The sequence below is a fragment of the Temnothorax americanus genome, unplaced genomic scaffold (assembly GCF_048541705.1).
Source record: "Temnothorax americanus isolate GAGA-0224 unplaced genomic scaffold, ASM4854170v1 Scaffold118, whole genome shotgun sequence".
NCBI classification, from domain to species: domain Eukaryota; kingdom Metazoa; phylum Arthropoda; class Insecta; order Hymenoptera; family Formicidae; genus Temnothorax; species Temnothorax americanus.
The window spans coordinates 106,522-246,521 of record NW_027509251.1 but is presented as its reverse complement, the minus strand read 5'-3'; the positions used below and the strand labels follow the sequence as shown (position 1 = coordinate 246,521).

General features: G+C 38.5%; 3 protein-coding genes, 1 long non-coding RNA gene and 1 pseudogene across 9 annotated transcripts in view; 3 read left to right on the top strand and 2 right to left on the bottom strand.

Moving 5' to 3' along the window:
* Window positions 1-32,040, top strand: part of LOC143908851 (uncharacterized) — a 75,861-nt gene extending 43,821 nt beyond the window's left edge. For 3 of the 5 annotated variants that reach the window (XR_013260276.1, XR_013260277.1, XR_013260275.1), the window contains exon 2: window positions 29,471-32,034. This is a non-coding gene — a long non-coding RNA (uncharacterized LOC143908851). Of the gene's footprint in view, window positions 1-106; window positions 438-29,470 lie in introns of those variants that run through there. The other 2 variants (XR_013260278.1, XR_013260279.1) reach the window with 2 other exon arrangements.
* LOC143908863 (cytochrome P450 9e2 pseudogene) lies at window positions 15,386-19,737 on the top strand (annotated as a pseudogene).
* Window positions 32,041-88,587: 56,547 nt separating the features above from the next.
* LOC143908854 (photoreceptor-specific nuclear receptor) lies at window positions 88,588-124,646 on the bottom strand. 2 transcript variants are annotated; one of them, XM_077426687.1, is made up of 9 exons: window positions 124,043-124,646; window positions 123,390-123,553; window positions 114,449-114,857; window positions 105,595-105,698; window positions 98,795-98,909; window positions 92,921-93,039; window positions 91,172-91,383; window positions 90,505-90,793; window positions 88,588-90,196 (listed from the first exon to the last, which is right to left on the bottom strand). In XM_077426687.1, the coding sequence occupies exons 2-9, from the start codon at window positions 123,508-123,510 to the stop codon at window positions 89,958-89,960; spliced, it is 1,608 nt and encodes a 535-aa protein (XP_077282813.1). In that variant the 5' UTR covers window positions 123,511-123,553; window positions 124,043-124,646; the 3' UTR covers window positions 88,588-89,957. The 2 variants fall into 2 exon arrangements, with proteins under 2 accessions (XP_077282813.1, XP_077282812.1); XM_077426686.1 differs by having other exon boundaries at window positions 123,390-123,559; window positions 124,043-124,641.
* LOC143908855 (uncharacterized) lies at window positions 93,490-96,957 on the top strand. Its single transcript, XM_077426688.1, has 2 exons — window positions 93,490-94,365; window positions 94,679-96,957. The coding sequence occupies exons 1-2, from the start codon at window positions 93,968-93,970 to the stop codon at window positions 96,540-96,542; spliced, it is 2,262 nt and encodes a 753-aa protein (XP_077282814.1). The 5' UTR covers window positions 93,490-93,967; the 3' UTR covers window positions 96,543-96,957.
* Window positions 124,647-129,785: 5,139 nt separating the features above from the next.
* Window positions 129,786-131,934, bottom strand: LOC143908864 (adenylate kinase isoenzyme 1). The gene is made up of 2 exons (XM_077426693.1): window positions 130,844-131,934; window positions 129,786-130,482 (listed from the first exon to the last, which is right to left on the bottom strand). The coding sequence occupies exons 1-2, from the start codon at window positions 130,977-130,979 to the stop codon at window positions 129,932-129,934; spliced, it is 687 nt and encodes a 228-aa protein (XP_077282819.1). The 5' UTR covers window positions 130,980-131,934; the 3' UTR covers window positions 129,786-129,931.
* Window positions 131,935-140,000: the final 8,066 nt, after the last annotated feature.

The window sequence follows — 140,000 nt, the reverse complement described above, 5'->3', positions numbered from 1 at the left end:
TTTCTTATCAACTATTTTAAATTTAATATCATCCCTAACATATATATATATATATATATATATATATATATATATATATAACAGTACTCCTCCTGTGTTTCTATATTCAGCATCACATCTAACTATACTATACCCCAGTACATTGACCTCACTGTCCTCAATTTCTACAGTCAATCTAGTCTCGGATAACGCTAGAATCGCAGGATTCACCCTCTTCATAACCTGATGTTGAATTTCATCCTTATGCGCCAAGAAGCTTTGCGCATTGGTATTGGTATACCAGAGTAATTCCGCTTCTCCCTGTAGTTGCTATTTTGCATCTTCCCCAGCCGGCTCTTTTTTTCTCTTCCTCTAATACTTTCTTAAATGTCGGACATTCCGAATCCAGCGCCTCGTGTTCAACATTTATCTTCAAGTTGTACGTCTGATTCTTATAGGTACAGTTTACACACCTCTTCTTCGCCGTCGTACATTCATTCGCCTTATGATTTCCTGCACATTTATAGCATGTTTCCTGTCTCGTGCAATTCTTGGCAATATGGTAATAGCCCCAGCATTTAAAACATTTTCTAACACTAATATAATTAAATATAGGACACTTTCGCCATCCTAAATTAATTTTTCCTCTGTTTATTAGTGAATTATGAGTGCTTTCATCCACTTCAATTATTACGGATCCTTGCTCAGTATCCTTATTTTTTCCTCATTTTCATTTCTTCTCCACCAACATTAATTATTTTAATCTTTGGTTTCCTCTTCTGTGGCTCAGAGATTTTGACCTCCTCGCCCATTACCGCTTGTACCGTCATCTTTAGCTTATATCCTTCTTTTCTTCCGTCTCACATCCTAAGATCACTATCCCTTTACTTTCCTTTCTTAATTTGGTAATTTTTATTTCCATCTTGATTATATCAATTTTATCTTTAATTGTTTTTTTCGTAATTTCACTCTCTTGTTGTACTTTTGGTTTTATAATCAAGATATTTTCTTCCTTCCTTTCTTTAATCACATCGCTATATTTTCTTGTCGCTCGGTCCATATGCCCCTTGCGTCAACATTTTTCTCAATTCTTCTATTTCCTGTTTAATGCCTCCCATCTCCTCACGGACTATTTCTTTTATCATTGACTTGATCTCCTTTTTACATGCTGCCTCATCTTTTAATTCTTTCACTGTTTTTACAAGCCAATCTATTTTTCTATCAATATCCTCTGTTCCACTCGCGGCTGCTACTTTATTCCCGCTGCTTGGCGCCGGACTCATTTTTGCAGGTGCCGCTGCTCTTCCTGTTGCTGCCACTGCTTTATTTATATTAGCTACTTTATCACCATCACTAATAATTAACTTCTCGAATGGGCCAGGACACGACACCAAATCGCGGTTTTTGTCATAAATTTTGTGCTTAGATACACAACCTGGATGGTAGAAAAGCTTAGCACAGGACTTGCATGCTATCACCTCCGTTTTTATCGCCTTCTTATATGCCGAGCATCGATACTCGGCGTATTCCTCGTTCATTCTGCTAATATTGGCAGAGACAGTTAATTGACTCGTCACTTTAACACGTCACTTTCACACGTCAGCGTTTTGTGTTCGTCGCCGATGTCTACCTGTCGTACGAGGCTTCGATGACCTCTGTACGAAATGCAGTTCTCGTGTCTATGTATCAACATATTTTGGCTAGATAACACTCATGGCTACCCCCGGTCTATGCAGATATTCGTTACACAACTTTTTAACACTCTCCCTCACTTCTAAACCACTCAAAAATTAACACTTTTACGGAGCGATGTTTCACACGTCTGCTTCTGCTGAGAGAGAGAGAGAGAGAGAGAGAGAGAGAGAGAGAGAGAGAGAGAGAGAGAGAGAGAGAGAGAGAGAGAGAGAGAGAGAGAGAGAGAGAGAGAGAGAGAGAGAGAGAGAGAGAGAGAGAGAGAGAGAGAGAGAGATTGATTGGTTGATTGGTTTATTTTATGCCATAGTCAATTACTTTAGGCAGGTAATGCATTACAAAGGTAAAACAATCGGAAAAAAAGTTGTAAATAAGAGCAGAAGTAATACATCTACATGAGAGGAACAGTATAAAATAGTATAATATAAAAGCGACAGATGTGCATTAAGCAGCAACCAGCAGTGAAACTGCAACCTAAGCGGAGGAATCGGTAGAGTGAAGAAAAGGGTTGAAGCACACCGCCAATAGTACGCAAAAGATGCACAGAGCAATGGAAAAAGTCTCAGATTCAACTCGCAAGAAACGCAAGAACAATTAATAAACACTAAAAATTACTTAAACTAATCGATGCATAAGTGATAGGTTGACACTTTCAATCAGATCATGCATAAGGCAGAGACTAATAAGGCTCTAGATAAAGTTACGCTCAAGCAAGAAAAGATAGTCGTATAGCTTACCCTTAAAGACGGCAACAGACGTTACTTAAACAACATCATAAGGAAGCGAGTTCCAAAAGTAGATGCCCGCGAGATGAAAGGACCTGCGATAGGTTTCAGTTCTGTGATTTGGAACATGAAAAGAGTGCGGTAGCGCCAGTCGTGACGATCGCCTGACTGAGGAGTCATGATCAACGAAGATTTCAGATAGGTAACTAGGAGATAAGTCATGGGACACCTTAAACATTTCGATACCAAGAATGTAAGTAGGTAGGCTACGCCGGTTCTGGATCAAGGCATGGTGCTCGCGCGGGGTGCGGGGCGAGGGGATCTCGGCGGCGCGGGGATCTCGGCGTGGAGAGGGGATGACGTCATCGGTGTTGCCGCCGAGATCCCCGCGCCGCCGAGATCCCCTCGCCCCGCACCCCGCGCGAGCACCACGCCTTGATCCAGAACCGGCGTAGCCTACCTACTAATGTAAAGATGGCGGTATTTGACCGATAACCACCCCAATCGATGCCGGTAAGGTATGATGCGTTCGTCACGCCTTAAATTGAAAATGCAACAAAAAGCACAATTTAAGAGTCTTTGAAGCCTGGTATTTAGCTCCTCGGTCACGTCGTTGTATACAAAAGAGCAGTAGTCCAACAAAGGCAAAATCAAGGTGGTTACAAGTTTAACACGTAAATTAATTGATAGTGAATTCTTGTGAAATTTCAGTTTGTGCAGTGTAAAGTGTACCCTTCTTGAAATGTGTGAAACGTGACCCTCTCAAGAAATGTCGGAGCGCATGATGACCCCGAGGTTTCGAGTCTTCGTAACAAATGGGATGGAGGTACCGCTAACTGAAACGAGAGGTAGGTCATTTAAATTTAAGTGTCTAACGTAACTCCTGCTGCCAAAAATCAAGACTTTTGATTTCTTAAGATTGAGAGTCAATCCGTTGGTTGCAGCAAATTGTGAGATGACACCTACGTCATGCGCGACGAGGTGTAAAGCAACGCTCAGTTGACTAAGGGGACTTCTGCGATAGATCTGCGTATCATCGGCAAATATAATGCGCTCAGTATATCTCAGGAAGGCACCAATATCGTTAATAAATATAAGGAGAAAAGGAGAGGACCTAGGACGGATCCTTGTGGAACACCTGAAGTAACAGACAGCTAGTCAGAGAACACGCCTTCCAAGTCAACGACAGCCTGACATCGACCAGTTAGATACGAAAAAATTAACTTGAGGGCCGAATCAGAAAACCCTAGTTGTCTGAGTTTGGTCAACAGTAGAAAATGACTGACCGTGTCAAAGGCTTTGCTGAAGTCGAAGAGGACGAAAATCAACACCTCACCCACGTCGACGCCATACTTAATGTCATGGAGCAACCGCAGCAAAGCGGACTGGGTGGAATAGCCTTTCCGGTAACCGGATTGCCGATCATCGAGAATATTATGAGTAGCTATAAAGTCCGAAATCTGGCGGTGTAGAATTTTTTCGAACAACTTAGAGAGTTCGCACAGATTAGCAATTGGCCTTGTGTCCGAAGGAGAAGCGGGAGATTTAACTTTGGAGAGCGGTCGAAGTATGGCTCGCTTCCACAAAGACGGGAAGTGACTGAAATTCAGACAACAATTAAAAAATGTCGTAAGGAGATTGCCAATCCGGGGCAGGGCTAAGGCTATGGCGTATAAAGGTAATTGATCATAACCCGAGGCAAGGGAAACAGAAGAAGCGGAGACAAAGGAGCTAAGGTCCTCAAAGATGATCTGAGAAGAACTGAAAAGTGGTGCGTCAGGTACTATGGAAGAGATGATGTCAGAAAATTGAGAAAGTGTACAAGAAGGAAAGCAGTTGGAGATGGAGGCATAATGGGCATTTAAAATATCACGAAAAAAAAATTGAGCGGAGAAGATAGAGGAGACTCAATGAGCCCAAGACTGGCAAGCTCACGCCATAACTTGGATGGATCAGAAATAGCAGTCAATTTCTCCATGTGATAGCGCTCTCTGGCCCTTCTCAAGTCGTCTGTGAGATCATTTTTATATTGCCTATAGATATGAAAATCAAGAATGTCTCGCGATCTTCGGGCAGTATTATAGAGACGGTTGCAAAGTTAAATTCTGCGAGCAAGTTGGTCAGTAAGCCAAGGCGCAGCTGGGCGAGTAACACGAAAAGTGCGGATGGGCGCATACTGATTAAGACAGGACGTGAAGTCGTTAGTCAAGGTATTTAAGGAGGTTGAAGCAATCCAGTTGAGTCAATTGACGGTTTAGAAAAAAGTTTTTTATTAGGTCATTAAAAAATCTGTATTAGGTATCATTTTATTCTCCATACGCTGCTATTGCATAAAACGTATAGTAAAAGTATCATATTATGCATCTTTATATTTTAATTAGCTAAAAACGAAACACTTTTTTGCCAATGCCAACTTGAAAACTTGTGGTATTGCTAATTATTTCAATATAAAAATGGCATGAATATATGTTTTGCCGTTGATAGAATGAAATAATGATTCTTACTGGTAGCTCCCTTGACAATTATATAAGTTATCGGTTTTTTAATAACTTTCCGTCGATTATATTAAATACGATTGAAACTTGGCAACGTTTCACTTTTATGGGGTTGGTAGCAGTACTAGCCTCCGTGTTGAGCCACGTAAAGGCTTATCTACATAAGACGCAGAACGCAAGTCGCAAGATACACGCACAGTCTACATGTCAATCTAACAAAGAGGTTAGGTTAGGTTGACATGTAGACTGTGTGTGTGCTTGCGACTCGCGTTCTGCGTCTTATGTAGATAGACCTTAACGGCAGTTGCTAAACGTAAACATGCCGGTAAATTTTCTGTCATTCTGGATAAGGTTAGGTGCCCGCGATTTGGCTATACCCAAATCCTGTCGGTATGTGCACGTTTTTAGTTCTCTTCCGTGCTGTGTTTACTATTTTGTGGTAATGTCAACGATTTTTGGGTTCTCTTTTATGTTATGTTCACAATTTTTTGGTTTTCTTCCGTTAGATTCATGATTTTTTGGTTTTATTTCCAAAGAGAATAAAAAAATCGTGGACATAGCACGGAAGAGAACCACAAAAATGTGCACATACCGACAGGATTCGGGTACAGCCAAAACGCGGACGACGCTGCGTTGCCACATCTACCTACTCGCGAACTATCAACTGCTATTTCAGTCTAATTTCGATCGCTTTAACTTGTAATATATTTGTTATTAGATGGTGAATACGTGTTTTCTTGCATTCTAAATGTTCGCATTAATTTACTGTACGCGTAGGCACGTTTTTTGAGCGTTTATATAGACTAGATATTAAAGAAAATTGGGATCAATCATCGCCGTCAACGCTTTCTCTATATAACCCCATGTAAAACGACGCATTTTTGGAAATTAATATCTCAGCGTCTGAATGGTCAATAAATCTGAAATAATTCTCACACATGCGGTAGATCCTATACTATCATATATATTTTTTACAAAATAAAATCTAGAGTTGACCAAACTGCTTCAACCTCCTTAAGAGAGAGAGAGAGAGAGAGAGAGAGAGAGAGAGAGAGAGAGAGAGAGAGAGAGAGAGAGAGAGAGAGAGAGAGAGAGAGAGAGAGAGAGAGAGAGAGAGAGAGAGAGAGAGAGAGAGAGAGAGAGAGAGAGAAATGAGATTTATTATGCCCAAGCGAAGGCTAAAGGGCAAAAAGTAATATACTTTTTACAGAATTATTGCAGATACAACAATAAAAATATAATAAGATGAGATACAAGTGCTCTCACTCAATATTGAATTAGAATTGAATTAGACCGAATTAGAGACTCCCAAGTAAGTGTTAGTTGAAATTTACTAAAATTTAACCTTATAAATTTTGGTTAATTGGTCAATTAGCAGTAGCACGATATATTGGTTCTTTACCGATTATAATTACTTTGTTCTTAAAATATCAATCAAAGTTAACGCAAGTTGTTTTCTTTTATGTTCTTCTAAGAACAAGATTTAAAAGAAGAGGTCATAAGAATTGGTTGAAACTAATTGTCTTTTCCTAATTGAATTTATAAAGAAGAGGAAATTAATCGGATAAATTCAATGTTGACAGATATTCATTATTTACAGGTTTATGAAAGTATTAATTAAACACGCTTTTCGATTGATATCGACGAATGTGTTTATGAGAATATGTATGTATATGTATAGAGTTGCAGACTCACCGACACGTTGAGCTTCCTCGGCAGCGTGAAGCTAGCCCGCGGCAACATCACGAGTGAAAACCGAAAATTTATGAATGAACAGTAATACAGCTGGCCCGGTCGATAGAGCGGCACCCCGCATGCCCTCGCGCCGACCCACCCTCGGCGTAGTAATCAATATAGAAGAGGGAGTTAGGTCGACGAGGGGTATGGCGGGCGCGCCAAGTCCATTCAGTAGAAACGGCAGGCCTTGCTATTGATTGCGTGGGCAGCTAAAAGGGACTCCCCCACTTTCGGCCATTCAGCGGACCGCAGCAGCCTGTGGGGATGGCAGGGGTAACCTGCCAGGGGTGAGGCTCCTGAAGTGGTGGATGATGTGTGCATGATCTATATGTTTGCATTTGTATGTATGGTATGTCTGTGTGCGCCGCGGGCGCGCATGTATATACGGGAAAGTGAGTGGAAGTGGCGTAGGTGGAAAACGAGGAAGGGGAAACAGCATTTTCTATGAGATTCAGGGCTGGCCGTAATTTTAGGGCGCTATAATTTTCCAGGCGTGTAGAAGGCTGCAAATAGATGCGCGCAAATATCTTTAGTAGCAAAAAAGCAGAAATTTTGCTGACTTTAATAAGTCTCTAAGATGGCTGATCTTTCTTTAGTCTGAGATAAAATTCGAGGCAAATGTTCTGTATCTCAACATGGTTTCCACAAAGAATTTTCTTAATTATTACAGAATAATATTGGTTATTTCATTATCTTGAAGGAATTTATTTGCAATGTGTATCTGATTTACCAAATATCGATCGAGGATATATAGTATATAGTATAGTAATATTTAAAATTGGTAATATTTCATTCTGATGTGTGTGCGCGCGTGCGCGTGTATATGTAATTTATTGTAACAGATATTAATTTTATTACTATTTTTAATATATTTTAAAAAGAAAAGATGCTTAAGTATTTACAATAATGGATGTCATTTTTATTATTACTGGAATTAATTATAAATATATATTCATTTCTGTACTTTTGGACAGCACACATGTCCAAAAGCGGAACATAAGACGTCTAAAAGATCAATCTTTAGATGTCATACGAAAGAAAAGATGGCTAAAAAGACGTCTAAAATTTTATATCCCTATTTTGGACATTGTGTGTGTGTGTGTGTGTGTGTGTGTGTGTGTGTGTGTATGTGTGTGTGCTGTCTGGGTCATATATAATAAATAGTTTTTCTCCCACTTGTAATAAAAATCGTAGACCTACAGGTTTAACAATATAAACGATATTTATCACAATGCAATGTGAAAATATTGCTTTGATATTTGAATTATGTCAAGCAACTAAGGTTTTCGATATTAAATGGATTTAAAATTGCTTTTATATCTTATCAGATTATTTATTTATAATTGAGGAAGCTAAAATATTGAAAACTTGATACAAGCTTGATGTTTTGGCAAAATTTGTTATGCGACTTGCTTTTTGAAAGCTAAATCAAACGTATTTTACTTGTAAAACAATTTATTGTCATATAATTGTAGCAATCTTTAAAGTGTTTAAAGTATATAACAAATTTTGTTGTTGTTGTTGTTATTGATGTGGTGCTACAGATTAATTTGAGCTTTACTCTTCTGAATTAGGATCGGAGACTCCTTTTTCAAAGAGATTGTTAGCGTCACGCTCAAAACAATTGTAATAAAATTGTATAATAAATGAATTATATTATGATAATTGTTTTTAATATAACTCCTTTCAATTCATTTGCCATACAATATATATAGATAAACTATTATTTATGTCGCCAATTTTTTTTGATCTGCAGTTGATAACTTATCAATTAGTGATATTATTTTTACTCCCAGCAAATTTTACAACCTGCAAATAACCATAAATATTGGCACGATAGCCGCATAATACACGTACGCGTGCAATGGCATATGCTGTTATGTGATGTCCAGATACTGCCGCACCTGACGAGCACAGTGATGGCACTTAACGGCGCTTAACGGGCAATGCAGGCAGCATGCTAGCATTTTGCAGGTCAAAATTTTCGGCATCGTGCATAAGATAACAAACAATACTTATCGTGCTAGCACCGTGCTAACACCGTCTGCTTATCCCTTATATACGTTTTATACATGACTTCAGTCCATTCATATAAAAAAACAAAATTGTTTTTTCTGTCACATTTGTCTATACTTACAGAGGGTGATTTTATCGAACGTTGGTATATTAGTTCTCATGCTATCAATCGTCAATTTATTTTTATATGGAAAATTACAGCAATCGCTGTTAACAAAGATGTGCTTCATCCCACAAGCAAGATATATCTGAGATATAGCCAGATACCTTTATGCCTACAATTTTAAATCAAATCTGAAATATCTTATTTTCAGATATTTACAGAATATCTACAGGACATCATTACTCGATATCATATTATATCTTTTGAAAAAAACATCTTTGCAACATTTGCATTCGAATATATGGCCGATTCACAGTTAGCTCTTATATTTTATGAAGATTAACTCAAGTTTATTCGTAGCCAATAAAACAATCCGAGAGGACTTGGACGCCGTATCGATTCGTCCCGGCAAAAGCTACACGCCGCGAGGGAACTTAGAAAATTTTCACTCGGGCGGCGCCGGAGGTAACTACCGCGGCGCAAAAGCAACTCGCCGCGCCGCGAGGGGACTATTCATAGTCACCGGAAATAAGTTGGCGCTGCAAGTTCATATTTTTTAATTTACTATAGCTCAAACGATTGCTCCCTAATTGCTCCCTCAGAATCGACGATTGCTCCCCTTTTAAAATTATTATTTTTTGAGATATTTAATAAAAACGAAAAATTTCTAATTTTTATTGAAAAACATATTTATAATAACTCTATGCAACTTTATAGGGCACAGAACGATTGCTCCTTCATTGCTCCTTATTGCTCCATCATAATTTTAATGATTTATTGCATTTTGCATGGCTTTTGATTCTAATTGTTTTTAGGTTGTAATTAACGATTTTTTTAGTTATTTCTTGTTCCTATTGCCTGTTGTCTGGCATTGTGCAAGGGGCTTAACCTATCTAAACATCCCATTACAAATAATGTAATAAAATAAGATGTTTTGATTGATTGTGTCACTGTTTATTCTGCATTTATACATGATTTCTGATTTCTATTCCCTGTTCCTATTGCCTGTTGCCTGGCATTGTGCAAGAGGCTTTAACGACAGATGACGCGACGCGTGAAAACTAAGCCTAACGTCAATAAGGGCTCATGCACAATGCTGACAGGTGGACAATTAAGGAGCAATCGTTTTATGTTGGATATACTTGAAGAAGACTGTGAGAAATGTATTTTTCTAAGAAAATAAACAGTTCTCTGCTAAAATATCATACAAAATCAATTATACGAATGGAGCAATTAAAAATCCCAATAGAGCGAAGCGAGAAATAGTTAAGATGGAAGCACATAAAATTGCAGGAGCCATGAGCAGAAAGCAGAAGCCATACGCGCATGCGCTATGGTATCCGTAAAAGCTCTAACAGATACCATCGCGCATGCGCATAGTTATGGTAGCATGCGCATGCGCTGCCGAGCCATAGTTACAATGGGCGGCCGATACTGAAATGTTTAATTTGTTATTTTTTCAATAAAAATGCAATAAATCATTAAAATTATGATGGAGCAATAAGGAGCAATGAAGGAGCAATCGTTCTATGCCCTATAAAGTTGCATAGAGTTATTATATGTTTTTCAATAAAAATTAGAAATTTTTCGTTTTTATTAAATATCTCAAAAAATAATAATTTTAAAAGGGGAGCAATCGTCGATTCTGAGGGAGCAATTAAGGAGCAATCGTTTGAGCTATAGTAAATTAAAAAATATGAACTTGCAGCGCTAACTTATTTCCGGTTTCATAGTCGGTTGTTATATTTAAGACCATCTTAAGGGGATGCTGGAGCCGTCTGTTTTACCGGTATTTTTTGTCGTCACGTATAGCGTTGTATTAATTTGACAGAATTAAAAATCTTTCTCCAGAATTGCAGTACGTACATTAATGATTCGGGGGAACTCCGATTTTATATAGAAAACGAGAAAAAATTACGGAAGTACAGATTTCCTTATCCTATTTTTATCCCAATATGGCGTCTCGAGTTACGGCGAGCTATCAGCTCGTCACAAGATGTATTTCATTTAAGAGATATACCATTGGTACGAACGCGAAAACAAGTTCCCCCGAATTGCACAACAAGAAAAAGATCGATAAACCCTCCAAATCAAGATTTGGAAGCGTAATATAAAAGTATAATGTCGATGTGCATCGTGCGTATGTGTGCATGCAATGTAGCGTGCTATCCTTGTCTATATCTTTGTCTATACAAGGACAGATATAGTCGATAACATAGAAAATGGTAATTTTGTCGGTTATCCAGACGGCTCATCCAGCATATCACCTTAAGATGCTGGAGTCGCAAACGAACTCGATCAGCGTCGATAAAGAAGTACTCACCAATTCTTACATATACATACATAGCGCCTGCTCTAGGGCTACCCGTTATACTGATCCGTATGTTTTTGGCTGAATTCGGGGAGACGCGTAACATGTGCATATGAAATTTTCTAACACACTTTTCTCTTATACTAAAGCTCGCAGCTCATTTCTGCAAGCACAGGATTCTTCTTTATTGTATTTCCGAGGGCGATGTATACTTATATTTTATACGTACAAAGTCTAAATTTTTATGTGCAGCAAATGTTGTCACGTTATACATATAATTTTATTATTATTTTTTTTTTTTTTTTATGTAAAATCAACGCTAGCGCCCTCCGTTTTTATGCGTACTTTAATTCTGTAAAAAAAATTTTCAATTCCGTAAAGCCAATTCAAAGTTTAGCCTGCTAAAAAAAATGTCGGTAATTCTTGCCACTCCAGCATCCCCTTAAGATGTCATTAACTAATCACAGAGCCGTATTAGCATCTTAAGATATTACTTAAGATGGTTTTGAAATAAGATTTGTTGAAATTTAAACGATCGACAAACGCAGTGTACTATTAAATTTAACGGTATAATTATTCAATCAATATAAAAACAGTATTGAGCAACACAATTGTTCGCGAAATCGCTGAATTAATCCCGACGATGGAAGCGGGATGAGAAGGACGCGCGTGGAAGGTGTTCACTAATTATTCACTTTATTTCTTGTGTAACTCAGACCACAGTCTGAGCCGTCTTTAATATGAGAAGAGATATATATACAGATATATACAGTCTGACCTGAGAGTGGTGGGCAGTCTTTCGGATTTCACTAAGCATAAGAAGTCTTTGTATAAGAAGTCTTTGTGTATCGTTCGTGAGTGGGCGAGGCAGTTATATTAATTGCCGTCCTATTCGATGAATCGCCCGTGAGCCGGTGAGACACGTGGCGGTCGGCACTCGCGCACATGTGAGCCTGAGTCGTCGTGTTGATGTATCCTGAGTAGCTGGATGTGTGGTCGCTTTACATGTTAATGCAGTATCTCAGCAGCTGTAATCACTGCGGTGAGCACTTCAATGTGTATAGTCACAATCAAGATGCACAGAGCACACATCGTGCGTCTGATCACTGCGCGGCCATTTGCACAATTGCCTCGATCGTGAGGAAGACGTTGGCGATGAGCGCGCCCGTGCGGGCGCGAGCTACCGCGGTGATGCGGGGTCGATATCCGATCGATGCTGCCATCTGATCGGGCGGCGCAACGGTAACGGAATCTCGAACAACAATGAATATTAGTATTAAACGCAAAGTACTTACATATTAATATAATGGACTTATCTTAATTATTTGATTAACTTTATCGATCGCGTGGTGAGCTCACCGGAATCCGCCGTAAAAAAGGGAAGATCATTCCGTTGCTATATACGATATTCAATATAATTCAAATGCAATTTCAACAGAATGCAACTTCAAGAACTAAATGAGATTTACCGACCAACAAGATCTGATTATGAATACCGGTCTTATAGCGTTTTTTCTTGGCTGCACTATTGCCCACTAGTGCAACACTAGTGCAACATTAATGCAACGCTATTGGGTAGTGCAGGGCAGTGCAGGGCGATAGTGCAGCCAAGAAAAAACGCTATTAGAAAACTTTTGCTGGGGCTGCGCTGGAGGTAACGACCGCGGCGCGAAATCAACATGTCACGAAGGAACTTAGAATGGGCGAGCGCTAGTAACATGCACTGCCGCGACGCAGCTACATGCGCGCCAGTACCTTCTCGTAAGCAAAAATCCTTACGCACTAGGATAAAAGGCGAGTCTGTGAGATACTTGGCGCTAATATTTTTCGTGATACCTCCGAGATATCATACAGTGCAGAGATAGCAAAATGCAAAATATTGGAATAGTATTGACGCATAATTTTGAATTTATTGCGAATTTTTATGACAAGAACTTCTTTTATATTTGAAAGACTCAGAATTGGTGACATAAAAATGAATTTCTTATTAACTCTACAAATTTATTTTAGAAAAAAAAATAAATACGGAAAAAGAATTAATTTCATAAATCAAGAATTTAAAAAAAATTCTTTTTTTCTTGCTATTTGAGTTGTATATAACATATCTGGGTAAATGTATAGATTAAGGGCGACCTCACTGATTTCAATGACCTTGATATATGTTGTTAAGGTCATAACCCCGAGTGACCTTCAGAAGGTTTTAGCCGTCGCTCGTTATTCGTTAAACAGTTTATACTAACAAAAAAAGTTTGGAAAATATAGCAGCTATTTTGAGTATTAGAAGGCATAAATAACGGTAATTATGCAGTAATAGGGACCACCCTCCGATGACTTTGACCTTGACATATGTTGTCAAGGTCACTCTCTTGAGTGACTTTTGGAAGGTTTTAGCCGTCGCTCGTTATTCGTTAAAAAGTTATTAACACAAAAAGTTTGTATAGCAGTTATTTTGAGTACTAATAGACATAAATAATTGATATTTATGTGGAAATAGTATATGTATGAACAAAGGAAAATTATTTAAAGCAGTGAATTGTTGATATATTGAAAGGAAAGTTATTTAAAGTAGAGAATAGAGAGTATGTACTTTGTATGTGCTTCCTAAGTTAAAGCGAGGTTCACACTATACAATATCAAAGAATTCGTGTTTATGTATAAGGTAGTACTCTATTTATGACATTCCAAGTTTTTATTTACATTGGTTGAAAGGTAACTACGTAAGTAGGAATATTAACTGTTTAAAGCGCGTCACTAATCTATACGCCGAAGGCGTGTCCTAAAATCAGTGAGGAAGCCCTCCCGCCCCGCCTATTTGTGTACTGTTTATACACATGTGTATAATACATGTGTATATATAATACGATATATTATTTACTATATACACGGATAATACAATATATAAAACAATATAATACAAAAATACTTCAATTTATCAACAATTTACTGGTTTAACTGTTGTGTTTTGGTAAAGCAGCGACTTTCTCGCAAAATGAAGTATTCTCTACTTAAAAAAAAAAGACGTAATATTAGTCGTTTATGCCTCCCAATACTTAAAATAACTGCTATATTTTTGAAACTTTTTTGTTAATAACTTTTTAACGAATAACGAGCGACGACTAAAACCTTCTGAAGGTCACTCGGGGTTATGACCTTGACAACATATATATATATCAAGGTCATTGAAATCGGTGAGGTCGCCCTTAATCTAGACATTTACCCATATTTGCTTATAAATGAGACATAGATATCCGACATATGCAGAATCAGATATCATATCTGAGATAAAATTATCATGGCTTTTTATAATCTTGGAGATGTCTCTGAGATATTCTCATGATATCTTGCACAATCAGATATTCCGTCATTGAGATATCTTCTAGATATTTTGCTGTGTGGGATATAAAAATATCATTGATACGTGAAAACGAGTTTCCCTGAATTGCACAACAAGAAAAACTTTGATGAACCCTCCAAATCGAGATTAGAAGTCTAATATAAGAGTACAGTGTGTATGACGATTCGTGCGTATGTGTGCGTGCAATGTAGGTGCTATCCTTGTCTATATCCTTGTCTACAAGGACAGATATAGGTCGATAACATAGAAAATGGAATTTTTGTCGGTTATACAGACGACTCCAGCATCCAGCATCACCTTAAAGGAATAGTGATTTATTTATAATAAACAATAAATAAGGAGGTAAATCAAATTTCCAATAAAATGTTGAGAAAATAAGAAAATACAAAATACTTACTTTGACCGTATTTTTATGACACACATATTTTTCATGACAGAGCTTCTAGCGCTACTGAGGTGAGGGAGGGGTTCAAAAGACATTATATAACAGCGGATAGATTCGTACATAAATGTTATTATTTTAGTAATTGCGTTTGTTACGTTCATCCCGCCTTACTTTTGTCCCTGGTTTCCCCTACAATTTTTCGAGCAAGAGAGATTTGAAGTGAATTTAATTTCTTGTCAACGTTGAAATCATGTACATATGTATGTATATAAGCGTAACGAGCGTATGATGAATTAATGTCAATTAATTAATCATCAAAAACTTTTGTATTAAAATCCAGTTTTTATGGAAATATAAGATAGATTTTTTTAAATGGAATTATTAATGATTAATTTTGATAGAAGTTATGATATTAAAGAATGTCGTTGTGCGAATTTAAATCGCACAGCTTATTTTGTGTAATTACTGACAACTGATACGTCATGTATTATCGCAAATCTCAATATGATATGAGTCCGAGAAGCGTTTCTCCCCCCCCCCCCCATCTATCTTGGTTTTTTCACGTATTACTCAGAAGCGCTATTACGCGTCCGACGAAGTATCTCGTTAGTCCGTTATCTCATCGCATCACAATGGCTTCGACCTTTGTGCTATTACTGATTACTCTGGTCGTCATTGGCGTTCTGAAAATTGCCTCTGTGCTGCATCACGCGTATTTTTACTGGAAGAATAAGGGCGTACCTTACCTACCAAATTCGCTATCGTCTTTTATAACAGTTTGGAAAGTGTTTTTGGGCTACATCACATTCGCCGACTATTGCGAATATGTATACCGTTACTTCCCAAACGCTAAATATTTTGGAGGGGTGGATTTTTTTACGCCTGCCATAATTTTGCGCGACCCCGAGTTCATTAAAGACATCATGGTGAAAAATTTTGAACATTTCCCGGATCATCGCACCTTCGTTGACGAAAAAGTGGAACCGCTGTTTGGCAAGAACATTTTCTCCTTACGCGGAAATCGTTGGAAAGAAATGAGGAATACACTAAGCCCCTCTTTCACCGCCAGCAAAATGAAGTTCATGTTCGATTTGATATCGAAATGTTCTCACGACTTCGTCAATTATTTGGTCGACCATCCAGAGCTCTGTCACACGATCGAAACGAAGGCGGTCTTTAGAAGATACACCAATGACGTAATTGCTACGGCAGCTTTTGGCATAAGTGTGAATTCTATGAAAGATCGAGACAATGAATTCTATATAAGAGGAATTGAGGCTACCAAATTTTCTTCCGGGCTACTAGTAACTATTAAGATCATATTTTTACGTGCGTGTCCATGGCTCGCTAAATTAATAGGTCTAACTTTTTTCCCGTCGGCTACGTCCAAGTTTTTCAGGAAGATCGTAGGGGAAACCATTAACGCGCGCGAAACACAAGATATCGTCAGACTGGATATGATTCATTTGCTAATGCAAGCTCGGAACAAGGACAGTGCCAGCGCGTCCAAAATGACATTGGATGATATCGTTTCGCAAGCTTTTATCTTTTTCTTTGCTGGTTTCGATACCTCCTCGACTCTGATGTGCTTTGCTGCTCACGAACTGGCGGTTAATCAAGATATTCAAGATTGCCTGCGCGAGGAGATACAGCAGCATCTTGCCGAAGAAAACGGTGAGATTTCTTACGAGTCGCTATCGAAGATGTCTTACATGGACATGGTGATTTCCGAGACTCTCAGAAAGTATCCACCGGTGATCTTCATCGATAGACTTTGCACTAAGGAATACAAACTACCTCCGTCGCAACCAGGCTGCAAAAATGTGATCGTCAAACCTGACAACGTATTGATGTTTCCCGTTTATGCTTTACATCGCGATCCAGCATATTTTCCAAACCCGGATAAGTTCGATCCCGAAAGGTTCAGCGAAAAGAACAAGGACAACATTGTACCATACACTTATCTGCCATTCGGTCACGGGCCTAGAAAGTGTATCGGCAATCGATTTGCTCTTATGGAGACTAAGATTCTGATAGCTCATCTTTTGCAAAAGTTTACCTTCAAGACAGTAGAAAAAACCGTCGAACCAGTTGTATATACTAAAAAAGAGTTTACACTGCAACCCGTTGGCGGATTCTGGATTGGCTTGGAGAAGAGAGAACTGTGAAGATCGTGTGCAAAATACATAATTTTACAATATAGTTGTATTCGTAAAAATATTATCGCGTTTTAACTTTCAAACTTTTCAACGCTTTTAAAGATGATTAAAGTATACAATAAGAGTTATTTACGATGTATTATCATCCAATGCACAAATCGAATGATTAATGATGCTAAAAAGAAATGAAAAAATTGATAAGCATGTGCACTTGTTTAGACGAGTATACTCGACGTGATCAAGATCATCGTTTTTAATGAATTATGTAACTTCCACTTGTTTTTATGATTTATGTAACTTCCACTTGTAATACAGCATGAATAGAGACGGTACCGTTAATTCCTTATAATAAGAGTGAATATTTGTATCGCGCAAACATTTATTGCATTTTATTGGTTTTTACCCAGAAAAATTGGTTTGCGATATCGACAAAACAATGTTGTTGACCAATTATTTTGTTTATTTTGTTTTATTGGCAAAATAGAGTATATAAAAATAAAGACATTTTTAAATAAATGAATAAAACGTAATTGTTCATTGTACTGAATTATTTTGCTGAAATTTATTAATTTATTAATTTATTAATTGGTTTAACACAGCACTATTGTTGATCTGACACATTTTGATATATCTAACATATTTTTTAAACAAACAATAATTAATTGTACAAAGAAAATAATAATTTACTAATTGTAGAAGACATTTTAAAAATTATTTTCGACTTTTGGGGTCAATACTTGTCATGCGTAACAAAGCAGCTTCACCCCACTTCCCAGTAACGCTAGAGCGTGAGCGTCGGTCATTCCGTGGCAGTGCTTTGTGGCGGCTAACTAAATTATTTTGTTAGAATAACAAATCATTATATTGGCCCTGTAACAACACAAAAATTTTGATATATCTACAAAATTTTTGCTTCTTCAAGAAATAATTTTTCAGGTTGTTGAGACAATTTCTTTTCTTGTTAGTTCAAGTTACTTTTATTTTTAGTTTATATTTTCTTGTAATTTGTTATGAATATAAGCATTGGACGTTATCTATATTATTATATTGTAATTTTATGAGAAAATATAATAAAATCATTAACAGTTGGTGCAATACACGCACTATGTGCGTATTATATGTGCATTTTTTGGGGTCTCAGTGACGCATATGCAGTTACGCGAGAACTCGTGTCAGCCGTTGTCACAATCTTAAATTAGTAATAACTCGTGAACTGTTGGTCAGCAGTTGGTTAGGTTGAGAAATATTATAAACGCCGTTCCGTCAATCTCAATATCCGGATTACATGTATTATGCTATACGTACGTTTCATGTTTTTCGTTTGAATCTTCTAATTAACTTCGGGCGACTGCGGCCGAATACAAGCGACGTATTACACATTTGGAAAAAAAAAAATATATATATATATGATGTAAAATTACTACTTTATCGTAAGAAATTACTGATAATATAAATTGCAATGTTATCAATATATCACGTACATATACATATATGTATATACTCTGACGGATGTATGTAAAGGGAAGTGCAAGTGTGGTGGAATATTCTAAGCCTTTCTTAAGAACACTTGGAAACTATTAAAGATAACTGAACTCAGTTTTCACCGACAATGAGTTGTAATGTCAAATTTTGTTCTAATGTGTTTCTAAAAATTTTTGTTTATCTATAGTATAAGTTTAAGGATGTTCTGATTATACAATTCCTGCAAAAATTAGCTTTCTATAAAAAATTACTAAAATGAAGACTTTGCATGTATGTCAAACAACTCAAAATTTTTATATGTTAGAAAAGATTACCGTTAACAGTTTGAGTATGGTTTTTGACATTAGTATTGTCTAAACAATTAAAAAATAAAAAAATTTTAGCAAAAAGTTTTGAAACTTAAAATACAATGTCTATGATGTATGTTTATAAAAAACGTTTTAGAAACATCTCACCGGTTTTATTTATATTTACTGCAAAAATGTTGAATTTCCATACGGGATAATGTTGATTTCACCAATTTTAAACTTAAACAATTCTTAAATCGTTTAGTAAATCACTTACAGAGTATTTTTAATTTAATTTAAAAGAAACATCTCAAAATTTCAGCCATTTCTAAATATATTTGAAATACCTCTAATACATCTTTAAAATCGTTATAACTCAGCAACCGTTTAGATGGATTCGTTTCAACTTTTTCAGAAAGACTAAAAAAACTATCTCATTTATCGACTTCTCACTGTTTTGAAGATATAGCCAGAACATCCTTAATATTATATCAATTTTCTCGAAGATAAATTTTGGAGGGATAATGTGATTTAGAATATTGTATTCACTAGCATTCTCGGTAAAAAAAATTCTTATGAGATTAATGGTATTTAAAAAGTTATTATTTGATACAGTGAACCTCCTCCGTTTGAAATTTCAGGGAATTCGTATACGTATTATACACACAAACACATACACACACACACGCACGCGCACGCACGCACACGACCATTAAAAAAAAAGCGATTTTTCTACATTTTAGAACATTCTGAACACGTTAGCATTGTAAACTAAAAAAAAGAAATTTTTTAAGAAAACGAATTAATCTTTCTCTAATATAAGGAAGCAAAATAAGTAAACTTATTTACTCATTTTTATTTATGTAATAATTGCAAATAAAAATATTATTTATAAATTGTTACGTGTATATATCTTAATATATGCATGCAACAACTTATAAATAATTGTTTAATTTTTTAATCTTTATTAATAAGGCGCATATCAATAATAAAGAATCTATAAAACGTTAAGTTAACGTCTATTATTTATCCATCGAATCTCCATGACACATCTATGGTTAATTTATATATAACGTCTAAAAGATATCTATGAATACGTCGAATAGAAATATGAAACGTGGAATTATACATAAATGTCTAGCAGACGTTTATAGAAAGTAAAATAGAAAGCTAATAGAGTATTCAAATCACCTATTAGAGGTTTTTGTTCTATGTAAGAATAATTCCATTTTCAAAGGTATTTAGATTCAAATGTAAATTAAAAAATTATTAATATTAATAAAATAAATTTTTATTATGTTAATATTTGTATTGTTATTATATCTCAATTTTTATTCATAAAAAAGTAATTAAAGGAAAATATTTTGCAACGCGTGACAATAAAATCGAATAATAAAATCTCCACTGTCGTTAAATAGAATGTACAAACACGACAGAAGATAATTGTTCAGTTACCTTCTTTTCTTTCCTTGAGTACATATCCGTATCTTTCCTTCGTTCCTTGGTCGATGGCGCATCTATTACGAGGAAAAACCTTTTCTAGATATTTTCTGCAAAGATAACTGATCTGCACTGTCATTTAGAAATAATAAATCCATGGACCAGGCACAATACATTGCAGACACTCACATACATTTACATATTCACGTACAACTTACATACACACACTTTTGTGACGAGATAGTTTGATAGAATAAAAAGATCAGGAAAATGTCGAAACAAAAAACTTAATTTAAAAAGAATAAAAATAAGAGACAATTAACAAAATTTCTTAACATTATAAACTGTATAAATATCTGAAATTTTATAAACACTGTGTCTGATATACAGAAATGAAACAAACATACTAATATCTAACACTAAAAATGTTCATTTTTATATGTTATATATATCAAAAGAAAAATATTAGATATTAAGAAGATTGTCATGCTACTTCGTAGTTAGTAAACTGTTTATTCTTAAAATTGTGTAAAACAATAATAATATAAAAACGTTATCAACAACCCGAGAAAAAAAATGGGTATAATATGGTCAGATGTAAAAATATATTATATTATTATATATATAAAAAGATCTAAATTAGATATGAAAAGATATAATTTTATATGAATTTTATATGATTATGTATAAACAGATCCGAAACTTGGCGCGATATGATTACATCTTTTATGTAATTACCCGGGAAAAAAAATCTCTTTCATTTATTCATATTAGTTTATTAGTTTATTAGTAGATACATTAGTAGATACATGATTATATATATGATCATATAAGAAATGGAAAATATAATCTTAAACAATATTATATGGCCATATATATATATATATATATATATATATATATGAGAGTGTATAATTATACATGGCCATATATAAGCATATATGATTATATACTCGGGAAAAAATACCTCTTATTTGTTCATATTAGTAAATATATAATTATATATAATTATATAAGAAATGGAAATATAATCTTGAACAATATTATATGGCTAAACCTCTTTAAGTATAACTTTATATAGTCATATATGGTTATATAGTCATATATGGTCATGTAAAAGTATACCGCATAAAATTACCTTTTTTAAAAAAAGGTAAAAAAAGGCGCCAAGTACACGTATAGTAGTGTATATGTTGTTACCTAAAAAAAAAGAAAGTGGTAGTATTATACCTCGAAAAAACCTAAGTAACAAGTGGTAGATCTTTATATCTCGAAAAATCTCAAAAAAATCTAAGCAGTAGTATCTTTATTTCCGAAAAATTATAATCCAAGTGATACACGTCACAAAATTATGTTACCTTATCAAAAAGAAAGAGTCGCGCTTCAAGTGATCTATTACAATTATAAAAAAGAAATGATTTCTCTTTAAATTAGAGCGCCAATTACAGAGAGAACATGTATATTGCCTCAAAAAATAATTGTTGCACTACTTTGAAAAATCTTTATATTGTGTCAATTAGAAAAGAATGTATGATAACAATTTTATAAGATTAAAAAATTTTATTTAAATTTAACAAGGGAATACAAGATATTTAAATACAAAGTTTACATGTGTATTTTTTAATGGTCACAAAGAATTACAGAGGTAACAGTACAAAATAAAAATATTTTATTAAAAAACATAAATTTTTCTTGTAAAAAAACTTGGCGCTGTTAGACCTCGAAATTTTAAATAAATAAGGACAACAATAAATAAAAATAATTTAGAGAAGAATGCGATGGGAGTAATATTAAATGATTATCAGCGTGGATGTGGGAGTGAATGATATGGGTGTGCGTGACGACGCGGACGGCGGATAATGCGGCTTATAATTAAGTATAAAATAAGTTTATTTATTTATTTAAAATTTCGAGGTCTAACAGCGCCAAGTTTTTTTACAAGAAAAATACTACCACTTTGTTTTTTTCGAGGTAACAACATAATACATATACACTACTATGCGTGTACTTGGCGCTTTTTTTTACCTTTTTTTTAAAAAGGTAATTTTGTACGGATATCATGCCTTTTTGTAGTGTTACGCATCTTAATCTTATAAACAATATATCTTATAATCTTATAAACAGTATATAATACAAAGTATGAAGCTAAAAGTGTTACGGACTATTATTTCTAAAGAAAACAACAATTTAATATTTTGCTTAGTTTTTTTTTAAATAATAATCTGTAACCTTTTTAGTTGTACACCTTGTATATATTTTTCAATTTCAACATAAAACATAATCGCAATAAAGCATGATTAATGTTAATAAGTCGTTAACTGTAAAATTCTTTATTTATTTTTATTTGCGTGTCTTACTGAATGTTGTTCGCAACTGTATATGTACCGATATCTTCAGGTATCGATATTTTTGATAATTATTTTTACGTCAGACATAATTTTAATTCATCCAATTTTTATTATGTCTAGACATAATTTTCGTCCAATTTTTATTATGTCTAGACATAATTTTAATTTAGCGATTTTTATTATGTCATGACATAATTTTAATTCTGCCGCTAAAGAAATTTTAAGTCGATTCTTATGAATCAAGCTTGAATTCAATGTCTAGGTGTCCCAGGTTGCCGATGACGAGGTCCACATAGTGCGCTCTATAGTTTTCGGTGTCCAGGTGTATTAATACCTTGAATTCGATGGCCACGCGTTCCAAGTTGCCGATGACGAGGTCCACATAGTGCGCTTCGTAGTTTTCGGTGTCTACATGTATTAATACCTCGAGTTCGATATCTACGTGTTCTACATTGGGTGCGTTCAGCCGATACTCCGCTAGCCTAGCAATTGTGAGCAGTCGCTCGTTTTTGCTCGTTTCCTCTCTTTTGACCTAATTGATAAAAAGGAGAGGAAACGAGCGAAAACGAGCGATTGCTCACGATTGCTAGGCTAGCGGAGTATCGGCTGAACGCACCCATTCAGATTTAAAGTTATTAATACACCTAGACACCAAAAACTATGAAGCGCACTATGTGGACCTCGTCATCGGCAACCTGGGACACCTAAACATCGAATTCAAGGTATTAATATACGTAGACACCGAAAACTACGGAGCTCACTATCTAGACATCGTCATCGGCAACCTGGAACACTTAGACATCGCATTCAACGTATTATTACACCTGGACACCGAAAACTACGAAGCGCACTATCTGGATCCCGTCATCGGCAACCTGGGATACGTGGACATCGAATCCAAGATCTTAATACACGTAGACACCGAAAACTACGGAGCGCACTATGTGGACCTTGTCATCGGCAACCTGGGACACCTAGACATCGAATTCAACGTACGATTACACCTGGACACCGAAAACTATGAAGCGCACTAACTGGATCTTGTCATCGGCAACCTGGGACACGTGAACATCGAATTCGAGATATTATTACACCTAGACACCGAAAACTACGGAGCGCGATATCTGGACCTCGTCATCAGCAACCTGGGACACCTAGACATCAATTAAGGTATTAATACACGTAGACACCGAAAACTACGGAGCGCACTATGTGGACCTCGTCATCGGCAACCTGGGATACCTAAACATCGACTTCAAGGTATTAATACACGTAGACACCGAAAACTACGGAACTCACTATCTAGACATCATCATCGGCAACCTGGAACACCTAGACATCGCAATCAACGTATTATTACACCTGGACACTGAAAACTACGAAGCGCACTATGTGGACCTCGTCATCGGCAACCTGGGACACCTAGACATCGAATTCAACGTACGATTACACCTGGACACCGAAAACTATGAAGCGCACTATCTGGATCCCGTCATCGGCAACCTGGGATACCTAGACGTCGAATTCAAGCTTGATTCATAAGAATCGACTTAAAAATTCCCTAGCGGCACTATCTGCCAAGCGTAGAGAATCTTCTTTTCCGTTGACTCAATATATATTATTTATATATATACCTAATTTACCTAAATAGAAATCTTCCTCCTGACCGATAAGTCTATCAACCTAATTTCGAAATACGCGCGCGATGTCGAAACTGGCTATACCTGCGCCGCCAGCGTCGAAAAAGTGAAAGTAACGTTTCTGATTATGACGTCATCATATAAAACGTCGGCGTTAGAGAAGTAGAAGTATCTTAATAAAAAATTTTCACATTTGGACTTTGCGTCGCAATATCTCCGCTCGTAGGGCACGTAGCGGAATATTATGAGAGAAACCCCCCCCTAATTGGACCCCAAGCTATCGATCAAGCCTACTTAGAACTTGATCCGTTCACTCGTTATCGAGATCTCAACATCTCGACTACTCGCAACCCGTCGCGTCGCGTAAAAGAGTCACGGTCGGTCTCGCTCCGCGTGTACTTGGCGCGAGACATTACCGTGTCTCTTGATTTATAAGGTTAAAGATAATCATATATGAATTTATACTCTATAATGGATCTATCCATATAAATTTGTATATAACTGTTATAAATATTTTTTTAGTATATTATTTTACTTGACAATATCAAATTAATATGAAATATATTATTTCTACTTTCAGTTTACACAATTGCGTTTTAAGTCCGACAAAGTCCATATTGGCACGCAGTGCCAATTTAAAAAACTGAAACATGTATTTAATAATAATTGATTGTGAAATATTATTAATCATCAAGTTTCGACCGAAAACGGCATTTCGCATTGCTTATGTTATTTTAAGTTTTCTTTTTTTTTCTAATTTTGCATAAGATAGTTAATTTTTTTAATTGACATATTAATTTTTATTAAATATTTTCGTAAACAATGTAAAATTACCAGTAATAATTTGTGAAAAAAAACTGTTATATAATATATATTACAGTTCTTATAAACAAATATATTAATCGTATTATTTTGCACACACACAAACATACTTCCCGGGAAAAAAACCCTTATAATGTTTTATATGCTCATATAAAAAGCGGTCCTTATATGCTCATATATGAATTTTGGCCTGATAAAAGTTTATATAGTCATATATGATTATATAAAACTATATATAAGGACATATATATTTAAATAGGTTTTAGAAAATTGTTATATATTTTCAAATGTTATTTTTTAAGCGTGCTACTTTAATATAAGAGTGGACTCCACGATATAACTGATGCAAAAATTGTGTCGCTCCGAGACAGCGTAGCGCGAAAATAGCGCGAGACAGTATCGTGTCTTTTGATGCCGTTGTTATAACATTGTTTGTCAAATTTTAAATACGAGAAACAGATCACATCCAATGCCATCTATCGGATACTTTGAGATGCAATATTCTGATCTGACTGATCTGAGCATATTAATATTACATGACTATATAATTTCATATACGATTATTGTTATTTTCAGTTTAATTATAATATGTTTGCAAAATAATAAGAACTATAATATATATTATATAACAGTTTTTTTCACGAATTATATTACGGGTAATTTCACACTGTTTACGAAAATATTTAATAAAAATTAATATGTCAATTAAAAAAATTAAGTATCTTATGCAAAATTAGAACAAAAAAAACTTAAAATAACATATAAGTAATGAGAAGTGCCGTTTTCAGTCAAAGCGGATCTTGATGCTTAATAATATTTTACAATATCAATTATTATTAAATACAAGTTTCAGTTTTTTAAATTGGCATTGCGTGCCAATATGGACTTTGTCTCGGATTTAAAAATAATATATTCCCAAGCAGCATTTTGACGTCCGCCCGACGTTAAGATAAACACACTTAACGGTATCCAACGTTTTCGCTACGTCGTTTCAACCCTCTTTTTCACTAATTTGGGGAATCAAATTTAGGTTGTACCAACGTTGGAATCCGACTTATATAAGTTAAATTGAGGTTACATTTTTTCCACCAGTTTTAACGTTGGTATGTAAACTTTGATTTTGTACACTCTGCTAGACCTGAGGTTATTTTTTCACAACGTACATTTTAGGTGTAGTTTTCGTGCTTCCATTCAAACCATATGACGGCATTGGTGTAATAAATGTATCATAATACGTACTTATCAATTTGGCACAAATAAAATGGCTTTATAGGAAAAATATAGTTTGCGCAGTCTTTGATACTATTGTAATTTTGCCATAAATACACGAACCCAGCACTGAAATTGTATAACAAAACCCACTTTATTGATAAATGTGGAAATGATAGGTCAAAATTAGACGAATCCTTTCTAAAATATTCCAATTTACTAAATATTCTAATAAATAACTAAAATTTTCCAAAATGTAGATTTTAATTCTTTTTATCAAAATTACTTTTAAGATAAATATGTTGTCAAAACACTTTAACAACAGATATTATATAAATGCTTTAAATTGTTAATAAAGTGCGTTAAAAAATTTAAATCTAAATATATACTGGAAAATGGCAGATTATTTATTGCCTTCCTCTTTGAGGAATGAAAATGGCGAAGTCAGCGTTCCACACTATATCAAACTTTACGTAGTAAAAGGTGCGATAAATTCTACTAAAATTTGTCTTTTCGTATAAAATAATTAACTTTTTCCGACTTTTCCAAACTAAGTATACCACTGTAGGCAAAATTGTACCTATATTGACTAAAAGTCTTAACAAGGTCGCCAAACTGACTTAACATGTCGATAAAGTATTAATTAGTTGAAAATTCTATACTAGATTTGCGAATGAGTCGTATATGGGTACGTCCCATCAAAACGCCCTTTAAGATCCCTTGGGGTATATAAAGTAAAATTCTTTATCCTTTATTATATGTATATATTTTTTTTATATATTTTTTATATATAATATATAATATTTTTTATACATTATATATATATATATATATATTATTATTATTATTGTCCGAACGCACTATTGCTTCCAAAAAGTGTTGAAAATAAAATTTCTCAAGTTTCGGGATCAGAAATTTCAAAAAATCTTTGTCTCTGTGAACTGACACGACACAGCTTCCCTTAGAAGACCAGACATAAAGGTCACATACCGTCAGTCCAGTCACATACAACTGTATCTGACATTGAGTGTAGTATTGATGTGTTTTTTTTAGCTCGATATTGCCATTCCAATGATATAGATATTTTACGTTTATCTCATACGAATCAAAGTCGACAACCGGAAGTTTTTCGCACGAGACAGGACACTTGATTTTAACTAGTTTCGTTATACACTCATCTTCAATTATCACACTATCAGATGATGCGCAAAGCCACGGCTGAGTTTTTGATACCACTACTCCTATCTGAATGACTTTTGCTCCATGGATGGCTTCGTATTCTTTCAAAGCTGTACCTTCGTTTTTTGAGCCATAAACTGTGTATTTTTTTTAGCTTGACCGGTTATACACGAGGGAGTCAAAAACTTGTTGACCAAAGCATCGATCTTTTCTGATTGCCTCGTTTTGATCGAATGTGCTCTTGAGCTAGCAGAGATCCTAATGTTTCGCACAGAAAACCATTTATCTGAGTAAGACTGTTCCCGAGTGTCCACGCATATCTGGATTATTTGAGTCTCATCCAGATTAACTTCTCGTGCGTAAAAAGCTTTCAGCACTTCATCCGCTATTATATAATTTGATGAGTATACTAGATGATCCTCGCAAAAGTTAAGCAAATTAATAATGCATGCATCGCAATTATTTAAATGTCACTGAATTCAATCGCCAAGTAGATATATTGTAGCAAAATTTCTTTGACGAATCGTTCGTTTTGGGTTACGTTGTATTCTTTGAGAATTATTCGTAATGCCGAGGAATGCTTGAGATCTCTGAGTTGTAGACTAAGAGGAACACTGGAATTTTTGCACAATTGGTCTCGGGTGCTTTCGGTTTAAATAAGTTTGCGATACGCATTGGTTTTGCAAACATTTCATGGCCCAACTGCTTGTCTGATGGTCTGCCCCATTCCTGCTCAAGACTTGTTTTTGTAACATTCCTATTAGAGTTGACATAATGTACAAGAGCATATATGTGCTTGCATTTTCTTCCAGCTTGCGATACGCACGTGCACGATGCACAAGTTATGTGACGTTTATCGGAAAGCTGCAATAATGTATTTTGAATAAATAATTAAAACAATAATTTTTTGTCCTTGTTTAAACGTTTTTTTATTTATTTACGATTGACTTGAATTTCATTAATATTGATATACTTACATGTAATTGTCCCTTGTACGGAATAGCATTGACAGATGTTTGCGGTATTACTGCACCTTATTAAATGGCTTATATTTTCATTACGCAATTCTTCAACGCGAACCACATGCGATATTGCTAAGGCTTTTCTTTTTGGTATTGCACTTGGATTAAATTTAATGTCATGAGTGACAGGTCCAAATCCCGTTCGTATGATAAGATTCATTGCAAAAAGTCAAAAAGAGGTTAACCTTTAAAACAAATGTAGGTTAATTTCTCTCAAAAAATCTTTTTAACTATAATTTTTGTAATATCATATCATTGAAATTAAGATTTAAATTACCTAACGACAGTTTACGTAGCTCGAATATGTACAATCGTTGACAGCTATTCCATACAGCTATTTCATCAAAAAGTGCGATATTTCACTAACCGTGGCAGCACTAGTCTCTGCGCACACAGCGAATATGGAGGGGTTAAAGCCATAGTAGTGTAAGTCAATTTTTTTGACCATTTTTTTTCTTCTTTTTTTTCAACATATCTGCATGTGTAGACTGCATTTATGAACTTAACTCGATAGGTTAAAAAAAGTGACTTACACTACTATGGCTTTAACCCCTCCACATAAAATAACAATTAAAGTAATTTTATGTAACACGTGCATGGAAAGTGGCCCATTGCGCACGCTACGCGTGCGTGATAGACCACTTTCCACGCACTTGCAACATAAAATAGGGTATGTAAGTCGTGCGTAAAGATGGCTCGCCTTCGGCTCGTGCGTCAACTCCGCACCCGGGAATTTTCATCTTACAGCATTTGTTGCACAAATAACTATTATATCACACGTGCGTGAAAAGTGGCTCATTCCGTGCGCGCCATCTATGCGCGAAATAGCCATTTGCATACACGAGAAATTTCTCATTATATTGTCACTATTTTGCCAACTCATTCTGTATCTTTTCCACTAGAATCCTCTTATTTCTCGCATGTTCTTGTTCTTAACGACATCTCGCGGCGAACTACGCGAAACACTACACGTTTCCGTGCGCCGCGAGATGTCGTTAAGATTCTTCAATTTCAACTACGCGAATTACTACAGCGATACTCAGACATAACCTTGGGACCGTACACTAAAGTGCCCGTTTTCCAGGCGAGTCGGGAATCTTCCGTGGAGACCAACACCATGTCCCAGGAACCCGCACGAGCCGAAAAAGAGCACAGGGAGCAGAGGGTGCAAAAGGGGCAACCCGAACGAGCCGGACAACTGCCGGACCTGAATCAGCCAAGTTCAATGAACGCATTGGTGGACCAATCAATGCCACCGACTTACGACCAATTAGCAGACAAGGAGGTAGTGAGATTACTAACTCGAGGGGCATAACGCCCATTCGAGAGACGGCATCGCCCGGGTCGCAGATTTTCTCCACTGAGGAGCAGAAGGTGCAACAGGAGACCGAGCCCGTGGACGAGAGCCAGATTGTAGACACCGATGACGTGCAGTGCTCGCAGAATTACACCGAGTTACAATAGCATGCGCGTCTAAAAGATTTATACTTCATTTTATTTTGTGATGTCAGCAATTTTAAGTTTATTTTATTTTAAGGTCATTTGAGCGTAGACCGCAAGCTAGTTATATTATATATTCCTTATTTCAATTTAAAATTAGTTATTAGCGTTTTAGCACACAAAGTGCAACATCTTTTTAAAGGTTACAGTAAGTATCCATAAACGGATAGCGGCGAGACAAAGTGCCTGTGCGTTACACTCTGTATAACATAAGTACACGCACAATTATTACACTAGATACACATAAAAACACAGAACATTAAAAAATAAAGAAAATTTTCACTAAAGACATTTCAAACTTACCCGATTACAAGATTTACCGATCCAAGATAGATTCGGACAAGTTTCGCATAATAGTATTAGCATTTATATTTGTAGTTTTTGCCATATCTTTGATTTGCATATTATTACTGGTCTATTCACAACAATCAATTACAGAACCTTATTACACGCCATAGAGTAGATAAAACGTACACAATGAAGTTTACAACATACGCGATAGTTTCCATAATAATATTTTTACCTACGATACTCAATTTCCCCGATCCAAACTTAGTATGTACACTATTTATCCTTTTTACACTTTACATCGTAATCTTAAACAATCCGGAGGATCCCGAAGGGAATTGAAGCACCTACACTCGAAACGTTACACTTTTTACACTTTTGAACTTAAACACCCGACAAACTCACTTACGATAAAAGGGTGCTACACTTTTTACACTTTTATACACTTTCCGTAAAAACGACTTAGTTATAGGTCTGCGGAACGAGCCAGCGTGAGCTCTACACTTTTAGTACACTTTTGATACATTTTTATACACTTTAGGGTAAAACCTTTATATTTTATCATAACTTTATTAATTTCAGCAAACCAGAGAAAGAACGGCCAAAATAGAGATATTCCAGGCTAAAATTTATTACTTATTATACTTAATGTTATTTTTGTATGTATTAACTTACACTTTTTTACACTTTGGTGTTCTCTCTACACTTTTGTCAGGCTTAGAGCCGAATTAACTTTATTTGCATGATTTCATTATTAATTTGATATTTCCTGTCGATTTTAAGTTTGATTACCATTATTCTTATGTGTGCGCGCGATAGAATTAAGTCGACGCGATATTTATTTTATATACTTACCGTATTTACACCGAAAGATGCAAGCTTGAGCATCGCCGATGCATTTCGTTGAGATGATTCCTTTGATGAACCTAGGTACCTGTAAAAGAAAAATGTAATTAATGACGGATCTAACGACCGTTAGTACTTACCTGGCTTCCATAGGATTCGTTCATGTGACTTTTTCCGAGTCACTTGATACCGTTCGAGTGACTCTTGATTCGCTCGTGCGAATCGTCGCGGTGCAGCGACGCGAATCGGTTCACGTTACGGCGATAGCCATTCGCGACGTTGCACTTTAGGAGGAGAGTTCCTCCCGAGGGTGTAGATGTCGAGAACAGGAAAACCGACTCTACGCGCCGGTTACACTCAAAGTGTCGAAGGAGTCGTACCGCGTTACACCCGTAAGTACGACTAACCAATAGGAGGACTTCGCGCCTCAATAGGCATTCCGGCGCATGCGTTGCCTCAAAGTGGGGAGACTCGACCCGTTCCTCCTGGACAGTTCGTCGTGGAACTTCGAAGCGGTAACACGTTACAGTGATCGCGCAACAATTCGAAGCCGGCGTAGCTTATCCCGTTGATCGCTAGCGTTATTAGTGTGTTTTATAGGACAGTTCGTCGTGAAACTTCGAAGCGGTAACACGTTACGATGATCGCGCAACAATTCGAAGCCGGCGTAGCTTATCCCGTTGACCGCTAGCGTAATTAGTGTGTTTTGTAAGAACAGTGTGATTAGTAACGACTCGATACGCGATACGGGATAACGATCCATTCGTGTAAGTCGACGTTTAGAAGAATACACCCGCGAACGGACGATCAAGCCCGGTTCAGGGAGATGTTTGTAGAAGTGAAGGAATAATAAATTATTATTTGTTTATAATAAAACGAGAGTGATTATATCTCGATCCCGAGAAGATTTCCTATCCGACAATCCGTATATTACGCGACGCAAAAACAGGACGTGGCTGACGGCCTTGAACACGTCCGCGGCGTAGAAGACGGCGGCCATCGAGCTGGAAGGAAGGAAGGGACATAGCAACAACGCGAGGTTTCTGTATTTGAGCCTTAAAATACAGTGGCGACCGTATAAAGGTGCGCCTACATCTATCGTAATGTTTATCGTAAGCTCCTTACGACGATCTTAACGCTCGTCGTTACCGCTATCGTAAGCTCATCGTATGAGTTGACTCAACTTGAAATTGACGATTACGACGCGTTACCACAGTAACCTAAACCTGTCAACCTTCTCGACGCGCGAAGTGTGTTTATAGATATATTGGCAATATCTTGTGTAAACTTTGCGTTATCTCCTTTTGTGTTATTTTTAAGTGTAAAAAAAGTTATAATGGAAAACGATAATGAAGACTGCGATGATGTCTTTGAAGATGATGTCAAAGATGATGACAAAGATGATTTGGAAATTCTTCCTGATCTAATCGAGTTGATTAAATACGTGCAGGAAAACCCACTTTTGTGGAATAAAACCCATCCTCAATTCAACAACCGAAATATGAAAGACTTAAAATGGATTTTAATAGGTGGTCGTCTAACAAATCAACTGAGCGGTAAGTTTGATATAGACGTAATTTATATTGTAATTTGGTATGTATGTAGTTTATGTTTACTATAATCTATTCATTGCTCAATCTGTTTATTGTATTTACTGTTTATGCAATAATGTTGATTCAGGAGAAGAAGCCAAAAAAAGATTCAACAATCTGCGAACAACTTTTGGTAAACTGCATAAAAAAGTCTGCAACAGTGAGCCTAGATCAGGAGCAGGTGGAAACCATCAGCTTTTCAAACCTGATTGGCCTGTTTATGAACACATGCTTTTCTTAAGGGATGTTATTCGACCGAAAAAGTAAAATTTGTTTTGTATAGTTGTTTTTACTATTTTATTATGCAGTATATACTGTTATTATTTATTGTAATTTTAGAACCAGGACGAGTGGTGTGAGGAAAATTGAAGAGAATTTTATGCAGCCCAAGATTCCTAAAAGACGCAAGATTATAACAAAGACTACTGCCCAGCCAATCTTCAATTCGGCTCCTCCAACAAACAGCGCTGTACCATTGCTTAATGTGCCATGCATTAAGGATAGTGTCTGTGAGAGTGAGAATAATATCAACACCTCCCAAAATTTGCCACTTGAAGAACCAATTGTTCCAGATGAGATTCTGTTTATTCCAGAGAATGTTTGTTCTCAGTCCTGTAAATTAGAAAACGATTCCTGGACAGGGACAAGTTAGTATAACAAACATCCCCTAAGGCAGTTTCTGTGTGACTTCTATGGAAAATCTTGTTTTTATTTCATGATAAGATTAGGTTTTCTAACACATTTTCAACTCTTTTAACAGACCCCGAATCTGATTCTTTTGAAGTTATTCCTCTCTCTGATAAATTGTCTAAAAAAAAGAAGAACAATGATGAAACTTTAATGCAAGGTATAGGAGATGTAGTTGGTGTTTTGAAGTCCTTGGCTAGTTCGAAAACAAAAGCACCTATTGCTCAACCTATTGCTCAACCTATTGCTCAATCACAGCCATCATCCTCTGACCTTGCATTAAGCCCAACAGCAGAAGCCCTACTTGCATTTGTTAAAGCAAGTCTAAACAAAGTGAAAGAGGAAAACCTCATGAAGTGTTTTCAAGATATTTTAAACTTTTTCCAAAAGTACATTGAGAAATAGAACAGATATGGATATAATATATATGGATTATAGTTATAGATTGGGTATTTTAAGTTTAAGGAATAAGTTTAAGGTATAATTAATTACAAATATTGTTTGCAGACAAAATGTTCCATGTTTTTATTTTAAATAAATGTATTTTTTCATCTTAATCTTGATCTTTATTTTTCATCTAATTATATAATATTATTTCTCACACATCAATTATGTAGGGAGCACTGGCGAATCCTATGAGGCGTTTTGGGGTTAAAACGCCTTTTTCAAAATAAAAAAAATCATAAATTTACTAGATTTAATTTAAAAATATCTATGAAAAAATATTTTAAACGTTAAAGCAGGACCAAATAATCAAACCAAATAATCAAACCGAATAATCAAACAAAATAATCAAACAAAATTATCAAATCAAATAATTTTGTCAAACACCCTCCCATGATCGAAGTCAGGATCAGTTAGTGGTAGGGAGGTTTACTCTATCGGTTCCAAAAACATATTCATATTGCCAAGGAGTTTGACTTTCCCCCATATTTGAAACAAAATAATCACGAAGAATATTCCTTTGTGCCTCAGCAATTTTACTATAATTGTTGCTTCCTAAGCGTCTGATATTTGTAAATAATTCATTTTGTGATGCCTCTAGTCTCCAAGCCCCGTCCACAATTTGGCCTGTCACCATTTCTCTATCAACAAAGTTAGGAGGGCAATATCTTCTTCTATTAGGTGCAATTTCATTTTCTTCACTCATTATGAAATTGTGCAAGCAAACTATGGCCATAATCATAAAATCTACATTCTTAGGATCAGCACAGATTGTAGTAGATAAGATCCGCCATCTTGCATTTAAAATCCCAAAGGCATCTTCAATAGTGTTTCTAGGTCGAGAAAGTCTGTAATTAAATATGCGCTCTCTGTCTTGTAACTGTGCTCTGCTATACGGTTTCATGAGATTCGGCAGCAATGGGAATATTTCATCACCAATCAAACAAAAATTAGTTTTCACTCTTGTACCAGGAAGTTCCTTAGGAGGAGGCAAATTAAGATTTTGATTCTTCAGAGCCGATCCTAACTCACATTGTGCCCAAACTCCACTATCACTAATAGATCCTGCATACATATACAACACAACTTATTTGCAAATAAAATTTGCATTAATGCATTAAATGAAAATTCTTGATATACTATTTACATATCATATTGACCAACATCTATCCACGTAAAACGATATTGTGCATCACACACTGCCAAGAGAACTATGCTGAAAAACTTCTTATAATTGAAGTATTGAGACCCTGATCTGACAGGAGCTTTGATACGTATATGCTTCCCGTCAATAGCCCCGATACAATTCGGGAATTGCCATATCTCAAAGAAGTCTTTAGCAATTTTTGTCCATTCTTTCTCGGTTGGTGGAGATAAATATTTAGGTTGCAACACCTTTACAAGAGCACGACATGTATCATTTACAACTTTGTGAACTGTAGATCTTCCAATGCGATACTCCCAATGCTTGGACACTCTGCTGTTACTATGTGCCAGATAACTATAATAATGTAATTAATAAATAAAGAGCAAAACAAATTTAGAAGGTAATTAAGGAAAAGCACACTCTTACGACAGAGTTAATGCTAGCTTTAATTCAGGATCGAGAGGCATTCGTCTGCCTCGGCAGACTCTTTTTAATAACATAGGACGTATCCAATTCAACAGGCAATCAAAACTATGCGGAGACATTCGCGTGTAAACATAGAACTCTTCATGATCAGTGCTTTTTAATTCAAGAAATAAGGTTGCATGGAATCCATGAACATCGCGAGATCGATTTATGGGCCGAACCCACCATCTTCGGTTTCGTTTCTTTCGAATTTTTATTAGCAAGCATAAATGTATCATTAATACTGCAGCACACACAATAATTAATAACTCATTCCTCTCCAATCTCTCCATGATGCAAAACGATTACATTTGACATTACGATTTGACATTTGATTTGATTTTGTTTCGCTATTAACGCATTGCGATTTATGTAGATAGACAATATTTACGACAGCTTCTTTGCTTACGACCACGATCGCTTACGATCGCTTACGATCGCAGCGTTACGATAGATGTAGGCGCACCTTAATACAGCCCAAGTAGTAAGTGGCTATACTTCAATATTCATAACATCAATCGTTGTTCCGGTCACAACCTAACCTCAGAAACGCCAGAAACCGAGACCGACTCAATGTAAAATTTCTCGTGTACCCGAAATCGTCGAGGAGTCGCGTAGCGGGTGTGTATGTGTGTGCACGTGTGTCGCGCGGATTTGCACGCCAGGACGATCGATAAGCCGTCCGTTGTCAGGATCGCGTCTTCCGGGAACGAAACGCGAATCGTCGGGAAGCCCGGCACGTGCCGGCACCGTTCCCTCGAGCTACGCGCCGACGAAAACCTAACCTGCAAAGGCAACTGCGAAACGGAGACGCCTCGAGCCTACGAGCATTTTGACCCAATTCTTGTTGGTCGAGACATTGGACTACTACGCATACGTGATGTTTTCACCTTTTTTATTACATCATAATTGCTCCTGTAATAAAAGTTGCTTTATTATAGGCGGGTCATACCGTGCGGGTGTCGTGCCAATTCGACCACTGGGGCTGTGGTAAATTACCACAGCTCCAGTGGTAAATTTACCACAGCCCCAGTGGTCGAATTGGCACGACACTCGCACGGTATACGGGACACGGGAGGTTCCAGGTTCGAACCCTGGCTGGGGTAATATTTTTCGCAATAAAAATAAAACTATTTAATTTAGAAATTACATGAACTGACCAAAACCCATGGTCAAATTTAATAATGTCTCGATGATTGATCTGAAAAAGTGCTGTGTGAATCCGACAAAGCAGGTTGGCTCACAGTTTTTCAATGTTCACATCGAAATGACGTTATATATTGCCAGTCATGGTCGATTTAAATTACTTTAATTCTTATAAATGTACTTTTACATGATCACACATGATAATATACTAGTATATAAAACCATATATGACTATATAAAGTTATACTTAAAGAGATTTAGCCATATAATATTGTTCAAGATTATATTTCCATTTTTTATATGACTAATATATGTACATGGCTATATAAAATTATATGATATCAGGAGAGGTTTCCGGAATAAGCACCTTCCCAAATACCTTCGTCGTATCGTGGAGGCATATCTTGGGGGAAGGAAGATTCGTTTTGTGACCATCGATGGATCTTGACGTACGAGGCGGGTTTGCAGGGGGATCCGGCAAGGCTCGGTGCAGGACCCCCTTCTGTGGAACCTTGCGTTTGACTTGGTGCTGAAGACGCTCATTCCTCGTGGTTGTCACATTGTGTGCTACGCAGACGACACGCTGCTGCTCGTAGAAGAGGATTTTGACGCTGCATGCGCGTTAGTGACGGAATGCTTGGAAAGTATGATGGCAAACATTAAGCTTCTTGGTCTCAAGGTCTCTTAGCCAAAATCAGAGGCCATGTATTTCGGCAAGTGCCCGCGAGACGCCTTCTTCGAGCCATTCAAAGGCGTTAAGATTAGCATGTCGAAAAGTATAAAGTACCGCGGGGTGATTATAGACTCTAGGTGGTCTTTTAGTAAGCACCTTTCATATATCGCGGAAAAGGTATCTAGGGTTAGCAGGGCCCTATGTGGAATCTTGCCAAATTTGCGTGGGCCAGTGGAAAACAAGCGTAGACTCTACTACAACGTAATTCTAACCATCGCACTGTACGCGGCACCCATCTGGAGCAAGGTACTGTCGTCTTCCGAAAGTAAGCAGCGAGTTATGCGAAGGGCACTTCGCCTATCGGTCTTACGAACAATTATGGCATATCGCACTGTCTCATACGAGGCAGCTTCATTACTGGCAAGAATTCCCCCTTTTTATTTGTACGCGGAATACTTACGATGATCATATTTTCGTTTACGGGAGCTTAAGGAGACTGGTATGTATAACGTTGACTCCCCCTTGGACATGAGGGCGGCTGAGTGGTGTGTTCTGCGGGAACAATGGTTGGAGCATATTTCTAACGATAGACTGGTTGGCAGAAAAACGCGTGAGGCGATCTTTCCGTCTTTTGACCTCTGGATTGACCGACGATCGGGTTTTCTGACTTATCAAATAACACAACTCTTGACTGGCCATGGCTGTTTTGGATCCTTTTTACATAAGATTGGAAGGGAGGAATCTCCGACGTGCAGGTACTGCCTCACGGCCAACGACACGTCGGAGCACACTGTCGCGTCGTGTAGTTTTTGGAGTCTGGAACGCGGTGAGCTGACCGCTGTTATCGGTCAAGACCTCTCGTTGGCGGCGATTGTCGGGCGTATTTTTAGATCACGCGAGGTTTGGAATGCCTTTTTTGTTTTTGCGGAGCGGGTCCTCCGGCGAAAGGAGGACGACAAGCGCGTGCGACGCACGCTGCAAACTGTCTAATCCGGGCAGTAACGTTCGGTAACAAAACTCAATATTTTTTGGCGCCAGTACCTCTATTTTGTAACTCTTAACGACAATATCGTTATATCATTATGTTGTCAAAACGCAAAAACTGTTACGTCAACTCTCTACTCCCGGACCGAGGGGTTCCGGTCTCGACCTTCGGTGACCACCACTCCGGCGTCAATTTACTCAACGCTAAACAAAATATTCGCCCTTCAATTCCCTCATGGAACTTTTCTCTTATGAATCGCCTCAATTGGGATATTCGAAATCGCGCCTCCGCTTTCCCCTTTTAGTCTTCGAATTGCAGCTACTTGTTACCGTGAAGGTTTTCAAGTGAAAGAAGGTTAAGGACCACACACTCTTTCCGTTTCAACAGCCTTTAATCACAACCACACCGAGATAACAATAGATCAAGGCGGTAACGTAGTACGGTAACTGTTCCCCCCTTTAGATGAAACTTTATCCTTCTACTCCTGTCGTCCCATTTGGCTGTGGCTCCGCTGCCGGTCTCGGGGCCTTTTAGGTGCCGTATATGGCTTGGCTTTCCTGTATGCGGGGCCACAACGGCGGCATCCCCGGAGGGTGATTCTTTGTTCTCCGCAGCCGTAACAGAACTGGCGGGGCGGGAACGGACACTCAGGGAATGAGTGCCCCGCCACCGCACAGTTCCAACACCAGACGAGACCTCTTGCCCGGGTGCCTCCGCCCCGACGCTCTTGCGGGGCCGAGGTCTCCTCTCCCGTCTCTTGCAGGGGCGGCTCCGGGACCTGGGTGACCATATGACGCAGCTCTGGGCCCTCTGTCTGCACGGCGATAGTCTTCCGCGTGACTACTAGAGTCTGTGTCGCCGCCTCCACTTGTGGCGGGAAATCTTGAACGACGATACCTTGATCCGTCAACTGGTAGTCACAGACTTGGGTAGCCATTTCCTCCAGGTTTATCCAGAATTTTGGGTTGTCATATCGATATGACTCCCGATGCGGAGCCAGAACCTTCTCCACAAGCGCCGGGTCTCAATAACTCTAGAGGTCAAGAGGATAGGGCTTAAGGTCCTTAATATGTATTTTACTAACAGGCTATCCGTTCGGCGCAACCAACTCATATATCACTCGCTTAATCCGGAAGAGTCTCTGGAATTTTGGTGCTAATTTCCTTGCCTTATTCTATGCAGCGGACGACAGCGTGCGCTGCCGTTTCAACATCGGTTTGTCAACACGAAACCTTCGCGGTCGTCTACGTAAATTATATCGCGGCTTGCCTCTGATTAGTCTGGCCCAAATTTTTAGGATCCCGCCTCTCGACCTTCGTCACTCTCTGGTGACGGTCGCGCAAGGGGTTGAGCGGCGTTAATTCGCGCCCAAGATTCAGGAACACCGGAGAGATACCCAGGGACGAATAAAAAGTATTGTACGCAAAACAAAAGTGGAGTAGATTGGTATCCCATTTTCTATAGTCCTTTTCAATAAAGGCCACAATTATGATTTTTAAGACTTGCTTAACCCTTTCAACGAGATTGGGGATGATAGAGAGGTACTGTCGTATGCGTGATTCGATTCTTCTCGGTGAAGTTTTACATGACTTTGTTCACAAACTCGGCACCATTGTCTGTCAAGAGAAATTTCGGGATGCGTTGTAATCGGACGCGGCTAAGTGACGGCTCGGATTCGCGAAATATGTTGATCTACTGTCCGGTCGCCACTCGGTTTTATTTCTAATATACCGAGAAGGTAAGATATATGTATCTCGTTAGACTACGATATCAGTATTAACCATTCTTTCTGTTTCAGGTTCTTGCCTTTGATGGATCGCCGCTGGACAACGATGGACCCCAACGATGTGACTCTGGATCGCCGCTACAACGATGGACCGACAACGCTGGATATGGATCGCCGCTGGACCACGATTCGCCGATATCAAAGGACCAGGTAAGTATCAGGCAAGTATCACTGATTAAAACTTTTGATTAATTGTAAATTATTGATCTTTTATTCATAGATCATAATACAATCACTTTTCCGTTTCAGGATGGCCTTACAATCCCGATGACCAATACTGCTATTCGAATTTACAAGACTTGTTTCACGCTAAGTTATTATTTGCGCTACATGTATCCGCGGCTAAGTGCCCGTTTGTTACGAGTGGCTAGTTGGATACGTCCGTTTGCGTGAGCCTCTTTCGAGCGACTGCCTCGAGCCGTTGTCCGTTCGCCTCCTAGCGACGTCCACTCCCCACTCCTCACGGGCCGACGTTGTGACTTACCACGCTTGCACGCGTGATCCCTTTGTTCCTGGCTCGAATAATATTTATCTTCCGCATTCCGCCGATCGTGTTTTTGCGTATTTTTGCCGCACGCCGTCGAATAACAAGTTTACATCCGCATACCAACGCGCTCGATGTATCACAAATTCACAGTGGAATGTTTTCTTATAATAATATTACGATGCCTCATTCTGAAACTGCCCAATATATTCACATTTACCCGTATTTCTTGGCAATTTCGGATTAACGCGTCGTATTCGCATGCTATATATGTTCGCTTTCTCGCTCGCGAGTGACTTTTTGTCACGCGGTATGCGCTCTGGGTCTTTTCAGACCGTCTGTCACTTCCGGCGCGCTTTCTCCCAAACCGATGAACGAATCGCGTTGGCTCTACCTGCTGGGTCTTTCGGGACTCTCCTTTGTCGGAATCAGCCGCTGGCTCCTGGCGGTGATCTCCGGCTCGCTAATTTTCGTTCCCGCGATCGGATTTTGTCGCGGGCCATATGCCTGCGTTGTTCAGGCTCCTCTTAATGTATTTCCGTTGCGACTTCCTGGGGAAATGCTCCGGCTTGCGTATTCCGGACCAGGTGATCTTATCACTGCGCGGACCTTGTGGTCGTCCTATTCGGGTTCTCCTTAACGTATTCGCACCGCGACTTCCTGTGGAAGTGTCTTGGTTCGCTTGTTCCTGAGCCGGTGACCCTATCACTTCGCGGACTTCACGGTTGTCTTGTTCGCGACCCTCTTAAGGGGGTAGCCTGGTGTAAAACGCCAAAAACAAGCTCTTTTTCTGGATTTTTTTTAAAAGAAACTACTTAATATATATTTTTGCAATTAACATTGTTTATTGTGTACATATTGAAATGTTCAAATTAATTTTTTTGAATAAATATATGTAAGTACACAAGAGTTATGCGATCAAATACGAAGGTGGCTTCAAAAATTCTTTCTGAATGGCGTACACTCTAGCATTCCGTAGAACGATCTGAAACCAAAAAAATTTTTTTGTAAAGTTTATGAGTGTAGTTTCTAGTTATACTTAAAACATGATTTTTTTATCATAAAAAATTTAAAAATGTAGTTTGAAAAAAAAATTTTGTTTTTTTGCATGAATTTTGCATTTTTTTTTTGTTTATAACTTTTCCTAAACGAAATTTTTAGTACATATTATAAGTATAAGTTTAAGGCAATTTAATTACTTTTAATTTAAAAATAAATGGTCTGGATCCATCAAGAATATTTTGAGTTATCGTGTACGCCAATTTCAAGAACATAGTTTTGAGAAAAACGCGTTTAAAGTTTTTGAACAAGAAAGAAGGTTAATAAAAGCTTATTATTGTTGATTTACCTATACTTTTTGGTCAATCTGCTATCCCTGCTCCAACAGCCGTTGTTTAAGTATATTTTTTAGTTTGCGAGCAATGCTTTTACTTCGACGATTCTGCAAGGTCGTACGGCTATTATTAATTTTGTCGGCATAATCTCTGCATGCTGTCCCAATAACTATTTCCAAGCCTGACATTATGTTTAGCACTGACAGATAGCCTTCGTTAAATATTCCAGCTGCTATGTAAGCAGCAATTTCTATGATCTTCCGGCCGCAGTGGAGGTGTTTTGGAGCAAACCGCCAAATCTTTTTTTCCTTGGCCTTGCGATGATCGAAACTGCTCTTTTTTGCTTTTGTTCGGATACGTAGACATGTTCGAATTAAAAAAAAACTCGGCACAAAACAACAGAAAACACGTCCACAAACGCTAACGGTCGAACTGTGTTTCTAGTCGAACGGCGTTGGTAGTCGGAATATAAATTATAAACACTCATTTCAGCCCGCTAAAATCTAAATGCATGTTTAGTTGTCACCGGCTCCGAGACCCTCTTCACCAGGACCCGTGGGTCCACCGTGATGCGCACGGTAGATTGTGTGTTTGGCTCCCGCGGCTGCGCTGAAGGGTGCAGCTGCAGCGTCACCGGGAGACAATCAAATCCTTAAGGGCTCCTTTAATCTTCGAGCCCATGAGCCATATCCGACAGGAAAAGTGGCAAACATTTAAATAACTCGGCATCGTCTATCGGTGTGATGGCACAAGCCTCCTTAATCCGTAACAAAAAAGCTTCCGCGTCACTACCCCGCTTGCTCAAAAAATGAAGATCTTATTTTTGCATTAGGTCTTATTAATCCATTAGGTCAAAGGAGAGGAAACGAGCAAAAACGAGCGACTGCTCACGATTGCTAGGCTAGCAGAGTATCGGCTGAACGCACCCATTCTGTCTTCGTTGTATGTACATCGAATATCAAACAAAGATAGACGATGTGGGTGTGAATCGGACCGCAGCCTGTGACTGTGGATAAGGTATCGATCGGGAGATCGAACAGGACGGAACGATTGATTCGCGTCTATCGTACCGTTTCGTAAATTGTGTGGATTGTGCGAGTGACGGTTATCTCGGGTATTTCGTTCGGGGTTCGAGACCCCGTATATCGTTCTCCCGTGTGGCCTTTCTTTTTTCTTGTTATGATTCCGCGCAAACCGCTAAGGGGGACTCTGAAATGTCGGTGCCATTATGTTTGCGCGTGTTGCTGTTATGAGCTCTGAATGATATTGGCTATTGACATATTAAAGCGACCATAAACGAAATTTTAATTTGCCGACTGCTATCGTCGATGAGAGTGTTCTTCTGTTTTTTGCGATTTTTGCCGGATTTGCGTGTTGTTCAGTTTTTGTGTTGCATTTCTTCGTGTGAGATCAGCCAATGAAAATACAGGAAAGTGTTTACGTCTCGCGCGTATAGATCGTCTCAAAATAGCCGACTTTATCGTATACTAGAGTAGGGGAGGGTTAAGTGAAGTCCGGACCGCCGAGTCCGATACCGACGTATCCATATCTTAGACGAATTGGGGACTGAGATTCGCGAGATGGAGAAACAGGGAGGCCTATTACGTATCTTAAAACAAAGTAAAAATGCGAAAGTTGAGAGAATTCACTAAAATAGAGTGTACGATTTCATGATCGAAATCTAGTAAATCTGTTCGGACCCCCTACTCTCGCCTGGGAGTATTTAGATTGCCTCGTTCTAGTGTCCCGGAGAACAATAATAAGGATTCTATTCTGATGGAGCGGAGATACAGTCTCGCGCCACCACCATGTTGAAACCGTCTGTTACTGAACGGCGATTTGTTCACTGAGCAGCCTCAGAGGCGTACCATTTAATGCAAAAATAAGATCTTCATTTTTTGAGGTTAGATTGACATGTAGACTGTGTGTGTGCTTGCGACTCGCGTTCTGCGTCTTATGTAGATAGGCCTTTACACGGCGGGCGATCTTGCTATATCGACTAACCGGCAGATGATCGCCTCGGATATCTCACGCAAAACGACACGAATCTCGGACGATTCCCGGTGATTCCACAACGTCACGCGAATTCCGACGATTTTACGGTCTTCCCAACGCAATACGCACTATCCCACAATAACGCGAATTATTAAACGAAATGTGGAAAACGCAATACCGTGCAACCGCCATCTTTCAGGCCTTAAATACGCGAATCTCGATTTCTCACAATTAAGACACAAATACCGTGACTGTCGGCCGCGGCGGGGAGAGCGTACATGATCTCGATACTTGAGATTCGCTCTCGGCAGACCCCTTCGTACTTTATGTTTTTAGGTAACAGAGTGCAAGGTAGCAAGGAACGCTCTCTCTCAAGATAATATTTATACTATTTATACTAATCGACAAGATAACGCGACAGATGCCATTGCCTTGTTTACGCGGAGTAAATTATCGTAAGTTACTACAAAATCCCGTTTACGCTTAGGAAAATTCCGTTTACGCAAAGGAATTATCGTAAGTTACTACAGAAGTATCGCTCGCGTAAACGTAATATTTGTCACGTCACAACGTATTATGTATACCTATGTTACGTCCTGTGGACTTCGCAATTTTTTTCTTTCATAAAAATCTTTCGTAAGATGTTTTTCTAATAGAATTATTTTTGGGATGACGAGAACCGAATAATATTTGTCGATCGGCAATGTCACTGATAATAATGAATCACCATTTTTCCCGACATCAAAATCAAACAAATAAGTATATTAATTGTGAAACCTGCGCCGCCGGTCAATAGCCGATCAGGCCGTCATATACATTCCCAGGGAAAATTCATAAAAAACACTTGACGCTAGACAATAACAGATAAAGATGAGACAATACAAATTTCGAAATCTAGCGTCTCGATCCGCGAGAAATTGTGAAACCCGCGCCGCCGAAAATTCGTGAAAAACACTTGACGCTAGACAATAACAGATAAAGACGAGACAATAGAAATTTCGAAATCTAGCGTCTCGATCCGTGAGAAAAACATGTTTTTCAATTGATGACTAACAAGGGTCATCATCGGAAAAACAAATCACCCACCAAAAGGTCGAGACATATTCCTTGATAACCCATCCCTAAAAATCATATATAAACCGCGACAGCGGAATCCACTCCAAAATTACAGACAGTCTAGTCCGCGCAGAACGGTATTCATAATACTATCGCTTCCGGTCTTGCCCTGTTTCGTTGCCTTCATATTTATTAAAACTACATTCTGTGCGCGTTAAGTCTCAACACGAAATCACCATGCTGATGAAAACCACCACCGATCTGCATAGCCACGAAATCTTGGAAACTCCGTCAAGAAGAAAAAACGCTAAAGGCCAGCAAGTATTAAGTTCCTCAAATTTTCTCTAACTTTTACCTTTTCTCCTACAAAAAGTCTATCGAATTCTCGGATCCTCGAATTTCATTTCTCAAATTTCGTCTTAACTCTACCGCAGATTTGTAATATATATATATATATATATATATATATATATATATATATAATTAAATAATTATGTACATTTAACCGTGACATATTTACTTATTTTATTTTTACAGCCCACATTTAATTTATATTTTTAATTCCCCGGTTTCTTTCGTATTATATTGAGAGGAATTTCTCGACAGAACTCCTTCCCCTGCGCTCTCTACTTCAACCACCCGCTACCGTAACCGATCGCCCTCCCCTTCCTTTTCCAGCTCGAGTATCAAAATACTCAAAGAATTTTCGCCCCGAATCTTATCTCCTAGCATAGAAATAATTTACGAATGTACAAACCTATAGTTAATTAATAACCATTTATCGAACCTTAACCATAGTTTTACAAAACCATAGATTTTGAATAGTTATTTCTTTTAAATAATTCTTTTCGATATTTTGTTACGCTAATAATTATGCTACCAGAACAATTGTTGTGCCGTACCTCTGATTCGAGGGATCGGCACGGAGTTCTTTTGGATCCGCCGGGAGGAAGGAGGAATGATGTTGCCAGAGTTTTCTACTTGACGATATTTTAATAAAAAACCTTTTATTCTTGATACACTTGTTTCGTTGATTTCGTTGCCCTGACTCGCGGGCGTTCTCAATAGGATAGTTTTCGTTGGTCGTGCGCGATTAGTCTTACGTTCTAGACTGCCCCCCGCTTCTCGGAAGGGCGGGCTTTTATCACTCGCGTATTTGCTTCCGCGATGCTGACTTAGCTGTCAGCGCTTTTGCTTCCGGGTGAGTGACCGGGATGCCACTTGCAACACCCGGAATGCCAGCTCAGGTGGATTTGGCAATATTCGGAAGAAGCGCTGGCAGCTAGGTGTCGAAATAACGACACGGCGACTTCCGCCTCACAACATCCCTTCCCCCTGGGGGAAAGAAAAACTGAGATTTCAAATTGAAGTTTTTCGCATTTATTCATCTTGTGGTGTATTGTCATTTTCTAGAATTTTGTGTTTCTATTGTTATTATTATTATTTTATGCTTTTCGTTGTGTGAGGAAGTCGCGTCGCGTATTTTTGTTTGTTTTTCTTTTTAGCTCTTACATAGATCTGCACCTCGCATGATGCGTGCGCTGTTATGAGATATACGGGATAGGTTGTATCGCATACAAATTCTGTTGTGTCGGAGCGCGTACATTTGTCTAGGTTATTTCCTTTTAGTGTTAGGTAATTTCGATCTTCTTTATTAATAACCAATAGAGTATATGAGGTTTTGGGGATTATGAATACATTTTTATTGTCGTACATCGGCGGGGGGGTTTACTCGCACATTTTTCGTAATTGGGGTAGGTGGTAATCGGGAAGGTTAGGATTGTGTGGACGTTGGAATTGTTGTAGTACGCATTTATTTTTACAAATTTTTCGATGTTTTTTCAATTGTCTATTTGTAATTTAAAAGGGGAGTGTGTCCCTCGGGGTAGGTGGGTTGTCGCTTCTCTTAATTCCAATACTAATGTTTCGAGTGGCAGTAGCTTTCATTTCTTTATAAATGCTTTTAGACGGTTGGCGTCTAGATACGGCGATTTTCGCCACACAACCTCCCTCCCCCCGTGGAAAAAAATACTGAGGCGTTCGAAGTTTTTCTTTATTTAAGTGTGTTTTTCTTTTCCCTGGGAGGTTACAATCTACTTTTCTTATGCTACTTTTGTGTTATTATTTTACCCTTTAACATCTTATCAAGTCCCTTTTTTCTTTCTACTGCTTAGTTTTCTGTTGTGCGTGAGCCTTATTCCTCGATGAACGCTTTTAGCCTATTTGCATGTACGCGTATCGTCTTGCGTTTTACTTTAATGGTGTAGTTTACGTCGCTGTGTTTTTCCACGATCACGTACGGTCCTACCCATTGCGAATCGAGTTTTTTAGATCGTCCTCTTCGTACTGTTTCGTCGTGTAATAATACCTTGTCTCCTATTTTGAATGTTTTCTTCTTGCATTTTTTGTCGAATTGCTGCTTTGCTTTTTCTTTCTCTTCTTTGGTATGTTCTCTCGCGACTTGATTCGTGGCGCGTATTCGTTCTCGTAATTCTTTCGCGTAATCTTCGAACGAATATGTTAGTTTCGGGGGCCTTGTTAGGGCTGTCGGTAGGTTCGCTTGGTGTCCGTAGACAAGTTCGAACGGTGTGAGTCCTGTCGTTGTATGAGGCGTCGTATTATACGTGAACATTGCGTAGGGTATCCACTCATCCCAGTCGGTTTGGTCCTTATTTATGTAATGTCTTAGGTACTCTGCCAGAGTACGATGCGATCTTTCCAGCGCTCCATTACTTTCGGGATGATATGCTGTTGTCTGTATTTTTTCGATTTTCAGTAGCTTGCACATGTTCTTAAATATCTCGCTTGTGAAATTTGTTCCTTGGTCCGTGAGAATTTTCTCCGGTATTCCGTGTTCTAGGACTACTTTCGTTACAAAGGCTTTTGCTACTGTATTTGCCTCCTGATTTTCTACGGGTACTGCCTTGCTAAACTTCGTTAGATTGTCTTGGAACGTGAGGAGGTATTTATTTCCGTTATTCGTGACTGTTAGTGGGCCTACTACATCGAGCGCGCATTTTTCGAATGGTCGCTCGGGCGTGTCTGTAATAGTCATTGGCATTTTCGTTTTCCTACTCAATTTGTTCTTCTGGCAGTACTCGCATTTGTTTATGTAATCTTCTACATACGCCGTAATTCCACGCCAGCTGTGCTGTAATCGGATACGGTTTAGTGTTCGCGTGACTCCTTGGTGCCCTCCCGTAGGCGAGTCGTGATACTCGTAGAGTATTTGCCGCTTTTCCTCCTCCGAATACTCTCTCGGGGGGTCGTCGTCTTGTTGCGTTACATTTATCGCTGATGTTTCGGCTATCGGATTTCGGCTCAATGCATCGGCATTCACGTTGTTTTTTCCTGCTTTATGTACGATCTCGTAATCGTATTCTTCTAGTTTTAGCCTCCATCTTATTAGTCTGGAGCCGGGGTCGTTTACATTAAATAGCCAGATCAATGGTTTGTGATCGGTTATAATTTTAAATCTAACGCCATATAAGTAGGGACGGAAATGTTTTACCGCCCAGACGATTGCTAATAGCTCTTTTTCTGTGGTATTATAATTTTGCTCTGCCTTGCATAATACTCGGCTGGCGTACGCTATCGGTCGGTCTTGGCCTACTGTTCCTTGTGAGAGCACGGCTCCGATGGCGTAATCTGACGCGTCGGTAGTTACCAAGAACTCTTTGCTAAAGTCAGGGTAATTCAATACCGGGGCTGTCGTTAATTTTTCTTTAAGTAGATCAAACGCGTTCTGTTGTTCGATTGACCAATTAAATTTTTCTCCTTTCTTTGTGAGCTTTGTTAGACGCTTGGCTATCTTTGAGAAGTTTTCGATAAATTTTCTGTAGTATCCGGCTAAACCGATGAAAGATTGTATATCTTTCACTCTTCTCGGGGTCGGAAATTCTTTTACTGCTCCTAACTTAGACGGGTCTGGCGATATTCCGTTTTCGGATATCACATGCCCTAGGTAAATGACCTCTTTTCGTAAAAATGCACACTTGTTCGGTTGTAACTTAAGATTGTATTTTCGTAGTCTGTGCAGTACTGCGATTAACCGCTTAACGTGCTCTGTCAGCGATGCTCCGTATATAACGATGTCATCGATATACACGAAACATTTCAATCCTAACAGTCCGGCTAATACCGCATACATTAATCGCTGAAAGGCCGCTGGTGCATTTTTTAGACCGAATGGCATTCTGTTGTGCTCGAAATGTCCGTCTGGAGTCGAAAATGCCGTTTTCTGCTTATGTTCTTCATGCATCGGGATTTGGTGATATCCCGAGGCTAAATCTAGTACAGAAAAATATTTCGCATTGCCTAGCTGATCAAGTATGTCTGTAATATTTGGCATGGGGAAGGAGTCTCCCATGGTGAGATCGTTCATTTTTCTGAAGTCGATCACTACGCGAAATTTTATTCTGCCGAACGCGTCAGGTTTCTTGGCGACAACTACTATTGGCGCGTTCCACTGGCTTGTGCTCGGACGAATTATGCCGTCGTCCAACATTTTCCGTATTTGTTTCCTTACTTCGACCTTATGTTTCTCGGGTAACCGGTATGGCTTTACATTTACTGGCGCACTATCGGGTCGTGTATTTATTTCGTGTTTTATTGCTGTAGTGGCGCTTAGTTTATCTCCGTCTAGGTAAAAAACGTCATAAAATTCATCGCAAATTTTTTCTACTGCCTCTCGCTCTTCTGTGTTTAGGTGATCGAGCTGTACTTGGTCGCGCACTTTCTTTTGTCGCTCTGTGACAGTCTCGTATTCTTCATTTGCCTGTAACGTGAGTACGCTCGCGGCGTCGTCCGCCGGCAGGTCTTCTAACGTTACGTGTGGAGTGAGGATCTCCACCGGCTTGTCCGTCACGTTCAATATGCTGACCGGGCAAGTAAATTCGACGGGTTTTACGAGGCAATGCCCGATGAAAACTCCGGGAGCAGGTTCACCGCTTTTCACTATGCCTACCCGGTTATGATCTGTAACGGCTTTCACAATGGTTTCACTGCGGGGAGGTAGTTTTATTTTTTGATACGGTCGTAGCTTGAACATGGCTTTGCCTATTTTCAACTGTTTTGACGTGTTTGAGATATCGGCTTTATGTTTAGTTAGGAAGTCGTTTCCTAATATTCCTTCGTATTCGATGGGGAAGTCATCTTTTACTACGTACATTGTGTGACGTATTTTTTTGTTTCCGAGATCTACGGTCGCTTTTATTTTTCCTAGCGTGTGAATTTGGTGTCCTGTTACGCCGATTAATGCCAGTTTCTCCTCTCGCACCATTGTTTTTCCCTTTAGGTTGCCTACTTTAATCAATGTTAGAGTTGCTCCGGAATCCAATAGAAGATTCATTTCTCCTCGTTCCGCTTCCTGTATAGGCAGTGTTATGATATCTAGCGGGCCCTTCTTGTGTTTCTCCGTTACCTGAGACACTCGGTATGTCTCGGCGGCGCGTGCCTTATTTCTTTTCGGCTTCTCTTCCTCCTCGCTACTGCTGTCGGAGGGTGCGTCCTCGCTAGATTCGCTCGCTTTGGTTTTTCTTACTGTGCCTATCGGTGCTTTTTCCGCACTTTCCTGTTTCGGTCGGCGCGGTCGCTCGGATTTCGGCCGTCCGTTTAACGACCAGCACTCGTCGCGCTTGTGCCCTGCTTTCTTGCAGTAAATACACTCGATTATATTTATGCCACCGGGCTTATCTGCTCGCGGCAGCAGGAATTTATTAGCTTGTTGGCTCATACGGCAATCTCGCCCGTAATGGCCGGTCTTACCACATTTGTAGCATTTTACAGTCGCGTTTCCCGCATTTCGCGCGTTTCCCTGATTAAATCTATTTCTGTTTACTGCTTGTCCGTTCCGCGGGGAGGGGCCTCTAACTTTTTCCTCGGCACTGGCGCCGGTTATTGCCTCCTGTAGGCTTGGATATCGCTGTGCTCGGACCAGCATCTTGATATCATCATGCAGCCCGATTTGGAAGTTATGCAGAGCTTGCATTTTAATACTTTCCAATATCGCTTTTTGCTGCTCTTGTGAGTGCCCTTGGCTTTCTTCCATGGCCTCATACAGTTCTCTCGCGAGCTTCTCGATTCGACGCCCGAATTCCTGCGCGCTTTCTCCCGCTTTTTGTTTTAGCGAGTTGAATTCTAACTGCAGATGGGTCATGCCGCGTTTTCCGAGATATTCCGTTTCGAGTTCGCGTTTTAGCTGCTCGAAGTCGCGAATATCACGCGTGTCGAAGTCGGTCATTGCCTTGCCCTTGAACTTTGTGCACAAAATTGCTTCTAGAAGCATGGTTTCGTCAGCGGGTTGTATATTTTTCATCGCGTAAGTGCTTGCATTAATGAATTCGCGAACGCGTTCCCGGGATTCTCCGTTCATTTCGGGAATCATGTTACGGGCTTCCTTTAGGCTGAGGAACCCGAGATGGTGCCCTGGCTGACTACGGACGTCGCTGTGCGTTCGTCCGTAGGTCACGTCCAGCGGGCCCTGGCTGGTCCGTACGCGTCGTTCTCGCGCATCGGGGGGGGTCGTGAGTGGCGGATTCCATTTGGCTCATGCGTTCCCGTATCTCGCGGATTGCGCGCAGGACTTCTACAGAGCGCTCGAACTCTGCGGCCTCTGTACGGTCCATGCGTTCCTGCATTCGCGCATCATGCGTAGGACATCGCTGAGCACGGAGCTCATTGCTCCGGGGCTTACCTGCGTCGGCTCGGGGGCTCGACCTTGGTCGCCTTTGGGCGGTTGCCCATTTTCCGCGGGTCTAAACCGCTCTATTTCCGCGTTAATTTGCGCCGGGGATATGCCCTCTCGCGGCGCGATGGTCGCGGCAGCTTGTGGCTGGCTCATTCTGTCGGCCCGGGGGGTATAATCTTCTTCCTCGGGGTCGAATATATCGCTTTCGTATGACGTCAGGGAGAATTCTCCTCTTCCTGCGTTTTTGCTCTGAGTGTCGGCCGAGGTGTCCGATCGTGCGTCACCGTCGGTCGGGGGCAATCTGTGTGCGTCACTGTCGCTGCTTGTGTTGTCTATGCTGTTTCGCGGGTTTCTGTTCGCGTCGCACAGACTAGCGTCTAAGAATTCGAATTCGCGTTCTACGATGACGTTAGGATGTAGCTCGAGCACCGGCGAGCTTGCGTCGTCGAGTTGCGCGTCTAAGTTTCTTCGCACGCGATCTAATTCGTCGTTCGCGAGTCGTGTAGCGCGAAAACGATTCCTGATACTATTTTCGATGGCTCGTTGCGCGCGCTCGCTTAACACAAATGACGCGTTGCTGACAGGGGGATGCCGGGACAAGTCGTCCGACATCTATCGGCGCTTATGCTTTAGCGTCCTGAAACGCGAAAATCTTTCGGCGCTTCGCGGTTGTATTGCCTGCAATCGCGAAAATTTCTGTCGCTATCCGGTTTTCGCTATCGCGGGGTACGCACGCAGAGATATAACGGTTGCGTCGCGGCGCGTGCCAGTATCGGCTTACAATGGCGTGTTGACTTACAGTACCGCCGCGTAGTGCATCGTGACCGCTTTCTGCCGCGTCGAGTCTGACAGGGCCGCTTCACCGCTTCTGCGTTGTCTGCTTTGCTGCGTCCTTGCTGTGTTGCTTCGCTGGCTCGCTGCGTCCCTGCGTCGCTGCGTCGGGCTGGCGAGTCCGTGCGGTAGGTCGGGGCCTCTCCGGTGTCGCTGATAGCACGCGGGGCTACTGCCGTCGTTTCACGCACTCGGGATCCGGCTGGTTTTTCCTCTCCGGGATATTTAACCACCGTCTAACGACTCGTTCCCTTCGCAGGCGCAATCTGGCAGGACGTCCTCCCGTCCGGTTGGCAGATCCCACCGCTGCCACCAATTATTGTGCCGTACCTCTGATTCGAGGGATCGGCACGGAGTTCTTTTGGATCCGCCGGGAGGAAGGAGGAATGATGTTGCCAGAGTTTTCTACTTGACGATATTTTAATAAAAAACCTTTTATTCTTGATACACTTGTTTCATTGATTTCGTTGCCCTGACTCGCGGGCGTTCTCAATAGGATAGTTTTCGTTGGTCGTGCGCGATTAGTCTTACGTTCTAGACTGCCCCCCGCTTCTCGGAAGGGCGGGCTTTTATCACTCGCGTATTTGCTTCCGCGATGCTGACTTAGCTGTCAGCGCTTTTGCTTCCGGGTGAGTGACCGGGATGCCACTTGCAACACCCGGAATGCCAGCTCAGGTGGATTTGGCAATATTCGGAAGAAGCGCTGGCAGCTAGGTGTCGAAATAACGACACGGCGACTTCCGCCTCACAACAAATTTTTATTTTATATATTCACACATAAACCTCACATACATACACATGCGTATATAATGATGTGCCTACTTCTCTATTGTAATCATACTTCGCTTAAATTCAATTAGATCTTTTTTTTTATAATAAATGTCTAAATACCTTCGTTATTAATAAATGTATATGTTATTAATTAATAAATAACCTAATGTTACAGCTCTTTTTACTCACATCCCTAAAGAACTTGTAATCATGGGAATAAAAAAACGGTGAAATGATATATCCAAGAACACTAAAATGAATTTAACACAATTCTTACACACCGTAGAACTCATTTTAAGATTTACTAGTTTTTATTTTAACGGACAAGCGTACGAACAAATCTTTGGTAGCTTGATGGGATCTCCGTTGTCTCCGTGCTTAGCCGACATCGTAATGGACGATCTAGAGACGCACTGTCTTGCTTTGCTTGATTTTGTTATTCCGTTCTTCCGCAGATATGTAGACGATATTTTCGCAATAATACCACGTTCAAAGATGGATGTGATCTTCGAGGTTTTTAACGGCTATCACCCCAGATTACAATTTACATACGAGAAAGAAATTAACGGCTCCATCTCCTTTTTAGATACAACCAGTTATTAGAGATAAAGACAAACTCATCACTATTCGGTATAGGAAACCTACATTCTCGGGAAGATACACCAACTTTTTCTCTAGCCACCCTTATAAATATAAGTTAAATACGATAATTAGCTTAGTCGATCATGCTATTCTGCTGTCGGAACGGTTCTATCATGAAAATTTGGAACCGGTTAAAGAGATCTTACTAAATAATTGTTTCCCAATTGACATGATTAAAAAACAAATAAAAAACAGATTATTTGTACTAAAAAATCGCAAAGACTCATACTGTATCAAACGGTGATACTGGTGATAGCGCGTTTGATGCATCGAGACACATTGTTTTGCCGTATATTAAGAGCGTGAGTGAGAATATAGGTCGTTTGGTTAACAATGTCGGTCTAAATGTTCTGTATACGATTCCCATAAAACTTGACAACATTATCAAGAGGGGTAAAGATAAACTAACTATCGCCAAGAACATTGAAATCGTATACAAAATAAACTGTAATGATTGCAATACATCCTACATTGGACAGACGAAACGTCATTTAGAAACCAGAGTTAAGGAACATAGGAGTGACATTACTAAACACAATAGTAATCACTCTGTGGTCAGCAAACACCGCGTATCACAAGGACATGATTTTAAGTGGACGGAGCCTGAGATTCTACATAAGGAAAAGAACATAAAAAAAAGGAAAATTGCGGAGATGTTCTATATAAAGAAATTTAATAACAACATAAATTTACAAAAAGATACAGAGAATCTCAGTCTAATATATGATAGGCTCATCTCGTTAACTTGAAATCGATCCTATTGGTTATCCCAATAACCAATAAAACTGTCTTAACAACCTTTCATTTCACGGTTTCATTGTTTTGGGTCAAAGGCGCCACCAATGCGCCACCAATGGTCTGCGCCACCAATGATACAGGCCTGCGCGATGCCTGCAATACCGACAGTTCGCAGCAACGCCGCTAAGCGTCGCATCGCCGGGGCATCTTCGCGAGTTCAAATTTCCGCATCGACTAGTATAAAGGAAGACCCCCTACGGGACCAAGCACGATTCATTAGGCGCCAGTCGCTGCGAGCAAGAGCGCCTAGATGCTGGCAGGTATTCTCGGCGTTAATGGCCGGTAAGCGTTAAAGTCGCTTCCTCGGCGTAAACCGCCTTCGGCGCTGGTCGCTTACAGCTGGCGCCAGTCGCCTACACGGCGCAAGTCGCCCGAACAGCGCGAGCCGCTAGCCAATCAGGGCCGAGGGCGCTCGGTCGCTGTCACGGCGCGAGTCGCCCCTTGGTCACTCACAGCGCTCGGTTGCTGTCACGGCGCGAGTCGCCCCTTGGCCACTCACAGCGCTCGGTCGCTGTCACGGCGCGAATCGCCCTTGGCCAATCAGAGCGCACGGTCGCTGGCACTGCAAAAAGCGCCTATTGACTACGCGAAGCGTGACAAACGCCGGTCCCCCAGCACAGATTGAGGACACTATTATAGCGCAGCTTACAACGGCGCACGGCCGCCTGCTACACAAGTTGGAAACTCCGCGTTGTAGACTTGGCGCGCGGACGCCTGACGCGAGGTCGCCTAATGGCTTCTGCACACAGGACGTGGAAACGCTTGCCGCGCGGCAAGAAGCGACGCGGTAGCCAATCAACGTGTTGCTTTTTCCGTAAGAATCAAAAGTTTATTGGCTACCGCGTTATTTCTTGCTGCGCGGCAAGCGTTTCCGCCTTCTGTGTGCAGAAGTCATAACTCGGGCGTCCAACGTCTCCCACAGTAAGTCGACGAACGGCAAGACGCCGCGCTTATTCACGGAAAGGTTCGTTGACAGCAAGAATGGAGATCCTACTAAGCGACGGACCCAGCCGATGCCGCTCCAGGCTCTTACGGTCCGAAGGCGGAAGATGGTGCTAACCACGACACCCGCGCACGTCACAAGCATCCAGTCCTCGACACAGGAACCACGGTACGAGCCCCCGCCGAAACGGCCTAGCATACGGTCAGAAGCGAGCTCGACCGTGGTAACTACGAAGCGGCCTGAGGGACGACCGGAAGTAAGTGTGGTCGCCACCACGACAAAGCGGACGCGGAACGTTGCCACCTTAACCGATCCCCCGCGTCGAAAGCCGAGGACACCGACCACGACGAGCGTGGCCACGCAGACAAGTCCGACCAAGGAACTGAGAGACGCCGCCACGCATCTGAAGAAAAGAGGTGGCCAGCAGGCCAAACGTAGATATTATTAATACACTGACACAAAACCCACATGTAAATATGTGTAAATATATATAATGTAAAAACATATATAAATTGTGTCGACCACATTCTTTTCATCTTTGCGATTCACACCCTTTGGGACGCATCCTACTTACGCACCAGTAGCAAGCTAAATTAGAATAAGCATAGCTGACTAAGGTAGAATACCGCATAATAAAAGTAGCGCCCATATATATTAATTGTAAAATGAATACCATTCATTTCTTAGAATAAAACCTCGTCCTCAATTCCCTTTTGCTCTCTCGAAAATCGCACACGGTCCGATCCCTGGTTATATGGATTAATTTCCTTGACCAAAAATAGGACCACGAGTGCACGAAACTCACAGTAGGCGTAAGAGTCTCTTCTTGACCCATGACTGGAGTTTCCCGAAACGTGCATTCGTCTCGAGGCACGCGCCTTTTCCAGCGTGCACTCGAGATACGATAAGATCTAGTTACGTTTCCTATCTCCCCTCCTTTAGATAGCCTATCCCTTGCTATCCTTCAAAACCTAATATTTTACAAATTCCGGGGTTTGACGTTACAGACCTTAAATTTTGAGGGCTCGTCCGGGATGAAAAGTGCGATTTTTTGAGAGTAGTAATGAGTACGAGGTTGAAATCCGATAAAACCGAAGTTGATAATGTCTATAAACAAGCTATAGAGAATCAAGGCAAAATAAACCCGGTAGCTCAATACCATACACATCTACTCCCATTGTATCCTCTAAACTTACGCCTAAACTAATTTCTTTCGCTCTAAACGTCGTCAAGATTGCGGAGGACAAACCACAAAATATAACTAACGTCCGATTTCTCTCTTCGCTTTTCCGACGATTCCTCGAATAAAACAATTTAACCTACACGTCAAGTCGATTATAATTTTTTTATAAGTTGTGATAACATCGCAGAGACAATGGCGCACGCTAACCCTTTTGCTACGTTAAAATACGCGGTAGAAGCCGCTTCTTTGACGGAAAAAATATCTCATTAACATATTTTATCGAGGGATACGAAAAAGCGAAAGCTATGCTGCCCAACGAGGCAGAAGCTCAATTTACTAAAATAATCAGAACCCGAATCGTAGGCGAAGCTCGCCGTACAATACAGGATCAAGATTTTGACACAGTAGCTTCACTATCTAAATATCTAGAACAAGTTTACGGACTCTCCAAAAATATTTATCAGTTACAAGAAGAGTTAGGGTGTATCTATCAGAAAAACGAGGAGGACGCAGCTACATACGCGAATCGAGTAAAGCTACTAGGGAAACAAATATTGAAGGCTCATAAAAATTCGGGAAATGCTTTTCCTGATCAGAATATTGAAGTATCCTTAGAAAGAGACATGTGCAAAAGCTTTAATAGAGGATTAAAGCCGGCAATTGAGCACAGGGTAATGAGAAATCTAGACGTTTAAGCCACCGTGGCCGACGCGTTAAGGTGCGAATTCATGGGACGCTTGTTTCAGCGTATCGCGAAATCACGTGATTTCGCGCTGACGCTAGCGTCAAGCAAAGAAAGCTGGATTTTCTCAGCTTTAGCGTCAAAGCCAAAGCAGCGCGAAGACGCCGAAATTTTGACGCTGTTTTCCTTTTCATGAATTTCAATTGACGCCGACGTCACGTGTGATCATGCAACCTTGTTGCCGCTGAAAATGAGCGTCGAGCGTCAGCATGAAAAGGCACCTTAAAGGTGCGAATTCATAGGACGCTCGTTTCAGCGTATCGCGAGATCACGTAATTTTGATCTGACGCTAGCGTCAAGCAAAGAAAGCTGGATTTTCTCAGTTTTAAAGCGTCAAAGCCAAAGCAGCGCAAAGACGCCAAAATTTTGACGCTGTTTTTTCATGAATTTTAATTGACGCCGGCGTCAATTGTGGTCATGCGACCTTCTTGCCGCTGAAAATGAGCGTCGAGCGTCAGCATGAAAAGGCACCTTTACGGATAGAGAGAGAGCTATGCGAGATGACGGATTTACGACAGGGACCAAGTAGTATATCAAATAAATCACCAATTGCTACCCGATCTCACGAAATCTGTCAGATCTGTTTTAAAGAGGGACACGTAGCCTCTACTTGTAGAAAACTGATTCAACAGTTGCATAATAAAACCGCTTTGGAAACTGAGATTTTAATATGTCAGATTTGCAAAAAACGTGGACATAGCGTCGATAAATGTCGCCTCCGCGATCCTCAAGTCCGACGTCCTGTTAATATAGTCCAAGAAAATTATTTTATTTGTCAATTATGCTCTAAATCCGGTCACGACGCTAAAACATGCAGACCAAACAACAATCAGAATACGGTTTCAATAATTTGTCAATGGTGCAATAAACCGGGGCATTCAGCTAATAATTGCTGGAAGAAACAGAACGAACAACATAATGCAGAAAATAAACCAAAAATTGTTTGTCAAATTTGTAATAATTTCGGACACATTGATAGAAATTGCCGAGCTAAAATAGAATCAAATGTAACAGCCAAAAAGTTGTTATCCTGTCGTTATTGCAAGGGAGAAGAGCATCTCCTCGAAAATTGTGAATTACGCATTGCGAACAATAATCGCAAGCAAGTAAATAATCAGGGAAACTCCAACGACCCTTCAAAGTCGGGAGGGCAACAGAGGTCTGAACAAATCTCACACCCATCAACATCTCAAACTTAATAGATAACAACGTTTCAGGAATACGACCGGTGACGGTAAACCTCGATAAACACCGTCGCGTGCCAAGTTTAAGTATCCTGCGTCTTAAACCTCTAAATGAATTATTCGATGATCATGAATTAAATATAAAGGGGCAAAACAACCAGGAAGAAATTACAAAAATGCAAATTAATCCCCAACAGATAGAAGATGATCAAACAACTTGCAAATTGCTTGACGGAACAAATAAAAAAGAAACGGAAGATATTAATAGTGAAAATGAGAAAAGTAACAATTACGATCATGTAAATTTGGAAAATGAAGACAAAATTATAAATGGAAATCAAAATAAATTAAGAGAAGTAAAATCAAAGAAAATAATTGAGAATAAAACTATGAGAGAAAATAAAAAATTGAATAAAAATCTTGATCTAGATACTCGAGAGGAAGGTTTCCAAATCTCTCCCGAAACGCAAGACTCCCAAATCGTTGATGGAGGGAGAAGTTACCAAACCCCTCCTAAAATATTAAATAATTCCAAAATCTGTGGAGGAGAAAGTTACCAAACCTCTCCAGAAGATTTAAATAATCCTAGAATTACAGAGGGAAATCAGACTCCTCTAGTATATTCTACTCCCGTCGATTACGAGGAGGGAAGTAACCAAACCTCACTACGCAATACGACAAGATTTTGTTTAAGAGAGCCAAAGAATAACAGCTCTTTAGAAAAAATAAATTTCTCAAGGGTTGGTGTTGTGTGAGTGTTCACACGTGCGCGCGTCCCCATAGGTAGCGCGCATTACCTAGCTGCGCAGTCCGATGCGCAGACGTCTTGATGCGGGCGACACGCGAGTCGCCATCAGGCAGCATTGTGCAAGCAAACGTGCCACGTATTACACGTACAATATATAGTGTTCTAAAAAAAGACGCAGTGTACATTCATTACCCGTCTTTCCTTACCATTTACTGGATTCACACCAGTACATGTCCGGGTTGCCTCTGAAAGGCGGCACATACACAACAATTGGCGACGAGGACGGTCGAATTCAGCGATCAAAAAGTGTCTCAAGATTGCATCATTTTCCAGTACCGCGATCATTACGCGCGGCCATTTTGGGAGACACACGTGGCACGAACGCAAATTCACGTACGTTCAAGAAGTGAAGAACGTAGTGAAAACTTCCGCGAAAGATAAGTACAATGGCACATGCACCGAATACGTTTACAATCGAGCCTTTCGATCCTACGGTAGGACAGTTTTCGAAGTGGCAAATGCGTTTGGAAGGCGTATTCAAGATTTTCACTATCGCAAACGCAGATCGCGTATCGTATCTCCTGCATTATGTAGGCCCTACAGCATACGGAATGCTAGCGGACAGATTGAGTCCAAACAATCCGTATACGGCGGATTATGAAGACATTATAAAAACATTAAAAAATTTTTACGAACCAACTCCACTCGAGATCGCGGAAGTGTACAAGTTTTACCAGAGAAAACAAGAAGAGAGGAAGACTGCTCTCGAATTTTTGGCAGCGCTACATAAAATTGCGCTCAAGTGCAATTTTGGCGAGCACATTAAAGTCGCCATAAGAAACTAGTTTGTCTGTGGGCTCAGGAATCGACGGGCTCAAGGCAGATTGCTCAAAACCAGGGATCTGGATTTGGAACGGGCGGTCCAAACAGCGGCTACTATCGAGTTGTCCGAGAAGGGGACAAAGCAGCTACAGGGGGAGACGGAAGTTACCCAGGTACATGCAGCCAAGAAGGCAATGGGCAGCAGCAACGGCAGTTTCAATAAAGATAAGCCAAAAAATTTTAACAAGAAAAATGTTAAGCCGCGTTTTCAAAATTTGAGTAAAATTACTTGTTACCGGTGCGGTAAGAATCACCTCGCATCTCAGTGTTCGCTAGATAAAGCAACGAAATGTAATGCGTGCGGTAAAGCCGGGCATTTGCGTGTGGTTTGTCGTACTAAGAAATGTAAATAAAGTAGATTGTTTACCCGTAGAGCACGTGCAATTTAGAGATAAGTTTTTCACAACGTTATTAGTTAATAATAAGAGTATTAAGTTCGAGGTCGACAGCGGTGCGGCCGTTACTTTAATTTCTCAGTCTCTTGCGAATAGATTATTTCCGAAAAATAAAATTCACAAATCGGAAATACAATTATTTTCATATTGTAAGCAACAGGTTAAAGTGCTTGGTTACATGGTGGTAAAGGTGCAAGATGGTAAAAATTCTCGTGAATTAAATTTGTACGTTTCAATGCAAGAACGCAAGCCATTGCTGGGTCGAGAATGGATCTTGCAAATGAAAAATAATAAAGTAATGCGTCAATTTCTGGGACAATTACATACATTGCACAAAGTTGATGACGCGAGTAATTTAGAATTACAAAAAAGTTATTGAAAGAATTTTCTAATTTAACGAATCCGGCCATTGCAAAAATTACAAATATGCAAGCAAGGCTTACGCTAAAAGATAAAGCAAAGCCTGTGTTTATTAAAGCGCGCCAAGTTCCTTTCCGTTTACGTTTTTTGGTAGAGGAGGAATTAGATAGATTAGTTTCTGAAGGAATATTAGAAAAAGTCGATCATTCCGAATGGGCTACACCCATAGTTCCGGTTATTAAAAAGAGCGGACAAATACGTATCTGCGAGGATTTCAGTGTAACACTGAATCCACAGTTATTGATCGACGAATATTCGTTACCTACGGCGGATGAATTACTGATTTCCATGGCCGGTGGTACAGTTTTTTTCTAAAATAGATTTGCTACAGGCCTATTTACAATTAGAGGTTCGGCCGGAAGACCGTTCCCTGTTAACTTTGAGCACGCACAAGGGTCTCTATAGATCTACGCGTTTAATGTATGATGTCGCAGCAGCGCCAGCGATATGGCAACGCACCATAAAAAATATATTAAAAGATATTCCGGGAGTAGTAGTTTTTCTCGATGATATACGCGTCGCAGGCATTAATACGAAAGATCATCTACAAAAGTTGCGTTTAGTTTTAAATCGTTTGGAAAAATACAATATTCGCGTAAATATGGAAAAGAGTGAACATGCCGCAAATTTCGTACTGCGGATACATTATTAATAAAGACGGATTACATAAGGATCCGGTAAAAATAGAAGCGATAAATCTCATGAAGAGACCTTCCAATGTTTCGGAAGTTCGTAGTTTCTTGGGGATGATTAATTATTATGGGAGATTCATCCCTAAATTAAGTTCAATCTTGTACCCATTAAATAATTTGCTTCGTAAAGATACTAAATTTCAATGGACTTCTCAATGCGAGAAGAGTTTTCAAGATGCAAAGAATGCGTTTATTAGTCCTAAATGTTTAGTACATTTTGATCCATGGTTGCCAGTAACGGTAGCTACAGACGCGAGTTCTTACGGGGTAGGTGCGGTTTTATTGCACATCTATCCAGACGGCTCGGAGAGAGCTATACAGTACGCCTCACAGACACTTTCACCTACTCAGAGACGATACTCACAAATTGATAAAGAGGCATATGCAATTATTTATGGGGTTAAGAAGTTCCACCAGTATTTACAGGGTGCTAAATTTATTTTGATTACTGATCATCGTCCACTTACACAGATTTTTTCGGAAACAAAAAGTCTTCCGATTTTTATAGCATTACGTATGCAGCATTATGCATTATTTTTACAAAATTTCAATTGCGAAATTAAATACAGGAAATCGGAGTTACATGCAAACGCGGATTGTTTATCTAGATTACCCATTCCACAGGAAACGAATGAAGTTCATTCGGTAGATAGATTCGATTAACTTGAACGAATTTACATTGCAGGACGGGGTTATTTTCCGGGAATCTAGGGTAGTTATTCCATTTAATTTACAAAAGAAAATTCTGCAGGAACTGCATGCATACAGGTCATTTTGGCATCGTCCGGATGAAACACTTAGCTAGAAGATATGTCTGGTGGCAGAATATTGATAAAAATATCGAGAAATTAGTTGCAAACTGTAAAGATTGCAATGCGTTTCAAAACAATCCTTCAAAGGATGTTTCGCATATATGGGAACCGTCTACAACGCCGTTCGAGCGTGTACATGTCGATTTTGCAGGACCATTTTTAGGTCAATATTTTTACATTTTGGTCGATTTTTTTCAAAATGGCCGGAAATACATATTGTTAAAGATTTAACGTCACGTACGACAATAAATCTTATTCGACAAATTTTTGCAATGCACGGTTTACCTAGATATTTTGTTTCAGATAATGCTAAGACTTTTACATCTAAAGAATTCAAAGATTTCTTGTTATCTAATGGAATTGCACAGAAGTTAATAGCTCCCTACCATCCTGCGACCAATGGCCAAGCGGAGCGTTACGTACAAACGCTTAAAAATTCATTGAAGCGAATGCGATGTACTTCAGCGAATGTACATATAGAATTGCAAAGATTGTTGTTACAATATAGAAATACGCCTCATGCGACAACAAATACTTTGCCGGCGGAAATGTTATTTTCGCGGAAATTACGTACTAGGTTAGATTTATTGCGACCTTTCGAAGAAAAAGTTAAGTATAATACGAGTAGTACGACTGTAAATTTTGAGGAAGGGAGAAGGGTCAGTTGTCGAGATTATAGAGGTAAAGATAAATGAGTTTTTGGTACAATCGCGCAGCGTTTAGGAACGCTTAATTATAGTGTTAGGTTAGACGATGGACGTACGTGGAAACGTCATGTTAATCAGCTGCGGAAAATCGGTAAAGACACACCGGTTAAAGAAGAAGAGTACGACTCTTCTTTTGCTGATAGTACAACGGAAATGACGGATACAAGCTGGGAGCCGTCCAAGGTTTCAAATTCAAGTCAGGTTGCGTTTGACGAAACCGTTAAAGATCAGAATGTGTCTAATAGTATAGTTAGTGATTCGAGTACAATTAAGGCTCCTCTGTATTCACCCCTTATATACGGGTTTAGAAAGAGCAGATTCGATCTCTGATTCGTTCGCGACGCCTCCAAGCGTGATAGCAGCGTCTACGCCTATACAGGCACCTGCAAGGATTGTAAGCGGGACTGTTGATAATAAAAACGACAATACGCCAGTTCAGCCTTCACGTGTACCACGTAACCGAAAGCTGCCGTTGCACCTGCGTGATTACGTAATGGATTAAGATTCGTAAATTACACAGCACCCGTACATTGTATTCATAAGCGAGGGGAGTGTTGTGTGTGTGTGAGCGTTCACACGTGCGCGCGTCCCCATAGGTAGCGCGTATTACCTGTAACGGCCTAACTTTGTCGTCGAACGCGGACTAGTTCGCTGGGACGGGAGTTCGACTGAAAGGCCCAGAGACAATAATCAGTGTGATTGCATGCGAAATGATTTATTCAGTCTTAGTCTACAAAATGATGTAAGCGCGGTATTTGGTCGAACACGTCCGGCACGGGCGGGATTAACCGATATATTGCGGGACGCGGTACATTATAATGGCAGGGATAGTTGACGAAGCGCGGTATATTACGGCGGGGTAGTGCAGGCGCACTCGGCGCGATGCGGCACGATAGCGCAACGCGGTATTACAATAGCCTACGGACTCGGTATATTACAACGGCAGGATAGTACAGGCGCACTCGGCGCGATGCGGCGCGATAGCAGAAACGCGGTATTACGATTGCTTCTGGACTCGGTATATTACAACGGCTGGGTAGTGTAGGCGCACTTGGCGCGATGCGGCGCGATAGCGGAAACGCGGTATTACGGTTGCTTCTGGACTCGGTGTATTACAACGGCAAAATAGTGCAGGCGCACTTGGCGCGATGCGGCGCGATAGCAAAAACGCGGTATTACAATCGGTTGATAGCGCGCGTGGGACCGCGTAGTGTATAAGCGGAGGATTTCGGAGCCCCGGGGCAGCGGCAGCGAGAGCCCTCGTTGCAAGGCCGAGCGTGCTCGACCCCGTGTAACTGTGCCTTCGGGGTTAGTTCTGATGGAGTGCGGGAACACCTGAGAGCCCTCAGTCGAGGCTCGGAGCACCAGACCTCGTTGGCGTGTTCTCTAGGAGTCGGGATAAGTTTCGTCCGGAATAGCGGTACGCTGGATATTAGACGAAGTGTCTTGCTCTCGCCGAAGCGCCGGTTTATATACCGCTCGGCGCGGCGGTTTCGCTAGGAGGGAGGCCGATCGTCAGGCGAGTTGCGCTGTGGTGGGAGCGGCGCGCTGCCGCGCGCTTGTCTTCGGCGGGGCTCGGTTCCTGTCGGCGCCCGTCGGGAAGGCCCTGGTGCTGCGTCTAGTCCGCGCACCCGGGGTATTTGGAATGTATTAAAAATGTGGGCGCACCGCGCCCTTGTCTTCGTCCGACTGATAATATAATTGGTCGGGCGGCATCCGACGGTTGTTGGCCGGGGACGATGGGTGCATTGTTACACCTAGCTGCGCAGTCTGATGCGCAGACGTCTTGATGCGGGCGACACGCAAGTCGTTAGGCAGCATTGTGCAAGCAAACGTGCCACGTATTACACGTACAATATATAGTGTTTTAAAATAAAACGCAGTGTACATTCATTACCCGTCTTTCCTTACCATTTACTGGATCCACACCAGTACATGTCCGGCTTGCCTCTGAAAGGCAGCACATACACAACAGTTGGAATACCTATAAAAAGCAATATTAATAAAAAGGATACCTCTCATGTTACTATTGAAGAACTCATAAGAAGAGTCAAATTATATAATCCTAAGATTGAAAACATTTATAAATTTAACAGAAAAAATAAACCGACTTCAAAAATGTGGGCATTTACATAAGCCCGATCCCAAGAATTGGTAGAAAAATTTATGCACAAACGTAAATCAAAGCATAAAGAAGGAAAGGAACAAACATCAAGCAATAATGTTATCTCACAGGAGTGTTTTATATAATCCAAAAAACCTAAGAAAGATAGACTTACAGACATTATAAAATTACTGCGACTAGAGCATTTAAATACCGAAGAAAGAAAAAGTGTTATAAAACTCATAACAATAGTCAAGATAGATTCCATATTCCCAGAGAGGAATTAACAGCAACTCATGTAAGGTAAACGGCCCAGTTATAGGCACCTTTATAGCAGCGGCCCTGATTTTCTATTATTTACGAACGCGATATATTGTTAAACCCCAAACAAACTATTTTAACACGTGCATTAAGGCTTTCTGAGTAAGATTCACCTATATTTTTAGTTAAATCATTCAGTTCTAATAAATAAATAATTATTTTTATAATGCTCGTTACTGCCGGCGTTTTTGGCACTATCGAAGTGCTCTGCCGCACTTTATGGCACCAACGGGCCCAATTTTCGGCACTTCGAGACGTCACAGTTACTTAAATTGTCCTGCGTATAATTTTAGCTGTAATAATCAATGTTTAACTACTAATTAGTTCTCTTGTAGGTATTATATTTTGTCAACCTCTATGCAAAAACTACATATAATATAAGATATATGAGATAAATTAGCTACCTTCGAAGAGTCCAAAGTCTCCATCACTTTTTTCTCTATCTGTGCTTACTCTGTTACAACAGATTTTTTATATATTACATTAAAATACAAAAAATAAGACAGGTGAAAATAAAACACAGAAAACAAACTTTATCTGTAGCGTAAAGTGTCAAAATGTGTTGAATAATTAATAAATTTCAAACAAATTTCATAAAAATTCATTAGAATTATTTTTTTCATAAAAAATGTTTTTTATCATAAATTTTCGAGTTACAAGTATCAATAAATCTACCTCAATTTCTAGAATAATAAAGCAAAATTGATGATGCAACATATTACAAACTCTGTGCCAAAAAGTGAAACATAACCTTCATTACGTGACGCACTTCTTGGCATCGGGAATTTAAGGGAAAAACTAACATACAGATAAACTATTACTTATCTAATCGATAATGTGATTCGTGCTGAACATGTTCATATAACCATTATGACGTTTTAATACTTACATAATACTACAAATCAGCAGTTTGACGTTCGCTACCACTAAGGTGTGTCACCTAGGAATGCCCTTCCGGGAGCCACTGAAACGCGCGAGTCGCCCCATTCACTGTCGGTAATTTAAGTACGAAACATTTAAAAAAAAGTGTTTATGCAATAATCAACAGTAAAAAACGCTCTTTAATTTGCTTGTAATTTTTTTAATATTTGACGAAAACTTTATTTATTACAAATATAAATGTACCGTCGGTGCCGGAAACTAGGACAGTGCCTGTAACTGGGCCGTTTACCTTATCGCAGCACCAGATACCGACGACAGATGATCGACCTATAAATACTCGACAATAGAAATTCCCGCAAATCCATAAAAAAAAATAAATAAGCAGGTAGCAGAACTGCTAGCAGGTGGAATTATAAAACCTTCTCAATCACCGTACAATACACCTATCTGGATCGTGTCGAAAAAAGAGGACTCGAAACAAAACAAGCGTTGGAGAATGGTATTAGATTTTCGAGCTCTGAACAACAAAACTATCGGTGATGCTTATCCGTTACCTAATATTGTCGATATTAAGCCCGGTCTACAATTGCGTAAACGTAGGGTTGTAAGAGTAGGAGTAATAGTAGTCGTGAATCTTGTACAATGCAATGGATCAATCTACAATAGAGTAACGATACGTTGTAAATCAGTGTGTATTTTGAATGTGGATGGTTTAGCACTCTGATTGGTTGGCTCTTACGTTCACATCTGGCGTAGTCGTGAAAGATGAAGTTCAACCATCTTCCACAACACGCTTTACAACCGCAGCACCGCTTTACAACCACGCCGTACAACACTCTTACAACTACTTACGATCACGTTTACGCAATTGTAGAACAGCCTTTTTATAGACCAGTTAGGCGATGCGAAATACTTCACAGTATGCGATTTCGCCTCTGGATTTCATAAAATAAAAATGGATCCCGCAGACAGTCACAAAACTGCATTTACAATTCCTAATGGTCATTACGAATTTGTCAGAATGTCTTTTGGATTAAAGAACGCTCCCGCTACCTTCCAACGAACAATAAACCTAATATTAGCAGGACTAGAAGGAGTATTCATTTATATGAACACTATAATCATCTTTGCTCCTACATTAGAAGAACACGAAAGAAGGTATAATTTATTAATGGAACGACTCCGTAAAGCAAACTTAAAATTACAGCTTGATAAATGTGAATTCTTAAAAACTGAAGTAACTTACTTAGGATATGTAATAAGTTAGAGATGGAGTTAAACCCGATTCCCCAAAAAATTAGAAGCTATGAGACAATTTCCCAGGCTTAAGACACCGAAAAAAATTAAACAATTTCTTGGATTAACAGGATATTATAGAAGATATATACTAAACTTTTCAAAGTTATTCAAACCTTTAACGAACTTATTAAAAAACGATACGCCTTTCGAATGAAGATCTGCTCAAGAGACATTTTTCAAAATATTAAAGCAAAAATTATGCGAAGAACCAGTCTTACGGTATCCCGATTTTTCAAAATCCTTTATTTTAACCACTGACGCTTCTGGAATTGCCGTAGGAGGCATCTTGTCGCAAAAAGAAGTAAATAAGGATCGACCAATAGCATACGCATCACGAACTTTAACCAACAATGAAATAAAATACGATACCTATGAAAATGAAGCTGTAGCGATAATATATTGCGTTAAACATTTCAGACCATACTTATACGGACGAAAATTCACTTTAGTTACGGATCATAAGCCTTTACTTTGGTTTAAAAACACACAAGACGCAAACGAGAATCCTCCGTTGGAGATTGAAACTAGCGGAATACGAATACGATGTAGTATATAAAGCAGGCAAAATTAACGTGAATGCCGATGCCTTATCTAGAAATCCAGTAAATTTATAAGAAGCAGACTGCAATATAATTAATCACAAATAACTTCTGAATTCTAATAATCCAAAAGACGCAGCAATAATTTCCGAAATGCTAGAAGAATCCGACGAAGAAGAAGAAGACGAAAACTTCAATCTATATCTGTCAGACGACAGAGAAATACAAAAATTATCACCTAATAATAGCCCACTTGGTGGAAATACAGATTCTATACTATTCACGCAAGAAGTGAGCCGCCAAAGCTAGAAATTGTGGAAAGAGCATTGATGATCCACGATCTCCCTAATTACAATAGAATGCAAACCCGAAGCCAGACGACGAAAGATAAACATGCTCAACAAAAGCAATCACTTAATGACTCACAAGATCAGGGAGATGAAATTGAAGAGATAAAAGATAGAAATGATCCACCAGATAAAGAAAGTGACGCTAAAGATAACGGAAGAAACGATAAAAAAGACGAATTAAGCGACTCAGATATTCCAATTAATGAAGATGAAAATTAACAGATAAAACCTACTATTACCGATATTCAGATACTCAAGAGTAATATAATAGAAACTTGAGATTTGCTATTTTTACGTAAAGACAATATTGCATATTTTGTCGACACTAATGGGAAACCGTCAGATTCTGGATCACAAAATCTATTCGAACGAAACGAGATTCCACGTTTAAGCCCGCTTACCTTAAGTAAAGCGAAAGCTATAAAATATACTTTAAGAAACACTATCATATAGCCTTGCCTATCAGCGAAGGGCAAGCTTCGACTATGACTCTTAGACAAATCACCCCAGCGATAAAAGATTTACGAAACGTTGCCTACAAATTAAAATTATAAACACTCAGCATCGCGAAAACAGATTTTGTGAATAATGTACCGTGGAGCAATATCAAAACTCTCCTACAAATTACCTTTATAGACTCAGCAACCAGATCAATTATATAGATAGATTTTATAGATTTATTTAATTTCAGCTACAAAAAGCCAAGAAATGGACTTGGTTTACAATATACCTTAGACACACTCATACTAACTTTTTTAACTTAACGCGTGCAATTGTTAATTTATTATTCCGTATTTTTTTAAATTTCTTAAAAAAAAACCATCCTTTAAACCTTAAACGACTAAACCCATTATTTGCACGTTAAACTTACAACCTAAACTCAAAAATATTTGAACCTAGTCCGCTTCAGCAACAAATCTCGCTTTATCTCTAAAATAACATTCCTTGCATCCTAAAACTTATAAGACTTGAATTCTAAATCAATGGATTCTCTCTATAAACCTCTACCTTAATATTACAACTATTTTCCTGTTTTTCAACTACATATTAATATATTGATAATTCTTTACCTTTACCTTAAAATATTAACACAACTCTCTCATCTTACAATACTCAATTTAACTGTAAAACCCTTACACTCAAATATTTACATACACCTACATATAATAAACTTGACTAATAACAAATCTCCTGCTTCCTAACTAATACTTTCCTATGTCCCCAGCCCTACCGAACTCATCACACCTCCCTGTATGCCCCTCCCTCCTCTTCTTTTCTTTTCTCTTCTAATATATTATTTTCCTAATTTAATCTTCTTGATCTTTTGAATTCATTTCTAATTTAACTAAAAAAACTTCTGTGCCCTCGAATCGCTCCATTCCTCTTTCTTATTTGCCAAATTCCTCGGCACTGCTCCTCTCCTTCATCTTGCTTTCTTTTTTTCATCTTCTCTCTTCTTCATCATTGGCTTAACCCTTCCTTAGTTACTTATTTTCTTAACCTATACTTAATTAACGACCGAAGGCTCCTTAGCTAATTACTTATCATACAATCTTCTTTACAATCATCGATCGAAACCTTCCCTACTTTACCTACATTACCTTTACCGCCTTTACCGCCTAACTGACTCTTCACCATAACATCATCCTACCACGTTCTCTAAACACTTCTATATTAGCTTTTCTCTACTTGCATCCTACTAGTTCCCTTTATTCTCATCGCATCCCCTACTTACACCCTATCTTTCCATTATCCCTACTTGCCACATACTAATCTTTAAACGCAGAAACAAAGCTAAAATCGCACAGCGCACTTTCACCGCTACCATTCACACACGCGCCATCTAACCAAGTCCACCAGATTAATTATATGTAATGGACTAATTAAATATCCGCCTAAAGATTCTGCATCACAAAAGCTATTCGAACGAAACAAGATTCCCTGCTTAAGCCCGCTTACCCTACCCTAAGTAAAGCAAAAGCCATAAAATATAAGAAATATTATCATATAGCCTTGCCTATCAGTGAAGGGCAACGGGAAGGCCCGACTATGAAACTTACACAAATCACCGCAGCGATAAAAGATTTACGAAACGTTGCCGACAAATTAAACTTAGAAATACTCAGCATCGCGAAAACAGATTTTGTGAATAATGTACCGTGGAGCAATATCAAAACTCTTCTACGAATTGCCTTTATGGATTCAGCAACCAGATTAATTATATGCAATGGATTAATTAAATATCCGCCTAAAGATCTCCGTCCCATCATAATCGGTGAAATGCACTGTTTGCCTACCGGAGGACACCGAGGAGTCACAAAAACCTACAATAGAATTAAACATAATTATCACTGGGAAAATTTGAAATCCGACGTTTAACGATATATACAACAATGTCCACAATGTCAATTGAAAAAACTAGTACGAGTAAAAACTAAACAACCTATGATAATTACTGACACTCCAGGATCTTTTTTTGATAAAGTAGCCATGGATATTGTAGGACCTCTTTTCACCACTGAAAGAGATAATGAATATATTCTCACATTACAAGACCAATTAACCAAATTCTGCATAGAAATACCTGTTACGTCCTGTGGATTTCGCGATTTCATTCTTTTATAAAAACCTTTTCGCAAGATATTTTTTCGACAAAACTATTTTCGGACGACAAAAATCAAATAATATTTGTCGATCGGCGGGCAGATTATAATGCTGATGATAATGAATCACAATTCTTTCCGACATCAATCAAACAAATACATATATTAATTGTAAAATCTGGGCCGCCGGTCGACAGCCTGTCAATAACCGGTCGCCGACAAAAACTCGTGAAAAACACTTGACGCTAAACGATAACAGATAAAGACGGGACGAGACGATGGAAATTCCGGAATCTAGCATTTCGACTCGCGAAAGATTGTGAAACCCGTGCCGCCAAAAACGCTAGACAATAACAGATAAGGACGAGACAATAGAAATTTCGAAATCTAGCGTCTCGATCGGTGAAAAAAAACATGTTTTTCAAATAGAGTGGCCCTCACTTGGACACGGTTCATTTGGACACCGTTCATTTGGACACGGTCATTTGGACACGATCAAATTGACACCGTTTTATATGGACACGGTTCATTTGGACACCGTTTATTTGGACACGGTTCACTTGGACACGAAAATGCGCGGCCTGTGCAGTTGCTGGACACGAAAATGCGCGATCTGTTCACTTGGACACGAAAATGCGCGGCCTGTTCACTTGGACACAAAAATGCGCGGCCTGTTCACTTGGACACAAAAATGCGTAACTTGTTCATTTGGACACGATGCAGATGGACACGAAAATGATAGACAAATTAATCATAAATTATGTTAATATTATTGCATCCCGCGCGCGCGTCAATATATCCTATATTAAATACTTTTAAAGCGCGTGTCATCTAACCTATGTAAGTTAGTGACGCGCTTTAAACAGTTAAATACATTTAAAGCGCGTCATCTAACCTATGTAGGTATTTTCGTGTCCAAGTGAACAGGTCGCGAATTCTCGTGTCCAATTGCACAGGCCGCGCATTTTCGTGTCCAAGTGAACAGGACGCGCATTTTCGTGTCCAAGTGAACAGACCGCGCATTTTCGTGTCCAAGTGAACAGACCGCGCATTTTCGTGTCCAAGTGAACAGGTCGCGCATTTTCGTGTCCAAGTGAACAAGCCGCGCATTTTCGTGTTCAACTGCACAGGCCGCGCGTTTTCGTGTTCAACTGCACAGGCCGCGCGCGCGTTTTCGTGTCCAAGTGAACCGTGTCCAAATGAACGGTGTCCAAATAAACCGTGTCCATATAAAACGGTGTCTATTTAATTGTGTCCAAATGACCGTGTCCAAATGAACGGTGTCCAAATGAACGGTGTCCAAATGTACCGTGTACAAGTGCACCTCTCCCTCAACAGTACAAGCAGGGTTAACGGCAATTGGTCTCCGAAAAATTCTCCACCGAGCGGCTAAAATACCGAACGTATTTTCAATTGTACGTCTAGCGCGAGAAAGTCGATAGTTAAAAATTTTTTCTTTATCACTAATAAGATATGTCTCTTTGAATACGGTTTCATCATACATTCTGTAAGAGCAAAGGCATCGTCTGCTACAAAAAAGCATGGTGTTTGCAAGTCAGAACCACGTAATCTTGCAGTTCCCTTCGGCAAATTCAAAGTATTTTCACGGAGTGATGTTGACAGATTAGATTGAGTGAAAACTGCCCCATCAGATTCGCTTCCATATGAACCAACATCTATCAAAGTAAATTTGTATTTATGGTCGCATGCAGCAAGCAATATATTATATTAAAAGTTTTTTTGTAATTATAAAATGAACTGCCAGAATTTGGTGGCGCTTGGATTTGTATATGTTTCCCATCTAGCGCCCCAATACAATTGGGAAAATTCCAGTTTTGTAAATATCCTGCACAAATTTTTTTCCATTTATCCTCATTTGGAGCGCGTAAATAAAGAGGGGATAATGCAGTAACTATCGCAGCACATGTTTCTTTTACAACAGCATGTGCTGTTGACTCGCCAATACGGTAGGCTAGTGCGATTGATAACATCTGGTCACCTGAGATATCTGGAATAATAGAGGTTCGTTATAGATTAAAATTGTTTATTTGCTGTTACTTTTAGTCGTTACCTTAAGATATTTCTTTAGCTTAATTATCATACTCTTCTTGAATGTTTAAAAAATTTGATTATTACCGCGTAGACAGTATAATGTCCAAAATCGAGATGTAAGACGTCTTTTAGACATCTTTTAATCATATTTTCGTAAGTCTAAAAGATGTATTATGTCCCGCTTTTGGACATGTGTGCTGTTTGTGCGATTTTTTAAAGACTATTTTTCTATTTCTTTTAAAAAATACATATTTCAAAGTTGCGAATGCTTTAGATTATGTTTAAAGATTTATCTCAATGTATATATTAATCCCCAAATTGTTATTTGTTCTATATTTCTATTGTTAAAGTTATATGTCTAATTTCATGTTAATAAAAACTTAATTATAATAATTAATATGCATTCAGAAGATGAAACTTGAAAACATAAGCCAAAGTGCCTGTAATTGTTGAGTATACATTGTGTAAATAGTGTATTAAACAAGAAATTCTTTAAAGATTGTTTTTCAAAATTGTGTTAAATTTATTGTCCATTATTTTAAGTAACGTGTACCTGCGAAGAAAAAGTTACCTGAGTGTAATTGAGAGACGTTGCTCAGGTGGCAGAGCTTTCTTACTTTTCTTCGATAGGTATGGAAAAAGCATTTGTAATAACACTGAGAACGTATTCGTATCCATCCTTGTGTATCGGAAAAATAATTCTGGATCCAATTTCATCTCTTGGAAAAGATGTTGAAAATCGCCTTGTAGCATTCGGCGTGTATTGATGGGTCTTACAAGCTATTTCCTATTTCTCCATCGTTTACACTTTTGTTTCTTTTTTTTTAAGATTATATACATGTTAATCAATTGAAGGAATGAAAATGTCATGAAGATCTTTTCTGTATCCATTAGCTGCAAAATTTAAGAATACATACGTTTATTTAAAAAAGAAAGAAAGTGTTCATTATATGGTCAAACTAATATACATTATTTTCTAATGTTACATACAACAATTAACTTTACCACTTTGCTGCAATTGCAAAATATACTTACATTAATTATTTGTTGTAATGTATCACGTAATATATAGTTGACGTATAAAAATATACTGATTTTAACTCAAAGGTTAAAATGTGTCATATATATGTGGTATTCTTAACTTCTTTTTCTTTATGTAGCGCCCCATTCCCTTGACAGACTCGGCCAAATGGTATTTTAACTTTTGTTTATAATGTGCGCATGCGTAAATTATAAGGTACTATTGATACGATTGGCCAGTAGAGTTTACAACTACGGCCTTATAATTATGACTACGGCCCTACGATTACGACTAAAGCATTGTTACGTGCAATGGCCTTTTTTACGTGCGCGCTATTTAGCTTTAATCCCTTGATGCAACTGTCAAAATGTATAACAGCCACTTGTGAAGTAAGCGTAGCGAGAGAATTAATCGGCATCACGGAAAAGAGCCAACAATATTCCCAACTTTGATAGATTCGAGTATTGATTTTATACGTTCTTTTTTTTAGAAATAGAGCGTTTCATGACTTTTTTTATTAGGGATTCTTTAAAATCTATATAATTCTTAGATTGCATTTAAGACTTTTTAATCCTGAATTTTTATATTTTGAACATAAATTTTAGTTTTTTTTACCAGATTTTTTCCACTTTTTACTTAATAAAAATAGAAATATTTTTTAAACATATTTTTTGCAAGTAGCAGTTTCTACTAATTTTGTAAGTAATTCATCTTATATAAATTAAAAAAAGAAAGTAATATATATGTATTTGTTGGGCGGGGGGGAGTATTAAATTAATCACACCGATTGACTATATAAACGTTTTTAGATTATTATTATCTTTAAGTTTATCAAATTTACTTGAAAATTTACAATATGTATATAGGCGTACATCTTAACAATATTTTGAGTTCATACTTGTTTTAATGATATATATTCTAAGTATATTATTTCTCTATTGTGGGTAATTTAGTAATTTTATTAAAGTACGATATTAAAGTATACTATGGTATTTTCTTCTCGAAATTCAATAATGTAGAATGTTTTCTTTCCGATAAAAGTTCACTGCTTTCGACGGTTCCTTCATTATCAACTAAATATTGATCTAAATGCAAGTTATTCCATGAAGATGTGTAAGAAAAACTATATGTTGACTAGTTTACATTAGTTTCTTAGTGAGAAAAGTATTCTGTGCTATTCCATCAATTCGGATAAAAATTCCATTTTTAATGAATTGAAGCGTTTTGCATTATTATATATATATTGTGTTGTTGATCAATAATTGATTTAGTATAATTCTGTCACTTTGCAAAAATATATTTAAACAATATAAAAAGCTATCGTATAAAGCAAGAAATATCACTAAAGTTTATTTTAAAGATGTGACGTGTATAATACATCGCAACAAAAAAAAGAGAAAAAGTTAATTTTTTAATTAAGTAATCTTTTAGCTCTTTAAAATTTGTTCTAAATAAAGATATACGTGGTAAAAAGATAAAGAGCATTGATTAGGTTAATTTTATTACTCTACTATCAACATTTGTTGGTAATAATCAACAAATTATTTCCTATATTTTTTTATTTGTTTGTTTCGAAACAAAAGAGCGGCGTATATCTCGGCGAAACTGACGAGTCTTCGTGGGAATTCTCTTTTTTCTCGTCGACCCTTTTTCCTCCTACTCGTTCACGTCTTTAAAGCTCAATAAGTCCGCAGGATCTTTTGAAAGAGGAGCTTCCTCCCTTTGACGTCGTGTTTCACGCAACGCTAAGTTATGCGAAGTTGCTTCTTGTTTAAGCATAAATTGAGTTTGAGGAGGTAAGGCTCGTCTGTTATAAAAGGTCCTCGTCCTTGAAATTAATTCGTGAAAGAGACAAAGGCACATCGCCCCCCAGTTCACTGAACGAATTGTGCGGCTTTACGGATAGCGAGCCGTCGGCACGCGGCGAGCAAACGTTGTTTGAGTGGAAAGAAAATAATTGGATAGATAATTGTAACGACATCGTCGTGACTGCAGCTGTGTGGTAAAGGGATTACATTTCTGTGAGAATATCGGTAAGATAGATTCAAATATATGGTTATATCGAGTCTATATATAATCATTGCTAATGAGTAAATCATTTTTACAAAGAAATTAGTGCTTTGTAGATCTTATATATTTATTTATAATCATAGACTGCATTTTTTAAGAAACAAATTTAGTTATATAAAATAGTAATTAAATAATAAAATTAAAAATATTTTTTTTGAGTGTGTTATAAGATTACTTTAAACAATAATTTTTTAAAGTGTCCAAATTTACCTTTAATTTTTTTTAAGTTTTTCTTTAAAGTAAGTTTTAAGGTTTTTTTAAAAGATTTTTAAGGTAAATTTTCCCAAGGGTATAATCGCATTTTTATAAACATTTCTTTATGAAAACGATTATAGCAAAGTTTTTGATCGTATCATTTAACGTTAGCGAGAATGAAAATTTAGACCTGCGACGTTATTTATTGGCGATTACATTGATGATACGCGATCGCTTGCATTAATAATTGCATGTCAACGCGGTTTATAATATACTAGACACTACAGACGCGCGCTTTGCGCGCGCTATTTAGCTTTAACATTATGCTATTACTATTACACTATATATAACCCTTGATAAACACAACTGTCAAAATATATAATGACAGCTGCAAATGAAGTAAGAGCAGCAAGAAAACCAATCGGCATCGCGGAAAAGTGACAACAATACCTACGACATGCCCTTTTTAGAAGAAGATATTGTTTAATCGTTCAACAATTACGTTATACAATACATAGTGTGACGGGCGGCGACGTATTTATTGATTTTAGGAAAGAGGGAGAATGAGAGTTGGAGGGAGCGGGGATAAAAGTGGTCCGACAGTCTCTTCTGACCGTTGCAGCTTAATTCTCGAAACCTCCCCTTGAAAATTGTATTGCTTCTTTTTTTTAAATATTAAAAAATAGTTTTCAATTAAGTTACAATAAATTTATGTAAAAAAATTTATAATAGAAAATTTAAATTAAATTTTAAATGTTTTCAGGATTAAATGTAAAGAACATTTAAGATTTAATTAAATCGTGGAAAAAAAATTTATTTATAACCCACGTATAAAAAAATGTAGCTGTTTCTAATTTGTAATTTCTTTATATGTACATTTATCAAGGAGATATATTTTTCGCAGGGCGTCAGTTGGTTTTGAAAACACCCAGTAGGGAATTAACAATTTTTCAGGTCGCTCTGTGAGTCTATATCTCGTCCATCTCATGCAGTCTATCGCTGTTTACAGGGTAGCTACCCCAAGAAGATCTTGGCGAATTTTTCATCCGGGGCCCCACGAGTCCTGGAGTTCTATTTAAGAAATCAGACTTCCGCCTCACGTATTCCCCAGGATTACGGTCCGTCTTCGTCCTCCAGCTAGGAGGACGGCCACTTCATCTCGAATATCCACAAACGGAAATGGGATTCGTCCCTTCGACCCAATGCGACTTTCCTTATACTTTTGCTTTTTTCCGATAAAATTTTAATTTTTCTGGAGGCGATAATTCAATTATTGTTTCTCTTTTAATATATGGTAATTTTATATTTTCTATTTGATTGACAAATATATGCTTTTTCAAACTTGCTTGGAATATTACTTGCTAAACTATTAATATTTGAATATTAAACCTCTATCTCTGTGATAAATAGTGCAGTTATTTTAAGCGCTGATTAATCAATCAGAATACCCAAAAATTAATTTAATCGGATTACTTAACTTTTTATAAACATAATTATTCTTCTAAAAATTATTCTACATGTTTGATTAATAATAAACATTAATTTTATTTCATTTTTAATAATAATCAATTATTTTGATTATAGTTTAGTAATAATTTAGTAAAATAATTCGTTTTCTAAAGATAATTTCTAATTATCTTTAATAGTAACAAAGATAATAGATTTGTGTGTGTAATCCTTTTTAATATATTAAAAATAAAAAATAATAAAACTTGGTACGATAAAATCATGTAGCGGTCTTACACAGAATCTGATTTATAGAAATTATATTTTATTTTCCCTAAAAATGCATATTTTCGTTAATAGCTTTACTTTCGTCAAAGCAGAAATTTTGGCCCGGGAAATTTATTTATCGCTACAATTACGAAACATTGTCGCCTGGAGGATCATCAGCGCAAAGGAAACATATTATCCGACGGCGAATGTTTGTGCGAAATTAAATCGGTCGCGTGCTCAGTGAAAAGGATATGTCTAACGAGATTGTAAAATCCGCCAGGATAATTGTATTCGCGCTCAATTTAAACTCGCGTTGATAATAATCGATGGTCGTTAAATTGTACAATATTCTCTCTCTCTCTCTCTCTCTCTCTCTCTCTCTCTCTCTCTCTCTCTCAGCAGAAGCAGACGTGTGAAACATCGCTCCGTAAAAGTGTTAATTTTTGAGTGGTTTAGAAGTGAGGGAGAGTGTTAAAAAGTTGTGTAACGAGTATCTGCATAGACCGGGGGTAGCCATGAGTGTTATCTAGCCGGAATATGTTGATACATAGACACGAGAACTGCATTTCGTACAGAGGTCATCGAAGCCTCGTACGACAGGTAGACATCGGCGACGAACACAAAACGCTGACGTGTGAAAGTGACGTGTTAAAGTGACGAGTCAATTAACTGTCTCTGCCGATATTAGCAGAATGAACGAGGAATACGCCAAGTATCGATGCTCGGCATGTAAGAAGGCGATAAAAACGGAGGTGATAGCATGCAAGTCCTGTGCTAAGTTTTTCTACCATCCAGGTTGTGTATCTAAGCACAAAATTTATGATAGAAACCGCGATTTGGTGTCGTGTCCTGGCCCATTCGAGAAGTTAATTATTAGTGATGGTGATAAAATAGCTGATATAAATAAAGCAGTGGCAGCAGCAGGAAGAGCAACGGCACCTGCAAAAATGAGTCCGGCGCCAAGCAGCGGGAATAAAGTAGCAGCCGCGAGTGGAACAGAGGATATTGATAGAAAAATAGATTGGCTTCTAAAAACAGTGAAAGAATTAAAAAGATGAGGCAGCATGTAAAAAGGAGATCAAGTCAATGATAAAAGAAATAGTCCGTGAGGAGATGGGAGGCATTAAACAGGAAATAGAAGAATTGAGAAAAATGTTGACGCAAGGGGCATATGGACCGTCAAGTGGAGCGACAAGAAAATATAGCGACGTGATTAAAGAAAGGAAGGAAGAAATATCTTGATTATAAAACCAATAAAAGTACAACAAGAGAGAGAAATTACGAAGAAAACAATTAAAGATAAAATTGATATAACCAAGATGGAAATAGGAATTACCAAATTAAGGAAGGGAAGTAAAGGGACAGTGATCTTAGGATGTAAGACGGAAGAAGAGAAGGATAAGCTAAAGACGACGGTATAAGCGGCAATGGGCGAGGAAGTCAAGGTCTCTGAGCCACAGAAGAGGAAACCAAAGATTAAAATAATTAATGTTGGTGGAAAAGAAATAAAAATGGAGGATGATAAACTGATAGATACAATCAAGAAGCAAAATAGAATTGGCGAAGAATCCTGTATGCACCTAGTGAAGAAAATATTAAGAGGAAAAAATAAGGATACTGAGCAAGGATCCGTATAATAATTGAAGTGGATGAAAGCACTCATAATTCACTAATAAACAGAGGAAAAATAAATTTAGGATGGCGAAAGTGTCCTATATTTAATTATATTAGTGTTAGAAGATGTTTTAAATGCTGGGGCTATTACCATATTGCCAAGAATTGCACGAGACAGGAAACATGCTATAAATGTACAGGAAATCATAAGGCGAATGAATGTACGACGGCGAAGAAGAGGTGTGTAAACTGTACCTATAAGAATCAGACGTACAACTTGAAGATAAATGTTGAACACGAGGCGCTGGATTCGGAATGTCCGACATTTAAGAAAGTATTGAAGGAAGAGAAAAAAAGAGCCGGCTGGGAAGATGCAAAATAGCAACTACAGGGAGAAGCGGAATTACTCTGGTATACGAATGCGCAAAGCTTCTTGGCGCATAAGGATGAAATTCAACATCAGATTATGAAGAGGGTGAATCCTGCGATTCTAGCGTTATCCAAGACTAGATTGACTGTAGAAATTGAGGATAGTGAGGTCAATGTACCGGGGTATAGTATAGTTAGATGTGATGCTGAAAATAGAAACACAGGAGGAGTACTGTTATATATATATATATATATATATATATATATATATATATGTTATATATATATATATATGTTAGGGATGATATTAAATTTAAAATAGTTGATAAGAAAAAAATAGTTTCAAATTGTTGGTGCGTGGTGGTAGAAAAAAGAGAGAATTTGTATAAAGGTATGATAGCAGTAGTGTATCATTCGCCAAGTGCGTCAAATGGCGATTTTGTGAGATTTTTGGAAGATACGGTTGAAGATCTAATAATAAAGTATGACTGTATAGTGATAGGGGACTTTAATATAGATATATAATGATAGATTCATTTTACACAAAGAAATTATTAACGGTAATGCAAAACCTAGGGATGAAGCAATACGTTGATTGTCCAACGAGAGTTACAAAAGATAGTCGAACAATGATAGATTTAATTTTTTCGAATAAAGAAATAAAGGTACAAGTGAATGAAAAACCGAAAATAACGGACCATGCATGGCTAAAAGTAGAATCTAATATGAATAAAAAAAGAAGTAAATATAAAGAATTTAGAGGCAGGGATTATAGTAAATTAAATGTAGATAAATTTCTTAGAATAATGGAAGAAAAAACTGAGCAAGGTCAAGGGCTAGATATAAGTATAAGGGCGGAGAAATTTGTTAATAGTATAGTAAGTTTAATGGATATTGTAGCACCTAAGAAAAAGTTTAAGATTCCGAAAATATGGGAAAGGAAAATGTGGTATTCAGATGAAATTAGAATGGCAGCAGATAGAAGGGATGAGGCTCACAGTAGAGCAATAAGCTCAGGTAAAGAACAGGACTGGGGATTTTTCAAGAATGAAAGAAATGCAGTAGTTAAACTTATTAGGGCAAAAAAGAAAGAATATTGTGAGAATATGATAGATAATAATAGGAGTGATCCTACAAAAATGTGAAAAACTTTGAAAGAATTAATTAAAGGTGAGCAAAGGGATTCAGAGAACATCGATAATGTAGATTTTGAAATATTAGAAGACATAGAAGAATGCAATATAGCTGATAAATTAAATATATCTTATGTAAAAAGTATTAGCAACATTGTGCAATCTATTAGTAATAAGGGGATAGAAGGCACAGGTAGGAGACCTATTTATGTAATCGAGAATAAGGGAATTATGGAAAATTTTGAGTTAATTAGTGCAAGTGATCTGGAACAAATTGTTAGGGAACTACCACGAAAGAACGGAACAGAGGAAGGGATAAATAGTGATATACTGAAAATGGTGCTACCTGTGATAAAAGATGAGTTTGTAGGGGTAATAAATGATTCGCTTAGGACAGGTAAATTTCCAGAAGGATGGAAAACATCCACGATAATACCGATACCAAAGTGTTACGTCCAGACGATCGTTCGGACGTCGGGGTGGGTTAATCAGTGAGGAAGAGTGAATTGAAACCTTCGCGATATTGTGTGAGTGCCTCACATGAACGAGGAGAGACGGTAAGTCTACTATATATATATATTTCTTCTTTAATTTTTGACTGGGTTGGTACTGACTTCTCTAAGTATCAGGCGGATTTTTTGCGTTAACGTCTCGATTTTCGTTATCTTAGGTAACTGTGTGTGTGTGTGTGTGCGTGTGTTCTTGCGAGTACGCGGGTGTGTACGGACCCTTACGGTAACGTGCAGGCAGTCGTAATCAATATATATATATATTTTTTCGCTGATTTAGATTAATATATGTTATAGGAACAAAGAAGGAACAGAGAAATTTAGAGAACGCCCTGAGAGAGGCGCGCATCCGTTTAAGGAGCTGTCACGAACGCCCTGAGAGAGGCGCGCATTGACAGAAGGATCGGTTGAGAACGCCCTGAGGGAGGCGCGCATCAACGGGTATCCGGTAGAAATCAGTGTAAGATAAAAGAAGGATAAATCTTTATGTCTGGTAGAATGAGTATTTATTAATGCTGATGGCGTTTCGTTATTACAGAGTATCCGGCAGCACGACGCGTGAGAAGGCACCACGATCTGTACACTCTCGCGGCTATGTCCCTCGAGCTCGCAAGGCTCTCGCGGCTAAGTCCCTTCGGACGACAATGCTCTCGCGGCTAAGTCCCTTCGGACGACAACGCTCTCGCGGCTAAGTCCTTTCGGACGACAACGCTCTCGCGACTAAGTCCCTTCTCGACTCGCGGTGCTCTCGAAATCGAAAATGAAACTGAGAGAATCTGAGGGAATCTGAGGGAATCTGAGGGAATCTGCTTGGCCCGTCTCGCAGGGCCCGTATTTATACTACCCGGTCGGTGGCGTCCGGGGTAAAGGGAATATTGTAATCACGCGAGTACGTGAATTTATCACGTGAAACTCGCTGTACACCGTGTTATTGACCGAGAGCGTCGCGCGTCGGTCCAGACTACGAATCGATTGATCGATGACGAATTTATCTAATTATGCGAATATTATTTCCACGTTCCTTTATATTGTTGCGGTTATATTTTACACTGTTGCTTTAAATAATCTGTAATAACTTTTAAGAACAATACTGATAATACTTAACACTATTATTAACAGGCGATTTACTTAAACCTACGTCCTACCTACGATTATAATAATATCAATACTGTCATGAGTCGTAAATTATATATACATTTATTCATGTGTAACATTGAACGGTGACAATATTAATATTATTATTCGTGCATCTACTAATTCCTATTTCTACGCAAAATACAGTATCTATACGTGCAACCTACTCTAAGCGTAATTTTACAGCAGTATCAGTGTTGCTAGCAATATGTATGTCGTGTCGTTTACATGCGGCCTTGAGATTTTTCGCGGTTCGTTACAAAAGGTAAACAAACCAAAAAAAGCGAGCGAGTATAGACCGATCAATATGTTACCGATATATGAAAAAGTATTAGAGTTAGTTGTAAAAAAACAGTTGGAAAAATTTCTAGAAGACAATGAAATAATAACCGAATACCAATCGGGATTTAGGAAAGAGCAGTCGTGTGAGACAGCAATTCAAAGTTTTATCGAGGAATGGAAGTTGATAATTGAGGAGAAAAAAATGGTGGGGGTGTTATTCCTGGATCTTAGGAGAGCGTTTGAGACAATAGATAGGGTAAGATTAGTGGAAAAATTATATCAGTATGGAATAAGAGGGGTGGTACTGGAATGGATAATATCGTATTTAAGTAATAGAAAGCAACAAGTTAGATTCAATGATATATGTTCTAAAATAATTGAGACAGTATATGGCGTGCCACAGGGATCAGTATTAAGACCTCTATTGTTTATTTTATATATAAATAATATAGTTAAAGTCTGTCCGGAGGGAAGTATATTTAGATGATTTGCAGATGACACGACCGCAAGTGTAACAGGAGAAAGTTGTGAGGAATTAGAAATAAAACTAAATATGGTGCTCGGTATACTTGAAGAATGGATAAATGTGAATATGTTAAAAATGAATGCAGATAAGACCAAATATATGATAGTTAGAAGTATAAGGAAAGAAATAAATAGTAAAAAGTTTGGATGGAACTATAATTGAGCGTGTCGAGATAACGAAACATCTGGGTGTAATGATCGATAGTAAACTCCGTTGGGAGAATCACTGTGATTATATGTTAAAGAAAATAGGGAAAAAAGTGAGTTTTCTGAATAGAATAAGAAATGATATATCGGCGTACACTCGATGTACTGTGTATAAGTCTATCATAGCGCCTCACTTTGAATATTGCGCAACGATGTTAATAGGCATGGGTGAGACGCAACTGAATCGACTGCAAGTGGCACAACACCGTGCCATGAGAGTTATACTGCAATGCTCGCGATATACAAAGGTAGAATTGATGCTGCAAACCCTTAAGTTTATGAATGTAAGACAGAGGCTAATGTACAATGTATGTATTTTTATTTTTAAGATAGTAAGAGGCATAATGCCAAAACATTTAAGTAATAGGATGAAATAGTAGGAGATGTGAGTGGACGGCAAACGAGGCAAACTGAGAATATTAGAATTCAATATCGCAGGACGAGAAGCGCACAGAAAAGTATATTTTATGAAGGTTTGAACATGTATAACGCCCTGCCGATAAAAATTAAGCAATGCGAAAGAATTGAACCTTTCAAACGTAGGTTAAGAGAATATATTGTACCTCATGTAGAGGAGTTAATTTAAAGATATTTTATGTAAAAAATAGCCGAGAAGGCTAATAAAGCTCAATCAATCAATCAAAAATCTTTCTCTCTCTCTCTTTCTCTCTCTCTCTCTCTCTCTCTCTCTCTCTCTCTGTCGTGTCGCTTCCGGTTTTAATTCTACTTAACGAGCGGCTCGTGCGGCCCGATGCGCGATTTAATGCTCAAACAAAATGCATTGCATCAAATTCCGTTTATGATATAATTGAAACCGCGGTTCCGGCCGCATGCGATTGCATATATTGTCGCAACACGCGGAACCGCCTGTATGCGCATTCGCCAATTTTCCATATTAATCCTCGCCAAAAAAGCGCGCGGAAAAATTTTTAGATTGGCCGCTGATTTAATCGAGTCAGTAGCTCGGACTTAATGAGAAGCTAATTGGTTAAAGCATAAAACGACACTTGCACCGGCACTGTACGACAGGAATTTTAAATAAAGATTGTAATGACCTCTGGACTAATTGACGCTGCGATAGAAAGAAATTTGCAACATAATTTACATTTTTATTTTTATGTGATTAACATATATAGCGGCTACATACAACGATATTTGGAATTTATTTTTCTCTATTGTCACAATTTAGTTCAAAGTCTCCAGCATCTATTGTCCCAGATTTTATCGTTAAATAGGATATTGTAATTTTATTAGAAACTATAAAAGCGTTTCTAATAAATTTATTTATAGCTAATTCAGCAAAATGTCTTTATACGTATATTTGTTAATATTATTTGCACATGCAAGGGCTGTCTCTCTAGATACGCAAAAACAATTTTTCAGATACGTTCATCATTACAGCATTGTTTAATTAGTCGTTAAAATAAATGACATTAAAAATATTATAATATCTAATGAAATAATACTGCATAATGAATCTTATATGTTAATTATTAAAGAAAGATATCCTGTTTCGAGAACAGATATATAGAGATATAAAACATTTTTCATAACAAAAAAGTACGTAATGCTTTAAGTAATTAATTAATTACTTCGATTATTTTTTTATATCTTTATCGACGTAGAGAGACAACCTGTTTTTATTTTTATAAAATGTTTTAATCTTATTCGTTAACACGCGAGAGACTTAGCGACCTCAATCAGGAATTAAAATATCTAAATTTTCGAGGAAATGGAATATTCGATGCCAAAGGGGTGGACCCAAAGCGAACGTTGTCATCAATGCAAAAGTCGCGGAAGTTTCGCGCGGTACGATTTGAGAACCATCGCTTTAAAGCCCCACTTATCGAGCGCCTAGTTGGTATGATAATGTAATAAAATAAATGGAGGTTGCTGCTTCCTCTCCTGAGCGATATAGTCTTCCACTCTCTTTCCGCCTCTCTCTCTCTCTCACTCACTCTCCTCCCCTCTCTCTCCTCGTACTCCTCCTCATTCCTCTGGGATTCTGCAATCCGCTGCAACCCCCTCTCCCCTCACCATTATTGCTCGCTCACACCTCCCCTGCCACCACCATCACTATTCGGCCCCGCGAAATTGGGGGGGAGCAGGGGGACAGGGATGAAATCGAGAAGGTAGAAGGGAATGGAGAGAGCTCACCTCGAAAGCGAAATACAACAAGTCCCGCCGCCATTGCTGGATCACCCTTCAGCGGGAGTTTTGTCGTCGCGTGGGTGGGGGGTTGACAGCCCCGCGCGGCGCGACGAGAGTCAGTCTCACCCTTCCCGACCGACCCCGGTCGAGCCCTGCACGACCCTGGCTTTCCCTGCTTCCTGGGGGGGCCAGCGGAATGGAAGCAAGGGGGTGCACGGAGAACGCCGGGGTAGATAGGTTGAAAACTCCGCCCCCGCACATCCGTGAAAGCGAGTCAATACTATCACTGCCTTCCGCGCCCCCCGCGTTTCGCCATGCCTATGCTCGCCCTTTCCCTCGCCGGAGGATGGATATCGAAATTCGTTACCGACTCTGCCCGACCCCCGCGGGACTTACGATTGCGAGGGCGGAAGGAAGGGTTGATCGCGCAAAAGGAACTCGATATAGGTGTCTTGCAGGAAGTGTCAATTTGCCGTCTCACTTTAACGATTGAACGTCAAGCGAGAAATGCTCTTTTAATTCTCCGTTACATGGTCGATATATTCTGTATACATACCGTATTGCCGCGAGTCTCATCATGATAGGATTAATCTACTGAGAAATCTTTGCAAGCCTCACTCCTTTTTCAACATCGATTTCAGGAAGGTGGATTTGTAAACAATAATTTTAATGTGTTTTTTCTGTCTGTTTATTATCCTTAGTATCTAAATTTAGGGATAAAAACTTCCGAAGTTATGACAATTCAACAGAGAAAAATTATTGAAAGTAAATAAAATTTTCTACATAATAGAGGTATTCAAATAAGTTAAAGTTTAACGGTTTGACAAGTTATGTCGGGTTAAAAAATCGAGTAAAAAGTTAATTAATTAACTTTGGGCGCGCTATTCTTTAAGGTTATGCAAAATATATAAGTGACTCATTAACCTATCACATTAATCTTTGGGTTAAAAGTTTAAAAATTTAACTTTTTACCCGACTTTAACCCGACATAATCTGTCAAACCGTTAAACCTACTCTAACTTATTTGAATACTCCTAATATTTAATAAGTTAAAGTTCCTTTCGAAGCGTGGAATATATATTCATAGAAGTAATTTACCTTTATATATTTTTTAAATATTTCAAAACTATGGTAATAAATGATAATAGCATTGTCATTAAATATAAAATACCTAATTTTCAAATAAAAAATGGAAATGCGCGCTCTCTCTCTCTTTCTCGATAATTATTAATAAATCGCATTTCCAAATTATACGAACAAATATAAGATTAAAAAGAGATAATATATATAAAATTAAAAATATACTTTTAGCGTGATGCAAGTTCGCCCGACGCTTCTTCTTTCAAAAAAGTTCCAAAGAATGAAGTCTACTCGTTTCCCTCAATTATTTTCCGCGGTTCGCCGCCTGACTCCGCGCGTTTCGCTAGATCCGCTCGAAAAGGCATTAAGGACGCTCACTCCCGGCGCCGCGCCGGGGCGTTTAACTCCCCGATTGCTTTGACAACTTAAGCAGGCCCTTAAACCTCGCTCGAGCCCCGATGTAATTTATAAGCGGCCGAGGGGGTAAACTCCGCCGGGGACCGTCAAACTGCCATGTGGCAAAACCCTCGTCGGCAGGGGAAGTCAGGGATTATGCGGTGATAAATAAATATGTACGTTTATGCAACAACCGCCGTGACGGAGTTGCGGGGGTGCAAATATATACGTCGTTGTGCGTTGTAGCGACCGAAGTCAAATCGTGTTCCGAGGGGATCGCAGGCCGAATCTTTATCCCTCCTCCGAGTCAAATACGCCGGTGATCTTTGAGCTTTGCCTCTTCCATTCGAGGAGTATAATCATTTATACTCTCGTATCTAAAACTTGTTTTCGCAATTAATTATTAATTAAATTTATAATGATACATTATCTTAGTATTATGTTACCCTTTTTTTTCCACAATGTTATTTCAAAATATATTTTTATCTTCTACTGTAATTTATTTTCTACTTTGTTCTAGATTTTTATATTAGCATCACATTACTTTTAATATTATGATTTTCTCTTATTTTTTATGCCTGCGCACAAATTAAGTTGTATTAAATATATTTATTCAAAATTCTGTTATAATTATATATATATATATATATATATATATATATATAATGGTTACCTGATATTGCGTTTAATTAATAGAGAAGCCAGTATCTAGAGTAACAAATATGTAGTAACAAATAAGATAGCAGTAATAAATCTGCGAAAGAGTGAGTCAGTGACAATAACTCAGTTAATCAGATTTATTTTTATTACAAGTAATCATTACAATATATATCACTGATTGAGAATACATTTTACAGCGAATAGTATCACAACACGAAATATACAGAGAAAGTGCGGACGAGCGTTCATTTACAGCGCCGAGAAAGAAATCAATCTCACTCACACCTTTATGAACCACAAATTACTTTCATTAATCGATATTATGCAACATTAAATTTTATGAATTCGTATTGCCACCTCGGTTATTTCCAAATGCAATTTAATTTTGATTTCGCAACGTGTATCGTCACGGTTTATTAATCGTACCTCTGACGCATAAATTTGTCCGTGGGTAAAAAAAAAGAAGTATTTTAATTGCGTTAATTTTTTAAGCAATTCTAACGCGAATTTGCGAATATGTAAAATAATTTATTTCCGTATTACGTTCACAAAGCTGTAGAGTGTTCATTGTGTGTGTGTGTGTGTGTGTGTGTGTGTGTGTGTGTGTGTGTGTGTGTGTGTGTGTGTGTGTGTATGTGTGTGTGTGTGTGTGTGTGTGTGTGTGTGTGTGTGTGTGTGTGTGTGTGTGTGTGTGTGTGTGTGTGTGTGTGTGTGTGTGTGTGGGTGTGTGTGGGGGTGTGTGTGTGTGGGTGGGTGGGTGGGTGGGTGGGGGGGTGGGGGGTGTGTGTGTGTGTGTGTGTGTGTGTGTGTGTGTGTGTGTGTGTGTGTGTGTGTGTGTGTGTGTGTGTGTGTGTGTGTGTGTGTGTGTGTGTGTGTGTGTGTGTGTGTGTGTGTGTGTGTGTGTGTGTGTGTGTGCCCACCCCGTCACTTTTCTCTCTAATTCGGTAACTTTATGACAAATTTAATTTAAAAAAAAAGAAGGAAGATAGAAAAGAAACGAAATGTCTTTTCGGATTAATTCATTGACTTTCTACGAAAATGTGCTATTAACGTGCCGAGCCTAACGCCCGATAAATATGTCTATAATAAATAAATACATGTATATATCTATGTGTGTATATTTACGCCGCAAGTCAGTGCCCCTCGGTCGACTTTAGTTGCCGTTTTTATTCGTTAGCGATGCCATTCTTACAGTGCCTCGCGTTTGTACGATAGAGATACTCGCCAATTGGAATCCTCACGATCATCACAGAGGGACTTAAGACTTTGTCCTTAGGCCTGATTGTGCTGAAACAAAGTTCGCGCGCCCTGCTCCTTGATCCTTTCATTTAGGAAAGCTTCGTCCACCAGTCTTTGCTGTTTTCCTTTGATAATTAATTTTGCTTCTCATGAATCTCGTCCTCGTTCTAGCGCCGAATGCTTTGGATCGTGTGGTATTTGCATTTTATTGTGTGGCGTTCGTGTAGCGAAATTCTTTGGTGTCTAAGATGATTTTAGTTTTTGTACATGTCACAAAGGACTTTCTCCATCGGCGTGTTCCCGATAGTCCTGTGGAAGTAGATCAATTCCACTCTTGCAGCTGGAACCGTTCGCAGCAACGGCAACAGCAACAGCAACCTGCCAAAGCGGGCTGGACTATTCGGTTGTTGAGCACGCGCATGATGTCCGAGCATTAATTGTGCCTGATCCTGCAAGTTCTCAATTTGGCTCGAGTCCTTTAAACCGCGAGTTTCTGCAACGGGAAAATCAGCTTCCTAGGAGTGCATGTCGCGAGTTTACACGAAATTGAATAACTAACTTAAAAAAATATTCTCCAAAAGTCGTAGAGTAAAATATCAATGAAAACGAGTAAAATGCAAGTATAATGAAAAATGAAAATTGAGCCTGTGCACTTCGAGTGATTCGCTACTAAAAAACGACAAGCGGAAGAAGATACAGTTCACAATTAAATAGCGAGAGAAATAAATGAAATAGTAAAACTACAAATTAATTATAACGTTGTTTAAAAAAAAAAAAATCGAAAACGAGAGCGTCGCCAACCTGGGCGGAAGAGAACGATGGCCTTCATGCAGGCAAATTCCGCAGGATCGACCATGACCGCCTTGTATCTCTGCAGGGTGTCGTGCAGGTGTCTGACGTCTGCCGCCACTTGGCTGGGCTTTCCCGTGGTGGTTTGCAGATGCAGCCCCGAGTGCGGATGCGGATGAGGCGAGAGAGTCAGAGCAGTTAGCTCGGCGGCGCTAAAGAGAGGCGAAGATTCGAGCGGCAGACACCATTGAACCGCATTTAATAGAAACAGCTCTGACCAAACTTCTTCCAGAAGTATTACCTGCGCGATATAAATAACGCATTTGCAGTTTATTTTACTGTATCGTTATCTCTTTTTAGAGCACCATTTTAATTGTATGGAATCTCTTCCTATAACAAATCCGCGGATAATTATATTGTAAGATTTGAAATAATAATTAAGCCGCTATACTGATGGCAGCCTATTTTTCATCTGTCGTATTGACACACAAATACGTATAGGTATTTATTGGTCTGATTAATTCTCGACAACTTCTATCGTCGCGATTACTGTTTATCAACGTTTATCAAAATAAATTATTAAATGAAAACGTGGTTAAATATACACATAAGGCAAATATGTTAAATTGATAATAAATACATACATGTTGAGATACAAGTGAATCGGTACAATCGTTACCTGATCTCTAAATGGCAAGCCAGCGAAGGAGGGAAGATTCTTTGCCCATTTGACCGCCATGAAGAGCAGCCTCGCGCTGGTCTCGTAAACCGTTTCGGCACTTGCTGGTGAGTATAACGACGGCAGCACCGGTGGAAGCTGCGTGCATCCACTCCGCTGAGGCGTCAACGGCTCCTCGTTGGTTACGTCTATGCTATCCTCGGATGCGTTTCCTGTGTTCAGACGCAAAGCTCTCTTTCTTCATGCAAATATAGAGTTTCCATAACAGCGGTGACAATAACGAATGACCAAGATCTGGGAATGATATCCACTCACGCGAATTTATATGAGAGGTAGGATCAGAAGCAGAGCGATAGAGACTCGTATTAAAAGGTTTCAGGTTTCATGCATCTTTGATATATATATATATATAAGATAAAACAAATATTTATTATATATTTTTTTTATTAAACTTCCTTTTGCTTAGTTTACAAGTGTTACTTTCTTTTTTTTTATTATCTTAAGAGGGTATTCTAGTCCAAAGGGTCAAAAAATCGATTTTTTTTTTAATTTTTACTTCTTAATTATAAAGCAGTTTATAATAAAATTCTAAAAATTAATAAAGTTATAAAAATTTGAAGAGATCAGTATCTCGAGTCGCATGTCAGATTGATAACGTTTCACGCTGCTACAATAAATCAGTCTTTTATCATAAAGACTGATTCATCTTTCATCTTGAGAATTTTATCTTTGTTATATTATTTGGGATCTTGGTTTATTTTTCTCGTCGATATAAATTTAAATTCATTAATTTGAACTTTTGCTCCAAAACATCTGCATTGTGGGGAAAAAAAACAATAAAATTACAATGTAGCAATGTATTAAATATTTATTGTATTAAATATTTGTATTAAACATTTATACATTTAATAAAGAATGCAGGCTAATATTAAAGATAATGGAAGTGATGAGAATAACCATTACAAATAAAACAAAAGTTTTATTTACATCACTCATAGGAAACAGAAGGCGGTTCGCGACTTCTTTTAAAGAAAAGAAAGGTTTATGGGACTGATATATCAGACTAGACAGAATAAGCATTACAAATAAACTACTTTCTGTGAAATATATAAAATTGCAAGAAAAAAGTGTTTTTTTTTCACAACTATGTTTTTCAAGCTTGTCCAACGTTTTTCTAAAAAATTATTAGTCCCATCGATTTTCGCTTTTGCACAAATGTTCAATATATATATATATATATATATATATATGGCACTATGGTCCCTACCACTTTTACTTCAATATTTAAAAAATTACTATTTCTTTAAATCTATAAACTGAAAAAAGGTCAAAATTCCATTAAGTGATATTTAACTAGCCGCCATTTTTTTTTTAATTGTTTGTAGTCTACCACAATAATTTATTAAAATAACTATATTTGTAACGAATAAAACAAAATTCGTTTTTTTATTTCAGAGGTTTCGTCAGAAGCACTAGGACATATCTTAAAAAGAAGGACAGAGTAAGAGATACTTGATAAAATTAATTTGTTTAAATATAAAAATAAACAATAATTCAATTTTTCGTATCATAAAATAATAATAAAACTTTTGTAGAGGGACAATTATTTGAGTTTTTTCATTTTTTCAGCCAAAAATTCTTAAAATAAGCCTAAAATTGGGCTGCCTATACCAGAATACCCCCTTAAAAACACGTTAATGATTTTTTTATAAACATAATTTAACGATATTAAACGCAAAATTTGCGTACCGTCCTCGTTGTCTTGTCGAGGTGGTGTTGCCGCGTTGTTCGTGGAATTGGTCGTCGGTGCGACTGTAGGCAGAGGTAGTGGCGTGGTATATCTCGCCATAGCTAAGGACACCGGCGGTCTAAGAAATAATTCACGATAAAACAATTAAAATATTTAAATAATAAAAAATAATTATATAATTAACAATTTCTATTGATATGTTCTGTTAAATCTGTTGGAACTTTATTTCAGTTAAAAATCTAAAAGAGCCAGCGCGCAAAAATGCATTATGCGTATTTCAAAATATTTTATTTTTAAATAACATCGTCCCTCTTTTATGTGTCAAAATCATGAATGTGCTTTTTATAACTATTTAGAAGAGGAAAGGAGAAGGGGGCAATAAAAATTATTTTACATTTTAATTTAAGTCTGAGATAAACATTGATATATACAAGAAAATTTCAACAATTTTGATCTCTAGAATTATTTAAAATTATAAATTTCCAAAATTTATCGAATCGTATATTCATGGTATTGATATAAGAACTGATATTGTAATCTTCCTTGAATAATATAAAAAAGACGGAAGAAACTTTGTTCCTCTTGAATTGCCTGCTTTGAAAGATTGCTACAATTGCGAGTTCGTTACATTACAATTTTCCAAATGTAAACTATCTTTTAAATCAAAGTATACAACGATCGCAAGCGACGATATCTTCAGTCTGCTTGTGCGCGTGTTTCGTTTTGTAGGTTCGTCTTGTTCCGCGCAAGGATATTTTACATCAATTTCAGGTAGGTAGGCCGGCGAACAGCGATCGCGATCACCGGGAAAACGATCGAGGGGAAGACATCGTCGATGCCTTCGTAAAATAAACTCCTTTCGATGAATTCGATTCTCGCCGATGCTCGGCAATCGTTCCCATGCAAATCTGACGGTGCAGATGACGTTTCGCGGTGAAATCGTGGTTGATCTTCGAGCAAAGCAGCAACGGCAAAGGTAAACTTTTGTCCCACAATGGTATTGCGTTTCAAATCGTATCTTGGCGTATCTAGCCGAGCCTCTAGAAATGAGAGCTCGTCGTTCCGCGAGCGACGGAGAAGCGAGTTTGACGACATGTCAAATTGCAGCAAGAACGGACGGAGCCGTTCGTAATTCTGGAGACAAAATTACCGGCATCATTACGACGCTCGAGGGTAAAGTTCCGTCGCGACACCGACGGAAGATCGATGCGGCCGCGCCGGCAGTTTCGCTGCGGAAGATGGCGATCCCGGCCGGCAGAAACTTTGCCAGCTGCTACATGGAGCTGTGTAAGCAGCAACGATTGCGACCGTTGCCGGTGATATGCGTGACCCTGCCGCACAGTCTGGACTTCACCACCGATCGCATCAAGATGGACGACTGGGGACCGATCTTGAATTCCCTTTCCCTCGATCGCTCGCTCAAATCGATCAGCGTGCATAGCAGGTTAAAAATTGATTGATTTCAATACTTTTTATATACTGCCTTTCTTTTATTTATAAAGTTAGTCACTTGGTCTTTATATACACGCTGTTTTTTAAGGTGTCATTTGACAGTGTTATTTTTATGTTTTCCTGTATATTTGTTAAATTACGCTAATTAAATTTTTCTAAATTGTTTCTCTTATTTCAGTCCTGCAAACTTTTATTGAAAAATTTATAAGGTCGTAAATAAATTATTTTGAAAATATACCAACAAACTATAGCTACTGTTCTTAAACTTGTCACATACATTAAAATTTCTTTAAAATTTCTATCAGGTGTCAATGTCGTAAGCCGTTGGAAGAGATAAATTCCGAGGACAAGGCGCGAGCGATGGGTAAGGCCCCGGTGGTCCTCACGCGCTACCTGCTGGAGTGGATGTCGCAGAGCGTCGGCCAATGCGTGAGGAATTCGCCCAGCCTTACACACCTCGAGCTCGAAGGCATCCCCTTTCCACCGGATTGCATCGCGGTGCTCTGCGTCGGCTTGTCGGGCACGCAGACCTTACACCATCTGTCTCTTCGACGTTGCTACATCGGCGACAACGGCTGCGAGCTGATCTGCCGTATGATAGCGGACATTCGTAGTGTGAAATCGCTGAATCTCAGTTACTGCAACCTCACGCCGAGCAGCGGCAGCGCGTTGGCGTCCGCGCTCTCAAGGCAAAAACTGGCGTTGTATCACGATACCTGGAAGCAATCGCTGAGGTATCGCGAGCCCAACTTCGAGACGATGCCGGGGCTACGTCGGCTAACCTTGAACGACAATCCGCATCTGGGTAACTGCGCCGTGCGGGAGATACTCGAGGCGATACGCGACAGTCTGTGGATGAAGGCGTTGGATCTTCAGCACTGCGGCTTGACAGATCAGATCGGCGCGGATCTGCTAAACCTACTGGATCAGAACAGCACGCTGGCGGTGCTCGACGTGAGGAGGAATGCGAATCTGAACGACGAGCTCGCGATGGAGGTGATGAGAAGGCTAGTGGAGAACGACGTCGAGGGAAAGTCGGAGTACAAGTGGATGGGATTAGCGCCGAAGGATAAGAGGATTGCGTCAGCCGACACTCGAAGAGGCAACGAGTACCAGGACACCGCGAAACCTTCAAGAGTGCGAAGTGCCTTTACCAAGTACGCGAAGCGACCGTGTCAGGTGATTCCACCGAGGAGAACAGTCCCGTTAACGCTTCTGCCAACGAAGATGAAGATCCGACCGCCTTCGCCGCCAGTTCGCGACACCGCTACGCAGCAACGCGAATTAATCCATTCGCAGACGATTGACAACGTACGAACGATACCCAAGGTCTCCCTTCACTTGGATCTTCAATCTCGCATACAGCCCGCGACTCGCGTCGATTGTGACGTAGACGCGCAATCGGAACATAAGAACGTCGTACGATGCTCCGACGTGACAAGCCTGAAGAGCTTGGATTCGACCAAGATGGACGTCGGCACACAAAGCGTGGACCTGCAGGACGATTCAGAAGAGATCCAACGTATCCTCGGACAACTGGCGGAAGCCCAAGCGGAACACGATCGTCTTCTGGAGGAAACCAAACGAACCGATCTTCTGCTCGTCGAAGAACGAGAGCGCCGCGAAGCCGCCGAGATGAACCTGCGATCGGCGCAAAATGACGTGGCTAAGCTGGAATGCGCTCTGAAGATAAAGGAAAACGAGACCAGAGGTTACTTGCTGGTCAGCAAGCAGTCCTTGGACGAGATATGCTTGTCCTTCGATCGGCTTCTGGAGCTGCTGGAGAACGTTACCGGCAAATACCCATCCGACAGGACGCTGGGTTCGCAGCAGATCGCGAGCGCGGATATCAGGCGACGCTTGACGTCCGTCATCAGGCAGACCAAGTCGGAGAATCTGAAGCGGGGCTGCAAAGTGGACCTCGACAACGTGCTGCCGCAGTACGTTGTGGACAGCGCGCAAAAATTCGTCAAGTCCGAGAGTGACGTGAGATCGAATATGCCGATTCCGGTGACGCATCTCGAGAGGAAAATCGGCGAATGTCCGGAGAACAGGGAGCCGCGCTATTGGTATCGCGACGCCAATAACAAGCCGATGACGTCCGTCGATCGAGCCCGAGCGATCTTCGCGAGCATCGTTAGCGGCGAGGCTGTGCTCGACTTCTGCTAGCCGATCGATCGGCTGAGCTCGGCAATTGTATGCAAAGACAGTCGTATAGTGGGACATCTTTCTTCAGAGGTTTCACCCGTGGGATGTATATATACATATTTTGTACACGTATATTATATACATGTATACACTACGTGCAGGGAATGCACGCACGCACTCGCCGCGTTTAGACTTTTCATCACTAAAGGGATACTTCGATTCTCCATAGCGCGACTTCTTCGTTATGGGCATTAATTTCGATTCGAACATAAACTTCTAAGTGATGCCGGAAAAGCACGTAAAAAACTCTTCTTAGACATTTATTAATAGACATCTTTTGTACTTTGGTGTGTTATTTTGTGAGAAGTAAACAATTTTTATTTCTATTCCAATATAATATACATTTGTATAAAACTGCGTCCGGACATTTCTCGCGAAATTGGTAACAGAGCTGAGAAAAATTAAGATTACGACTCGCTTCATATTTTAACTTGTTCATCATCTTAATCCGTGATAACACGGCGATGATTCGAGTATCATATAAAAATGCATTTGCAAAATGCATTTATTTCTATTGTATCGCATTCAATCGCCAAATATTTTTTCGGAGTAAAATAAAAGTGACGGATGACGTGACGTGGGAAATTGAGCAGTCAATTAGTGATCGAGTTAAAAATATGAATTAGCGTTTCTGAATAAACTGACGAAGTTTGTAATCCACGGTCCGAAAACAATGCTAATCGGGAAGATCGATTGCTCGCGCGACGAAAAACGTGTGTAACGTTCGAACCCATTTATAGCCATATTTTTTCTTAGCGCGTTACTGTACATGGAATAAATATTGCCTATTATTTCCGTAAAAACTTTGTTCAAACATTTCTTGCCGCGCGAGGGAGTTAAAATAATTCTTCCAGATTGCAATTCGCACAACGTCTTCCTTTCATCGTTCTCGGTCTTCTTGATGAGGCAGATTATATGGGCCTGTTTATAACTGTAAACAATAATCTTGAGTCAACGTTAATTTATGTGTAATTATAGATTTCGATGTCATTGACGATTGTACGGGTGTCTGCGCCGTACCTCATGTTTACGCGATCGAATGGTTGATTTTAATAGAAACAATCTATCTCTCTTTCTCTCTCTCTCTCTCTCTCTCTCTCTCTCTCTCTCTCTCTCTCTCTCTCTCTCTCTCTCTCTCTCTTGCTGACACAGATATGCATCTAACTGTCGACGACGCTCTTCGGATCCTCAATTCAATTATATTTTCTATACTCTTTATCAAATTAATTGAATCGTACATCAATTACACAAGTGAACGAAAATAGAAAACAGGAGTTTTTCCTCTGTTTCCTCTTGCATTTGTCGAGATTAGCTGATAGATCAATAGTTTCTTTTCGATATCCTACTTTCGATTCTCAATCTCTTAAATTTTTAAATGTTTCTGAATGCGACCAAGAATGGATTCAAATTAATTAGAGACTAAGCTTATATCGCGGAAAGAGATCAGTGTCGCTTGTGTAACGCGCGCGGTATAATAACTCGCGCTGAGAACGACGCGTTGCGCTGCGCCGCGCCGCGCCGGGACGACGGCCGTCGCTTTTAACGTTCACCCCTTGGCGCTCTATGGATTTTCCATTAGTTCCAACTTGGGCAGCCGGTTACCTGAAAAACACTACGCCTACTACGGGCTGCTAGTCAAAGGTAATTTTTCATGATAGATCACGCTCGGCGTGTCGCTCAACAACGGCGAAAGGTATATGCCTGGTGCGCAGCAGAAGATCAAACGTGCCAACAACGTGTCGCCGGCCATCGCTTACTCTTGCCGTTGCATGCGCCGACAAGTGACTATCGATCGTCTGTTTCCATCGCCTGCCGTTCTCTAATCGACCATGTCTAAGTTGAAATTTCGTAGAGCCTTTGTGACGCGCGATTCACAAGTATGCGACCAACATTCAACACTCTTGCCCTTTCGACGTAATCGCGTTCCGAGAGGCTTCGGATACGCCTCCCGACAGATACTGTCGCTGTCAATTCACGCGAACGTCTTACTGTTGGTCACCAGTATAATTAATAACTCGGCGTTATTTCTCGATGAGATTTTATTCGATCGCGTTCTCTTCGATCTCTTCCTTCTGCTTTTCTTTGAAACCCTTCATTTCTAATGTTTAACGATTTAGTTAAAAAAACGTAACGATATATCCGCCGCAATAGGTAGATTGAGGAATTATGTAGTAACTGAAAGTCGCAAAAAAGGGCGATAAGTTATTACTTACCCGAAGACGCCTACGGCGACGGCGGCTTCGCGCAGCGCTCGTTCTTGGTCCATCTCAACAAGTGCTTCCGGTCTGATTGTAGCAGTGTTCCTTGGTTGACGTTCATTCTGAACAGCTGCAATTTGTTAGTTTGTCGTATTTATATATATACATATACACATACATATGTATATAAATAAATAATTATATGTATATACGTACATACATATATACATATACAGGGTATTTGATTTAATCTGTTCATGCTGATCTCTCGGTAATTTTATCAAAGATAAATAAAAAATAAATACCCTTTTCGCGCGCGCGCGTCTCGAATATAAATCGATACCCTCTCAAAACAATTTTTTTAAATTTGTTGGGATAATATCAGAAATATATCTTTAATATTATGCGGGTTATTGGATTCGTCTTTTCGAAACCTATAAAATATCAAATAATGTTATCTTTATCGGGGGTTTTATTTGAAAAATTCGACTATTACTCTCTCCATCAAAATTTTATTGGAAATGAGTTTGACTCCATCCTAAAAATTATCCTTTTGAGGGGATCTTTTTATTCTTCATCTAATTTTAAAAACTTTCGACGGTGTTAAATATTAAAGGATAAAATTTAAGCCAATACCTCAAGTTAAATAACATTTTGTTGTTTTTAATTACTAATGTGTGTCTAAATTATTTTAACACAACATTTTATTTTATTGCCATTGGTTTATTTAAATTAACGACGTATGTAGGAGTAGTGGCGACCTACAGGAATGTTAAAAATGACTTAAATTGAGTATAATTTATTAATTTGACACTATGAATTTAACAGTGAAGATATCGACACACACATAAATATCGCAGATTGGTAATCGATTTGATCAGACATGTCAGCAGACTGACATCAACTGCGTTCGCATTCAGCTATGTTCTGCCAGCAGAGTCTGCTAACAGCTAACATAATCGGACAGCAGATTGGCAGCAAAAATCGCGCAAAGCCTAAATGTTCCAGCAGGATCTACTTGATTTCTGCCGCCAATCTGCTGTATGATGTTAATAGACTTTGTTATACTTTTGTTGACATTCTGCAGACAAAATTTGTAGCAGATATTCGACAAAATCTGCTTTTGACAGATTTGGCTACCTGGGTATATAAGCATTTGTGATGGTATTGAAAGATATATAGGCACATACACACAAATACCGTGTTAACAATTACTGTGTTAATTTTACGTTATTCGCGTGGAATGTAAAATATATGCCAGCCTTAGAAATCTACTAAACTCACAGACTAAAACGTTTCTATCGATCGAATACTGTATAAATTGTTGTCACAATTAAAGATGAATTTTTACATTTATCTTTATCTAGAAGATGTACAGAACATTATCAACCTTTATTTAATTGTAAATCATCACAAAAAATAATGAAAATTAAGATAACATTGGGGTGCAAAATACATTCCACGCAAATAATATAGGATTAAAGATTAAATGTTGTTATGTAAATTACAAAAATAATGTCTTCCTTAAAAATTAGCGACTCAAAGAACTGAAGAATACATTTTTATTTCCGATATTCGTAATGCTACACCATCCATAATGAATATGTATAGCAACATAGCAAGGCGGCGGTGAATTCGATGTTTTTGATCGGCGATCATCGTGGCAAGTGTTTTTGCAGGCGCAACAATAATCGAAAGTTTCATTGATGAATCATCAAGTTGTAACCGGTTATCGCAAGTTTTTGCGATATGTCACGATGCTTTCTTCCACAGGTCAATTACGTGTACAAATAACATAGTTGCCATATATTCTTCGTTATTTTTACACACTTTACTTTTACAAATATCGTATTTTTTTTTAGTGTCTTGTGCATTTTTTGACGCAATATTTTCAATGTAAGCACCGTTATGCTGTGCAATATTTGGCAAGTTGCAATCGCTATACCTAACAACATTCTCCATATTCAAATATGAACCCATAACGTAACGATGGGGAGGTGGTAAATAAAATGAGCGTGGTATTGGCAAAACTCGTATTTCGTTAAAAACCAAATCGTTTTTCCAACTGATTGATAACGAGAGAAATCAGAGCGCGGTAAAACTCCCGCGACGCGCATTCATCGATCGCTTTTTTTGCCATTTTTTTTCATACTTTTTCAGAAAAAAAATTCGGCGACCTCGAGCGCAAACACGTTGTAAACGGCGATGCTATCGGCGAACAATAGGAGCATTGTGCCGCTCGTCGAATTCGCGGATGATTGAAACATTATTGAAATATTAGTCCAGCGGATTCACGGGGGCGGGGAACGGGCGGGAGTTTGCGGTTGTCTGCCGCCCTCTCGTCAAACTCACGTAACGCCACGTTATGTCACGCCGACGGTCTGCATCTGACACGCGTGAATTCAACAGGGCACGCAGCAAACCGGCGGCGCTTATTGTTTGCGGTACGTAACGCAGTGTACGACCACCCGAGGGTTTCATTTACCGACCCTCTATGTGAGAGAACGAAAAAAGAACGCTTCTCGTAATGATGACAATGATAATGATTAATTTATTAATAAGTATGCCATGCTCTCTAAAAGTGGAAGAGTGAAATATATCACTAAAAACGAGTGAAATAGAAGTGTAACAAAAGTGAAAATTGAGCTTGTGCATTTCAAGTGATTCGCCACTCTATCAAGAAAGAGGAAAATTGCCCTCTATAAGTTGGAGTGAGATCGCACTCTATTTGAATGAAAAGGCACTCTCTTTGAGTGCAGTAGATCAGTGTCCGTAGGAGTGAATTATGTCACTCTATAATTTTGGAAAAATTCACTCCGTTAGAGTCATTTATCAGTCGATCTTTAGTGAATCGTGATTCACTATAGCTTTAGAGTGAGATCGTATCACTCCGGTATAGAGTGCCGCTCTAAAAATTTGAGTGAAAAATTCACTCTTATACCTTATGAGTGCCAGCATTTACTCAAATTAGAGTAACAATTCTCTCTTTTGGAGTGACTATCGCAATCACTCTAATATATATAGTGGCGAAACTACTCTATGATGAGATTTAGAGAGTGTAAAGGTACGATAACACAAAGAGCAGTCGTACAGAATCCCATTTAACGCTCGTAGTTTTTTCGCATTTTTTATATCATCTACAAAAACACTTGCTAGTTTTTCTACATTTACGTTAAAAAAAATTCAAATCGTCCGTGTCACCCTATATGAAAAAAGAATCACATGGGATACCTTGTGTACCGCGCGTTTCTTTTTTCTGAAATATCTCGTAAATAACTCGTAGAAATAGACGATCGGAATCGCAAGGGTTAACGGCGAGAGTGCCGCCGCATTGCTTTTTATTCACGCGAGCCAATCAAGCGCATTTGCAAGCTCACGCTCGTGCGGTTTGCCGCGGCGGGCGCGAACGGTCTTCGCTCTCTTCGCCGCGCCGTAAACACTGCGGTCGTTAGCGACGGTCGCGTGGCCCTCGACGAATCCCCGAAGGGTTAATTGGAGGAAATAAACGTATGCAACGTGCGGCCGACCGCCCGATGCGCACGCGGAGACTCCGGCGGCGCCGCGACCCTTCGGCCGCCACCCTGGCGTCCCCCCCGGTTCGCGACTTCGCCGGCGGAGATAAGTAAAAAGGACGAAGGACGGAGCCGGAGTGACATCGGCGAAAGGGTGCTCTCCCGTGGCGCGGCGACGATGCAAATGAGAGAAACAATGTGCATGGCGCGGGGATGTTTTGCGCGTCCTGGTGCGAGAATTCGCGCGAAAAATGTTACAGGGGATAACAATGGAACCACACTGGTGGATATGGGCAAGAGTATTACGTTTTTAATGATTGTTAGCGTAAAAATCGACTCTCATAGACCACACTTGATTTGATTGCAAATATCGAACTAAACAATATTATACTGTTTTTTTTATTTATTTAAGATTTACATTGTATACACACTGAAACGCACTACTTTCTTATTAATTTATCTACTTTCTTATTAATTTATCTATTGTAATATTTACGCCACAATTATTAAGAATAAATTTGAGAGAGCGGCAGTATTGTTTTTCAAATATTCTTGGAAAACAGAATTGCGAGGAGGTCTTATTATCCACTTGTGTTAAGGATTAAGTAAAAATAATGATGCAGAATCCTACACAACAGTGACCAAAGGGGTTGTCAATTAAAAGAGCGAAGAAGAAAAGAGAAGGGATGTACGGAGAGCAGGGCGGCCTCTCGCAGCGAGGTGCATGCAAATTAAACGGAAACAGAGCGTACGGGGGCGTTTATCTTTTCTGGTGCGAGACACGTCGCGCAGCGAGAGGCGGCAAGGAGAGAAAGAGAGAGAGAGAGAGGGAGAGAAGAAACGGAGGTCCGACGAAGCAAAAGGGACCCCATTAAGCCGCCCAGCAGGCCGCACGCCGGAGGTAAAGTGAGTCGGCACGCTTTTTATTATTACGAAATTACTGCGCGCCCGTTGCTGCGGGGCCGCTGCTAAAAGGGAAGCCGGGAAAAATTGCTGCCCAGCCTGGGCGGCAATGAGTGCCCTAATCGCGCGTCCATTAAAGCACGGCGGACACCACGAGTTTCTCCTTTTCGGCGTTTGTGACAGCGAGTGCGTGTCTTTCACGCGTGCATGCGGTAATACGGCTCCGTCATAATTATCCCGCGTCAGCCTTCTCGCGTAAATTCGAGGAGCCAATGTGCCAGTTTTGCGACGAGTTGTAAGAGTTTTCACTTGTCAGGCATTTGCATCATTCGCGACTTCAGTTTCCGTACTCGAATATCTCACTGTGATATTGATTTATATTTTTGCGCGCATATCTTGTTATTTCTGATTACTTTACATATTTTTATGTTCAAATTATTGACACGCTTTATTAGTCATTTGACGCTTTTTGTGTTTAATAATATTATATTAAGGGAGATCGGGGCTAGTTGGTACACTTTCTTAAATATTTTTTTACACGTAACTAATAAATGGAATACAAGCCGCAAAAGAATTTTTCAATAGCCGCATGCTTATACAACACAAAAATTATTTTTTTAACTGAATAATTAATTTTGTTGCACCAATAACAATTATAAAGCGATGACATTTTTAACAACCAGCCCCATATACGGAGTAAGTTGTTACAGTACTGGATTAAATTGTGAAAGATCCAGTTTTCAAAGTATAATATGTTTAATAAATAGAAATAACAATATGTAACAATATGTGTTATATTACATTTACATTGTTGAATGCAAAATTATAATATAGATATAATTTAACTGATGCGTTCTATAGTGATTGGTTCTAATACGTAATAAGAGACTTTAATGGTGAAATCTTACATATATAAGATTAAAATATTTGCCACTGTTAGGCCGAGGTTATGTGTTACATCGACGGATGAGTTGGACGAAATTATAAGTAGAAAAGCAGTAAGAATCTACCCCGTCCTGCCATATTTATATATTTTGATTATATTATTGTTTAAACAAAAAAATGTTTTAAGATATTAACATAACTGGAAGTTATTACGTTTAAAGTATAAAAATTTTAAAGACACAGTTAGAATTATGATATGATGACCAGATTTATAAATATAACATTTAATACATCATTGATTTATTTTACTTTTAGCTATACAAAACTAAAAATATTTTCTGTTTGTGAAAATACGTTACTCAGCCTAAAATAACTAATTGAAATATTATCACAATGTTTTTGCGGAAATACTATATTTTTTATCCAATATTATCTTTTGTCACTTTTTTACAATAATTGTCGTGCACCAACCTGCCCCATGTACCAACTAGCTCCGGTCTTCCCTAGATAAGGTTTGATTTTAATATTTCTTTGCTTTCTTTTCTTTCTATCTCTGATGAAGATTTCGCTCAAAAAGAATAAAGAATTGGACGATCAATCGGTCAGAATGACATGTTAGTATCGCCTCGCGTCGATCACCGTCGCGAAGATATTGGGATCCCATCGCGAGAGTTCTCGAGACATTGTCACCGAAATGGGAGTTATGGATCCAGCGGATTATCCATTTTCGTTGGGTAATGCCGGAATCAATCAGCGGCGGGGAAAGCGGAATTCGGGCGGACCCTTTATGTTTGCGACATAAATAACTGTGGATAAAAGCGGGGGCGGGGGCTTGTACAAGCGGAAGTCTGGCTGCTCCGAACAGAGCCTCCCGATTCCAACTCTTAATGTCTCCCGGTGAGACACGGGCGCGCACCTGTCTCTACGTCTTCCTCTTGTTCTTCCTACCCCTGCGTTCTTGCTTCGGCCCTCGCCGCCGTCCCGCTGATAACTTTCTTATTGCCGAACTTGATGTCGCAAGGGGAGATGCTTCCGATTGAATTGAATCGCTTCGTAACAACGCGTCGATTTTTATCCAGAAAATGGCGTACGTCTATTTGGAATTTATCGTACAACATGGACTTTATTAGATTCTTAATTCTCATTTTTTATCAATTATTTTTTATCGTTACATATTGTATTTTAGGCAAAAGAATGTAGTTTTTTTGGTTTATTTTGTTTAAAATACTTTTTATTATATTTTGTGTCCTATTTGTCACAATTTAATGTAAAAGTTCTTTGTTATTATACCTTCTAATCTATAAATAAAAGTCTCAAATTGAAAATTCGATAATTTATGAAAGCTATGTGTGCTTTCATATACTTATGCGCTATATATATAGCTGATATTACTCGATTTTTTATCCCTATCTCTCTCTTTCTCTCCTTATTTGCGAAATTATTTTTGAATATAATTTCAGATTTCGAGTTTCATACTTAAATAAATAAATTAAGAATACATAAGTTGTCACTCACCATCTTTATTCATTCCCATTTGCATACATTTCTTCAGACGACAAGCCTGACACTGATTTCGATGCGCCTTGTCTACAACGCATCTTCCGGTACCAGCTTGACATCTGTATAAAAATATATATCATTCGTTTAATTCATTATGCATACATTAATACAACAAATTTCTGCCACGAAGATTTTTAACATATAAACTTAATTTGTCTTAAAATATTTAAAATTTTTTATTCTCGTAGGCAGTTTGCCTTAGATGATTTCAAAATCATCTAAGACGAAGATAAGATGAAAAAATCCATAAATTTATTTAAATTAATATAATTAAAATCTAGATAAAAGATGAAATAATTATCGCAATTTATCTAGAAATTTTTTAAATAATTTTGTGTTTACAATACAAATTTATAAAAAGAATGATGCAAATTTAAAACAAATATTAAAAAACTACTCACAATTTTATTTTAAATTTTTATTTCTCAAAAATAAAAATCTTTTGAATGTTTTGTCTGATAAGCGGTTTCAACGGAGTACATTTACTTGCTGTGCTAAAGACGCTTTACTAACCGACGATGGCAGGAATATATAGTCCAGTTAAATTAGACATTTGAGCTCGGAAGTGAAGCGGTATCAATGAAACCTTTTTAGGGTTGTTGGGGGGATGTAGAAGAGCTTATTTCTGAGTTGTCGGGCTAATCGGACCGATGGGTTTTTAAGGGGGGAAGGGGGAATTAAAAATTTTGTTTTTTCGCAATAACTCGGCGAATTTTGACCGTACATGATTTAATAACCCCTCATTTTGTAGCTCTTTTAAAACTCTACAATTCATTTCCTGAAGACCCTAACTTAAAATCAATATTTGTCGAGTTCTAGCGAGTCCCGAGCGCACTCGACTCGACATGCGACGCGCCGTCGCATGGCCGATCGTCATCGCGGCGGCGCGCGCGCCGCCGGCGACGATCGGCCACGCGTTAAAAGCGCGACTTCCAAAGGCTTCCCCTGGGCTCAATTTTTAACAAATCTGAACGACTGACCTCTCGTTTTGTAGGTCTCTTTAAGCCCTACAACTTTGTCAGTGGCGGCACATTTCTATCTATTAATGGAAACGAGATAAACGCAAAAAACCGCGACAAAATACATTTTTTCCCACTTTCACCGGCTAGAACTCGACAAATATTGATTTTAAGTTAGGGTCTTCAGGAAATGAATTGTTTAAAAGAGCTTTAAAAGAGCTACAAAATGAAAGGTTAGTAAATCATGTACGGTCAAAATTCGCCGTTATTGCAAAAAAAAACCAAAATTTTTTATTTCCCTTCCCCTCCTTAAAAATCCATCGGTCCGATTAACCCGACAACTCAGAAATAAGCTCTTCTACATCTCCCCAACAACCCTAAAAAGGTTTCATTGACACCGCTTCACTTCCGAGCAAAAGCCTTTTTTTTGTCTAATTTGACTGGACTATATATTATATTTAAGAAAAATATTTTTATCCTTTTTGAAAATTCATACAAGATTGGAGTTCTTTCGATTTAGATTCCAAATACAAAAATACTTTGATGTTACCATTAATAATTGTTTGCTAATTATTTTCTTTTTTTTTTAATATTGCGGAAAAAATCTTCCTCTCTGCTACTACTAGAAGTTGATCTATTTTCGAGTATAATTACATTTTTGTAGTAAGTATAAATAATATACTTCTTTTTCAAAAATAAGTCTTTATACAATATTGTAATGTACATTTTATACATGCATGACATTCAAGAATCCAATTTCATTTAAATAAAGAAATAGTAGAAAGAATGAAAATCCTACTATCTTGAATAATTTTTAAATAAGATAACATAATTTTTTATCTTAGATAAAAATGAATATACTTTGTATTTTTTTTTTTTTACCTAAATAAAATAAAGATGATTCTATTTGTTCGTCTGAATAATCATACATAGAGATAATTTTTTCTAGATACCGTCAAACACTGCTGTAATCGCAGGTAATGTTACTAATGAGAAAAAGAGGATCGCGGCGATGCTATAAGGATCTGAATCACATTGCGTACAAATTTTCCGGTCTCGTTGGAATCGTATAGCGGTTTTATATCCGTGCTGCGTAACAAGGAAAGGAAAATAGGACTCCTTTAAGGTCGGGCAACGAAGTGGCGGGGACGCTGTCGCTGAATTTGACGAGATTAAGAGGGATAAGAAGAAGGTACGTGACCCCAGGACAGTCGCCTCTTTACGTTAGTCAGCTCGGAGGGATAACCGGGTTAGCCCAACAATAAAAGTAATCGAATTTAACACCATCTCCCGAAGAGTGCGCACCCCGGATTTCCGACAAGTGCGCCCGAATTTCTTCGACCTCCCGGCGAGAGACAAGAGAGCTACGACAGAATTACGACGATTGTTGATAAAACGTCGTCGTCAAGGATCGATCGATCTCGCGCAGAATGACGAACTCGTTAGATTTCTAGCCGTGTGAATTTAAAATAATTATTTTTACCAGCTGAAACAAAAGAATTTAAGCAAGAGAAGAAGAGTTTGAACAATTTATCAGATATATATAGGTATGATTTTCTATATAATTTTTAAAAATTTATAATAAATATAATAAAATAATCTCTCTCTCTCTCTCTCTCTCTCTTACTCTTTCTCGGAGCAAATTATTCGAAAAAATTATGAATTCTTACCTCCGTGCTCTTTAGTAATAAACTTCTATTTTTTGCATCAATTATTTATAATCTTCTCCGATGCGTATGGCTTAACACGCGTCGTTTATCGCCTCTTAGCATTCATAACATCACGTTACATCAGAAAGATCGTTTAACGTAGGCCTATTGGTTAAAGGGTTACAGCGCGCCTGTCGCTTCGCTGACGGCACAACAGCAATAAACCACACATATCCAGCGCATCCATGACGTGCATCCGACAACGCAAAGTAGGGCGATCGACGGGCGTGATAACCGGCAGCACATGCTTCCGGTAATTCAATGAGGCGAACAATGCCGGCCGCTCGTAGAACAGAGAGATGCGTAAATAAATGTATGATATGCTTCTGAAGGGTGAATACAGGAGAGGGGGAGCCCGCGGCAAGGGGCGCCAGTCTCGCGCCCTGCGGATCCGCTGGGGTGTGAACGCAAATCAATTTGCACGGCGAGCCCCCCGCTGACGCTGGCGGCACCACGCCGAGGGACCGATTCGGTCGGTGGGCCCTTGGCGTGTTACAACGCCTCAGGACAAGATAGCGCACGGCTCCTTGTGACTGGCGTTTGTTAAAATCGCGCTAACAGCGGTCTGACGACAGCCGCTGGCGGAAAACTTACGGTATTAATTCTCACATATGCGGCGCGTGTATTTTGCATAATAAGTGCGATTCAGCTGATTAAGCTGATGGCTACAAAATGATATTTTGTTATACGTTTCGATATACGTTATTGTTCCAAAAAATCGTAAAAAATGTAGAAATAAATCTTGAATAAATTACTTTCTAAAAGTCGAAGAGTGAAATATCACTCAAAACGAGTGAAATGCAGGTGTAACAAAAAGTGAGCCTGTGCACTTTGAGTGATTCGCCACTCCAAGAAAAAGTATAATCGCACTCCATTTGAGTGAAAGAGCATTTTTTTTTAATGCAGTAGATCAGTGACCATATATATATATACATATATATAAGAGTGAATTATATTACTCTACAATTTTGAGTGAAAAATTTTACTTTGTAGAGTAATTTTACTCTATCTTAGAGTCATTTATCAGTCGATCTTTACACAGAAAGAAAAGAAACGTTAAATCTGATCAACATGAAATCAAATACAGATATACTTGTATACACGCAAGAATATATATATAAACTTGAAATGAGATTATAGTAAACAAAGAAAACTTGCTTGAATGAAATCATTTATTTAGTTAAACAAAGTATTGTTTAAGTCAATCAAGAAAAAAAAGTTAAAATAAGAAGTTGAAATTCTTATAAGAAGATTCTTGCATAATATATTCAAGTAAGGTAAACGGCCCAGTTATAGGCACCTTTATAGCAGCGGCCCTGATTTTTTATTATTTACGAACGCGATATATTGTTAAACCCCAAACAAACTATTTTAACACGTGCATTAAAGCTTTCTGAGTAAGATTCACCTATATTTTTAGTTAAATTATTTAGTTCTAATAAATAAATAATTATTTTTATAATGCTCGTTACTGCCGGCGTTTTTGGCACTATCGAAGTGCTCTGCCGCACTTTATGGCACCAACGGGCCCAATTTTCGGCACTTCGAGACGTCACAGTTACTTAAATTGTCCTGCGTATAATTTTAGCTGTAATAATCAATGTTTAATTACTAATTAGCTTGTAGGTATTATATTTTGTCAACCACTGCAAAAAAACTACATATATATGATATAAGATATATAAAATAAATTAGCTATCTTTTCGAAGAGTCCAAAGTCTCCATCACTTTTTTCTCTATCTGTGCTTACTCTGTTACAACAGATTTTTTATATATTACATTAAAATACAAAAAATAAGATAGGTAAAAATAAAACACAGAAAACAAAATTTATCTGTAGCGTAAAAAAAAGTGTCAAAATGTGTTGAATAATTAATAAATTTCAAACAAATTTCATAAAAATTCATTAGAATTATTTTTTTCATAAAAAATGTTTTTTATCATAAATTTTCGAGTTACAAGTATCAATAAATCTACCTCAATTTCTAGAATAATAAAGTAAAATTGATGATGCAACATATTACAAACTCTGTGCCAAAAAGTAAAACATAATCTTCATTACGTGACGCACTTTTTGGCATCAGGAATTTAAGGGAAAAACTAACATACAGATAAACTATTACTTATCTAATCGATAATGTGATTCGTGCTGAACATGTTCATATAACCATTATGACGTTTTAATACTTACATAATACTAAAAATCAGCAGTTTGACGTTTGCTACCACTAAGGTGTGTCACCTAGGAATGCCTATAGGAATGCCCTTCGGGAGCCACTGAAACGCGCGAGTCGCTCCATTCACTGTCGATAATTTAAGTACGAAACATTAAAAAAAAAAGTGTTTGTGCAATAATCAACAGTAAAAAACGCTCTTTAATTTGCTTTAATATTTGACGAAAACTTTATTTATTACAAATATAAATGTACCGTCGGTGCCGAAAACTACACTCTTAAGCATGTGTCGCCAAAAATTGGAGGTACATGTTGAAATTTTGTCCTTACGTAATTACGAGGACATAATTAGTCACTTTTAAGCATGTGTCGCCAAAAATTGGAGGTACATGGTACCTCGAAGTTAGGAAGTACGTTATGGGCAACGAATATTCACCCGACAAAAAAAATTATTTATTTCAAAATTTTATTATTATTTTTTAACTAAATTTGTTTCTTAAGATGCAGTCTATGATTATAAATATTTTCTCGTATTTGAAAAATCACTTACCATGATGGGATTCGAACTCGCCGGGACCTCTGGATCGTGAGCTAACTGCCTTACGTGGTAGACTACTTCTTAATTTAATGTAAGTGTTATATATAGTCTACACATATGTCATAACCAGCGCAAATATATAGTTTTTCAAAAATTATCTTAAGAAAAGAAACAAATTCAGTTTAAAAAGAGTAATAAAATTTCGAATTAGATATATAATATAATATTGCCCGCTGCTATTCGCGAATGTCTTTCGTTCAACAAATGTCGCGATTATGCCATGGTTGGCTACGTATACGAGGTACGTATGTAGAAGGTATATACGGAAAGCCCCCTAAAAAACTGTACCTCCTATGACACGTCCGTGCATGTCCGCGTCGAGTGGCTTCGCGAATGTCTTTTGTACGAGGTACATATGTAGGAGGCTAGGAGGTACACATTTGTACGAGGTACATATGTACGTACGAGGTACGTATGTACGGGGTACATACGGGAAGCCCCCTAAAAAACTGTACCTCCTAAAATTGTATTTTCTAAAAAATTGTACCTTGAATTTATAAGTGCGGTACCTCCAATCGGTACCTCCTCCTTTATCAGTACCTCGTGTATTCCGTACCTCGTGCTACTGTACCGGGAAAAGTATAGCAGCATGTAACTCGAAATGTCATTTCCATTTAGAAATTAGTACCTCGAATTTGGAGATACTACGCGGTACATGCTTAAGAGTGTAGGACAGTGCCTGTAACTGGGCCGTTTACCTTATATCAGTGTTGATTTGACACTTTTTTTTTCTTTCTGTGTTGTGAATCGTGATTCACTATAACTTTAGAGTAAGATCGTATAAAAATTTGAGTAAAAAATTCACTCCTATATAGGACCTCATGCCCGCATTTACTCAAATTAGAGTGACAACTTTTTCTTTTGGAGTGACTATCGCAATCGATCACTCTAATGTCTAATATATTAATGGCGAAATCACTCTATGAGATTTAGAAAGTAGAACTGATCTCTTCCATGTAAACTATATATATGTGTTAAAATATATAAATAAAATATATAAATAAAAATATTTTAATGAATGAGATGTATATGAAAAATACTTCAATATAAAATATATAAAATATTTTAATGTATAAAATATATGAAATAGTTTAATGCATATAGAATATTTATGTCTCGGTATATTACTTTGCATTTGCATATCGCCAAAGTATGACATTTTTTTAAAGAAGTTTTTAGAGCGTCAAGGGATTGTTAAACGACCTAATTATAAATGTTCTTAAATTTTTGCTACGCTATGACGCACAATATTGGCTATCTACATCAACGCTATCGACGTTTAATTTTATCGTTTGCGAAAATGAAAAGACCAGCGTTTTGCCCTCGGTCAGGCGGTTACAACACGGTAAAGACTGAAGAGCCTCCGCACAGATAACCAATTATCCGCGGAGAGGGGAACGAGATGCGACAGATGCGTCCCGACGCGATGCGCCGCGATGGCGCGCCGTCCACAATCGTCGGATTAGCGCAAATCCTCACGGATCGGTTAGATGCAATTAAGTGCATCGTGCGTGGATAAGAACGGCCGAAATGTTCGCACGGGCTCCCGCGGGGCTCGCACTTGAACTCTCGCACGCAAATGTCGCTACTCCAACAACAAAGGCCGCGTCTTTTATCTTCCTTGCCTCCGTTCAGTCGTGATCGAGAGCGAAAATTGTTCGCGTACCACGCTCGCGTCAAGATAGAATATACTTATCTGTTTTTTACTAAACATTATTCCTCTCATTATCTGATGTGTCTCTTTCTCCTTTAAACACTTTCATCAGTCAAATATGCGTGTTGTGTAAAAATTATACAAATGATATATTTAATTGATTTTCGGCTTTACACTGTGAAATCTATAATTGAGGAGATACGTAACTTCTAATTTTGCTGTTAATTTGATTATATTTTTATAAGCAATTTCACCTGGGATGATTTTTACACTCCAATGAAAAGTCATTGTTATTAAATACATATTTCATATTTTTTATTGTTCTATAATTTATTAGTATTTGAGGACAGTAGGTATGTATATATAGATTTACTTAATTTCTGAAAAAGTAAGGAGAAACCAAAAAAATATTTTAAAAAATGGAAGGAACATTAAAATTGTCGAAAAAGTGAAGCTTAATTATATCACAATAATACTTGGGGTGATTCTTACGTACAAAATTTTTACGTATAAAAATCCCCCCACAGGTGACCATTCTTGCATAAATCTTAGAGTTTTCAACTCGTAGATTTTCATATTTTTATCATGAGTTTTAAAACTGAAGAGGGAGGTTATCGATGGCTGCTCTCGGATCATCCGGGGTTAATATCGAGTTAAGCATCGAGCGGAGCCATGTGGGCCAAGTTGAGTGAACTCATTCTAATGCCGGGTCACAAGCGCGGGATGGTATAATGTCGAATCCGCCGGGGGCCCATCGAGAGCTAACCCAAGAGCCGCCGCCGCCGTATCGGCGACGAGAGTTATACCCGCCGGGTTATCCGAGAGCCGGTGGCAAAGCCGGTGGCGCTCGTACGAGGAACTATTACCGTCCCCCGGGAACGGCCATCCATCTCCATCGGATCTCTCTCGCGCGCGCGAGTCCGGAATCGGCCGTCCCGGTCTCGCTCGTCCCCGCGCTCGATCCGTGTCAGGGACACGCAGGCGCGCGGCGGCACTCGATACTAGCGCAGCTATTAACCCTCCGTGCTTTTTGAAAAATAAACAGGCACGGCTTCGTGACCGAAATGCAAAGCGGCGTCTCGCCGAGAGCCCAGACCCGATGCCACATTCGCGGCGTTACAATTCTTTCCCCGTCACGGATTGAGTTGCCGGACTGTTAACGAGTGCGTCGATAAACTATCGCGTACGAGGGACGTTTAACCGTGACGAATATTGTTATCCACTCGCGGATACGGTACTTCGTATCGTACAATCTCTCGTATCGTAGAAAAAAAGATTGCGCTTTTGCTCAACTTGATCGATTAAAATTCTGTCCGTTGCAACCGCAAAGACGACTGTACATCCATATTACTTGTTACATTGCGATACATTAGAATTATGTTAAGGAATTAGGATGTCGTTGGGTGAATAATAATTAATCCCAATCATATTCTCCGTGCAGATGCAGCGCTAATAGTGTAGACGCGGTAGACGAGCGCGACTGTTGCCTAATTAAATTAAAACCCGAGCTCATTTAGTACAGACTTCTGAAGACTTGTGAATCCGGGAATGCAGTCCCGTTTCTATATGCGAATCCAGGGGTTTAGCACGTTTAATTTAAAACTGAAATAAACTATTAAGCACATGAATCTCGATGTCTCAACAATTTATTCCTACACTGCTCAATTTCTAGGAATCTAGATGCTATGTTCCGATTATTCGAAACTTGGACTCACCTGTATATCAGCTTTCGTCGGACACTCCTCTTGAAAAAGCCGCTGCAGCCGTTGCAGGCGAGTATCCCGTAATGTTTGCCGGAGCTGGTGTCGCCGCAGACCACGCATATCAGTCCGAGGCTACGCGGCGGTTTACTGCCGTGCTGCGGCTGCTGCGGCTGTTGCTGCTGCTGTTGCTGCTGCTGATGCTGCACCTGACCCAGCAAGTGCGGGTGACCGTTCCCGAGCGCGGTCAGGTACGGCGACCGGGCCAGAGGGAAGTCCGTCGGCATTCCTCTGCAGAGGGGCACCGGGCACTCCTGGACCGACCGGGAGGCGTAAGGATCGTGGCTCGACGTGGACCCCGTTGCTCCCAGAGGACTGTAACGCTCCGGCAGACCCGGGGAAATGACGCTGCTCTCGCCTGAGTCTGGAAAGCGAGTTCATTTATTTCATAATTAATTTTTGCAATGAGATCTAACAAGAAAAAGAGGCAAATATTGTATTCGCTTAATTATTTATTATTATATAATACAGATTTTTTTGCCTTGCGTGGATAAGATACATAATCTACTTCAACAGCATTTTAAAAGGTACAAAACGATCCTGTTTGTTTGACAAGAAGAAAACACAGGGACTAAAATTGTAATATACATATATATATATATATATATATATATATATATCTTTTAGTATAAATTTATTAATCGAATCTACAAAACTTTGTTATTACAAAACTTGTTACATATTTTGTGACAGTATATTAAACTCTTATTATAAGTTACAGCCTGTCTGAATGTAAAATTAACGAGTCCGGTGTCAAAAAGGTGTTGAACTCAAAGAGTGAGTTAATTACACAAATTTTATCAGTAAATGACTTGCGTTAATAATAAAAAGATATAAACAGGGAACCATAAATTAATATATACTGTCTTTATCCAGACGTCAAAATCTTAAAAAAAAATATTTCTGAAAAAATGATTATGTCGATAATTTGCCATCGTCAAAATATCTCGTATTCTTCAGTGTCAGTACAAATTATTTCCCTTGTAATTTCGTGCCACACTTTGTATGCAGTGACTGCGATTGAACGAAAGTGTTGACGGAGTGTCTTTTGTTTTTTTCGTGGGGATCGAAAGGTGATACAAGCGTTATTGTAATTTGACCGATTGTAAATCCAGTTTTAAATTTTCTCAATTCAGACTAAAACATTTAATAAAATTTCGTACTTTTATTAAATAAATTTACGAAGGTATTTGCATGCAAAATACAAATGTAAAATGAAATTGGAATTGTTAATAATATTAGTTTGATCCTTGCGTAACTTAATTGAAAATATCGCTCGATTGTTAAATTACCCCGCGCTTATCTGTGATTATAACTTTAATTACAGTTTTAATTATAACGAGCTTCAATTTAGCTGAATTATCTTATGGCATTTACATATTTCTATTAATTTAATCTATTACATTTTCAACGAGACAGAAATGTAACCGAGTTTTCAACGTCACAATTTCCTGCAATTTTGTGCACAGTGTAAAAATTAGTTTTATTTATTATAAATTATATAATAATCACTTTATTTTGAACAAAAATCGATATAATTCTTTGTAGACCGCAATATCGCGATGGAGAGCGGGAGAAGATAAAGGCACATTATCTCTCCAATTGCAATATCATGTCTGACTGTGGCAATCCATTATCTTTTTTGGTCGCAGAATCCGCTTCCTTGGCGCTGCGACGAAAGGCCCGAGATTTACGATTAAAGTATCATTTTTCCACAATCAATTCGGCGTTTTCATTTCGATCAGCCGGCCGTTACTTTCGACTTAATCCCAGAAATCTCTTTCGCACGTTTGGGCGATCAACCCCCGGCCGGGGCAGGTCGAAAAGTCCCTGCCACAGTTCCTGATTGATTTCGAAGAACGAGGGTCGTCGAGCACCCCGCGATCGCGCATAAAATAATTGCGCGCACCAGCTAACGCTCGACCATTATGGACCGTAAAGCTCGCGCGGTCTGGTTCACCGTTATTCAATTGGCGATCGATATCATCTCGAATTGGTAATTGAAAATTCTCTCATAACTTTCGACGAAAGCGATTCTAAAGGATTCTGTCGTCCTTTCTTTTCGTCGGGATGACATGATATCCTCGTATTACGTAACAGCGATTAGATTTCATATATAACGACATGTACTTCGAGATAATTACTTAAGTGAACGACATATTTTGCTGAAGACTCCTTTTAGAATGTAGCATTTTTACGAAGTATAAATTGTTTATATTTAATTAAACAGAATTTTGAAATTAGCAAACAATGAGAAATATTTAAATCTCTTATCGACTGTCGAAGACGCGTGATTTCTAGCGATTCGTAGCGCAGCGAAATCATTTCGCGCGGGCGCTATCTTGACATCATCCCGCTTCTCAATCCGCATGGTAATTCTCAAACGAATTTTATCTGATCCCGCGGCATTAACGAGGCCGAAACGAGTTTTCGATCGAGTTCGGGGATGGCCGACAAATACGATTCCGGCGAGATCTCGCGCCTCACTGAAGACACCGGCGTGACTAATAAAGTCGAGCCGAGTAGAGAGAAGCGAAATCGCATTTCGTTGATCGCGCAGATGTTCATCGCCATGGCGCACGCGATTTTTCCGCTGAAACTTGTTTATCGTATTGGCAACACATTTCGAGGATTTGAGGAGACCTCACCTCTTTCGTCGCATTTTTCGCTGCCAATTTTCCGAGACCGCAATCGCGTTTTTATGAAAATGGAATTTCATTGAAACAGGCTTGCTATTAGACGTGAATAAAAATAGAATGGAATGTAATTGCACCGTTAGAAAATAAAGTTTAATCGCAACATGAACACTTATGCTACACTGTTAAATTCTTAGAATCAAATTATATTCAATTTTAGTCATTTTTAACCATTCCTATATAGGTCGCTACTGCTCTCTCCTACTCAATATGACGTTAATTTAATTAAATTATATAATGGAGTTCAATAATAAATTTTGACACACATGGTAGTTAAAAATAACAAAACAATATTTAACTCAAAGTATTTTCTTTAAATATCATTTTTTAATATATATAGTTAACAGTGTAAATAAATAAATGCATTTGACGCAGCTGTACATAGAGATTCCCGATTTATATTTGTCCATATTATAGAAATATATTCACGGAAAGAAAATCGCGATAGGTTTTGGAAATTCTGATTCAAATAGGTAGCAGGTTGACGACGCGTGTCGCGCGACGCGTGTTACACGTTACACCGAAATCGTCCCTTCTCATTTATTCGACATAAATATTTATATTCGAGCCTTCTTACTTCCTGAGCTTTTTCCAAACTCATTTCCCGATGTAAATACTGTTTGTCTTCGCGATCCATCCGGTAAGCCTTCGGGGACGCGAAAAAAGAGCAGAGATTCCCCGTGGGGTGCCAGGAAGCTATCGAATATAATAATTCTGCCGTCAGAGAAAAAGATACCCTACTGTTGCCAAAATTTCTCTTCTTATCTTAACGTGGCCTCTCGGAAACCCAAATCTATATCTACGAATTCGCTACAGCTTAGACAATCCGATTGCATCAAATCGCATCGCTCCCGATCGTTATCAAATCACGTCGGGACAGGCGGCCGGTGTCAGTCTTATTAATTCAACTCACGTGACTTTGTATAAGCGTCGGGGCTTTTCGATCTCGTTAACGCACACCCTCTAATCCTGTCGATTAGAGTATATTCTGACGCATTCTGATTCAATCTTCGGAACAGCGAAATATCTGTTCGACGATAACGTTGAGATGCAATCGATTTGCGATGACTATCTTTTCATTCATAAACCGGTGACAGTTTATTCGCGATCACCGATTAATATTACCTTCGATCTTTGTATTTAGTTTACGCATTACATAGCTGGAGTACACAAAAGATAAATAATTGTAAAATCATTATTTTCGTAGTTTTAAATGTATATATATTTAAAAATGCGCATATACATACACATACGCGTTCGCAAATTACGGCATTAAGCTAATCAAATCTTGTCGCGGTGCAATCTGTCGGCCGCGTGGGGTTAACTGAAAAGAGAAAAATGATGGTCCAATATAAAATACACACCCGCTATAAGCCACCCGCACCGAGAGTAACGCACGCAAAAGCAGGGGCATCAAATTTCATTAGCATATCAATGCTGGCGGATGGCAAGGCGCCACCTGCGCCCTCGTATTATGGAATCATCGGGAAAAGCGAGAGGGGGTCGAGTTGCGAGTGGGGCCAGGGGTTGCGTTAGTTGGAGAGATAAAAAAAAAGTAGTTTGTTCCCCCTTTTTCGATACATTCTTTGCTAATTTCGGCTAATTGTTAGCGCATCGCGAATACAACGTTAGCGAACATTTCTTTATGCTTTGTTATTTTTACCGAAAAAATATGTAGAACAAGTGTTATCGAACGGAATTATAAATATGATTTAAAACAGATTCTTATAAAAGATTTAAAGAAAAGCAGCTATCATTGCAAGAATGTATATACTAAAAAAACGGTTTTGCTAAAGTATATAAAAATTAAGCTAGATGCAGATCTAACAATAACTATGCTGACCATATCAAAATAATTATGTAGAATGTTTAAGCATCATATGCTGCAAAAATTTACATATTCTATTAATCTATAGTAATCAGCTAGTCTATATAATATAATTATTTAGCCTAACATTATTGGCTTAACATAATTATTTTCAAATCTGTATTTAAGTAAGTTTTTACTTCTGCAAAATCGGTCTTTCCGCATGTGTATATGTTTATTTTCCAAAAGATAGAAAGAAAAAACAAATCTCGCATTTATTGCTATCAAGTAGATTTAAAAGATGTCGAAATAATGTTACTGGGACAACAGTATTTGATGCGTTGGCAAATATAGTATTAAGGAGGCTCTTACCTCGATCATAAAACGACAGATCTTTATGAAATTAAATTATGCTGTAAAGTGAACCACAACGAACCGATGCCCAAAACTTTAGCATAGGTTAACAATAAAAATTTTAAAAATATCAGTATTGAAATTCGCATTTTTAACACAGGGTATATGGTAAGCACTAAAATTTTTACCGGAAGTGATGTATTTTCTTGGCAAGTTTGCGAGCCAGGTAAACAAAAAACTAAGGAATTGTAGTTAAAATAATAATCTTTTTAATGATAAGAAGAAAACTAGGTGTTGACGATGAGTTATAAAAGATATTGTAGTTTTAATATAACGTACGACAAGTTAGGTGAATGATCTTCCGAGTGTCAAAATCGCGCGAAGTTTCTAATCTCACTTGCACATGTCTTTTCTCTGCGCTGTATCTTATAGCGGCATAATTATTCTCTCGCGCATTGACAACCTTTATTTTCGAGAATTTTCCTTTCATTTTCCCTCTCAGCATTCTCACGTTATATCTTTCTTTTAGCTCCATCTCTTCATCGCATCAATCGCTACAACGCTACACGGCTACACCTCACTTAGCTGCAGACTGCTGCAGAGTGCAGACGACGTTGTAACACGCGCATGTTATTATTGTTATTATTCCTGCTCTTTAGCACTGACGTAGTCAACTGACTTAATGTATAAATTTTAATATTTACACTAATAGAACATATAACTTACTCTTACACTATGTAAAAATCATTATTTATTTTTTTATTTAATTTTCCGATAATTTTATAACCAATTATTAATGATAATTTTTCGGTTGCTACATTGATTAGAGCAGCCGGGTAAGAGCCTCCTTAAACACAGCCACGGTCTTGACCGTGAACACAGCGATAGACGTATATAATAAACTGCGCATTCCCATTGGAGATCTCTCGCGGAGATGTAAAGGACGGAAGATATGCTTGCAGTGGCACTTCCTTTTCTAATTGATGTTGGTGGGGAGAAGGAAAGGTTAGGAGAAGTGATCACGTGGTTATTGACGCCTTGAATCTTGCTGCGGGAAAAATATTATCGTGCAACACATTGTGCAAATACAATACTCATAAAAATACATGTAAAAATAGTTTTACATGTTTTTTTTTTTTTTTTTTTTTTTTTTTTTTTTTTTTTTTCATGTGCAACAAGTTATTTTGCTTATCTAATTTTATTCATATATGTACTAAATACTTTTATTTAAAAAATTATAATTAAATGTTACATGTTGAACTAATTATAATAAATAGTTACATTATGAACGAATAACTATTAAGAGCACATACGAGTTTGTCATTGTGTATCACTATAAATAAAGTCTGATTCTTGAATACCAAACCATTTTTACATGTATTTTTATGAGTATTGTATTTGCACAATATATTGCACAATGATATTTTTCCCGCAGCAAGATTCAAGGCGTCAATAACCACGTGATCACTTCTTCTAACCTTTCCTTCTCCCCACCAACGTCAATTAGAAAAAGAAGTGCCACTGCAAGCATATTTTCCGTCTTTTACATCTCCGCAAAAAATCTCCAATAGGAATGCTCAGTCTATTATATACGTCTATGAACACAGCTGTTTTAAATAAATGCAAGTTGATGATCGATGACAAAATACAGTGAGATAATGTGTTAAAAAACCGCAGAAGCTCGGTATACTTACCGTTTGTTTAAATTCAAACTGCAGTTTAAGATACGGTTAAAGTTTAAATATACAACGGAAATTTATTGATGATTGAGAAAGTGTGTGTCATCACTCATCGAGCACATTTCGGCCGTGCATACAATATAAACAAGATTGGATAAACATTTGCGATTCGACAAAAATTACATGAGATCGAATTGTATCTGTAGTTCCGTAAAATTATCAAACAGGTAAAATTATTATTAAATGTCCTCAAGTTGTGCATTTTTTAGTATTACACAAATTTCAGAAAATGTCACCAAATCATTGGATTAAAGTTTACAGGTGTAGTTTTGCAAACCAACTTTGATTCAATGAACTTTTAGTGTTTGAAAATACCTATCACTTTTCTCGTATTAAACTTCAAAAATGTAAATAAACAATACACAACGAGTAACACACATTATACATAATATACATTATTTATTTTTATTTAAGTATTACACATATTTAATGTCCAAAATAAAATTTAAATTGTAAATAAAATTAGTACAATAAAAAATGTATATCTACAGTTTTGGATCGTTAACAGTCTATGGCTAAAAAATGTTGTGAATATTTTAACAGACCTTGGAAAAAGATAGGAATGAGCAGAGAAAATCATCTCGCACTTCCGTCCGTCGCTAAAAGCCGGCGATGCGAAACGATGGGCAGAATGCACCTAGGTCCACCCCCGCGGCGGACTTTTATGCGAGTTACAGTCGTGGGGTGGGATAAGTGGGAAAAAGAGGGTGACATGTAGGCAACGACATTATGCCATTAGAATAATCAAATCTTGGCTGACCTGGCGCGAGCGGAGGAAGGAGAATCGCGCGTTGATGCAAGTTTACACATTATATTACGCTATGCATTATATTACGCTATGCATTACATTATGCGTTACATTAAGCTGCGAAAGAAATGTCGCGGGGAGAATATATTGGGGAAATTAATGTCTAATTATTGATCTACAGTAAAATCAACTGACCAAAACCATGGTCAAAATTAATGATGTCTCGATATTGATCTGAAAAAAGTGCTGTGTGAATCCGACAAACCAAGTTGGCTCACAGTTTTTCAATGTTCATATCGGTAAAGACGTTATATATTGCCAGTTACGGTCGATTTAAATTCCTTTAAAAGGATTAAAATTTAAAAATATTCTTTTGTAAAAAAATATATTGCTGCTTTCTTTCCGATAGAGATATATCTTTTTTATATAATCTCAGATCTTGTCTTAATAAGTCCGTACACTTGTTTATTATCAACTAGCAGTTATCCTTAGGCCGGTTTTCACACGCAATGATTAGTGGCGCCAACTGACTGGCATTCATTGGCGCCAGAACCAACTGGCAAACTCACAAGTGTTTACACAGTGATTGGCATATAATATGGAAAATATTTAACATTTATTAAACACACAGTAAATGACAACAACCATATAACCTCAAATTTTGAGGTTATATGCTTTGGCCAATAACCGCCAGTAAACGCCACATTACTAGCGCCAGTTTGCATCAAGTGTTTACACTTGCATTTTTACTGGCATTAGTCGACTGGCGCGGCCTGGCGCCACCAATCATTGCGTGTGAAAACCGGCCTTTTACTTTCAGTTTCCGTGCATTATAAATGCGCATCTCCACGCATTCCATCATTTAAAATTGTATCTTTTTTTACGTGTGCTTTGGTACATTGAAATTAGAAAGATTTAATCCTTTTAGACACACGTTAACGCGATAACGCGTCATATTATGTAATAACTTATTATAAAAATTAAATAAAAAACATGACAAAAAATAATAACATTGATAATTCGTGCAACAATAAGTTACTAATAATTATAAATAAATTCTGTTCATTTTTGTCGACTTTTATTATACTTGTATTGATAGTTAAAAATGCAAGCTATGTCGTATTTGTATAACGCGCGCATGAAGACATTATCGTGCGTTAGACGCATATTATAACGCGCGGGAACGCATGCATGGAAACTAGAGGTCAAGTCTGTTCACTAGAGGTTAACGCCTAGCCATCATGCTAAAGGTTTATAATCTCGACTGACTTTCACGCGCGGTACAAAAGTTCCAAGAATATATTAGACATTCGAATGTATTCAATCTTATTATATTTTCAGCATATTTAACTGTATCCTATAGACAGCACGCATGTCCAAAATCGAGACATGGTGCTGTCTAGGTATGTTTCCTTAACTATCGGAGAATAACAGATCACTTCAATTATAACTTCCTTATTTCTGTTTATATTGTGGCCATTGACCCTTTCATGTTGTTTTGCGTACGAGGAGGTTATCTAGTATTTTAAATATATCTTTTTTGTTATCTTACCGTGTCTAACGCTCAGCGGACTGGCGGGACTCCGTGGATGCTCCGAAGTTGGTTCATTTTGCCCTTGTTGATGCTGATGCTGATGATCCTCGGTGGCCGTGACTGTTGCCGTTCCGTTCATCGTGCCTCCTCGATCATTCGTTATCCGGCCGATGTCAAATGCGCTAAAACTGGCATTGCAACTCCTTTGTACGTGGCTTACGATTTAAATATATTTCTTTTGCAACCTAATGCAACTACCCCATATTTTAATATAAAATATACGAAGTCCAAAAATTTATTTTGTTTCATGAGGATTAACTTCAAACACCTCGAACGAGAAATAATATATCACAATAAGTTTGATATATTTATTTTTATAATTCGGCGGACTTAATTTTTAAGATTTTTGATTAATTTTAATCAAGTTAAACGAAAGATGATTTCTCAAATAACATTTTTCTTAAAATAATCGTTGCAACAACTAAAGTAATCTTTCACTCTTCTTTAGCAAAATTATCTATCTTATCAAACATATCTCTTATCTCTAACGAGAAATTTCTAATTCCTCTTAATGAAGAAAGAGTATTTTAATTTATCTTCACTAAAAATCGCTCCTTTCAAAGCAAAGCTCCAATGTGCTCATGTCCAATTGAAAATCGTTGCAGACTCACTCAGGGTATTTCAAACTTGCATATCCGCACCGTAAAACGTAGGTCACTTCTTCTGCGATCACTGACTTCCCGATCTTCTTTAATCTACCACCAAGTTCTTTGACCGCTCGACCCGATTCGATCTCCGATTCTCCAATCCAACAATCACCACCGGTATTAGCGAATGTGATGCGCTTGGGCGAATCCGAAGAAATTTAAAATCACGAGGCGCGATCGAGACCGGCGAACGCGAAGTGAGAAGAAGTATCTTGGTACCGCGAGGAAGATATCGTGCGGGTGTCAGCGGTTCACGCGCTATCGAGATCGACGAGTAGGCGGAACGATCGTTTGTCGATGTCGGATTGGCGTATGACGTCTGCGGCGTCCCGATCCAGGATCTCTCGGGCGAGTCGTCGTTACCCGCGGATGACGTCGGCGTCGTCGTCGCCGCGGCCGCCACCACCGCCACCGTCACCGCCGTCGCCGTCGTCGTCACCGTCGTCGTGGCGCTTGCCGTGCCGTCGGAGGCAGCGGACGAGCAACGCCCGGCGCCGATTGGTCCACCGGCACTTTTGAAGGCGGGATCAGGAGGCAACGCCGGAAAAACGACAAAAACGAGGAGCGGGAGGATTTAACCTATAGCCTCCACGTTTGACGCGGTGCCTCGCCGCGACGCCCGTCGTCGGGACGAGGCGCCTGCGCCGACCCCTCCGACCCTTTCCGATGACGCCTGGCATCTCCCCACCCCCGGCGACTCCCCAGACCAAAACTGTCCCCCTTCCGAAGCGAGACGCCGCCGTCACGGGAAACGACGCCTACCTGGAGCGTCGGGGCAATTGTTGATCGTTGGCTACGCGACGGCGAGCTTCTCTTTGCCGAGTCGCCTCGGCATCGGATTGTATGGATAAAAAGTGACGATGCGCTGAACGACGGCCGGGACTCTTTTGATCTGCCGTAGATTAATCGAACCCGGCCGAGGGATATGGTCGAGTGATTTACAAGCAAAGGTTTACGAGCGGGACTTGACGATAAAAGTTACGTAATTTTTTGTTTTATTGCTCTTTGATTAAACAATTTTTTAAGAAACTTTCACTTGATCTATTTTTATATAATTCGCAGCACAAGAGTCATAGTTGAAATATAAATGGAAAGGAAAAAGTTGAATGTTATCAAGAAGCAGCGAGGCATTATCAAGATGATTGTAGAATGCCAATTTCCATGCTACGTTCACGTCAAAGATGAATTATACTTTTCAATATTGTATTATTTGTCAGATTAGAATTGATATTTTCTAGACAAAAAGATTCCAAACAGTCCTCCACGAGAAAAAAGAAACTCTTGAACCGACGGAGTCGCTCCTGTCATTCTCGCCGGAGAATCAATGTTCAAAAGGAGATGCTAACGGAGCAATTAATCGAACGATCGAACTTTCGACTCCTGAAGTGTTCTCCCGGACAAATCGAGCGAGATCCACGAGAGAGAGAGTGGGTGCGGGCAATCGGCAACGGGTCCGATATACCGCGCGATGCCGGGCGTCGTTGTGGTGGCGGCGGCGTGGTGTGGTAGAGGCGAGAGCTCGCGACGGTGTTCTAGGAGTTGCTGCCTGGGTCGCCGCCATGCTGGATTCCTGCCGTTGCGCGAACCCCTGGTTGCCTTCTGGTAATCGTTGCCAGGGATGTGACAACCCCACCAGGCTGACGTCGCCACGCCCTGCGGATCGCGGATGGACCAATGACGCCGGGACGTCGCGACGCCGGCGTCCACCAATAGGATTACCCTCTGATACGCTCTTTCGCTTGTCGGTGACTGCTGCATGCCCTCCCGCCCTCCGCGACCCCCTTCCAGCGAAGCTGGATGCCTTTCAATTTCGGGCCCGCGGCCTCATAAACGCAGCCAACCACCCATCCACCCGCGCCGTAGGGGTGGATCGGGGTAGAAGGGATCCAGCAAACGCGGAGTAGTCGAGGAACTTGGCGTCAGCGTGTCGGTGTGCACGCAGACAATTGCGATCCACCGGAGTGAAAGGGGATACAAAGCTACGTGGAATATCGGGGATTGAGAAGCGGAGGAGCGCGCGCGCGCGAGCTTATGGCAATACATGGGAATGCGCGTATGGGTATGGGACGGCAGGATTGTTCGACATATGTACACATATATACATACAATATATGTGTGTATATATATTTATTGATATACATATATGTCTGCGGAGATAGAAATGGTACAGTGACGGTGATCAATCATTCGAATATTGTAAGAGAAGAACGTTTACATTATATGTATAAAGTTACGTATTTATACGATAAAATTATACTTAAAATTACACTGCGGCCTTTTATAATACAATTTTATGATATAAATACTGTAATGTAATATGGACAAACTAACATAATACAAATTAGAATTTAACTTGATCCTAAACTTACGGTTCTAATTTTCAATTCGCGTATCTATTCAATTTCCATATCTGATTTCATTTTCTAATGCATTGTTAAATATTTAAATAAAAGTAAAAAGATTTAGGACTTTCGAAAATGAACCACACATATGATTGAAGGGCTATGAGAGTACAATATGCTGTTTTTTATTGGTGCGTAATCTTAGATAAAATTAATATAATTTATTCAAATATTCCACGCATAGAGAGAGAGAGAGAGAGAGAGAGAGAAGGTCAGAACGTTTTGGCTCCAAATTGACCCATCTTCAGCGGTATAACAATTAAGGGAAATTTATATTCTCACGCTCTCCTTTACGCCATAAGTGAGTGTTTCAAGACTGGAGAGTCGAAAAGTCAATGTGTTTTTATCGTTGGCGTATAGGCAAGATAATGGATTATATAAGATCATTGTTTGTAATGATAATTTCCGTGATTAATTAAATATTAAATTAGGTCAGGTTAGGTGAAATATTCAGTTTCTCAATAAAGAATTAATATTATTAAATTAATATTGTTACAGAAATATATATATATATATATACATGTACATTTATCTATTACTATATTATATTCATACTTGGTTGATTATTTCCTTGTTTTATCACTTTAATTATTTTTTTCTACTTGTTATGATAGCGCTATGCAAGTAATATAAAATACAGTTGGCATTAATTTCTAATTTGTTAAGATAAGTAATATTTGTAATATGTCGCATAAATTGATTTCCATTGTAGCTCTTACGCAAACTTCATCACAACTAACAATAAGTTAAAATTTCTGTGGATTCTCGCGATATCTTTAAGATAGAGGATATGTGGATAATCGTAGATTTTACGTAATCCTTACTGAAGGATTAAAATTTTTGAGAATACGATTACGATCAATTTCTTAGAAGCCGAGCTAGTTTTTGCGAGACATCCATCAAACTCTCGTTCGCCTCGTTTAATGCCACGCTAGAAAGTAGAACGAGCAGCAGAGAGGAAGTCGCTCTTCCTCCCTCGATGAATACCTCAAAGGGGATGCTCCGATCGGTGCGCACATCTCAAGCATCATCCCGCAAATTTACACGTCTCTGCTTTCTTAGCGCGTCTTTTGTGCAACGTTCCTTAGACGAGCGTTATTTTCATGCATGTGTGATAAAGATATATATGTGGTACTTTATGTGAGTCCTCAGAAAAAATTCTTTTTTTTTAGCACAAATACGACAGCGACCTACGTAATACGAGATTATACGTTGCGTCAAGTTCTGCTTGATAAAAAAATTATGACCTTCGATATAATAATGATATTTAACACAGCGGGGTTTTCTGTATAAAAAACACATTAAAAGAAGCTATGGTAATAAAAAGAAAAAATATTTTATTTTTAAAAACTTTCCCTCAAGAGAGATATAAATTCTAAGTAATATTGATATTATTTTTAAAGAGATTAAATTATGTAATTAAAATTAAAATAAATATCTTACTTGTAATTATAAAAGTAATACACATACATAAATATGTACACACATATATATGCATTTATGCGTATTTGTATATTGGTGATAGAAGCCAAAACAGAGTGATTCTACTTGAAAAAATAAGAAAGGAAGTATAGGACAAAACTTTTTTATATATGCTTTATTTTACAGGAAGACAACTTTGAATATTTAGTACGCGTGTACTTAATACGCATCTGTAATTATAAATATTAAAAAGATACTTTGAGGCTACACAATAAGATAAGATCTGTTTACTTTTTAAAAATTTTATATTTTATTAAAAATTGTTAGAATTGTTGCTCACTTTGTCGTATACATAATTATGTTTTCCGTATTAAATTGGTATGGACACACACTTTCCACTGTCTTTTATGTCTTCAAATAGGTATTCAAAGGCTACTGATTTCTTTTTACTTGCAATATTATGCGTGACATATAATAATTTAACATGATCTCATAAATAAACGTACCTGGCAAATCAAATTTTTTTTTAGAAAACAAAGCCTTGTATAAAAAAGTTTTATTTCACATTTCTGATTTATTTTCTTTTTATGTCGAATCACCTTTTCCCTCTTGTATATACCACCAGTTTCGAATCACCCTGTATCTAAAAAAAGCATACATATACTAGGCGTATGTACATATACTAGTATATATGAGACTATAACTGTATATTATGTGAGTCACGAAAAAGAGAATACTCTGTTAAGTTTGAAAATAGAAGAAAATATCTAACAATAATAAGAGAAAAGTTGCACTATTCAAGAGACCAGATATGACCATACAAATCGCTTTTCTTTTAAGGTTATTTTCAAAATTATTTTCAGGTCAGTGATTTTTTTTAAATGACACCAGAGATTGTATGTAATTTGATAGAGTCGAATACAAAACAAATTCAATGATTATGATTCTACTATGATCTTCAAATGACCTTGGATTTAAACATTTTTAAGCTAAAATTTGATAAATATTCTTGCTGCGATTAAGAAATAAAAATTCACATATCAGTACTAGGCAAATCGTTCGAGAAGGTGGCGTTAACAAATCAAGTGTAATACAAATACTATATAAAAGTAAATTTTATCACAATTTTATCACAATATTACTACATCAATATAGAACTTTACAGGACAGATTTTGAAAACCACATACATCTTTATACATATAACACGTGCGTGAAAAGTGGCACGTTACGCGCGCACTATCTGTGCGACAAATAGCCAATTCCACACCGAAAAATCCTCCGCTCGAACAGTGCGGTAATGTTCTCATTCCCGCACAGTCTCGCAGAGTATATAAATATATATATATATATATATATATATATATATATATATATATATATACAGACAAATCAATTGGTATTAAAAAAGGCATAGTTCCTTTAAGAAAAAATATGTAATTTGCAACACGCATCTGCATACTTTTTCTTAAAAGCAACTATATCTTTTTTTCATATATATATATATATATAGATATATATTATAATTCTTACAAGAATTGTTGTAATTTAATATACGTAAATAGATATAATTTATTAATGTATTGATTATTTCAAATATCTCATGCTCTTTCGTACGTATCAAACAATGATAACTTATCGCTGGTGAATAAAAGCGAATGTAAGCTTTCCAGTGCTAAATGCATAGTTTTCATTATTCATCCTGGCGTTGATAAAACAAAAACCAATTTATTATAAATATAACAGTAATATAACAAATATAATGATATAACAATAATAAATTAAAAAACAATATTTATTTCTTTCACATATCCTGCTATTTATGTTGTAAAATTTGTTACAATATTATTACAATTTTGGTATGTATATATTTATTATATATAATTATTGTTTTATATAATATATAGCATAGTTGTTTAGCACATAATAAAGCAAAGTTTATTTTCACGTAATCCATCAATAACTTATAACTTTGCACGATAATCGATGCGTCATGTTCAGTTATCAGCCCAGTTATCATGTAAATTCTAATTAACTGCTTCTACCGGACGTACTAGGAAAGTTCATCAAAACGTTATCAATCGCGCAGCAAATATCTTGGAAAACTTCCGTCTCGTCTCTCTCGCCATCGATGACCACCAGTTGTTTCTTGTAATACCTAAGGACAGGCTTGATCATTCGACTGTGATCCTTAATTCGCCGCCAATTTTCATCGATACTGCGCTCCTGCCTCTCGGTGGCGGTGATGGTCCTGGCTAGGACTCGTTCCATCAGCAGCGAGTTTCTGACGTACAGGTATAGGACGAGATCTGGCGGTCGGATCTGTCTATTGAAATGCTGACACTGTATCTTCTCCCTGGGAAACCCGCTCACCAGGAAACCTCGCGAGACACTTAAGCTGCTCAGCATCCGCGCCTTGATGAGCTCCACCATGACATCCGAGGGAACTAGTTTACCCTCAGAAATAAAGTACGCCAGAATAACGCCTTTCTGCGAGCCGGTGGACACCTCGTTGCGCAACAATTCTCTGCTTACGATGGCGCAGAAACTGTAATGCTCTGCTACCCGGATACATTGTGTCGCTGCAGGAAAAAGATCATTCAAAATTATTCCTAAATCTAAAGAAACTAAAATTACTTCCAAGTTATTATCTTAAAATCTACTCACAAAACTAATGTATTTATTTTTATTTTGCATACACAAATTTAAGATATATAATGCATGGATATTATACAACTATTATACTATATACTAATTGTAATAACACATATAATAGAGTTTAATAATTTGTTATATAATATATTTTAATAATTTTATATAATATATTTCAAACTTAGCGAATTACTTAAAAACATTTTTAATAGCTAAAATTGCGAATGAAAGAAGTATTAATTTTATTGATTTGATAAAATATATGAAATCGTAAGTAGAAATTCAACAAACTCTTTCCTGCTCCTGGACCTCCAATCAAAAAGATAATCGGCAGTCCTGATTCTCTAACTAATGAAGCATCGAGCCCAATGTTTCTTGGTATCACGGCACACAAGGGATCGACGGGCCGCACGCAGTTCAACCCCATCCTTATCTTCTACGAGTACTGTTTACTGTTTTAAACTACTTAAAAAATAATTAAAAATAGCTTTATTTGATATTTTTCAAGCAAAGTCACGTGAATAAAAGTTACATATTTTTTATATGACATATTAAGAACCTTGAAGTTGAAGCTTTAAATTATAGGTATGGTATATTGATGGTAATGTGTAATGCTGTAAAAGGATCCGTATCGATCTGAATAATGTCACAAACATAGAAGTAAATGACATTTTAGCAAAATTAACAATAAATTAATAATTCAGTAACTTTTAATTCAGCTCGAAATTATGCGATTATCTTACAACACAATTATAAATTTACTGACAACTTCTATTGTAGCTAAAATAATCGTCGATCTTTTCGATCGTTGGTAATTTACCTTACTCGAGAAAAAGAAAAAATAGTAACTGTAATATTTATTTTCACTATGTCATTTGTGTTAAATTTTATTTTTGTCGTCGAGTGTACAAACCAGCGAAAATTGCAGTCGATAAATCTCGCTTTGAAGCGGGTGCGCGTTTCCAATCGCGTGACGCAACGCTAGCGCGCGCAATGTGAACGCACCGAGAGCTTGCGCCTACCAAAGACGCTCGGTACCGCGGCGCCCAATTACAAGCGCCTACTGCTTGAAAGCCGTAATTTAGCCAATGTTAATTCGCGCAATTTGTCTCTGATTTTCTAGAAGGTTTCGTTAACGGCAAGTAAGACCCCTTCCTGTCTGGAGAACCTTCTGGGAAGGTCAAAGATAATAAAACAACTAACGGAGCGACGGTTGGCGCAGTCGTTCGATAAAGTACCCAGACAGCACACGATATCCTATGAATGTCCATTTTATGTCCGGAATGCCCCTGGACGTTATATGGATATATGTATATAGGATATTGGTGCTATTGGGGTATCCGCACTTAGCCGCTTCTCAAAGTTGACAGACCTCTGTAATTAATTGATTGAGTAATTGTGAGAATAGTTGTGTTAAATAGTCTTTATTAAAACATTAAATTGAACATTCTTAACGTAATCTTTACTGACCTTATCCAATTTCTCGCGAATCAACTAAACTGATAAATTCAAGAACATCGAGTACAAGGTAAAACTATTGAACACTTATTATAAAAATCAATAAAATGATTTATACATTTAAAATTAAGTGTTTGTAACATCAACTTTTCTCATGTCATATATTATTAAATTTGCCTTGAAAAGAAATGCTATAAAATAAAAAATACAGCATTCTATTAAAAAAAATTAAGTTGACCTTAAAATGACTTTATAAAGCCATTGTCTATAAAGTAATCGTTTCCACTGAATAAAATTTAAGATACTGTGTACTGAACATCTGTATTTTTTCATGTATTCCACACACACACACACACACACACACACACACACACACACACACACACACACACACACACACACACACACACACACACACACACACACACACACACACACACACACACACACACACACACACACACACACACAAATTTTACTTATAATTTATCTGCAATAATGTCATGTATAATTTGACACAATAGAAATATTATGTATGTTTTATAATATTTAAATATACTCGTAAATTACGATTTTATCAGAGAACTGATATATATTATTAATGTTTCTCTTTTATCTATTTATAGTAAATGTTGTATATAATAATTTTTTGACTGCATTAAATGCGATTTATATTTTTCTATAAAGCATTATTATGCAAGTACTAATTTTTCAATAGTTTCATAAAATATCTGATGTCTTAAAACATAAAATTGCGTTTTTTTCAAAATTACTCCGAATAAACATTAATTGTTTTTCACCTGTACCCTTACACCAGTAACATCAAGAGACACGGTAGTGTCTCGCGCCAAAATACGCGCGAAGCAAGAATGTCGGTGAAGTTGGCATATCATTTTTCAGCAGATCAAAAATAATAAGGAGTTTTTCTCGCATACAGTCAAATTCTGTTCCTGATACTTTTTAGCGATAGTTTTGGTGATTTTACCAAAAAATCCATTAAACAAAATAATCTGCTAGTTTTTCGTATAGCATAAAGTGAGATGCCGTACAAAATCTATAGGAGTTTCAGTTTATGTAAAATATTTTTTGAATAGCTTTGAAAATACTGAAGCATTTTCTATAAAGATCCAGACACTAGCAATGTGTTGTATAATTCTTAAATAAATTAATACCGCCTGAGTGCCGCGTACTTAGAGAGAATAGAGTGATATGCTGTATATAAAATGTCGGAGTTTATCTAAAATATTTTTTGAATAGTTCTGAACATACTAAAGCATTTTCTAAAGAGTTCCCGGCATTAGCAATGTTGTATGTATTTTTAATAGATTTATATCGCTCAAGCGCCGCGTACTACTTTCTTTTAATTAATGATAGGAGAGACCGGAGCTCGTTGGCACCGTTTTTACAATTTCGGCATTTGAGTTTTTATACAACTAATTATCATAATTAAACATTATTAATATGATAGAGAGAACCTTTCTCTACATTTTCATGCCAGGAACGCTCCTGTATACTGGTATAGTGAGACAGGATTTTATTTCGACAAACCCTTTCACCCGACGCGGCTTGGGTCGGAGCTGTCGGGGCTCAAAATGTAGCTAATTAAGGTAGTTGTATCGCGACAGTATTAGTCAAAAATAATGGTCACACTGCAATACGATAATGTACGGAAAACTCTACTTATATCTGTGTAAAACTTTTGACTGAGCTTGTACTGTTTTTACTGTTTTCACTCGCGTCAGTAATGTCATCAGTATACCATGGTGGAAGTAATAAGGTGTGCTCGTATATTGCGGACACATTTTCGTCTGTTCTGCGCATCGTGACAAAAATCGTCCATTTTGAACTCATACTAACAGATTCTTGTGTCGGTGTGTTTCCGTTTGAATCTCCTATCAAATTTAAAAAAAACATGGCGGACTTCTGTCACGTTCTGTGATTGGATATTGCAAGAAACGTGCGCATAAGCACACCTTATTACTTCCACCATGCAGTATACCATCGAGATTAACTCGCGACGCTCGCGTTAGTATGCTATCGAGGTTATTTTGAATAAATAGAAGAAATAGAAGCGGAAATATCTGTTGAACATTACAAAGAAAGATTAATGAAAAAAAAAGTATTAAAGAATAGACATAAGCTTTAGCGGCAATGTCTGAACTACATATACATCTAATCTTCATATGCGCAGTGTTGCAAGATTTTTACAGGTTAGCTGTCGTATGCGTCCACCGCTATGAGAAATTGTGTACTTTGTGTAACAATTGCTTCAAAACTAAATAGATAAGGGTCTTGTACTTTTGTAAGAATATTTTTACAAGTCTCTTTTGTCATCTCTTTGTTTTTCATTAAAATCCTATGAGTAGTTTGATCGCTACAATTACAAACGTGATATATTAGGAAGCCGTTTTCGTCTTACGATACATGTAAAAAGTGCTAAGTTTGATTTCCATTATTTCAACTTTGATATAGTCAAGCTTTTTCTACTTGCACGTGTGTGTAGAGCGTGTTTACATTAATATGCTATTCAAATTTTAAAAGATTCCTATGAAAATAGGTTTTGTGACACAACTAACCTTAATATGTCTAATAAGTTGGGCGCCAGTTAGTTTTATGAGAAATAACAAACTCTGATTTACGCAATGAGATGGTTCAATTGGGTGACCCAGGAAACAGGAGATACCAAGAAGCGGAAAGTAATTGACGGAATTGAAGATTACTACTTACGTTTTGACAAGAATCAGTTTTCTTTATTATTCTACTAGGCAATCACAACTCTCGGAGATCGACTCTCCGTGCGATCTTTTGACAACTTTCAACGGCGCTTTACAAAATTGACCCTCCGTGCAATCGCTTCTTGACAAATTAACGACGTCTTTTACAATTTTGACGACGTCTTTAACAGGTTAGATTTAAGTTGCAATTTCATGGAGCAAAGAAAAGCCAGCGTTTTACCCCCGCTCCATCAATTTTCGTCAAGTTGGCTTTACGGCGTTGCTTCGCTCAAAGTTCAACACAGTTGATATGATTTGAATTTCAAATCCGAGTAGTTTTAACCGGTTCCAAGATAATGCACTTTTTTGGTCTAATTTGCCTCTATTATACCCTTTATTTGACTTATGAATATAATTTTAATGGATAGGAAATACAGGATTTGTGAATATGGTTTAGGTAAGCGTCGTCTCAGTATAGATGAAGATAGACCCTTTGATCGATTGATTGATGCCCTCAGTCAACCACCTACAATCAACTATCCGCCGTTTACACCTCCTCCTCCTCCTCCACTAACACAACCGACTGACAAAGCGGCTTTATTTGGCAGTCTCGTTGCTGGCCAACTTAGAAAAATCGATCCTCGGAGAGTGGACAATTTTATGCTACAAGTGATGCAAATTTTGAGTAAAGCGCCGAAGAAACTGTAATCGAAGGATGCAAACGATTTAGAGAGAGCAAAAAGACTATTCAGTGATGATATAAGTATAAGATGATAAATGTTTTTGTTAAGTTACTTACATAATAAAACATAATAAAAGATTCTAGTTTTAACTAATGTAATGTTTCTTTTATAATTCAATAACATTCCGCCGTTTATTTATACCTCCTCCTCCTTTACCAACACAACCGACTGACATAGACAACTTTTTATTGTTTGTACAATTGACAATAATACCGACATAGTTATTGTATTGTTGCATTTATCTACTCTTTTCTTTTAGACTTAATAGTCGCATGGATAATCTTTAGCAATGGACTATTATTACAAAATGCATTTCTAGATGTTTTATTAATTTTCAAGAACATACTACATACACGCACACGCACACGCACACGCACACGCACACGCACACGCACACGCACACGCACACGCACACGCACACGCACACGCCATACGCACGCACGCACGCACGCACGCACGCACGCACGCACGCACGCACGCACGCACGTGTGTGTGTGTGTGTGTGTGTGTGTATGTAGTATGTTCTTGAAAATTAATAAAACATCTAGAAATGCATTTTGTAATAATAGTCCATTGCTAAAGATTATCCATGCGACTATTAAGGGGATGCTAAAGCTAAGGCCGAACTTTCTCGACGTCGGTAATGTCAACTCTGTCAACTAAAAGCAAAGGCCGAACTGATATTGGAGACCTCGCGTGGTGACAACGCGAAACTCCGGTTTCAGTGTTACCAACTAATTTCAGGTTCTATGAAGTGGTGTATGTCCGTACACGTACACACACCACTGAATTGCTCACACGGACGCACGGTGGAGAGACATATGCTATAGACGCGCCAACGCCGCGCGGCGTTGCCGCGTCTTGGATTCTTTAGCAATACGGCCTGAACCTGAAAATGCTTTCTGGCCGTCCGCGTAGCAGAAAGCAGTAACGTATCAAGGCTGATAAGCACCCGCTTTTTATAAATTACATATATTCTTATGCACACATGCGTATATATATATATATATATAATATCTATCTAATTATTATGTGTATGTTTATAATTGTCTGATGACAAATAATAACAGTAGCACAATTGAGAATGTGAATTAGTATACATAGTATATATTGATGCGACGCGGGTACTTATTAGACTTGGCAATTTACTGCATCTCTTGCACCTCAAATAATTTTTTTCTTGTAATGTAAATGAATGATGTAAAACTATTTCAAAGGATCTATCGATCCATTCTTGATGGGGTAAAACAATAACTTCTATAACACAAATGCAATAAATATTAAATTTATATAGTATTGATTTATTACACTCAGTCTCTTAGCATCAGAGTAGAGGGTAACGCAGCTGATGAACAGTATAGATAACAAACTGAATAAAAATCTTAATTATTATAACATATTAATATTAAGAATTAAGATTTTTATTCAGTTTGTTAATCAAGAGACACGGTAGTGTCTCGCGCCAAGTACACGCGGAGCGAGACCGACCGTGACTCTTTTACGCGACGCGACGAGTTGCGAGTACCCGAGATGTTGAGATCTCGATAACGAGTGAACGGATCAAGTTCTAAGTAGGCTTGATCGATAGCTTGGGGTCCAATTAGGGGGGGGTTTCTCTCATAATATTCCGCTACGTGCCCTACGAGCGGAGATATTGCGACGCAAAGTCCAAATGTGAAAATTTATTTTTAAGATACGTCTCCGTCTCCTCCGTCTCCTAACGCTGCGATCTATTATGACGTCATCAGAGAAACGTCACTTTCACTTTTTCGACGCTGGCGGCGCAGGTATCGCCAGTTTCGATATCGCGCGCGTATTTCAAAATTAGGTCGATAAACTTATCGGTCAGGAGGAAGATTTCTATTTAAGTAAAAATTAGGTATATATATAACCAGATAATGCGCTTCATAGATTTCGGTGTCCAGGTGTAATAATACGTTGAATTCGATGTCCACGTGTCCCAGGTTGCCGATGACGAGGTCCACACAGTGCGCTTCGTAGTTTTCGGTGTCCAGGTGTAATAATATGTTGAATGCGATGTCTACGTGTCCCAGGTTGCCGATGACGAGGTCCACATAGTGCGCTCCGTAGTTTTCGGTGTCTACGTGTATTAATACCTTGAATTCGATGTCCACGTGTCCCAGGTTGCCGATGACGAGGTCCACACAGTGCGCTTCGTAGTTTTCGGTGTCCAGGTGTAATAATACGTTGAATGCGATGTCTACGTGTCCCAGGTTGCCGATGACGAGGTCCACACAGTGCGCTTCGTAGTTTTCGGTGTCCAGGTGTAATCGTACGTTGAATTCGATGTCTAGGTGTCCCAGGTTGCCGATGACGAGGTCCACATAGTGCGCTCCATAGTTTTCGGTGTCTACGTGTATTAATACCTTGAATTCGATGTCCACGTGTCCCAGGTTGCCGATGACGAGGTCCACACAGTGCGCTTCGTAGTTTTCGGTGTCCAGGTGTAATAATACGTTGAATGCGATGTCTACGTGTCCCAGGTTGCCGATGACGAGGGTCCACACAGTGCGCTCCATAGTTTTTGGTGTCTACGTGTATTAATATCTTGAATTCGATGTCCACGTGTCTCAGGTTGCCGATGACGGGATCCAGATAATGCGCTTCATAGATTTCGGTGTCCAGGTGTAATTGTACGTTGAATTCGATGTCTAGGTGTCCCAGGTTGCCGATGACGAGGTCCACATAGTGCGCTCCGTAGTTTTTGGTGTCTACGTGTATTAATACCTTGAAATTGATGTCTAGGTGTCCCAGGTTGCTGATGACGAGGTCCACATAATGCGCTTCATAGTTTTTGGTGTCCAGGTGTAATCGTACGTTGAATTCGATGTCTAGGTATCCCAGGTTGCCGATGACAAGGTCCACATAGTGCGCTCCGTAGTTTTCGGTGTCCACGTGTCCCAGGTTGCCGATGACGAGGTCCAGATATCGCGCTCCGTATTTTTCGGTGTCTAGGTGTAATAATACCTCGAATTTGATGTTCACGTGTCCCAGGTTGCCGATGACGAGATCCAGATAGTGCGCTTCATAGTTTTCGGTGTCCAGGTGTAATTGTACGTTGAATTCGATGTCTAGGTGTCCCAGGTTGCCGATGACGAGGTCCACATAGTGCGCTCCGTAGTTTTTGGTGTCTACGTGTATTAATACCTTGAAATTGATGTCTAGGTGTCCCAGGTTGCTGATGACGAGGTCCACATAATGCGCTTCATAGTTTTTGGTGTCTAGGTGTATTAATAACTTTAAATCTGAATGGGTGCGTTTAGCCGATACTCCGCTAGCCTAGCAATCGTGAGCAGTTGCTCGTTTGTGCTCGTTTTCTTCTCTTTTTAATCCAGTAAGTCAAAAAAGAGGAAACGAGCGAAAACGAGTGATTGCTCACGATTGCTAGGCTAGCAAAGTATCGGCTGAACGTACCCAATGTAGGACACGTAGATATCATATCGAATTCGAGGTATTAATACATGTAGACACCGAAAACTACGAAGCGCACTATGTGGACCTCGTCATCGGCAACTTGGAACACGTGGCCATCAAATTCAAGGTATTAATACACCTGGACACCGAAAACTATAGAGCGCGCTATGTGGACCTCGTCATCGGCAACCTGGGACACCTAAACATTGAATTCAAGCTTGATTCATAAAAATCGACTTAAAATTTCCTTAGCGGCAGAATTAAAATTATGTCATAACATAATAAAAATCGCTGAATTAAAATTATGTCTAGACATAATAAAAATTGGACAAAAATTATGTTTAGACATAATAAAAATTGGATGAATTAAAATTATGTCTGACGTAAAAATAATTTTTGGAAAAAGTTGGTAAGAAATAATTTATACAAGCAACGTAATATACATGCATATTATACATAAAAGCAATGTCCGGCAATGTGTTGTGTATATATATATATTACAACTTCAGACACATTTCTTTATAAGGTGTAATTTTTTTTGTAAGATTAAGATGCGTACACTACAAAAAGGCGGTGATATCCGTACAAAATTACCTTTTTCAAAAAAAAGGTAAAAAATGCGCCAAGTACACGCATAGTAAGTACATATGTATTATGTTGTTACCTCCGAAAAAAAACAAAGTGGTAGTATTATAACCTCGAAATAACACCTTGGTACATACTGTTTATACAATGCGTAATACTACAAAAAGGCGTGATATCTGTACAAAATTACCTTTTTTAAAAAAAAGAAAGAAAAAGGGAAAGAAAGAAAGGCCCGCAAAGGACAAGAAGAGGGAGGGGAGGAGGTGGCGGAAAGCGAAAAAAAAAAAAACAAGTTGCGGTTGGCGAGGGGGAAGGAGAACGGGATAAAAGAAAGCGAAAGGAACAAGGGGGAGCGAGAAGCGGGGGGAGCGGGGAAAAAGCGCGAAAAAACCGAAAGCAGGGGGAAGCGGCACCGAAAAAAAAAAACAATAAGTAGTAGTAGAGTATACCTCGAAAAAACCTAAGTAACAAGTGGGGGACCGTAAGCTAATTGATATCTCCCAAACCTCATTC

Coding starts and splice junctions, on each gene's coding strand:
- LOC143908855 (XM_077426688.1), top strand. CDS start 93,968: ATGAGAGCTCGTCGTTCCGCGAGCGACGGAGAAGCGAGTTTGACGACA. Junction 94,366..94,678: donor TCGATCAGCGTGCATAGCAG/GTTAAAAATTGA, acceptor AATTTCTATCAG/GTGTCAATGTCGTAAGCCGT.
- LOC143908854 (XM_077426687.1), bottom strand. CDS start 123,510: ATGAACGGAACGGCAACAGTCACGGCCACCGAGGATCATCAGCATCAG. Junction 93,040..98,794: donor GTCGCCGTAGGCGTCTTCGG/GTAAGTAATAAC, acceptor ATTATTTCTTAG/ACCGCCGGTGTCCTTAGCTA. Junction 90,794..91,171: donor GCTTGCCATTTAGAGATCAG/GTAACGATTGTA, acceptor TATATCGCGCAG/GTAATACTTCTGGAAGAAGT.
- LOC143908864 (XM_077426693.1), bottom strand. CDS start 130,979: ATGGGGTTGAACTGCGTGCGGCCCGTCGATCCCTTGTGTGCCGTGATA. Junction 130,483..130,843: donor AGGTCCAGGAGCAGGAAAGA/GTTTGTTGAATT, acceptor TTTTTCCTGCAG/CGACACAATGTATCCGGGTA.